The sequence below is a fragment of the Capra hircus genome, chromosome 7 (assembly GCF_001704415.2).
Source record: "Capra hircus breed San Clemente chromosome 7, ASM170441v1, whole genome shotgun sequence".
In the NCBI taxonomy this organism is placed as follows: Eukaryota; Metazoa; Chordata; class Mammalia; order Artiodactyla; family Bovidae; genus Capra; species Capra hircus.
In genome coordinates this window covers 108,040,202-108,170,595 of record NC_030814.1, presented here as the reverse complement: position 1 = coordinate 108,170,595, position 130,394 = coordinate 108,040,202, and the positions used below count along the sequence as shown (strand labels likewise).

At 40.5% G+C, this 130,394-nt stretch overlaps 2 protein-coding genes across 3 annotated transcripts; both read right to left on the bottom strand.

The window, feature by feature from the left end:
- Positions 31,523-120,999, bottom strand: CNOT6 (CCR4-NOT transcription complex subunit 6). 2 transcript variants are annotated; one of them, XM_018051626.1, is made up of 12 exons: positions 119,751-120,999; positions 98,661-98,774; positions 61,145-61,331; positions 59,141-59,226; positions 44,383-44,472; positions 44,218-44,286; positions 42,828-42,985; positions 41,865-42,019; positions 40,985-41,139; positions 39,860-40,090; positions 37,914-38,116; positions 31,523-35,955 (listed from the first exon to the last, which is right to left on the bottom strand). In XM_018051626.1, the coding sequence occupies exons 2-12, from the start codon at positions 98,770-98,772 to the stop codon at positions 35,743-35,745; spliced, it is 1,659 nt and encodes a 552-aa protein (XP_017907115.1). In that variant the 5' UTR covers positions 98,773-98,774; positions 119,751-120,999; the 3' UTR covers positions 31,523-35,742. The 2 variants fall into 2 exon arrangements, with proteins under 2 accessions (XP_017907115.1, XP_017907114.1); XM_018051625.1 differs by having other exon boundaries at positions 44,368-44,472; positions 119,751-120,998.
- Positions 109,279-110,148, bottom strand: LOC106502246 (BAG family molecular chaperone regulator 1-like). Its single transcript, XM_018051627.1, has one exon. The coding sequence runs from the start codon at positions 110,062-110,064 to the stop codon at positions 109,447-109,449; it is 618 nt and encodes a 205-aa protein (XP_017907116.1). The 5' UTR covers positions 110,065-110,148; the 3' UTR covers positions 109,279-109,446.

The window sequence follows — 130,394 nt, the reverse complement described above, 5'->3', positions numbered from 1 at the left end:
GCTGGGGAGTCCCCCAAAGCCACCAGCAGAGGGCGCTGGAAGCACTGGGACACTGGGACTCAACTCCACTCACTGAAGAGGTGCCTAACTTAGCTTCTGAGAGCTAAGCATGGGCACTCCTCAAATATTTACCTTATCAATAAAGTGACAGCATTTTGTCCTCACCTACTAAAACCCAATGCTACTTCAGGCCGTGAGCTCTGGTGGCCCATGGACTTGAGAACATAGCCCAAGCTCAGTCCTTGCAGTCACCTCCCCAAGTCTCACCTGTCCCCTCCAGAAACAGCCTGTGAACATCTCCATCACAGACCACAGATGAGGACAGGACAGAACAGGACAGGTGAAGGTGCATTCGGGATGACCTAGGACATGCCTGAACTTCAAGATCAGGGGATTCTGACCCCAACTTCAGTCTCCACCCAGAGAGATGAACTCGTGTCAGGAGAGTGTGGCAGGGCCCTCCATAGCCCTGCCCTGGGATGTTTGCATGATTTCACAAGTGGCATAGTAGTGACTTTAGATTGGTGTGTAACACTGGCCTTCTGGACACAGCCTCAGAAGGCATACCAGGAAGGGCTAGACCAGTAGCAATGCTAGAGGCTCAGGAAGGAAAGTGGGCCATGTCCCATGGACACAGCTGTCAGCCCGGTGGACACCTCGGGAGCAGACCAAGGCCCAGCAAAGATCAGGAGCCAGAAGCCAGCCTGTGGCCGGGCCCTGGTCATTTACCCTGTTCAGACTTCTCTCATTCCTCAGGGATGCCTGCACCCCTAGAGGTGATGCCCACTGCCCCAGCCTTGTTTGCCACTCCCATGGACAGAGTGCCCCCCCACAAAGGCAGCTTTTGGTGGTACTGAGCTTGCTGTTATTTTTACCTCTATAATAATCCTTAACGTGGCTACAGAAAAGACTTCCACTGAGTTTGGACATTTTAACTTTATAATATCATTGGTTGAATTTAGCCACTTTTCCTTGGTGAATGTCTCAATCTAGGAGTCAGCCATCCAGATGCCTGCCTGGTTACCCAGCCCAAAGTGCCCACATGTGGTGGAAGCCAGTATCCCGACTGTGCCCAGGCCCAAGCTGGGCTGCCCTTGTGGGCCTCTTTGGTGCCACCCGGGCTGGATGCTCAGGGCTGCACGGCACGTCCCCAGAGCACCAGAGACTCGGTATGAATCGGAGCACAGCCAGCAGGGTGCTGTCAGGGAGCATCTCACCAGGCAACAGTGTTCCCACCTCTCAGCCCCTCAGCCCCTCCCACTTCCTGGAAGCTTCTCTTCTCTCAGGCCCCAGCCCCTTACAGGGTGCCCGCTCACTCCCTCGTCCCCCCTCCTCCCCTCCCCAGGCTCACACTCCTGCTCATTTCTACCAGAGAGTCATGAGTCACCTCCTTTAGGAGGAATCAGGCCAAGGGTACACTTGAGTGTCCCTTGATTCTGCAGTAATGTCACCACTGCTCCTTAGCATCGGTCCCTGCTCTGAGCCGCACATCGTCCTAGGCCCTGGAACGCGGCAGAGTCTCTTTCCCCACAGTCCCCATTGTAAGGAGTGGCATGTGGGCAGAGCTTTGCAAGGGAGGAAGACTGATGTTGAAGGCCTTGAGTCAGAAGAAAAGAGGGATCTGGAGAGGTGGGTGGAGGTGAGGCGCAGAGGCTGACAGGAGCCCACCCTATGGGCCTAGGAGCCCAAAATGAAGTTCAGAGAAAGCGGCAACGATCTTCAACTTCCATGCATGCTCTATGAAGCACACCTCTTAGAGGAGCAAAACAGGACCCCGCGGGAGCTGGGTGACACCCTGGTGGGGAGAGGCTGGGCTGCACCAGAGTGATCTGTGAGGGGCAGGAGAGGAGAGCTTTGGAAGATGCCAGAAGGGTAGAGGAGTTCCACTCTTAGGAGGGTCCTTATCCAGGCTAGATATGCAGAAAAATCCCTTTTGCTAAGTGGACTTCTATAAGAGCCAGTCCTAAACCTGCTCTACCCACACTGCCTGAGGCCCAGGGCATTCTCAGTCCAAGAACCCAAGTGCCAGGGGAAGAGCCCCAAGGACAAGAGAACAATGGGGGCATGGGGCCTGACCCCACCCAGGAAGGGGACTTCCTGACTTCCTCGGGTCTGGGCAGGGGCCAGCGTCCAAATGGGAGAAGAAATAGTTGAGAAGAGAGGGGAGAGCAGTATTGGAAGCACCCAGGACTTGCTGGGTGGAGTGGCAATGCTGGGCTCCTGGGGAGACAGAGGGACACCCGAGTGGGTGTCAGCGCCCTCAGACATACAGGACCCATGAACTCAGTGTTCACTGTCTGCAGGGGGAACCCAGAAAGCAGCTCTAAACTTCACAGACACTGGCCTCCCTCACCCCCACGTGGATCCCTAGGGCCGCTTGTCTTTAGCAGTGCCAAGCCAACTCTTGAGGCCGGGCACTGAGCCCAGATAATCCGCTGGAGACAGTGTCTGAGGCACTAGCCGGTGCCCATGTCGTGGGGCCCACCCCGCCAGATGCCCATATGCAGGTTCATAGCGGGAACTGCAGCGTTGCCAGGATGGAGGCCTGCCCCTCGGTGCCCCTGAGTGGGGCCCGGGTGCCTTGAGCCACCAGGCAGAGAGTCTGGGTCAGGCTGCTCTGCAGGCTTCTTGCAGCAGAGAGTGGCGACCCACGGCACCCTGAGGCTGGGTGGCCCTGGGCCAGGCCCTGCCCCTTTGGGCCTTAGTGTCTTATTTGTGACTTGCTACGTTGCCACCTTGATGGTGAGATGGTGGTGATGGTAACAATTTAAATGCCCCTAGGAGTGACCACACTGAGGAAGAAGCCCTGCCCTCACCAAGTCATGTCCTTCAAAGCAACAGTAATTCAGCTTGGAAAGACCCTGTCTGCAGTGGTACCCAACACCAACACCTCCCCTGCATCGGTTCACTCTCCTGCTCATCATCCAGATACCCACTGTGCCATCCACCCACCCATCTGTCCGTCCATCCATCTATCCACATCCATGCATGCATCCATCCCTCTATCCATGTATCTGTCTATCCATACGTGTGTGTGTGTGTGTGTGTGTGTGTGTGTGTGTGTGTTAGTCGCTCAGCCATGTCCAACTCTTTGCAACCCCATGGACTGTAGCCCGCCAGGCTTCTCTGTCCAAGGAATTTTGCAGGTAAGAATATTGGAGTGGGTTGCCCTTTCCTTCTCCGGGAGATCTGCCCAACCCAGGGATCAAACTCAGGGATTAAACCCAGGTCTCCCGCATGGCATGTGGATTCTTTACAGTCTGAGCCATCAGGGAAGCCCCGTATCCACATACAAACATACATCCATTTCCACACCTATCCCCCCATGGCAGAATAAACGGGAACTAAGCCGCCACAAATACCCAGTCAGGAATCACAGGGACTTTGGGGGCGGCAGCCACAGGATGGGGGCAGAGTTATTCTCAGCTAGTTGGTTAGGGCTTCATTAGGAGAATAGACATGGGAGGTGGAAAAGCCTATTTTTAGGAGGATTAGGGTCAAGATGACCTTAATAGAAGAAAATGTATCGCTTGTATGAGACCAAACGGGCACCTTCTGGAAGTCAGTGAGCCTCCTCTGAGGATCTGCTAGAGCAGCTGGCTACAGCCACCACTGCGAGTGAGTCGTCCCTGGCCTGGTGCACAGCGGAATGAGAGCACCTCTGTCTCTTTAGATCCAGGTGGAAACCCCTTTACTTCCCAGCTGTAGCCAGAGGGGGCAAAGTTTGTCATCAGCCCAGTGCAGGGGAGGGGGGGTAGAGGTGAGGGATACTGACGGGGAAACACAAAGGGGCTAAGGGAAGAATTCAGAGAGGTTGGAGAGACAGAATTGAGGGCTTTGGAAGGTGATAAGGCAGCACCTTTGAAAGCCTCAGTCAGCCTCCATGGGACACCAGGTCCAGTTAGACAGGTCAAAATGTCTCCCAGGGTGATGTCCGTCAGAGCTGGTTTGTGTGGATCTGTACAGTCAGGCATGGACCCCTAGAAGGGGGTCTGCCCGCCCTGGGCGCTGAAGGATATCATGCTCCCCTCCATGGCCTGTGAGAGATGGAAATAACAGAGGGATTCCTATCAAGCCCTTGGGTTTGAAGCTGTTGAATAAGCTTCAGAGAGTCCTCACTTTGGAATGGCAGGGAGTGCATCTCTGTATGGGTGGGCTCTGGGCTGGGACGTTCCTCGGGGCTTGATCCACCAACTCCCATTGCTCAGCTGGCGGGTGGCTGCTCCCAGCCCCTGTGTGTAGAGGCAGCTCAAGGTGCTAGTCAGCGGGGGACCTTCCGGTCCTGAGCCGCACTAGAAGGCATAAGGAGAGACCAAGGAGACCCTGCAGACACACCTGGAACTGGCTGCAGACCCCTGGCAGGTCGCCAGCATTCTCTGAGGTGCCTTTCTTCTGATTCCCAAGGGTGACGCCACTCCACGTAAGGAACCGCTGCCGACCATATCTTCAGTCCACGAACTGTAGGATCCCACTAGCTCAGGCTGAAACAGGCAAACTGGGCTTAAGTATGCAGGACACAGCTTGGCCACTTGGAGCAGTGCAACACTGGCCCTGAGGACAGCAGCTTGTCCCCCTAGCCTGAAATAGTATCTGAGGTTTGGTACTGCTGGCTGCCAGACACCTAGCTGAAAAGGCAGAATTTCATTCTTTGCTTAAGCCATAGCCCATCACTTTTACCAGTGCAGTGCACCCCTTTCACACAGCAAAACCACGTGGATGGCAGCTGACCCTGTCCACCCTCCCCACAGCAGGACTCTGAGAGAAGGTGGGCCTCATCTCTCATCCCATCTGGGATGGCCTCATCTGGGCTCCCAGGAGGGCCCTGGGCATGACTGCCCGAGTCGTGGTGGCTACTCAAGACAGGAGAGGGAGGGATCTTCTCCTGGCTGGTTGGTGTGGCAAGTCCTGGCCCATGAGGACATCCCTGGGAGGGGAGAGGGGGGCCATAAGGGCAGGGGGAGTCTCTGAGACCGGGCTATGGCAAAGGGGCCTCAAGACCCTGGAAACCAACTCAAGACTGCCCTTCCATCCCCACCTTCCTTGGGAAAGGAGCACCATGGAATGAGGCAAGGCACCGTGGGGGCTGTTTCCAGGCTGGTATGTGCACTGGCTTCAGAGATTGACGCAGGAGTTTATACTCGAGGAGCATCACAGATATGAGGAGACTACACCCTAGTGAGTTATTGTAAAAAAAAAAAACCTGTGGGCATCAAGAACCCTCCAGTGATGTACAGTAACCAAGGCTCCAGCTGCCCACTGGTGTGAAAGGCGAAGCTGGGTTAGGGCTGACCCTGACCCTAACCCTCAGTGAGAAGTGGAACTGTTGTCCATAATCTATTCCAGTTTGCTTAATAATTTACTTAGCCAGATTCTCAGACAGGGCCCAGAAACACAGATGCTGGTCTAACAGAAAGAGAATGAGAAGAGACTGAGGGATCTCTTGGGACCTCAGGGGCAGGGAGTGGCTTGCAAGCTAGCCCCAGCCCAGTGTGAAGGAGCCACTGGTCCCTGTCACAACACAGGGACCCCTGCCAGGTTCCCTTTCCAGGGGTTTGCTGAAGTCAGAGCCGCAGAGGAGGCCCAGGCAGAGGCGGCTGCACGAGCCCCTCAGCTCCCTGCAGAAGCACTCTGAGCGCCTGGCTCCCGGGTCTGGTTAGCCCCAGTCTGCCTCAGCCCCCAAATTTGGTGTTTGAACTGCACCTGGGACTGCCCAGGTGCCCAGGACAGGCTGGTCATGTCATCTGCAGGAGGGGCATCTCTGTGTCACCCCAGCCCTCTGCCAGCAGGAGGAAGGCATGCAGGATCCAGATCCGGGAGGCCCAGGTGGATGCTGATGTCTTCTGCTCACCTCTGCACCCTCACCCTGAGCCAGGCGGGCTTCCAATATCCCTCTGAGCACCCTCTACAGACTTGATGGGGATGTCATGCTGAGCCTGAAGGATGAGGTGGCCTTAGAAGTTTCCCCAAAATATCCAGCTTCTAATTCCTGAACCTCTGAATGTTACCTTATGTGGAAAAAGACTCTCAGCATATCTGATGAAGTTAATTACCTGGAAATAAGGATATTATCTTGGATTATACAATGAGCCCTGAATGAAATCACATATAAGTCTTCTAAGAGGGAGGCAGAAATGTATCTCTCTCTCACACACACATATAAAAGGAAGGGGCAGTGTGATCACGTGTGATCACTCAGATACTGGAGTGGTGTGGCCACAAGCTGAGGAATGCTGGCAGCCACCATGTGGGGAGAGAGCAAATTGACCAACATGGCGTGTTCAGGCTCTCTCACTTCACATTTTGTAAACGATGACTATGTAACAGCTGAGATCATTTGTAGCACTGCCAATGAGCATCGTGAGGTGCTCACTTGGTCACGGGCTACTTTGTGTTGTAGGGATATATGAGCTCCACCTAGAAAGCAGTGGCATTTACTGCTGTTTCATGGCTGTGTCCCTTGGTTCAGCCACTAGAGGAGAGAATATAGTGTGTCTACAGCTATGGTACTGCATCAGCCAGGAGAGAATAAATGTGTCTGCAGTTCTTACGGCTCTTCGAGTCTTTTTCCAGACTCTTAGCTCGTGCCTTGCCTACCCTGGGTTCAGCAAGCAGTGCACACAGTGAGATACAGTGAGACAATTGGCATCACAAACAGGATCAGCCATACAATAGGCAGTCAGCAGAATACCCAGCATGTAGGGGAGCCTGAGGCTCCGCTGGATGGAGGAAGCCAGTGGCCACCGTATAGCACGTGGTGCTATGTGGCTGCGATTCTCTCAGTGTGGGCTCTGGTGGAAGACTGGGAAGCAGTGAAAAGGCGTTACAGGTGGTGAGTTCCCACTTGCCGAACAAGAATGCATGGACCGCTGCTGGCACTGTGGGGTGGACTTTCCTGACTGACCTGAAGGCAAATATGGATCATGCCCTATGTGTTGCCATGTTAGTGCGCGACATGCAGAGACGTTTGGAAGAACTAGAGTAACGTATATAGGCATTACAGCAAGAACCCTGTGGCACTGAAGAACCCAGCATCTCTGACAGCAAGGCGGTAAGTGACGGTGATGGTGAACGTTATGAGACTGAGGGTTCCCACTTGGCAGAGAGGCCCATTGTGCAGCAAAAAGTGAAGCGTGAGCACCTTATGGCCCAGGAGGGACATCCTCAAGGGGCTCCAATGTGACTGAGTTCATGACGTATCATCTATATACTCAGGAGGAATTGGTCGACTTGGGTAAGCAGTTTTGGCAAAAAGCAAGGGGAAACCTCGGCAGCTTGCCTTTTGCGATTCTGGAACACAGGGGTGGGCCCAGCACCTATGGGGGGTTTGTGGGTCCTCACTGAGAAAAGTAGAGGGATGGCATGCAAGACTCCAGTTTGAAAATGTGAAGATCCCAAAGGGGGCCTGAGCTGGCAGGGGTCCCGCTGGGTTATGCGGATGCAATGTGGGCTGATTTGTGTGAAGGTGTACTATAAAGCTGTGTCCTGTGATACAGATTTAGAACAGAGTACTGTAGAGGCTGTGTCCTAGGATGTAGACAGTGCATTAGAAAGACTGTGTCCTCAGATTTAGAAAAGTGTGATCATGTGAATGGACTGTGAACGCTGCAAAAAAAAAAATCTCGCGGCAGTGGAGTTGCCCCTGTGGAGATGGTCCTGCAATTTCACATGGACAGACAGTAGGCTGAACTTGGCCATGGAAGATAGAGGCACTGCACCTGTGGTGGGTGGCTCTTCTAGCCCCATGAGTGCAAGGACTGTAACGCAAGTTCCAGGTGATGCCCGGCGTTGCGTTTTGCAGTGTATCGGAGATGTAGCTGCTTGTTGTTGTAGCTACTACTGTTGCAGGGTATAAGTCCAAGGGCCAGCATTACTCATCAAGGGAGTATCGCGGATGGATGGTGCATAGAATGTGAGGTGAGAGACCCTCAGCAGGTGGAGTGTGGGGAGAGAGCAAATGGGCCAAGATGGCCTGTTCAGGCTCTCTCACCCCACGTTTTGTAAATAATGACTATATAACAGCTGAGATCATTTGTAGCACTGCGCATGCACGTCGCGCTTGGTCACGGGCTATATGAGCTCCACGTAGAAAGTTGCGGGTTTAATGCTGCGTCATGTCTGTGTCTGTTGTGTCAGCCACGCCACAAGAGGAGAGAATGTAGTGTGTCTACTGCCACAAGCTGCATCGAGGAGAGAATACCATTATAGCTGCTGTGTCAGCCAGGAGAGAGGTTGTGTAGTGTTAGGTTATGCTACGGCTGCCGAGCCAGCCAGGAGAGAATAAAGGTGTCTGCAATTCCTATGGCTCCTCAAGTCTTTTTCCAGCATCTTAGCTTTAGCCTTGCCTACCCTGGGTTCAGTGAACAGTGAATACAGTGAGATACAGCAAGACAGTTGGCTCATGAGCAGAATGCAGAGATATACACCAGAAGCTGGGAGAGGCCCATAGAACTTCTCTGACAACGTGCTAGGTGTTCTCCAGTTACTTATATTCAGGGCTGAGGCTCTCCACAAGATACGTGATGTCCAAAGAAGAGCTAAGGACCAGTGATGCACTTAGGACATGGAAAGGTTTTGTTGCATTTCGCTTTAAATTGGAAAAACATCATAGTAATGAATATATATAGTTATATATATATAAAATAATGAATCCAACATGGATTGTATTTTTTTATTGAAGCATCAGTTCAGTTCAGTTCAGTCGCTCAGTCGTGTCTGACTCTTTGCGACCCCATGGACTGCAGCATGCCAGGCTTCCCTGTCCATCACCAACTCATGTCCATTGAGTCAGTGATGATATCCAACCATCTTATCCTCAGTTGTCCCCTTCTCCTCCCACCTTCAATCTTTCCCAGCATCAGTGTCGTTTCCAATGAGTCAGTTTTTCCCATCAGGTAGCCAAAGCATTGGAGTTTCAGCTTCAGCATCAGTCCTTCCAATGAATATTCAGGACTGATTTCCTTTAGGATGGACTGGTTGGATCTCCATGCAGTTCAAGGGACTCTCAAGAGTCTTCTCCAACACCACAGTTCAACAGCATCAATTCTTCGGTGCTCAGCTCTGTTTATGGTCCAACTCTCACATCCATACATGACCACTGGAAAAACCATAGCCTTGACTAGATAGACCTTTGTTGGCAAAATAATGTCTCTGTGTTTTAATATGCTGTCTAGGTTGGTCATAACTTTTCTTCCAAGGAGTAAGCATCTTTTAATTTCATGGCTGCAGTCACCATCTGCAGTGATTTTGGAGCCAAAAAATGTAAAGTCTGCCACTGTTTTCATTGTTTCCCCATATATTTGTCATGAAATAATGGGACTGGATGATCTTAGTTTTCTGAATGTTGAGCTTTAAGCCAACTTTTTCACTCTCCTCTTTCACTTTCATCAGGAGGATTTTTAGTTCTTCTTGGGCTTTCTGCCATAAGGGTGGTGTCATCTGCATATCTGAGGTTATTGATATTTCTCCCGGCAATCTTGATTCCAGCTTGTGCTTCCTCCAGCCCAGCGTTTCTCATGATGTACTCAGCATATAAGTTAAATAAGCAGGGTGACAATATACAGCCTTGATGTACTCCTTTTCGTTTGGAACCAGTCTGTTGTTCCATGTCCAGTTCTAACTGTTGCTTCCTGACCTGCTTATAGGTTTCTCAAGAGGCAGGTCAGGTGGTCTGGTATTCCCATCTTTTTTAGAATTTTCCACAGTTGATTGTGATCCACACAGTCAAAGGCTTTGGCATAGTCAATAAAGCAGAAATAGATGTTTTTCTGGAACTCTCTTCCTTTTTCCATGATCCAGCTTCTTCAAATCCATATGATTTTGATATGGGGGAAATAGTTTGTGTGGTAACAGCTGCTGCTGCTGCTAAGTCACTTCAGTTGTGTCTGACTCTGTGCGACCCCATAGACGGCAGCCCATGAGGCTCCCCCATCCCTGGGATTCTCCAGGCAAGAACACTGGAGTGGGTTGCCATTTCCTTCTCCAATGCATGAAAGTGAAAAGTGAAAGTGAAGTCACTCAGTCATGTCCAACTGTTAGCAACCCCATGGACTGCGGTCCACCAGGCTCCTCCGTCCATGGGATTTTCCAGGCAAGAGTGCTAGAGTGGGATGCCATTGCCTTCTCCGTGGTAACAGAGATAGAAGAAAATCAACTCAATGTTCTGAAAATTGATAAACATTTTCTGAAAATGCTTATCACTTCAAAATACTTACTGAAATATTTACAGATTAAATGATACGATGTCTGGAGTTTGCATTGAGATAGCCCAGGGTATACACAACAGATAGGCTAGCTGAAACAAGATTAGTTATGTAGTGGTAATTGAAGCTTGATGATGCGTGAATCAAGTTCATTCGGTTGTTCTCTACACTACAGCATATGTTGGAAACATTTCAAAGCACAAAGTCAAAAAAATTAAAGGACTGAAAGTGAGAGAATATATGCAGCACACATAATTGATAAAAGATAAGTATCCTGAGTATGCAAAGAATTCTGCATCAGCCAGAAAAGGAGAAAACACTCAATAGGCATAAAATCATAAGAGGAACCTGAAATATAATTGAAACCACAATGAAATATCATTATACCTACCAGACTACCAAAAATTAAAAATCAGATAAAAACAAGCATTGGCTAAGTTGTGGTGAAGGCCTTCACCACATGGGGTCTCAAATAGTTGGACACAACTTAGCGACTGAACAACAGCAAGTTGTGGATGATGAAAAAAGCCTCACATACTGCTAATGGGAGAGTAAATGGGAACAAACACTTTGAACAACTTTAAGCATACCTAGTAAGTCAAAGATGTGCTTGCTTTACCACCTAGCAATTCCAACCCTCAAGTTAATACTTCAGAGAAGCTTTTGTACTCCAACACCTACCAGAATGTTCAGAGCAGAATGATTTTTTAAGAGCAGGGGTAAGGAGGAAGCAAACTAGAAACAACAACACAAAGACACTTGCAGAGAAGAATGAATAAATATATTTTGGAATATTCCCAAAATACACAGTGAAAACAAATTAGCTACTACCACTGCATGTATTAACATGAATGAAGCTCAAAAATTCAGTGACCAAAGAATTCAAGTCCCAGAAGAAATCATACAAAACGGTTTCATTTGTCAACTACAAGTAGGCACTCGTTATTGACATCTACAAGGATTCTTGAAATATGTGCTGCTTCAGCTGCTGATTTTCAACACCCCGCTGTAAGGAGCTCAAGATGGAGAGCAGAAATGAGGCACTCGGTGCTCTGGGAAAACTGGCAGAACAGGTTTTCAGATAGTTAGACTTTCAGGAGCAACATTATGAACCCAATTCTTGTATATGCTCATATCTAGAAAAGCGTTAAAATCCTTCATGGTGACACCTGCTCCTCGTGAATAGTAGAAATCTTCTGCGAAAAAAATGTGTGCTTGATTGCATGTGCTCCCCCTTCACCAAAACTATCTCCCTGCCCCCTGCCCTGACTCTTTGAAGCAGTTTCTCAGAGCTATCTGAGGTGCTGTCCGAGGGCTACAGTCCTTATTTTGCCCTCAAATAAAATTTAACTCACAGCCTTTACATTGTGCTTTTTTTTTTTTTAGGTTGAAAGTTTTACAGTGACCACGAAGAGACCCACAGTGGACTTCTCCTTCACCTGAACTCTGTGAAGAACTGGAGACTTTGTAGCAGCAGAGGCCCTTGTGCCCATCTGCCTCCTCAGAAAGTCCAGAGAAACCTGGGTAAGTCTGTCCTGGTTCTTGGATCTCCCCTACTGGTTGATGATCCTGAACTTTATTTGGTGTTGTATAGCAGATATCTGCCCCCTCCCAGTTGAAAGATCCTGGGGGGAGGGAGCCAGTTGAAAGATACTGGTTACTCTTTCCAGTGGAAACTGGGGTTGGGGGGGGCAGGCGGAGAAGGGTGCTGATTGAAAGTTACCAGGGAATACCCACCCAGGTGGGTAGATATTGGGGGGACAGGCTTGATTGAAAGATTTCAGAGTTTTCTAAGTTGCAGGAGACAGCTGTCTTTGCTGAGTGGTTAGGTAAGAGGCTGATTTGGAAATCTTCCTCAATTCAGCTGCCTTAATAGAATTTGTCAAGATAAAAGGAAAGATATGAGAACTTTGCTCTGGAGAAGAGTGACAAGACTCCCAGCAGGCTCTGGCTTTCTCAGGCAACTGAAAAATTTACAGGAGTGGTGGAGGCAGAGTCCTCATACTGTGCAGTGGTCCCACGGGGAAACCCACTCATTAATCAAAACACTTGCTCCTCGGGGATCACAAATAACAATTGCATTCAATGATGCAACCACCCATGCTGGTCTTAAGCTGCTGAGGGAAAAACCAAGACATGTAAGAGGGCTGAAATGACTCTATAGAGAGTGATGACAGAGGAGATAAGCTCACAAGCACCACACTGGTCCACCACACAATTTCACTAGTAAATTTTATCCCTAACAAATCCAACTTTAAAATGGGAAATAGCACCTCTCAAACACAGAAATAAGGGCCATCAGAAAGTCAACCTCTAACTAACACCTTGGCCAGGGTTATGAACATACAAAACTCATACTTGCAAGTACCTAGTTAATTGGGAAAATTATACTAAAGAAGATGTCAACCTAAAATGGCCAAATTGAGGTTCTTTTGATATTCCAAAATAGATATTTTTGCACATGTGTTAGATAATGCTGGCCATAAGATCAACATACTGAATAGATTGGTATTTTTATTTATATTTAGAAGTTTCCTAAAAAGGAAATGATGGAGTAATTTCTTTGCAGGAAACCAACAAGATTGATTGAAACTATATCAGAATTTTAAAAGGTCACTAGAAGTACTGTTCCTCCCATGTATCTTCTTCTATTTGAATTGTCTGACCCAGACACTATCTTTTTATCTCCTCCAACTCTTCAGCCTCCTGCTGTCCCCTTTCTTCAGCAAAGGAGGATTTAAAAAATCAGAAGTGATTATATTCCCTTTAAGGAGAAGTCTATCATAGGAAGAGGTGACCTGTCCTTAGTCCTTATGTACACACCCTGGACCCAAACAGAACCTAGAGCTTAGCCTTAACTAAGTCAGGATGCATTGGAATTTGCTAAGGAATTTGAGTTAACCACGCAGTCCTATGACCCTGGGTATTCAAATCTATTAATATATCAACTAATAAAGTTAGTTTCTGAAAACAAAGCAAGGGAATGAATAAAGAAAGCAGGAGGGGACAATCCCTTAATGTATTTTGAACAACAGGCTTGCAATAAATGCAAGGAATTCGCACAGAAATTACTCAAACTTACCCCAGAGCTTTTTCAAAAAATGTAGACTGGACAGATTCAACAGTGCCAGAAAAGATCAGATGAATCAACTCTGAACTATTGTGAAATGCTTGAAAAAACCTTAAAGCAATATTCTGACTTGACATTTAAATCATTTTCTAACCAAAATGATCCTTTGCTTAACTACACTTCTTAGATGGAGGATTTGGACCTAGACGAGTACTTGGCTACTCTAGTCAAAAGACAGTCTAAGTTGGTCAGAGTTATATAAAAATGTCCTTATTACACTGGCTGACCAACTTTTCACAATCATTAAGAAAAAATGGGGTACCTATGACAATTATGAACCTTCAGTTATGCCAATTAAGTGCACATTTTATTGGCATATGGTTGCTCATAGTAATCTCTTATGATCCTTTGTATTTCTGCATTGTCTGTTGTAACTTCTCCTTTTTCATTTCTAATTTTATTGATTTGAGTCTTCTCCCTTTTTATCTTTTTGATGAGTCTGGCTAATGGTTTGTCTATTTCATTTATCTTCTCAAAGAACCATCTATTAGTTTTTACTGATCTTTGCTATGGTTTCCTTCATTTCTTTTCCTTTATTTTTGCTCTAATCTTTATGATTTCTTTCCTTCTACTAACTTTGTGGGTTGTGTTCTTCTTTTTCTACATGCTTTCGGTGTAAGGTTGGGTTTATATTTGATGTCTCTCTTGTTTCTTGAGGTAGGCTTGTATTGGTATGAACTTCCCACTTAGCAGCACTGCTTTTACTGAATCCCATAGGCTTTGGGTTGTTGTGTTTTCATTGTCCTGTTTCTAGGCATAGTTTGATTTCCTTTTTTATTTCTCCAGTGATCTGTTGGTTATTCAGAAGCACGTTGTTTAGCCTCCATGTGGTTTTGTTTTTATAATTTTTTTTCTGTAGTTGATACCTAATCTTACTGTGTGATTAGAAAAGATGTTTGAACTGATTTCAGTGTTTTAAAATTCACCAAGTCTTGATTCGTGGGCCAGGATGTGATCTATCCTGGAGAATGTTCCATGTACACTTGAGAAAAAGATGAACTCCATTGTTTTGGGGTGAAATGCCCTGTAGATGTTGGTTAAGTCCAACGTATCATTTAAACTTCTGTTTCCTTGTTATTTTTCCGTCTGGATGATCTGTCCATTGGTGTGGGTGGAGTATTATAGTCCCCTACTATTATTGTATTACTGTTGATTTCCCCTTTAATAGTTGTTAGCATTTGCCTTATGTACTGAGGTGCTATGTTGGATGCAAATATACTAATAATTGATATGCCTTCTTCTTGGATTGATCCCTTGATCATTATGTAATGTTCTTTGTCTCTTATAGCAGTCTTTATTTTTAAGTCTATTTTATCTGATAAGAGTATTGCTACTCCTACTTTCTTTTAGTCTCTTTTTGCATGGAATATCTTTCTCCAGTCCCTCACTTTCAGTCTGTATGGGTCCCTAGGTTTGAGGTGGGTCTCTTGTAGACAGCATATATAGGGGCCTTGTTTTTGTATCCATTCACCAGTCTATGTCTTTTGGTTGGAGCATTTAACCCATTTTTGTTTAAGGTAATTATTGATAAGTATGATCCCCTTACCATTTACTTTATTGTTTGGGGTTTGCTTAAGGGCTTTTTCTGTGTTTCCTATCTAGAGAAGTTCTTTTACTATTTATTGAAGAGCTGGATTGGTGGTGCTGAAATCTCTTAGCTTTTGCTCACCTGCAAAACTTTTTATTTCTCCATCGAATCTGAATGAAATCCTTGCTAGGTAGAGAAATCCTGATTGTAGGTTTTTCATCACTTTAAGTATATTCCACCATTCTCTTCTGGCCAGCATTGGATTGGAAGAATCAATATAGTGAAAATGACTACACTACCCAAAACAATCTATAGATTCAATGCAATCCCTATCAAACTACCAACAGTATTTTTCATAGAACTAGAATAGACAATTTCACAATTTGTTTGGAAACAGAAAAGACCCTGAATAGCCAAAGCAATCTTGAGAAAGAAGAAAGGAACTGGAGGAATCAACCATCCCAACTTCAAACTATACTACAGAGCAACAGTCATTAAAACAGTATGGTACTGGCACAAAAATAGAAATATAGGCCAACAGAACAAGACAGAAAGTCCAGAGATAAATCCACACACCTTTGGACACCTTTGACAAAGGAGCAAAAATATACAATGGAGAAAAGACAGTCTCTTTAGCAAGTGGTGCTAGGAAAACTGGGCAACTACATGTAAGAGAATAAAATTAGAACACTTCCTAACACCATACACAAAAATAAACAAAATGGATTAAAGAGCTAAATATAAGCCCAGAAAGAATAAAATTCTTAGAGGAAAACATAGGCAGAACACTCTCTGCCATAAATCACAGCAAGATCCCCTATGACAAATCTCCTAGAGAAATGGAAATAAAAGCAAAACTAAATAGGTAGGACCCAATTAAACTTACAAGTTTTTGCAGAGCAAGGGAAACTATAAACAGGGTGAAAAGACAAACCTCAGGAGGGGAGAAAATAATAGTAAATGAAACAACTGATAAAGGATTAATGTCCAAAATATATAAGTAGTTCATGCAGCTGAAAACCAGAAAAACAAACAACCCAATCAAAAAGTGGACAGAAGACCTAAACAGGTATTTCTCCAAAGAAGGCATACAGATGACTAATAAACACATGAAAAGATGCTCAGAATCACTCATTATTTGAGAAATGCATATCAAAACCACAATGAGGTATCATCTCACACTGGTCAGAATGGTCATCATGAAAAAGCCTACAAACAGTAAATGCTGGAGAAAATGGAATTCTCTTAAACTGTTGGTGAGAGTGCAAACTGATATAACTACTATGGAGAACAATATGGAGACTCCTTTAAAAACTAGGAAAAAAATAACAAATGACCTAGCAATTCCACTACTGGGCATATGCCCTAAGGAAACCAAGATTGAAAAAAACACGTCCCCTAGTATTCATTGCAGTACTATTTACAGTAGTTAGGACATGGAAGCAACCTAGATGTCCATCAGCAGATGAATGGATAAGTAAGTTGTGGTACATATATACAATGGAATATTACTCAGCTATCAAACGGTACTCCCTTGAGTCAGTTCTAATGAGGTAGATGAAACTAGGGCCTATTATACAAAGTGAAGTAAGTCTGAAAGAGAAAGACAAATATCATATATTAATGCATATATATGGAATCTAGAAAGATCATACTCACAACCCTACATGCAAGGCCAGCAAAGGAGACACAGATGTAAAGAACAGACTTTTGGACTTAGTGTGAGGAGAAGGTGGGATGATTTGAGAGAATAGCATCGAAACATATATATTACCATATGCAAAACAGACAACTATTAGGAGTCTGATGTATGACACAGGGCAAACAAAGCCATTGCTCTGTAACAACCTAGAGGGATGGAGTAGGGAGGGATTTGGGAGGATGGTACAGGATGCAGGGGACAAATGTATGCCTATGGCAAATTCATACTGATACATCGCAAAAACCCTCTCAATAATGTAAAGTAATTATCTTCCAATTAAATTAAATAATTGTTTAAAAATGCAAAAAAATAATTACTGATAGGTTAAAAAAATTAAAGTAAGCTGTATAAAACTTGAACTTCACTTTTCTCTCTGTTGAGGATAAGTTTTACTAAGATGCGACATGGCTGAACGACTTCATTTTCACTCATTGGAGAAGGAAATGGCAACCCACTCCGGTGTTCTTGCCTGGAGAATCCCAGGGACAGGGGAGCCTGGTGGGCTGCCATCTATGGGGTCGCACAGAGTGGGACACGACTGAAGCGACTTAGCAGCAGCAGCAGCAGCAGCAAACTGCCTTTGATAACTGATTTTAAGTTGTTTACCCTTTAAGTGATCTATTCTGTACTTGCTTTGAAGTCTTTGTTACTTTGGCTAAGTGAACAACTATTTTTCACAGTGACATATAATCCTATCTGACTGAGTATTCTAAACCTTTTTGATATTTATTGACAAAACTTCCTAAACCAAAATTTAATGAAGTCCTTTGCCCTCTTGCTAACTTTAGGATACTTCAAAGGGCCCCTGAAACATCCCAAAGAGAGATATTAATTAGTTGTATTTGATATGTTAAATTACCTGGGAAGTATTGTTAAATGAGTAATGAATCTTCTCAGGTTATATTGAGGATAAATGCTTACTAATATAGACATTCTAGAAATTATATGGAATTTCTAAAGATATGACATATCCTTGTAAATGCTATGTCATAATCCTAGTTATTAAAGTGCTATATGTCACAGCAGTAATCAAGTCTCTTTGTCAATTGCATTGCGATCAGATTTTAAATATGTCTTAAGTCTTTTTGTCATTATAGGCAGTTGTGGTTTTATTATAGTGCCTTTGGGGAAATGTTTCCCCTCCAAGATTAACAGAAAGAACTTTTGGATAAATATAAGTTTCTGACTTTTAGACCATAATGCTGAACTAGTTAAGAAAATTAAAAATCCTAATGAGAAAACTGATGGCTTCATAAACTGTTAGCAAAAAGAGTTAGTTACATAAGACTGAGTGAACTGGTGAATATGGTCATAATTTTTACGGTTTCTATTTGGTTTAAATTTTTTCTATGTATAAGGAAACTTTTCCCTCAAACTAATTATGATTCACAGTAATTTGGTTAATTATACATTTGTAAGCAGAATTGAAATGTTTTTTTTCTCTATCTGTTCCCTCCAGAGATTTTTAAACTCTTAGGGCCCCAGCAGGTTTATCAGATAAACTGTGAAGGCTACCTCACTAGCGGGTACAGAAACCTCAAGGTATTTTGTTATAGTTGCTATTTAGTCACTAAAGTCATGTCCAACTTTTTTGCGACCCCATGGACTGTAACCTGCCTGCCTGTCCACGAGATTTCCCAGGCAAGAATACTGGAGTGGGTTGCCATTTCTTTCTCCAGGGCATATTCCTGATCCAGATATCAAATCCATATCTCCCGCTTGGCAAGCAGATTCTTTACCACTGAGACATGAGGGAAGTCCCTCAAGGTATTTTGGGGACCTTGAAAAGGAAGGAATTCACCTAAATCTGTTAGGTGGGATCTGTGATAAGCCATTGGCATGAGCTTCCTAGCTCTGAGTGATATTTTAAAAGTTCAGTCTGAGACTCCTCATAAAAGTTTCAGGAAAGCAAAAGGCCTGTATGATCAATTATAGTTATATAAATTATCAGGCCAAGTTTTTTGACACTGGACATATTTTACAAACATATTAGTCTTTAATTTGGACATATTTGGTAGAAATGCAGGTGATTTTAGAGAGAAAAAGATGTTTCAGTGAATACTTATTTCCAATTTAATGGAGGTCTATATTACTAAGATTCACTTTCCGGATAATTCCTTGTTGTTATGTTCCATTAATGTAAAGTTTAACTGATTCATTAAAAAATATTTCTGAAGCTTATCTTAGTAATTTTTGGATGAAGATCAGATGCTCTACAACATTCAACCAGGAAATTATGTATATTGGAAAAGGCATCATTTAATAGACTCACTACAACCCAGATGCAAAGGCCCTCAACAGGATCCCTGCACTGGACTGGTCTATAGAAAGGACTGATAACCTCAAACTCACCTTAAAACCATGCTCAAACTGAAGAAACTGTACTTCCACCAGAAACTAGATGTCAGACGTAGACAGCGTACCCAAGATGCTGGACGTGACTTGCACAATCACTTCTAATGTTTTCTTGACTTCTTGAGTGAAGTCACTCAGTCGTGTCCGACTCTTTGCGACCCTGTGGAATATAGCCCACCAGGCTCCTCTGTCCATGGGATTCTTGACTTCTTAGACCTTTCCATATAAATTAAATGTTTTCTATCATGGACAAAATCCTATGCTAATTTTAAAAATCAATTCAATTGTTGGGTTTGTGGTCAATTACCTATGTCTAATACTTTGGGGTTATTTTGGTGGATTTTTCCCCTCCAAGGCTCTGATTGGATAGCCCTTAGGAAATTGTTTCAAAAGAAACAAAGCTCAGTACTATTCAGACCATTCTTGTTATTACTGATTGGGATCCTCTTAGCCATCTTCCCTGGTGACTCAGATGGTAAAAGCATCTGCCTACAGTGCAGGAGACCCAGGTTTGATCCCTGGGTTGGGAAGATCTCCTGGGGAAGGAAATGGCAACCCACTCCAGTACTCTTGCCTGGAAAATCCCATGGACAGCAGAGCGTTGTAGGCTATAGTCCATGGGGTCGCAGAGTTGGACACGACTGAGCGACTCTATTTTCACTACTTTCACTTTACCTGGCCAATTAATAATACCTGCTCTGACCCTGGCTATAGATGTGAATTTTCTTCTATTTACTCAAGCTCTGATTGAACAGCAAGCAAAAGTTCAGCCAAGGAATACAACCTCCCACAATTATGGGATGGATTTATGTGGTTAAAATCAAGCTGTGTTCACTTAAGTTTTAAGACCCCCCCCCCCTTTATCTTGGGAATAATGAAATTGTGCTAAGGATAACCAGTCCAATAACACTAGGAAACAAGACTGGGAGCCATATGGACAGTGTGTGTGCGTGCACTCAGTCATGTCCAACTCTTTGTGACCCCATGGACTGTAAGCCACAGACTCTCCTGTTCATGGAATTTTCCAGGCAAGAATACTGAAGAGAGTTGCCATTTCCTAGTCCAGGGGATCTTCCTGACCCAGGGGTTGAACCCACATCTCTTTCACCTCCTGCACTGGGAAGTGGATTCTTTACCACTATGCCACCTTGAAAACTCATGGACAGGACCAATATATAATTCCCTCTAAAGAAAAAGACTGGTGTAAAATAGACTAATTTAGACAACCTGAGAATATACTGGGCAGCACCTAACGGAAGTTCTTCACTTAATTATTACTTATGACTTTAATAATACTGCTAGTGATATTATTTGTACTTTGCCTGTTTTATTAAATTGCTGTTTCTTGCATTACCAAATGTGCGACTGAGCTTCTGACAAAAATATGTAGTTTTATATGAGATCAATGATTGCAATAGTGTTACTCTAGTTATGGGAAGACACAACAAGAGGGAATTTTTCCTGGACTATAACAGATTAGTAAAACAGTCTTGAGTCCTTTGGTTACTTTTGATAAGACCTAGCTCAGTAACAGCACATTGAGTTAGTAAAATCTTTGCCAGACCTAGATATGAGCCTTCCTAGCACTGCGGGACAAAATGGTCATGAAATGCCTCACAAATTACTGTAGAGGGGACTCTGTCAACTATAAATTGGCACTTGTCATCTACAAGGATTAAATCATAAGCTGCTGCAGCTGCTGATTTTCAAACACCCCATGGTTAAGGAGCTCACTGCAGAGAGCAGAAGTGAGGCACTCTGTGGTCTGGGAAAACAGGCAGAACAAGTTTTCAGAGAGTTAGATACTTTCAGGAGCTGATTTTATGAACCCAATTCTTATTGATACTCACATCTAGAAAAACACTAAAATCCTTCATGGTAACTAGCAGAAACCTGCGCGCGCGCGCGCGCGCACACACACACACACACACACACACACACACAAAAGTGACTGATTGCATGTACTCCCTCTTCAAAAAAAAAAAAAAGCAAAAAGCAAAAAAAGACCACAAATATACTGATCTTCCCCCCTGCTTCTTTGGAGCAGTTTCTCAGAGCTCTCTGAGGTGCTCTCTCTGGGTTATAGTCTGCATTTTGGCCCAAATAAAACTTAACTCACAACTCTCATACTGTATAATTTTAATACATTATTATTTTTGAGATAATTCATATACCATAAAATTTACCCTATAAAAAGTAAATTCAGAGGTTTTAGAATATTCAGAGTAGTGCAATCATCACCACTACTGAATCTCAGGACATTTATATCAGCCCCCTTAGATGTCACTCTACATTGGAGAAATGTTTATTCAAATCCTTTAACCATTTTTAGATTGAGGTGTCTTTTCACTGTTGAGCTGTAAGTGTTCTTTATATATTCTGGGGACGAGACCCATCAAATACATGCTTTGCAAATATTTTCTCCTTTTCTATGGGTTGTCTTACTTTTTCCCTTGAAGCACAAAAGGTTTTAAGTTCAGGTTATCTATTTTTGTCTTTGTTTGCTTGTGCTTTCTGAATGTTGAGCTTTAAGCCAACTTGTTCACTCTCCACTTTCATCAAGAGGCTTTTTAGTTCCTCTTCACTTTCAGCCATAACGGTGGTGTCATCTGCATATCTGAGGTTATTGATATTTCTCCCAGCAATCTTGATTCCAGCTTGTGTTTCTTCCAGTCCAGCGTTTCTCATGATGTACTCTGCATAGAAGTTAAATAAGCAGGGTGACAATATACAGCCTTGACGTACTCCTTTTCCTATTTGGAACCAGTTTGTTGTTCCATATCCAGTTCTAACTGTTGCTTCCTCACCTGCATACAGATTTCTCAAGAAGCAGGTCAGGTGGTCTGGTATTCCCATCTCTTTCAGAATTTTCCACAGTTTATTGTGATCCACACCGTCAAAGGCTTTGTCATAGTCAATAAAGCAGAAATAGATGTTTTTCTGGAACTCTCTTGCTTTTTCCATGATCCAGCGGATGTTGGCAATTTGATCTCTGGTTCCTCTGCCTTTTTGAAAACCAGCTTGAAACAGATGGGGAAACAGTGGAAACAGTGTCAGACTTTATTTTGGGGGGCTCCAAAATCACTGCAGATGGTGACTGCAGCCATGAAATTAAAAGACGCTTACTCCTTGGAAGAAAAGTATGACCAACCTAGATAGCATATTCAAAAGCAGAGACATTACTTTGCCATCTAAGGTCCATCTAGTCAAGGCTATGGTTTTTCCTGTGGTCATGTATGGATGTGAGAGTTGACTGTGAAGAAGGATGAGCACCAAAGAATTGATGTGTTTGAACTGTGGTGTTGGAGAAGACTCTTGAGAGTCCCTTGGACTGCAAGGAGATCCAACCAGTCCATTCTGAAGATCAGCCCTGGGATTTCTTTGGAGGGAATGATGCTAAAGCTGAAGCTCCAGTATTTTGGACACCTCATGCGAAGAGTTGACTCATTGGAAAATACTCTGATGCTGGGAGGGATTGGGGGCAGGAGAAGAAGGGGACGACCCAGGATGAGATGGCTGGATGGCATCACGGACTCGATGGACATGAGTCTGAGTGAACTCCGGGAGATGGTGATGGACAGGGAGGCCTGGCGTGCTGTGATTCATGGGGTCGCAAAGAGTAGGACACGACTGAGCGACTGAACTGACTGACTGACTTGTGCTTTAAAAGTTGTCTTATCTAAGTTAATTATTACCTGAGTCCAATGTCATGAATATTTATACCTGTGTTTTCCTAAGTTTTTGTAGTTTCAGCCTTTATATTTAATGTTATATATTTGTCTTGAGTTAATTGTAAATATATGGTGTATGTTATAAATCTAACTTCATTCTTTTACTTGTAGATATTCAGTTATCTAGCATCATTTTTTGGAGACAATATTCTTTTCCCTATTGAGGTATCTTGGTATCTCTGTTTGAAATCAATTAACCATAAATGTAAGAGTTTATTTCTAGACTCTCAATTCAATTCCACTCATCTATATATGTTCCTTATGCCAATATCACAGTGTGTTGATTACTGTAGCTTTGTAATAGGTTTTGACATCAAGAAATCTTAGTCTTCCAAATCTGTTCTTTTTCAAGATTGGCTGTTGGGGTCTCTTAGGTTTTGGTAGGAATTTTTAAGATCAGTTTGTCAATTTCTGCAACAAACAAAAGCCAGTAAGATTTTGTTAGGGATGGAAATGACTCTGTAGATCAATTTGGGGAGTACTGTCATCCTAACAGCATTAAGATTTTCAAAACACGTCATTCAAAACCCTAAAGGTTATAAGGTGAGAGGACACTGGCAAGCAGTAGGGAAGTTACCTCTAAAATCCCACAGTAAACTAAGGATGAATATGAAAAACGAAGCACTACAGCCAATGTGTGAAAAGGCTTTCCACTCAGTCACATCTCTTTTCAACGTTCCGTTTTCAGTGTGCAAGTTGTGCATTTGTTACATTTGTTCCTAAGTATTTTACTGCTTTCAGTTCAGTTCAGTCGCTCAGTCGTGTCCGCCTCTTTGCGACCCCAATTGTTTGCAAACCTATTAACGGTAGCATACTAGGTTTCCGTTTTTCACTGTGTCCAAGAGTTTGCTCAAACTCATGTCCATTGAGTCAGTGAGGTCGTCCAACTATCTCAGCCTCTATTGCCCCCTTCTCTTCCTACCCTCAGTCTTTATCAGCATCATGGTCTTTTCCAGTGATTTAGCTCTTTGCATCAGGTGGCCAAAGTACTGGAGCTTCAGCTTCAGCATCAGTCCTTTTAATGAACATTCAGGATCGATTTCCTTTAATATTGACTAGTTTGATCTCCATGTTGTCCAAGAGACTCTCAAGAGTCTTCTCCAACACCACAGTTCAAAAGCATCACTCCTTTGAAACTCACCCTTCTGTATGGTCCAACTCTCACATCCATACATGACTACTGGAAAAACCACAGCCTTGACTAGACGGACCTTTGTTGGCAAAGTAATGTCTCTGCTTTTTAATATGCTGCCTAAGTTTGTCATAGTTTGTCTTCCAAGGAGCAAGCATCTTTTAATTTCATGGCTGCAGTCACCATCTGCAGTGATTTTTGGAGCCCAAGAAAATAAAGTCTGTCACTGTTTCCCCATCTATTTGCCATGAAGTGATGGGACCAGATGCCATGATCTTTGTTTTTTGAATGAGTTTTAAGCCAGCTTTTTCATGATCCTTTTCACCTTCATCAAGAAGTTCCTTAGTTCCTCTTCGCTGTCATTAGAGTGGTGTCATCTGCAACTGATATTTCTCCTGGCAATCTTGATTCCAGCTTATGATTCATTCAGCTCAGCACTTCACGTGATGTACTCTGCATATAAGTTAACAAGCAGGGTGACAATATGTGGCCTCAACGTACTCCTTTCCAAATTTTGAATCAGTCCATCATTCCATGTCTGGTTCTGTTGTTTCTTGACATGCATACACATTTCTCAGGAGGCAGATAGCCACGATGGCCTGGTATTCCCATCTCTTTTAAGAATTTCCCACAGTTTGTTGTGATCCACACTGAAGGGTTAATGCAGCCACAATAGGGCAGCGGAGATGTGCCTGCAAACGGGACTCTCTGCCCGGGCTGAACGTGCTTGCAAATGAGGCGTTCTGCCAAGGAATCTGGACACAGCCTTGAGTTTAATGGTCCCTTGCAAACGAGGGAACATTCCCTTCCTGTGATAAGGAGGAAGAGAGGGCTCTGGACAGACTCTGCAATAAGCAGGAATTTCACTCCCTTTTGCTGTACGATAACATTTATGCACATGCGCTATACTGAGAAGGCTTAGTCATAGTCTGGAATTCTGCCCAGGGGGGGCTATATAAAAGCAAACCGCAAGCTTGCTTGCGCAGTTTTTTCCTCCGCCGGAGTTGTGTCTTTGTCCATCTCGTGTGTGTGTCTTTGTGTCATTTCACTCGCAATCTCCAACACCACACAAAGGCTTTATCATAGTTAATGAAGCAGATTTGGGGGAGCAGGTATTCCCTTGCTTTTTCTATGATCCAACAGATGTTGGCAATTTGATCTCTGGTTCCTCTGCCTTTTCTAAATCCAACTTGTACATCTGGCTGTTCTTTGTTCACATACTGCTGGAGCCTATCTTGAAGGATTTTGAGCATTATCTTGCTAGCATGTGTAATAAGTGCAGCTGGTATTGCCTGTGGGATTGGAATGAAAAGTGACCCTTTCCAGTCCTACGGCCACTACTCTTTTCCAAAATTTGCTGGCATATTGAATACAGCACTTTCGCAGCATCATCTTTTAGGATTTGAAATAGCTTAGCTGGAATTCCATCACCTCCATTAGCTTTGTTATAGTAATCATTTTTGCATACATTACAGTCTATCACATTAATTGGGGATCATAAGCCAACTTTGCATTCCTGGGGTAAATCGTATTTTGTCATAGTGTATGATCTTTTAACATTTTGCTGGGTTGTTTTGCTAGATTAAGAATTTTGTTATCTATATTCCTATGTGATGTTAGTGTGTGGTTTTCTTTCCTTGTGATAGTTTTGTCTGGTTTTGGTATTAAGGTAATATTGGCCTCACATGAAGTGTTCCTTCTTCAAATTTTTGGAAGAGTTTGTGAAGAATTACTTTTCTTAAAATTCACCAGTGAAGCCATCTGTGTGAAATTTTCTTTTCATAGCTTTTTTTCCATTATTAACTCTATCTCTTTTGAAGTTTATTCAACTTTTTCTATTTCTTCTTGAATCAGTTTTGATAGTGTGTCTTTCTAGGAATTTGTCTTTTATTTATTTACAATAGTATTCCATAATAATCTTTGTTCTGTAAATTTGGTAGTAATGCTCCCCTTTATTGATTTCACTAATTTGAGTGCTCTTTGATCAATTTTGCTGATCTTTCCAACGAACCGAATTTTGTTTTGTTCCTTTCTCATTTGTCTTCTTTTTCTGTATTTCATTATTTCCTACTCTAACCATTAGTTTCTTTCTTATGCTTGCTTGGGGTTTACTTTGCTCTTTGTTTTCCAGTGTCTTAAACTGAAAGGTTAGGGTTCTTATTTTTTCTTTAATCTAGATTTTTATGTCTATAAATTTCCCTTTATGCAGCTTTGACTGCATCCCATCAGGTTTGGTATGTTATCCTTTTTCATTTATTTCAAAGCGTTGCTAATTTCTTTCTTCATTTGACCCTTTGGTTTTCAGGAGTGTACTGTTTAATTTCCATGTATTTCCAAAGTTCCATACATTTCCAAAGCATCTAACTTCATTATGATTGGAGAATATACTTTTCATTTTAGTTCTTTTACAATTTTGAAGCTTGTTTTTGATGTAGCCTGTGGAATATTGAAGTCCCACATGCACTCGAGCACAATGTGCTTTCTAGTGTGGCGTGTTCTGCAAGTATCTGCTAGCTATAGTTGCCTTGCAGTGTTGTCAGAGTCTCCTGTTTGTTGGTCTCCCTGGTTCTATCCATTGACAGCGTGTTAGTTACTCAGTTGTATCTGCCTCTTTGTGATCCATGGAATGCTCTAGGCAAGAATACTTGAGTGGGTGGGTAGCCATTCCCTTCTCCAGGGGATCTTCCCAATCAAGGGATCAAACCAAGGTCTCCTACATTGCAGGCAGATTCTTTACCATCTGAGCCACCAGGGAGTGGGGTATTAAAAGTGTCTGGGCCTCCCTGGTAGCTCAGGGGTAAAGAATCTGCCTGTGATCCCCTGGAGAAGAAAATGGCAATCCATTCCAGTATTCTTGCCTTGAAAACCCCATGGACAGAGGAACTTGGTGGGGCATAGTCCATTGGGTCACAAAGAATCTGACAAAACTTAGTGATTAATTAGCAACAATAATTAAAGTGTCCAGCTATCACTGTTCAATTGTCCATTATTCCCTTCCATTTTGTCAGTTTGTTTCCTGTAGTTTGAGGTTGCTTATTGGTGCTGCTCATTGTTATAAAATGCCTCCTTTTATTTCTAATAGCATATTTTGTTTTTAAGCCTATTATACCTTAGTATAGCCACTCCAACTTTCTGATAGTCTGTTTGCCTGATACCTTTTCCCATCCTTTTACTTTCACTATTTGTATCTTTAAATCTAATGTCTCCTATACACAGCAAATAGTTGGATCATGTTTATCCAGTCTGACCTTCTGTTTTGATAGAAGCAATCCATTCACATTTAACACTATTGGACTTAGGTCCACCATTTTACTTTTTTTTAGCATCTCATGCTTTTTTTGGTTGCTGTTCATTTATTCCTTTTTGTGTTGAGTATTTTCCAGTGTAACCATTTAATTTTTATAAATTTTGCTCTCCATTTCATAATCGAGTTTACAGTTGAAAAAGTACTCATATATCCAAATTGCTCAAAATATACTTGTTTTCCCACAACTGAATCAACTACTTGAAAGTCATTAAGACCTTCTTTTGGGGTCCACAGCAACAAATATTTTGTAAAAGAACCTATTTAACTTTTTAGCAAAAGGTTATCAATTTTTCTCCAAATTAGTAACTTTTCTATTTAAGTATCAATCCTTGTCAACTCTAGATTAAATCAAATTTTAAAAGGTATTTGCATAATTTGTAAAGAAACTCTAAACTTATTTAATATCAACAGTGTTCTTCAACTTTTTCTGGTTGCTTTTGTTGCAAATTTACAAAATGCCTGATTACGATGAAAATTTTTAAATAATGTCAGAAAATATGTACAATCACCATTTCTTGATCTGTATCATCATGCTTCAACACAGATTTTTGTACCTGGCTATGAATGTGACAGGTTTTTCCTTTCCTTGGAGTTTCAGTATTGGCTCACTAATATACTCTGTGATATAGGCAAGAAAATGTGTATTATACTGACATGTTTTGCTTTTGATTACTGGATATTTGGCAATAAAATCCAAAACTGGGATTAACAAAATAATAAATCATTGTTAGAAATTAACAATTCAACCAGTGAGCATTAAGGTAGACAAGATCATTAAATTGTCTTTTATCACAAACTGGTTATAGCAGTTGGGTTTGAACCTATATACTGATCAAGTTTTGACAATTGTGACGCTCTTCAAAGTGTCTATTTCAGAAAAGTTATTTGCAATAAGCATCACTAGATGAAACAAAACAGTAAGAGAAATCCAGGCTTATTTAAAAAGTCATAAGAAATCCAGATTTTTGACCTGACATAGCAGAAACACTTTCTGTAGTGGTAGGAACCTCCTTCTTCATATCTAGCAAAACTCTTCAGCAGGTATCAAAGACGCAAAAATATGCCACAAGTGATTTTTTTTTAGGCTGAGAATTCACCTTTTTCGGGTATGTTTGGAACTCCTTTAAGACAAAGCATACAAACCGTTAACTGAGCAGTGTCTTTTACATCATAGCTCATCTAAAGCTAAAAAAAAATACTGGGTTGGCCTAGTTCATTCAGGTTTTTCTGTAACTTATTACTTAAAGAAAAACCCAAACATTTGGGGCAACCCAATACCTTCAGTTTTTAATTAACTAATCTTTACTACTATCAGAAAGGTCTTATAGTCTATAGGTAATCTGCTTAACTGAATATATTTCATCTTTGTAAAACACTGTCTTTTCTGCAATTTCCAACAAGATTTCCATAATATAAACCATAAATCCATTAAAAAAATTTTTTCTTTGCCTGAGTACAAGATCTTTTTTAGCTAGCCAAGTATGTAAGTTCTTATCCTCTTACTCTGTTGGACTTTTAATTCTGATTTCAGGTGATTAATTTCATCCATACTTTTTTGACTGTTAAAACAATAAACCCAATATGCACCTGAACAAAATATATCTTAATATTGTTCATTTTATTACATTTTTTTGCATAAAAAGTTTTTCTTTTGCTCTGGTACACAAATTACAATTATTAATATTTCACTGTAAAATTTATATCTCCCAGTCTTTTCCAGTTGTGGTAATAGCTGTTCTACATTAGTAGAACTGATTTTAAATTTAGCAATTTGTTCATATTTATTTTTGAACTAGAAAAAATAATTTAATGATATCAAAGGGAATATAAGCATCTCAATTACTAACTGTGATCCACACAGGCACAGGGGCTTGTGCTGCTTGCATAAAGCATTCAGATGAACACTTATTACTTTGGTTAGTAAATCATAATTAGAATGGAACCAGTTTTTTGACATCAACTGGTGATGTTTATGTGTAGTATGAACAAGCACAGTGCGAGATAAAGGGAAACATTGTTTCACTTAACAGAAAGCATTTTACAGCTCCATTCACACTAGCCATATTTCAAGTGCTCAAACACCATGTGGTTAGACGGTATCATATTGAACAGTCTAATTCATTGCATGAGGGAAAACAAGTGGGTTTAGAATGGCTGTATTCCTCCCATTTAAGGGTTCCTCTACTGAAGTATCTTTTAAAGAATAATCTTACCTAGTAACCTAGATTTAAAAAACTTTTTATACATATGGCATTTTCAAGGACATAAAAAGCCTAGAAGAAACAGGCTAAAACAATCAAATTAGCATCAAATGTTATCTTCTGTTATTTTCCAGAATTACTTAACTGTCTAGTAGAGGCACACTGGATCTCTTCTGCAGACTAAAATCTGAATGAATTATAATGGGAAATGAAGTAGAATGAAACTTGAGAAAAAAATGTTTGACTAAATGTTGTCAGGCCAGTAAAGGGCCTGAAAATCAAGGGCCTCGGTGGTAAAGACCTAAGAGATGTTGAGTCAGGGTTTTTCTAATGGAATAAAGAATGAATGAGCAAAATTCATTTACCTGTCTTTTCTCCCACAAGGAAGGCAGGAATCAAATTTCTCACTGATGCCATTTCCTAAATATGTCAAATTTCCCTTCTACTCTTACTGCCCTGCAATCTCTTCTCAGCTTATCATCTGACAAATGGACCACAAGAAAATCAGCTAACAGTAATCACTTTAATCCACCCTGCACGGTACTGCTACAAGGACCTTTCTAGAACACAAACTGGCTAATGCTACTCCCACTGAAAACCCTTTGTGGCTCTTTACCACCACCTACAGGATGAAATTCAAACTTTAGTACATGCTTTAAAGTTCAAAGATGCCCACTGTGTTCCAGATAATACACTAGGGCACTTTCCACTGAAAGATCCTCACCATGTTAATATAATACATGTTAATTAATACAGCTCCTACTATATTAATACACCATGTTAATTAATACAGCTATTAGTCATACAGTAAACAAGCTCTTAGTCCTTTAAAACCAGCTTTATAGTCACCTCTGGAAGACTTTATAGACCCATGTAGACAGAGACTTGTTCCCTTCATACCTGGTATATCTTTAGCACATATCACACTAGATTATAATGACCCATGAACAACTAAAGTTAGAGGACATGTCTGATAAATCTCTATTTCCAATCTAAACATGGGGTTGAAAAGAAGAAATTCTAAGTGAGTATTGATCAGTATGTATGTATGTGTTAGTCACTCAGTCGTGTCTGACTCTTTGTGACCCCATGGACTATAGCCTGCAAGGCTCTTCTGTCCATGCAATTCTCCAGGCAAGAATACTGGAGTGGGTTGCCATTCCCTTCTCCAGGGGATCTTCCTGACCCAGGGATCAGACCCAGGTCTCTTGAGCTGCAGGCAGATTCTTCACCGTTTAGCTACCAGGAAAGCCCACTGATCAGTATAGTACTAGTAACGCTTATCAGTATAGTAGGAAAAGTAGATTAATGAAAACTGATTCATCAAAAGGGACCAAGTACACACAGTTCTCCCACTCATCAGGTCTGTTCAAAGTCACCACTAGGAAGCATCATGTTAATGGAGAGGGGAGAAAGTTATTTCCCATATAAAGCTCAGAATGTGAGCACACACCCCTCACATCTTCATCACTATGAATATTAAAAGGAAAGCAAGTCCTACGATTTTGCAGATTTCTTCTGCCTGAATGTGATCACACCAGCATCCCTTTTCAATGTCTTTCAAGAACCATACTTTCAAGAATTACACAAAGCTTGGGAAAAAAAAGTTACTAGCAGGATTGCCATGAAGGGGAGATACCAAAATCACCAGGGCTACAGGATGAGAGTCAAAAGTCTTTAGTTAATTAATTAAGCAGGCTCTGAGATCCCACAGCTTAAACTCACTTTACTGGTAAGCCTGTAAAGTATCTGGCAGTAAGAGCTCTTGGGATCACTTAAGTCATGTTGGTATAGTGAACAGGCCAAAATAATTCAATAGTTTTTGAACAGATTCAAGTTATTTGAAGTGAACAGTTCAAAGAAAATGAGAAAATGGACATCTCCATACTCATCTGATTTAAAATGTTAATGCTGCTAAAGTAACTGTAGAAACTGGTCTTCAGTCACCTTGTAATCCCAGAGATCTTTCTTCCTATCTAGCAAAATTCTTCTGTTAGACAGGTAAAATTATATATTAAGGATTATGTAGAAAATGCCTGCTTTAAAAACTGGACATCTCAGCGAACATTTTATCTAAATTGTGCTGTAGTTTTAAAGGATTTTTTTCCCAGCATCTACATAAAAATGTACATTTATTTATTAAAGAAGTAGTTTCTAAAAAGTAAATAGACGTAATGCTCTGAAGAGTTGAGAAATCAGACATTTTAAAAGTTTATATATACAACAAAATATACATGTAACAATTAAAACATTTAATTAATTAGTATAACCCCACCAATACAATGTTTGCTACTGTATTTAAAAGCATTTATTCAAAATATGTCAAGCTCATTCCAAAGGATGAAAGACACACGAGCCCATTTCTTATGCTATGAGGTATATGGTAACAACAACAAAAAACCCAAATGCAAAAGGACCATCAGTTGCCTAAATATAAAACTGATCTTTGGCAAAGATGTGTTACACAGGATAACACAGCAATAAGGAGATCCTTAATTTCACATCATCTCCCCACATCACGGGCCCTGTTCACTCTTCCCTTTCAAAGAGTTACAACTCTGTTCCAGAGAACTCAGAATTTTAAATAGGTGGTCTGCTGATTAACATGTATCTCCTCAAACCTCAGTACTACAGCTATACAAATTACACTTTAAAAATATTTGAAACAGATAATTGAATTTATTGGTTGGCTATGAGTAGGAAAATACATCAGTAAAGAAAAGAGACCCTGTATATAAATATAATACTAGCTAGTTACAATGAAGGTTCCACTGAAAAGAACAGTAAAAGCCCTTGTTACCATCAGTCCATAGGTCATATTCAGTTTCCCATTACCCTTATTAAAGAGCTGCCTAGGCAAATGGGACATTCCTTGAGTTTAGTGCAGATAACGTGCTGGGTTTTGTTACATGAATGGTAAACAAAAGTTAGTCCAGTGCATTACATAATATAATGTACTGTGAATAAAAACTAGATACTCTATTTTAGACACTATTTCAATAGAACGGTTACTAAAATTTATGTAACCGAAAAGAGCAAAATGAACATCTTAAAACACTGTTTACAAGTGGGGGATAAACACTTGCCATAAAGGTTCTCTGAATTCTCTGCAGCTGGTTATTCTTATTGTTTCATTAAAAGAACAAATCTGCTATAAATTGTTGTTCTGCCCAGGATGGTTCTTGTACTTATATAGCATAACCCCCAAACCTTAAAAGTTACTATGGAAATTCTGTAAGTTTAAGTAGTAAAAAGTGGAATACAAAAACTTAAACTTATTATTGAAAACTTGACATCTTAGAAGAGCTTTGAAATTTTAATTTCAACCTTTAGAAGTGCATTCCACCCAATTTAATCATGTCCTTAGGTTTCAAAGTGCTAACTCAAGTTTTCCTGGTTGTCACTACATCAAGTAAAATAGAAAAGATTTCTTGGAGTTGTTCCCTGCTTATCTTCTAGGACTGTTAAGTTGCAATCAACAATTTATTTCTACAACTTAAAATTATGCCATAAGTTAATTTTGATGAACATTATTTAAGTTTGTAAAGCATAAATAATCAGCCACTAATAACAGTAAACTGTACTTTAAGAGATTTTACAAGGAATTGAGCACCTGTGAATTTCTGATCATTAAAAAGAAAATATACCCCAAATTTTCTGCAAAATATTCATAAGATGGGTTTATCCTGTAAGAACACTGAAATTACATTATGGCAACACCACATTAAATATGTTTGTTACAGCATTTTTGAAGAAAACCTATACTGTGAAAACTTACTAGTTTTTCTTTTTTTTATTTACTGCATTTTAGGGAGTACGGGTTACTGGAAATTATCCAGAACACAGAAAATATTTAAAACACAAACCTTGCTTAACCGAAGTTTCAGTCTATTTTGGTATGATCATTTATTCACTATAGACTGAAAACAATTTTTCTCTTTTGAAGCTTATGGTTGTAAATCTATACTCCTGGTTCAATTTACCACTATCTAATAAGGTGGAGAAGCTGTTCAAGCTGACCCACAGAATGCAGTATGCCTAGAAGAGGCAAGAACAAATATTTTCAAGACATAACCAGCCATTGTATCTTAGTATGCTGGCTCCAAATTAAAATATTTTGTAGACAATAACAAATACAGATGAAAATATTTTGTGTAAAGCTCAAACCTTTAGCATCTAACAAGTGCACTCTAGTTCCAGCATCTATGAAAAGAATACATCCTCCATTAAAAACAGAGTAAGTGCTTCTCCCCTTCTTCCATAAAGCTCAAGCAGTTTCCTTCATCTCATCAGTCCAACCAGCTCCAGCTTGCCTTTGCTGGAAACTGTCATGATGCACACTACCAACACAGTGTTTAGGAAAAATGAGTAAACATCTTTTATTCACACTTTACAAAAACCAAAAACCCAAAAAGAAACCCTAAAAAAAGCTATGCATTGGTTCTATATCAATAATACCAGCTTTCCAATGTACTGATTATAAACCAGATGTGTTTGGTGTCAGCACAACGTAAAACAAAAGGCAAAAAATAAAAAACTATCACAACAAAATCTTAAAAAAAAAAGAAAGAAAGAAAAAGCAAACCTCAAAGGAAAAACCAGGTCCCAGACAAAGATTCAAGATCAAAACCTTTTGTAGAATTTTTTTTTAAAGGAAAAAAAAAAGAATCTTTTACTTAAACAGTGTGTAATTTTATTTTCTCTTAGAATAAGCACATTTAAGTGCTGAACATTTTTCATAAAATTTTAAGTCATTATCCAAAATGACTCATTCTCTGTATAAAAACTGTTATTAACAATCAACAATTTCTCTTCTTAATGCTCACTGGATACATGGTGTCCTTTTGCTTCCCTGCCTGCAGCTGAAACAAAAGCAGTTAGACCAAGTTCCCTCTGAATTCATTTGTTTTTTGAGAGAATGAATGAATGAGAACAGAACATATAGGAGTTCACTTTGCAAAGTTAAAGCTGGCTTTAATCTCTATTCTACTAATGGCACTACAGGCAAAATACAAGGTATAATATCTTTTATCTTGGTTGACATATTAAAATGACTTGGTCACTTTAAAAATGATCTGAAGTATTGTCTTAGGGACCTGTTTTGAAAATACATCTCATTTATTTTATACTGCTTCATAAACGGAAAATCACTTTTTTTCTTTTTTAAAAAAAGGGAATGATTTTTTAAAAACATGGAAACTAAGGAATACATGGAAAACAAAAAGAATTCACATGATAGTAGTACTCTGGGTGATGAACAGCACTGTGCAATGACGCCAAAAAGCAGTGCTTGGGTCTGGCAAACAAAGACCCAGGGATCCCCACCCTATGAACACGTTCCAAAATGTGATATTCAATGCTTCACAATGGAAAAAACCCACAGCTCATACAAAAGGATTTTCATAAAACTCTCACAAATGTTAAACAGTATTTAAAAAATACAAAAGAGGATGCACAGATTTTCTCTGCATGCACAGGCAGTGCTTGGTGGGAACAAATTCAGGCAGGCACAGTGGAGATAGGACAAGAAGTGTCTTGAAAAGGAGTTAAGAAGCTGTACCTAAGCAGCCATAATTTTTTAACTTAAAAAAGTTAAGGATTTTAAAATATCAGAATGTACATATATCAACCATTACACATTCAGTCCATAAATGCCTTCAGATCATTCACTACTCAGATTATCTGTCCTGGTAAATAGTTTTTTGCAAAAATCCAGGAATTCATAGGTAAGTTGTCTCTAGTCCAAGCAAATGTCCTAAACTTTAAACAGAGTTAAATTTAATGTTTTCCATTTAAAAACAAAGTAGTACAAAAGGGCTAACAAAACCCTAACAGTGCAAATCATCAGCAGAGAAAGTCTGTTGCAACTTCTTTTACAAGCTTTATAACACATGAAACAGGTAAAAAAAACCTTAGCCTTAGATTACAATACAATCATTTCCAAATCTGATTTTTTTAGTACAAAATTTCATAAATCAGGTCTTCTGTGGATCATATACAATCATAAAGGCTAAATTCAAATTCTATATTTTACAAACAAGTCTGAAAAAGGAGGGAGTAAAGTATGGAAGAATGATCTCTGGATGTTATTACTGGCCTCAAAAAAGTAGTGCTACAGATTTCTGTGCAAAGAGAATATGCTGTTCAGTTTCCTATTTCAAGGCATGAAAATATTATATTGGATAGAAGAAACAGGAAAATTATTTGCAACAAATTAAAGATAGGTGCAAACACACCAATCCCTGTCTAACAGTATATAAAGCATACTGGGCTCAGAATTTGTTTGCTAGCACCTGGCTTTCATACTATATCCTTATCAAATGATCAGATTGAAAACTCAAATCACCATTAAGAAAAAACAAACAAACAAATCTTAGTGGCCATACCTCACTCCCCTATATTCAGAATTTTTACAAGTTTATGAGTAAAACTGAGGTCATCCTCTGAAGGTACTTGACTACCTCCTGCCAGGAAGGTGAATGCCATTAACCTGGGGCAGGAAAGGCAGTAAGAGCTCCAGTTGTGCAAAAAGTGAGAAGTGGTCAGAGGGGATGAGTGGGTGTGGGCAGCCGCTGATATTGTTCTCAACTAGCCAATGGTGGTCCAGAGGTCCCAGGATGCCTAAAGTGTTCAGCTGAGGTTTAGAATAGAAGATGTAGTCAATTATACCCTGAAAAACAGAAGGCAAAAAGAAAAAGACACATAAAATGACACTGAAATACTGAGAACTTTCAAGACATATCCTCAGTCGTGTTTGGTAAACAGAGAAATTTACTAGGCTGTAGAAAAGGGCAGTTATTACATAGATCAAATAACGACCCCCAATTGAGAATGAAGAAACCTTAGGGATGGTAATCCTTCTTCCTCCTATGTAGATCGTTTCAAAATCTTTAACAAGACCTAAAGAATCCTTCATGATATGGCCTCTGCTTCTTTTTCGTAACTTAATTTGTGACACTTTTCCTTGCTCACTACTCCACTGCCGTACTAGCCCTTTTTGGGGAAGCAGGGTGTGAACTGAGGTACATTTCCTGTAGGTGATAAGCTCCGTCCTCCTCCAGGGCCTCCACACATGTCCGGAACACTTTCTTCTACTTGTCACCTGACTAAATCCTTCTTAACCTTCAAGTGCCAAGTTTAATTACTTTCCCAAGGCCTTCTGGAATCCTACCCTCATCCACTTAAAGCTACCACCTGATTTTTTCCCTTGCTAATATACACCCTTAAGTGCAACTATATACTCATTTGTGTGGCTGAGATCTATGTTCCCACCAGACTATGATGTCACAAAGGCCAAGCACATCTCTGCCTTTCACACCTTCAACAGCACTCAGGCACAGCATCTGGCACAGAGCTAGGATACTCTTAGTTTGCTCCTCTCTGTCCAGTAACTGTAACAGTCTGTCCTTTACATGCTCTTGGCCAAAAGTATTTAAGCACGTTCTAAATTCTTCCTAATTTTCCACCAGTAACAGTAGTCAGAAGGCAAACACCTCTAATCTCTCCCATCTTGTGGTTATCATCCTCCCCTCTTCTGCCATCAACCTCCTTGAAACGAAAATCTGTAGCTGGTTTTTTCTCTCACTGCTCAGTTACTCTTCAACTCACTGTATTCTAGTTTCTCTGAACACCTCTACAGACAACTCTGAGCAAATCTTTCTGAAGCTTAACACTCACTCCTCTTTCCCTAGAAAGGCTTTCCTTCCTTGGCATTTAAGTTCTTATACTGTCATGGTTTTCCACCTCTTTGATTACTATCATCATTTACACATTAGTTTTGCCCAGTCTACTCTAGTCTCTCTTTAACTATACATACTCATCTCTGCCCAGTGTTAAATCATTATCTACGGTTCTATAGATCCTCAAAAGTCAAATAAAAAAATTTTTTAGTTTTCAAAAGTTTCTCAAAGGAGTCTAAATAACCCTCCCCTCTACAATTAAGCAACAGTTAACACAAGTATTTACACTATTCTAATAGACAATCTAACCTGAATGATAATTTTTTCAGCAGGTTAGAAATGGAAAACTAGGATTTAAGAGAGCAAAAATGCAAAAGATGGCAAAAAAGGACAGTTGAACACAAGTCCTAAACAACCACAGATAATAAAAATGAGGAGAATTACTAGGAAAAAAACTCCATATTGTAATAATCCATTAATTGTATAAGAAGGCATATAAACAATATGTGTATTAGAAAATTTACAACAGCTAATAGTAAACTACATTTTGGTTCTCAAATAGTACAGTTTCAGTTAAACTGAAAGAGAAGAAACAGAACATCAAACTAACATCAAATAAAATACAATGGTCCTGCATATCCAGCTATTAGTAATGAGCCCATTTTTAAAAAAAAAGCCCTGAAGAGATGACAGGATTTAATATCATTATTTAATATCATTTAATATCATTATTTCATCTGATCTCTAACCCTAGAAATGATTCTAATAATATCTATAAAGTAGGGGTGGAATTCTAATCACATAGAATTCTACATAAGAATACTGCTGTCAGCTAATTTGAGATGGCTTAATTCCATTCTGAGTGTTAACATTTCAAGCCATCACAAAATTATAAAATGCTCTTGAAAAAAAAATGGAGTTTTCAATGTTTCTTCACCTCAAAACCCACCTTAAAATCAAACGTGTAGTTGGTGTAAGGCATCAGGCCACTCTCATAGGCACTCTTCAACTTGAAGCCATGAGTGATCCTTCCATTGGGTGTCCCATTTTTCCCATTACAGCTGAAGTTCGTAAGACTTTCATTGTATCTCAGTTCCTTAAAGTCTTTATGATTTGTTTCTACTTCACCAGTGCTCAAATATTCTACAACACCTATAAAGAATATAAATGTACTTTCTGCATTGTTAAGTATAATATACAATGTGCAATACATAACTAAACAGGTAATTCAAGAGTAAAGTTTTAAATCACACATATTCTCACTTTTTAAAATGTTTCACTATTTTCCACCTTTGCCAAAACTTGTATAAACACATTTTTCCCATGGTTTTAATCACAGTGAATATTTTACACTTTACTGTACCACATGAACTTATGTCATCTCAATTATTTTTTTTAATAATTGTGTAATACAACAGGGCTGATATATAGTATTTGTTAAACCAGTTCCCTATTTCTTAAAATTCATGTTATTCCTTTTTTTTTTTTTTTAATTAACACCACAGTCAACATCTTAGTATGTAGGCTTCTGCTCAGGGTTAGCATGAAATACCAAGATTAGGATTCATTGTGCGTATGAATACATGAATTATGAAAGAATGACAGAGCCATCTCACCATCTCTGGACACTATTTTTCCAGTGTGCTAAGCATAAGGTGGGGCTTCCCTTGTGGCTCTGATGGTAAAAAAATCCATCTGCAATGTGGGAGACCTGAGTTCAATCCCTGGGTTCCGAAGATACCCTGGAGGAGAGTGTGGCAACCCACTCCAGTATTCTTGCCTGGAGAATCCCATGGACAGAGGAGCCTGGACAGATACAGTCCATGGGATCACAGAGTCAGACATGACAGAAGTGACTTAGCACACACACAGGCATAGGTGGGCTCTGCAAATATTTAACTTTCATTTAATCCCTTACTAAAACTAGACATTTTTCCATGTGTTTTGTTATTACAATGCAACACAGAAATGAGTCTTAAGATCTGTATCATGCGACAAGAGTCTCTCTTTGTCCCTCACATATTTTGTAGCTAAGGAGGATGAAAAGCAAATAAAGAACTTTCCAGTAATCCCCAGATGGCTTTGATGAGACAGACTAAAGAATTATGGATCTTAGGCACCTTTATTTCCCCCAAAACAGATTTTAACATAAATTTTGTTTCATTATCTTTTCTTTCATCTATTGTGATAGCAGCAATATGCTACTGAATTTAACTACTTCAAGTGTGTATGTGTGTGAATGCACGCATTCATGTATGCAAGTAAGTTCAAGGAAAAGTTCTGTTGAGTATCCAAGAAAGTACGGCTGTTACTCACTGTACTATCTATGGGAAAGTTTAAGAAGAAGGCTTTCTGTATTCTTCCACTCTGTGACTAAATATCAACATTCTTGATCCTTTTTTGTTAAAACCACTGTCTGACCTGTGTAAACAGAAAAATCTCAAATTCCAACTGAGGTGCACAATGTTTCTAATCAAGTCTACCAAAATTTGAGATTGTGTTATATATGGTCTAATTTAAACTGGATTATATTACCACATGCTGGAATCCCAGAGTCTGTCTTAATAACCTTTTCAGAGTCTGCAATACATATAACATGTGGACAATAATATATGCCCATGTGTTTTCTGAAGATGATTAACATCTGGATAATATCCAGAGGATAATACCATTATCATTTACTATTTCATTTTATAATGAAGTGGTAATAATACCATTTCATTTTCAAAATGGTCTCCCTACTCCACACACACAAAAAATTTTTAACCTGATTGATAGTGGCCACTATAAACTGAATTTTCATTTTGACTAGATTTGGAATTATCAGAAACAACACATTACAAAAACATTTTAAGTCAGCAAGTGTTCTATGTAAGATAGCATTGTTTTGTTTACCAGAGTCCGGCAAAGAATTAAGATCTGCACATAACACTAGTGGAATAGTTCCAAATTCTCCTAACACATTGGACTGGAGACTTCTCGAGGCTTTATCAATAATATTCTTCACTTCTGAGAGGAACATCATCGTTTGAACCAACTTCACATCAGAGTATTCAGGGTCCCAGTGCATATGAGCATTAGCCACGAGAATAAGCTGCTTTTCTGTTCCAAGATGTGGCTTTCCAGCTATATCAGATAAAAAGAAAAGAAACAAAGCCCATATATTCTCACAGGGTCTGAAAGCAAGTAATATCTCAGAGTCCTGGGGATAAAAAAAAAAAAACGCTAAAATCTGGTTGAAAATCTCCCATCTGAAAACTGATCTACCCTCTGCAACAAACCTGAGAAACAGACATCTGGCCTCTGGGATGAGGACTTCCAGCACAGGGTATTGACTCTTTGAACAAAGAGAGCCCATTCTATTTGGGACAGCTTGGTTTTTAAATAGTTCCAGCTCCTTAAAACTTCTGATTTTCTAGATGTCCTAAACTGAGCACCACAAAATTAAACGGACATCCTTTTTCTTAAAAAAACATTTTAAAAAGTCACTAAGTTCCATCTTCCATCTTTTCTATCCCTCAGATTATATATCCCCATTTCCAGCTGCTCCTCAAGTGACAAAAGTCTCAGTTCTTAGCATGATGATCACTCTCTAAATATACATTTAATCTGAAATAGGTGGTCCATTTCTCCAAGACTTAAGACCTTTAAAATAATGACTAAAAGCAGGGCAGGAAGAGAAGTCAACACAGAAATATCCTTGTTGCCAAGAACTTGTATTACGTGTACAGAATTCTTCTCTCTGAGCAGTTATTTTAACTAATATTTACTTCAGTATTTTATGTGACAAATTCTCGAGCAGAAAAAACCTTGTTTTATGCCTTTTAAGATTTGAAATACTTTTCTAGGCAATGCTTCCTCTTCTTGAGCTTTGCAGTAGAGAAAAATGGATGAGATTTTTGAAAAGATTTAAATTCTGAATTTCTTCAGGCATTAGACAAGAGTATTAATATGAAACATTTTGTGTCGTCTATTCCATTTTGGAGGCCAGATTTTATAGGAAGTGAAAGGGTCACTCACATGATACTTCAATCAGTTCCTTTCGAAGCTCTAGCAGTACAGCCACTCCTATGTTATCTTTCGTCATGACTCTGTTCAGCATGGCTTCAGACCCTTCTGAATTTGCCATTGCTAGTTGATTAAATTCAACAGTGTGTTTCTGAACCAAAGTAAATCTAAAACAAAACACACACAAATATAAAATTGGGGATACCAAGACATCCATTTTGTGGTAAATGCAATTTCCCCCCAACTTCCTTAACAGATATGATGACATGTAAATTACATTACAGAAAATCCTCCACACTTAGCACTAAGCTTCCCATGTCCATTTCAGTTGCTCTCAGTCTGCCACAGATACAAATAACATCTTGAGAAACTTTTACAACTTAAGATAATACAGTCATCTTAAGACAATACAGTCATCTTCTATTTAGGTTTCATGTTGGAATATTCCATCTTACAATTTTAAAATAATTTTCTTCCAAAGTATGGGCTTAAGAATCTCTCTACCATCCCAGAGGGAATGCAATTACAAAGTGTTTCAATTAACAACTGGAGTTAAACCCTAGAAGACACCTGAAAAAACAGCAGAACTTTCAACATGTCTTCCAAAAACATTTTTTCTGATGAATCAAAACAAAACCCTTTAAATCATAGTACTGTTTTCTTGAGAAATAATATGGTGCCTCATTCTCTTAGCTGCCAACTAATTTCCATTCCCTTGACCCTCATCCTGCAAATTCAGAGAATATTTTCTTTTCAAGAGTAAGATGACTGAGGAATTCCCTGGTGGTCCAGCAGTTAGGACTCTGACTTCCACTGCAGGGAAACAGGGAACTAAGATCCCCACATGGCATGGACCCCCCAAGAAAAAGAAGAAAGAAAGAAGATGACTTACTTTTCTGTTTTAAAAAATATTGCACAGCCATCAACATGTTTTCTTTCTTGCTCTGACATTGTCCTAGCTCTAGATTTAGGACTAAAGAATCCATTATAGCCACGTTCTTTCAGTTCTACCAGAAAAAAACTGTAATACTGTTCTGTTTCAACTTCCTGAAAAATTGTAAACAGCAGTTATTTCATAAGACAAAAACCAGTCCTATGCACTATCTTTATATGTACAGTTTGAGACCTTAAAATAAATTCAAAGGACTAATCTGAATAATGAAGAATTACATCTTTTCAATGTAATTTATCTGAAATCAATCACAACACCTACTTGTCATTTTACAGGTACCTGTTAATAAAGTACCTCTTTGCTGTTTAGGAGTAAAGAATGGAAAGCCATATACCCCATGCATATGTATTTCCTTATATTTTATATTTCCTTATATATATATTTCCTTATATTAAAACTGGTATAAACAAAAATCAGAGCAGGAGAAGGAACTCCACAGATCAAGTTTCAGACCACAAGGAGAAAGTCACTTGCCAAAGGTCATGTAAGTTATTATGAGGGTTGGACTGAGAACCCAGTTACTGTCTACCAGATTCAATGTTCTTTCCACTTGGCCCTAATTATTCAATTACCACTGGTAGTAAAGCAAAATTATACCTTGACAGTGCCACCCGATTAAAAATAGTGTGGAAGGACATAAAGGAGGAGCAGGTAAACATTTAGCTGTAATAGCAATCACCTAAACACCCAGCTTAACCCATTTGCTTAATTTGGCAGCACAGTGCTAAAAGCACAGGATGCGGCGAATGTTCCCAGAATTCAGTCAATACAGGAAAAGTCTGTATTTTAAGAACTGCGAAAGCCAGGACTTCAAATGTGTTAATGTAATGCATACTCAAGCTACTCCTTGCTTGATCAAGGGGCATTTCTGCAATTTAAACAAGTATTCTTCTGATGACTTACCTGAAGACTTATGATATCAGCATTGCAACTCAAGATTTCTTGAATAATGGCCTTTTTCCTGTAGTCCCAATTTAGTGCCCATGATGGACAGTAGCCATATAACTGCCGGGTCGCATATTTATCACAAAGAACATTATAGCACATGACAGAAAACAAGGCTGTAGGAAAGATAGCTTTACTTATTCACACACGTGGCAGAAAAAAAAAATTAATTTTGTTTCACTTAAAACTAAGTTTGACTTTATTCATTCCATAATATACTCACAGAAAAGCTGCCATATGCCAGACATGGCATAAGTCAGATAATAAAGGAAGAACAGATATATGAACAAATATAAATAATAATTGTGTTTCCCACTGAGTAAGTACAGACAGAAGGTTCAAAAGGAAACAGACTAAGATCTTGAGTCCTTCAGCTTCTAAGACCAAGGCTCCTCATTTCTATGCTCCCTCCACCACTTCAGCAATTATTCATGTAGAATGTAATCTGACATTTATCTAAGAAAACATACTTTTTTTCTTAACAGCCATCTCTGTTCTTCTACTACAAAGCAACTATTAATTCACATGAAAGAAAAACACCACTGCACACCCGACAGAAGTGCCCAAACTATCTTCATACAATTTTAAAAGATTAGAGGTCATTAGCTTGATTTCTCTCTCAAGTAGGTGTTTTCGCTATCTTATAATTTTGTATTATCATACAGCTGGAACACTGTAGAATTTGGGAAATTACAATATAGAAAGATTTGGGTGTATTTATTATAACTGAATTTGATCAATACTTTAGAACAGAGTTTCTCAAAAGCAGCACCACTGACATCACGAGTAGGTAATTCTTTGTTGTTGAGGGCTGTGCTATGCACAGCAGCATCTCTGATCTCTAGCCACAAGATGCCAAGAGCACATCTACCACTTGTTGACAATGAAAAAATATCTCCAGACGCTGCTGAATGTCTTCTGGGGGATAAAACCGCCCCTGGCTGAGAAGTACTGCCTTATACAAACTTTCCTCAACAATGATTATACAGAGGCCAGTTACACCTGGTGGCTCAAACAGTAAAGATTCCGCCTGCAATGCAGGAGACTTGGGTTCAATCCTTGGACTGGGAAGATCCCCTGGAGGAGGGAACCCACTCCAGCATTCTGGCCTGGAGAATCCTCATGGACAGAGGAGCCTGGCGGGCAACAGTCCGTGAGATCACAAAGAGTCAGACACGACTGAGCAACTTCCACTTCACTCACACAAGCCTTTATTATTATCTTCAAACCAAATCAACCTTAAGTGTTCTACTGTAATACTGCCCATAAACTAAAGCATACCAACAATACTATTAGGTTTATAAAGACAAAGTAAAAATAAGATTAAAACAAAAATCAGGTTACCAACCAGTTGGCCGTGTTCTGTCTGGTTCTTGTAACATAATCCAAGATCTTGGAGGTGGCTGTTCTGTTGAAACTAGTTGAACATAAAACACAAAATTAAACAATATTCTTAGATGTCTTTCTAAAAATATGGTTTAATCAAATGACCACTTACTTCTTTTTGCAGTACCTGCCAAATTATCAAGCAAATAGTTCAGTAGCCTTCTTGTTCCATCTGGCTCCAGATAGAGGTTCAATATGTCCTGGGTAAGTGGATTTCCTGGAAATATTTTTAAAATAGGTAAAATGAAACAAAGACAAATGTTAAAATATTTCAAAACTTAAAAAATACCAAAACTATCACATCATTTGTGTATTAACTATGTAATTGTATATATTAACCACATATATAAATATATATACTAACTCAATATATCAAACTAGAAAAAAATATTTTTTTCAGTTTTTGATGTGAAGAGTAAAAATAATTCATACCACATTACATAGAAGTATCCAAAAATGATTACTAATGGCCTGACGTCAATCTAGAAGATATCTAATAGTGCTCTGCATTTGACCCTGCCGCTTCAACACTTTCATAATGATCAAAAGCAAGTAAAACGGGATTGGAGAACAGTGGCAAGAAGGACTAGGAGAAGGGAAGGTGAGAGCCAATATAATCAACCTGAGAATCGTAATTTAAGAATGCTACAGAGTTAATAAGGAAATATCCTACTGAAAAATGCCGTCTAGCACTTAGATTTTTTAAAATTCTAAAGAATGAAATAGCAAAATGAGACAGATTTGGTTTAAGATTAACTCACTAATGAAGGAGGAAAACCCCAGAGCAGTATTCCAACAGCAAATTCAATCACTGTTTCATAAGTGCCCAAAATGAAAGCAAATGCAATGATTTACATGTACTGTTAAGAGTCTGAAATTCTCTCAGAAGGGTTTCTTACATACGAGAAGTAACAACACAGCACACTGTTTAAAACCAAAGTTCCTATCCATGTTCCATTTTAAGAAAGACTAGTAAATTCTACAGACTGAAGATAGTTAAAATAATAAGACATTTTGGTCATTCGAAATTTTTTTTTAAATATGGAATTTAAGAATCACCACCAAACAAAGAAAAAAAAGTAATTTGCATTTATTCTTTTCTCTTGTGAAAGAATAGACACAAAAAGCAGAATGAGGACAAGGGGCAGGATCTAATAGAAAGCCAGCTCAGAAGAGAAGTGGATGGTAAGCATTAGAACTATTTAAGATAACATGCCCTAACCTGTGAGATAGTGGAATATCCTTCACAAAAAGCCAGATTACATGGGTAGGAAGAACAGCTAAATTAGTTGGCTTTTAAGATCTCTACCATTTTAGTAACTGTAAAGGTAAAAATGTGCTCCTATAAATGCAAAGTATTAATTGCAGGAAGACAAGTTACAACACAGATACCAGTGAAGTTGCTTAGCCGTGTCCAACTCTTTGCGACCCCACGGACTGTAGCCTACCAGACTTCTCTGTCCATGGGATTTTCCAGGCAAGAATACTGGAGTGGGTTGCCGTTTCCTTCTCCAGTGTATCTTCCTGACCCAGGGATCGAACCCAGACCTCCCACATTGCAGGCAGACGCTTTACCCTCTGAGCCACCAGGGAAGCCCCACAGATACCAGAGTCCTGAAACTTTCATTTAGTCACAATCCTATGAAACAGGTAGCTGTAACTTGAAAGTTACCAGGACCCTGTGGGTGTGTTGAGAAAATGAAGTCAACTAAAAAATTTTCAGTACCAGGTAAGCACCCCATTCTAACCAGATTACACTTAATGCTGTCTTTTTTACTACTTTCTAGCATAAAAAATATTTAAAGGCAATCACTGAGGTTACAGAATTCCAGCTGAGCTAATTAAAATCCTAAAAGATGATGCTGAGAAAGTGCTGAACTCACTATGTCAGCAAATACAGAAAACTCAGAAGTGGCCACAGGACTGGAAAAGGTCAATTTTTATTCCAAATCAAAAGAAAGGCAATGCCAAAGAAAGTTCTCATTACTGTACAATTGCCCTCATACCACATGATAGCAAGGTTATGCTCAACATCCTTCAAGCTAGGTTTCAGCAGTACGTGAAACAAGAACTTCCAGATGTAAAAGCCGGATATAAAAAAGGAAAGGCAGATTTTTTGTAATGGCTGCTTCCTTGAAGGCACTGTCACGTGGAATCTCTTAGCCTCAGCATCCGAAGCTCCTGGAAGGGAGTCAGACAGAATTCAGTACCGCCTTCTTTGAGATCTTCATCCTTCAAGAACCAGCCACATCATGATCTCAGTTTCAACACAGTTGTTCCTAGCCCTCTTTTCTTTGCTTTTGGTGCTGCCTGTTGTTGAAGCAGTAGAAGCCGGAGATGCAACTGCTCTCTTGTTAGGTGTGATTCTCAGCATTACAGGCATTTGTGCTTGTTTGGGGGTGTATGCACAAAAAAGAGATGGACAGATGTGACTTTGAAGGGCCTCCTGAATCAAACCTTCCTCTGAAAATCTTTGTGCTACTGAGTTTCAGAACTGAGCTTTGGTGTCTGAAAGTTCCCAAGAAACAGTTAATAGAAAAGTTTCATATTATTGGTTATTTTCCTATAAAAAGGAACAGATTGATATACTGTGTTAAAGGGAAAACAACATGTTTTTGTCACAACAGATAATGCACTGGAAAATGCCATCTGTAATTTGCATTTGCTGAAATTTGCCTAAGTAATATTTCATAGTTTCAGAATTCTCAGTAAGAAGAAGGAAACTCTTGCCCAGAATCCTAGGAAATTGCCACTGTTCAGTTATAATCACTGCCTCCTGCATCACTGAGAAATTTTTTCTCCATATTTTTATTGGATTTTTGTTTTGTTATCTCCCAAGTTAGTACTGTACCTAGACATTAAATACAGTTCGTCAGAAATTAAAACTTATCTCTGTGTGGGAAAAAGTTCAGAAAATGTATCCAATGTATCTAACATTGAAATGGAGAGATTTAATGTAAAAAGAATACTTTATATTGACACTGAAATGGAGAAGAGATCTATTGTTTAACAAAAAACAAAAAATGTTTATATTAACTGAGTAACATCTCCATGGTGAGAAGTACTATGTTAAGTATAAACCTATTATGTAAGTTTAAAAAAAAAAAAAAAGGCAAGGCAGAGGAACCAGAGAACAAACTGCCAACATGACAGAGAAAGCAAGAGAATTCCAGAAAAAATACATACTTTTGCTTCATTGACTATGCTAGAGCCTTTGACTGTGTGGCTCACAACAAACTGTAGAAAATTCTGAAAAAGCTGGGAATACCAGACCACCTTAGCTGTCTCCTGAGAAATCTATATGTAGGTCAATAAGAAGTAACAGAACCAGACATGGAACAATGGACTGGTTCAAAATTGAGAAAGGAGTTGGTCAAAGCTAAATACTGTCACCCTACATATTTAACTTATATACAGAATACATCATGCGAAATGCCAGGCTGGATGAATCACAAACTAAAATCAAGATTGCCAGGAGAAACATCAACAACCTCAGATTTGCAGATGTTACCACTCTCATAGTAGAAAGCAAGAGGAACTAAAGAGACGCTTGATGAGGGTGAAAGATTAGAGTGAAAGGCTGGCTTAAAACTCAACATTCAAAAACTAAGACCATGGCATTTGGTCCGAGCACTTCATGGCAAACAGAAGGGGAAAAAGTGGAAACAGTGACAGATTCTATTTTTGTGGGCTCTAAGAATCACCGAGGACAGTGACTGCAGTCATGAAACTTAAAGACACTTGCTCAATGAAAGGAAAGCTATGACAAACCTAGACAGCATTATGAAAAAGCAGAGACATCACTTTGCCAACAAAGGTCCCCTATAGTCAAAATTATTGTTGTTCTAGTAGTCATGTATGGATGAGAGTTGGATCATCAAGAAGGCAGAGTTGAAGAATTGATGCTTTCAAACTGTGGTGTTGGAGAAGACTCTTGAGAGTCTCTTGGATTGCAAGGAGATCAAATCAGTCAATCCTAAAGAAATCAACCCCAACCTTGAATAGTCATTGAAAGGACTGATGCCGAAGCTCCAATACTTTGGCCACCTATAGTGAAGAGCTGACTCATTCCAATGACACTGGGAAAGATCCAGAGCAACAGGAGAAGGGGGTGACAGAGGATGACGTGGTTGGATGATATCAACACAACGGACACAAATCTGAGCAAAATACAGGAGACGGTGAAGGACAGGGATCTGACTTTCTAAGATATAAAGATGAGGTGGCAAGAATACACAGAAGAACTATACAAAAAAGATCTTAATGACTCGGATAACCACGATGGTGTGATCAGTCACCTGGATGGAGTCAGACATCCTGGAGTGTGAAGTCAACTGGGCCTTAGGAAGCATCACTATGAACAAAGCTAGTGGAGGTGATGGTATTCCACCTGAGCTATTTCAAATCTTAAAAGACGATGCCATTCAAGTGCTTCACTCAATATGCCAGCAGAGTTGGAAGACTCAGCAGTGGCCACAGGACTGGAAAAGGTTAGTTTCATTCAAATCCCAAAGAAGGGCAATGCCAAAGAATGTTCCAATCACAGCACAACTGCACTCATTTCACATGCTAGCAAGGTTATTCTCAAAATCCTCCAAGCTAGGTTTCAACAGTACGTGAAATAAGAATTTCGACGTGTATAAGCTGGATTTTAAAAAGACGGGAACCAGAGATCACATTGCCAACATCCACTGATCACAGAAAAAGCAAGAGAATTGCAGAAAAACATCTACTTCTGCTTCACTGACTACACTAAAGCCTTTAACTATGTGGGTCACACAAACTGTGGAAAAATTCTGGAAGAGTTGTGAATACCAGACCACCTCACCAGTCTGCTGTGAAACCTGTATGCAAGTTAAGAAGCAACAGTCAGAACCAGACATGGAACAATGAACTGGTTTCAAATTGGGAAAGAGTATGTCAAGGCTGTGTACTGTCACTCTTCTTATTTAATTTACGTGCAGAGTACATCATGCAAAATGTTGGGCTGGATGTAGCACAAGCTGGAATCAAGACTGCCAAGAGAATTACCAATAACCTCAGATACGCATGACACTACCCTTATGGCAGAAAGGGAAGAGGAACTAAAGAGCCTCTTGACAAAGGTGAAAGGGGAGAGTGAAAAAGCTGGCTTACAACTCAACATTCAAAAAAGCTAAGATCATGGCATCCAGTCCCATCACCTTATGACAAATAGATGGGGAAACAATGGAAACGGTGACAGACTTTCTTCCTCTGGGCCCCAAAATCACTGCAGACAGTGACTGAAGACAAGAAATTTAAAGACGCTTGATTCTTGGAAGGTTTGAAACCTATGACAAACCTAGACAGCACACTAAAAACCAGAGACATTACTTTGCCAACAAAGGTCCGTCTAGTCAAAGCTATGGTTTTTCGAGTAGTCATGTATGGATGTGAGAGTTGGACCATTAAGAAAGCTGAGCACCAAAGAATTGATGCTTTCAAACTGTGGTGCTGGAGAGGACTCTTGACAATCCCTTGGACAGCAAGGAGATCAAACTAGTCAATCCTAAAGGTAACCAACCCTGAATATTCATTGAAAGGGCTGATGCTCCATTTCTTTGGCCACCTGATGCAGAGAGCCAATTCACTGGAAAAGACCCTGATGCTGGGAAAGACTGAAGGCGGGAGGAGAAGGGGACGACAGAGGACAAGATAGTTGGATAGCATCACTGACTCAATGGACATGAGTCTGAGCAAACTCTGGGAGATGGTGAAGGACAGAGATGCCTGGTGTGCTGCAGTCCATGGGGCTGCAAAAGATCAGACATGAATGAGTGGCTGAATAACAACAATAAATGGATGAAGTCAAATGGTATATTTCCCACAACATAAGAGTACTTTTTTGAAATTCCTTTAAATTTATAATTAATCTGGCTTTTCACTGCCTGGAAAAATACATAGGGTAAACTTAAAAAGTACAACACAATCCTGCAATTAAAACATGATGCTGAGCCCTTAAAACTAAGGAAGAAAAGTAAGTGAGAGAAGCTGCTTCTGAAAGGATGAGGTAAACATACTTTTCCCTATTCCTCCTACCAAAAACAACTAACGCCTCTGTAAAGAAACATAAGACTGAATGAAATGTGGGTAAGAAGGCAGAATGACCAGGACTTGAGGAACACAGTAGAGAACTGTTTGCCTAACATACTCCAGATACAGAACTGAAGAAGCCAGCAACTTGAACATATAAATGGGAACAAGGAAAAAAAAAAAATCCAACAAAAGCCAAAGGACCAGGAAACGGCAACCTAACAAAACAAAACTTATAGATAGCAGCATCTTTATTCCAGCTAAACACCAAAGAAATAAAGAGCAACTACTAAAGAAGATATACAAATAGATCATTCAAATGTACTTTAGTTCAGTTCAGTTCAGTCGCTCAATTGTGTCCGACTCTCTGCGACCCCATGAATCGCAGCACGCCAGGGACCCCATGAATTGCAGCATGCCAGGCCTCCCTGTCCATCACCATCTCCCGGAGTTCACTCACACTCACGTCCATCAAGTCCGTGATGCCATCCAGCCATCTCATCCTGGGTCGTCCCCTTTTCCTCCTGCCCCCAATCTCTCCCAGCATCAGAGTCTTTTCCAATGAGTCAATTCTTCGCATGAGGTGTCCAAAGTACTGGAGCTTCAGCTTTAGCATCATTCCTTTCAAAGAAATCCCAGGGCTCATCTCCTTCAGAATGGACTGGTTGGATCTCCTTGCAGTCCAAGGGCCCTCAAGAGTCTTCTCCAACACCACAGTTCAAACGCATCAATTGTTCGGCACTCAGCCTTCTTCACAGTCCAACTCTCACATCCATACATGACCACAGGAAAAACCATAGCCTTGGTTTACTTAGACAAATTAAAATGGTAATATAAAAAGATGCTCAAGTAACCCATAGAAAGGCAAGAAAAAGAAAACAGAAAACAAAGCAAGGAGAAAAAAATAGAAAACAAAAAATGAAGAGGCAGCTGTAGCCCCAATAAATCAATAATTATAGTGAGTGTAAATGGTCTAAATATACAATTAAAAGATAGAGACTGGCAGAATGGATTTAAAAACTTGACCCAACTATATGCTATAAACAAGAAACTCAATTCAAATATATCAGTCTAAGCAGGTTGAAAGGAAAAGGATGGAAAAAAAAATCATGCAAATATTAATCAAATAAAAGCAGAAGTGATTACATCAATATCAAATACAGTAAATTTGGGAGAAAATTACCACAGTATGAGTGGTCTTGTGTAATGACAAAGGGCCGATCCTCAAGAAGAACTGGCAATTCTGAATATGTATCCATCAAGTAACAAAACTCAAAATATTTTTGAGAGAGGGGTATTAATGTCTCCAAGCGTAATTTTAGTATATCAAGGCTGAATATTGTCACCCTGTTTATTTAACTAATATGCAGAGTACATCATGTGAAACTCTGGACTAGATGAAGCACAAGCTAGGATAAAGATTGCCGGGAGAAATATCAATAACTTCAAATATGCAGATGATACCACCCGTATGACAGAAAGCGAAGAGGAACTAAATAAAGAGCCTCTTGATGAAAGCGAAAGAAGAGACTGAAAACTCTGGCTTACCACTCAACACTCATAAAACTAAGATCATGGCATCCAGTCCCATCATTTCATGGCAAACAGATGGGGCAACTATGGAAACAAGTGACAGACTTTATTTTCTTGGACTCCAGAATCACTGCAGATGGTGACTGCAGCCATGAAATTAAAAGAAGCCTGCTTCTTAGGAAAAAAGTTATGACCAACCTAGACAGCATATTAAAAAGCAGAGACGTTATTTTACCGACAAAAGTCCATCCAGTCAAAGCTATGGTTTTTCCAGTAGTCGTGTATGAATGTGACAGTTGGACCATAAAGAAAAGCTGAGCACCAAAGAATTGATGCTTTTGAACTGCAGTGTTGGAGAAGACTCTTGAGAGTCCCCTGGACTGCAAGATCAAACTAGTCAATCCTAAAGGAAATCAGTCCTGAATATTCATCAGAAGGACTGATGCTAAGCTGAAGCTCCAATACTTTGCCCACGTGATACAAAGAACTGACTCACTGGAAAAGACCCTGATACTGGAAAAGACTGAAGGCAGGAAGAGAAGGGGACCACAGAGGATGAGATGGTTGGATGCCATCACTGATTCGATGGACGTGAGTTTGAGCAAGTTCTGGGAGTTGGTAATGGACCAGGAAGCCTGGTGTGCTGCAGTCCATAGGGTCACGAAGTGTCGGACACAACGACTGAGCAACTGAACTGAATTGCATATCACCTTGATACCAAAACCAGGCAAAGTGAGTAAAAGCAAACAAAAAACAAAAATACAAACATCTCTCATGAATAGAGAGTCAAAGATCCTTAAAAAAATATTAGGATACACACATGGGCAATAAATAAACTATTCATCATGATCAAGCAGATTTTATTCCAGGAATGCAAGCGTGGTTCAATATTCAAAAATTAGTTACCAGGCTAAAGAAGAAAAATTACATTTTATATCATATCAACTGATATAAAACAAGTATTTGACAAAATTTAATACCCATTCATGATTTAAAATGCTCAGAAAAAGGACAGAAGGAAATTTTCTCAAATTGATAAAGAGAATCTACAAAATTCCTACTGCTAGAGATTTCTTCAAGAAAACTAGATACCAAGGGAACATTTCATGCAAAGATGGGCTCGATAAAGGACAGAAATGGTATGGACCTAACAGAAGCAGAAGATATTAAGAAGAGGTGGCAAGAATACACAGAAGAACTGTACAAAAAAGATCTTCACGACCCAGATAATCACGATGGTGTGATCACTAATTTAGAGCCAGATATCCTGGAATGTGAAGTCAAGTGGGCCTTAGAAAGCATCACTATGAACAAAGCTAGTAGAGGTGATGGAATTCCAGTTGAGCTATTTCAAATCCTGAAAGATGATGCTGTGAAAGTGCTGCACTCAATATGCCAGCAAATTTGGAAAACTCAGCAGTGGCCACAGGACTGGAAAAGGTCAGTTTTCATTCCAATCCCAAAGAAAGGCAATGCCAAAGAATGCTCAAACTACCACACAATTGCACTCATCTCACATGCTAGTAAAGTAATGCTCAAAATTCTCCAAGCCAGGCTTCAGCAATACGTGAACCGTGAACTTCCAGGTGTTCAAGCTGGAAGTTGTTCAAGCTGGTTTTAGAAAAGGCAGAGGAACCAGAGATCAAATTGCCAACATCCGCTGGATCATGGAAAAAGCAAGAGAGTTCCAGAAAAACATCTATTTCTGCTTTAGTGACTATGCCAAAGCCTTTGACAGTGTGGATCACAATAAACTGTGGAAAATTCTGAAAGAGATGGGAATACCAGACCACCTGACCTGCCTCTTGAGAAATCTGTATGCAGGTCAGGAAGCAAGTTAGAACTGGACATGGAACAACAGACTGGTTCCAAATAGGAAAAGGAGTGTGTCAAGGCTGTATACTGTCACCCTGCTTATTTAACTTATATGCAGAGTACATCATGAGAAACGCTGGACTGGAAGAAACACAAGCTGGAATCAAGACTGCCGGGAGAAATATCAATAACCTCAGATATGCAGATGACACCACCCTTATGGCAGAAAGTGAAGAGGTACTAAAAAGCCTCTTGATGAAAGTGAAAGAGGAGAGTGAAAAAGTTGGCTTAAAGCTCAACATTCAAAATACAAAGATCACGGCCTCCGGTCCCATCACTTCATGGGAAATAGATGGGGAAACAGTGGAAACAGTGTCAGACTTTATTTTGGGGGGCTCCAAAATCACTGCAGATGGTGACTGCAGCCATGAAATTAAAAGACGCTTACTCTTTGGAAGAAAAGTTATGACCAACCTAGACAGCATATTCAAAAGCAGAGACATTACTTTGCCGACTAAGGTCTGTCTAGTCAAGGCTATGGTTTTTCCAGTGGTCATGTATGGATGTGAGAGTTGGACTGTGAAGAAGGCTGAGCGCCGAAGAATTGATGCGTTTGAACTGTGCTGTTGGAGAAGACTCTTGAGAGTCCCTTGGACTGCAAGGAGATCCAACCAGTCCATTGGGAAGGAGATCAGCCCTGAGATTTCTTTGGAAGGAATGATGCTAAAGCTGAAACTCCAGTACTCTGGCCACCTCATGCGAAGAGTTGACTCATTGGAAAAGACTCTGATGCTGGGAGGGATTGGGGACAGGAGGAGAAGAGGACGACAGAGGATGATGGCTGGATGGCATCACGGACTCGATGAACATGAGTCTGAGTGAACTCCGGGAGTTGGCAATGGACAGGGAGGCCTGGCGTGCTGCGATACATGGGGTCGCAAAGAGTCAGACACGACTGAGCGACTGAACTGAACATTATACTCATAAATGAAAACAATACTTTCGAAGATCAGGTAAAAGGAGGGATATCTGCATCACAGCTCTTACTCAACATAGCGCTGGAAGTTCTAGTAAGTGCCATAAGGCAAGAGAAAGGCAGGGGAAGCATACATATTGGAAAAAATAAAATAAACTTGTTCCTGTTTGCAAGTAACTAATTTTCTACATAGAAAAAAATTTTGTAATTACCAAATAACCTATTATAAAAAAAAGAAAGAAAAACCCACTCCTAAAACTAAAATTGGGTTCTACGATGTAGAAGGATATAAAATAAAACTTTAAAAATCCATATTTCTGTATACAGGGAATTAACATGAGGAGAGCACTGCAACAGCATTCTCGTCTGGAGAATCCCATGGACAGAGGAGCCTGCTGGGCCACAGTCCACAGGGTCACAAAGAGTCAGACACAACTGAAGCCATTAACACACCACACGCATACTGGAATGAACACACAGACAGCAAAATTTAAATACATTATGATTTATATTCACTCAAAACAAACAAAAAGATAAGTATTAAGTCTAACAAAATATTTACAGGACTTATATACCTAAACTATACAACACTGATGAAAAAGATCAAAGAAGATCTAAGTATATGGAAAGATATAGCACATTTCTTGATTGGAAGACACTACATAGTAAAGATGTCAGTTCTCCCCAATTTGATACAAGTTATCAAAATCCCAGCAATATTTTCTTATAACCACAGACAAGAAGAATCTATCTATTAAGACTTATTACTCTATTTCAAGTTCCAAAAACTATGTGATATTGGCAGAAGGCCAGACACAGGGACTGATGAAAAGAGAATCCACACAGATATGTTCAACTGATTTACAAAAAACAGTGCAAAAGCAATTCAATGGAGGATAAATTTTTCAACAAATGGTGCTGGACACCTGGGCATATAGAGCTATTTTAAAGAGCTCTTAGACTGGACACCAAAAGTAAGCTACAGAAACAAAAAAACTGATAAACTGGACTTTATCAAAATTTAAGACTTTTGCTATATAAAATACCCTGTGTGACAGTATGATTTATAATAAGGAATATATATTTACTTTCTGTCTGGTGTTCCTGGTACATAGATCCTAGAACCTCTGAAATTTCCTAAGTGATGAGATTGATAAAGATGCTTCATGTTGATGAGGTGATATCTGGATTTCTCTGAAAGATAGGGCTCATTGCTAAGAGAACTATTATGTGACTAGAAGGCTGGAACTTTCAGTCCCACCCCCAGAAGGGACAAAACACCAACAGCCAATGATCTAATCAACTAGACCTACAAAATGCAGCCTCCATAAAAACCCAGCAAGACAGTTAAACAACCCATGAAGATATATATCTATACCAAGGAATACTACTCATCAATATAAACATGCAAACACCCAACAACCTGGGCGACTTTCCAAAGAATTAACCTGAGTTAAAAAAAAAAAAAAAAACTCAAAAGGTTAGACACAGCATAATTCTATTTACATAGTATTTTTAAAATAATTTAATTAATTAATTAATTTGATGGCTGTACTGGGTCCTCACTGCTGTGCGGGCTTTTCTGTAGGTGCAAAAAGCAGGGGCTGTTCTCCAGCTGCGGAGCATGGGTTTCTCATTGAGGTGGCTTCTCTTGTTGTAGAGCAGTGCCCCTAGGGTGCTTGAGCTTTAGTAGTTGTCACACTTGTGCTCAGGAGCTGAGGCTCGCAGGCTCTAGAAAACAGGCTCCAGTGTTGTGGCACATGGGCCTCACTGTTCTGAGGCACATGGGATCTTCCCAGACCAGGCATCGAAGCGGCTGTCTCCTGCGCTGGCAGGCAGATTCTGCACCCCTGAGCCACCAGGAAGTTCTGCATATTATTTTTGAAATAACAAGATTACAGAAAGTTTTTTTAGCGGTTGTAACAAATTAAGGAGTGAACCGGGGCAAGAAGAACCAAGTGTGGCTATTAAAGGGCAACAAGAGGGATCCTTTGGTGAGGGCACCGTTCTGTGCCTTGACTGTGCATGTGTGTGTTGGTCGCTCAGTCGTGTCCGACTCTTGGTGACCCCATGGACTGTGGCCCGCCAGGCTCCTCTGTCTATGGAATTCTCCAGGCAAGAATACTGGAGTGGGTAGCCATTCCCTTCTCCAGGGGAGCTTCCCAACCAATACCCTGGTTGTGAAGCTGTACTATAGGTTTGAAAGAGGTTATCACTGGAGGGAAATTGGTAAAGGCACATGAATTGTTCTCTGCATTATTTCTTATAGGTTCATGTGAATCTTTTAAGTACCTCAAAATTTGTTTTAAAAAATGAATGTGCATCTAAGGTTATAGTCCTATCTTTCACAGTAGAACAATTCTGAAGAACATGGAAAAACTTTAAAAAAAAAAAGTGACACATGCTAGCCTTAGGCAAACAACTTTAAAGAAAATGGTATGAACTGATTTACATGGCAGAAACACTCTGGCTCTGTATGAATGGATGATATAGCAAACAGACTTGATTTCTGAACAAAGTGATACATTTTCTCTTTCAAATAATGAACAGTGATATGAGAAATTATGAAAGTTTTCAGAGAGTAAGGGTAATGTAACCGTTTTTTAGTAGCTAGTACATTAAAATGCAAAGTTGCAAAGCTCGGGAAAATAACAGAGATCTGTCTTAAAACGGTGAAATTAAGTGAAAAGACTGTTGTTACAGAGAGATACGTAACAATGTCCAAAAGAATTGCTGAGATATACAAACATCTCAGTGAAACTATACTTCCAAGAGAGAAACATAACAGCACAAATATCAAATAGTAAAGGCTCTTTCTGAAATGGAAGACCAAGGAATCAAAACGGAAGGTGCCAGAAAGACTTTCCTACCCATCCCCAGCATTTACTTTCACAGGCTTTTACGTACATTGAATCAGTATAAAACCTGTGACCAATGACCCTAACCTCAAATAAAGTTTGCAATCTTTAGAGGATGAGTTGGTTGGATAGTATTACAGACTCAATGGACGTGCGTTTGAGCAAACTCCAGGAGACAGTGAAGGACAGGGAAGCATGGCGTGCTGCAGTCCATGGGTCACAAAGAGTCGGACATGACTTAGTGACTGAACAAAAACAGCAAAATCTTTAGAGAAATGAATACAGGCTAAGGTCTGTAAATATGTATATACTATAAGATTACAAAAAAACCTTAAACCAGAAGGACATAAGCTGTCCCTGAGAGGAGAAAGAGACTAGAAGACGAACAAAGAAGAGGGCCTTAACATTCTGTAACGTTTTATTTCTTTCACATTAAAAAAAACAGACACAAAAGTGACAAAATATTGCTAATTCTGGTAGTCCTTATATGGATTACACTTGGCTACATTTTATATTTTTCTGTTTTTCAAATTTAAAAACAGGAAAATAAGAATAAATCAGACTTACCATAGGGAAATAGAACAGAAAAAGGCTTTTGCAACTCACATTTCCCTGACATCCATTTTAAGAGGACTCACCCAGTGTAACCCTATAGATAAAACCTTTCCAAAAAATCATTTATAAACGTGATGTCTGTTTAACATGGATTTACATATATTTCTAAGGTATTATTTATATTCTTCCAATTGCTTTTGTGAACAATGACATTAAATTTTATAATATGACATGGATTTATATCAACAAAACCTCATTCTATAACTATCTTTAAGAAATAAAATTCTTGAAGACCTAATCATGTGATTTTGGGGCGGCAAGGGTGGTACAACACACAGCATGTGGGATCTGAGTTCTCCAACCAGAGATGGAACTCAGGCCCCTTCAGTACAAGGGCAGAGTCACAGCCACCTGATAAGAAGGCAGTCTCCCTGCGCTCTCTATTTAGGAATCAACTACAGAGTAAGCTGGTTACATCTACAAGACTAGTCAAGAACCATAATGTGACAAAAAAAATTTTGCAGGTATTAACGTATGCTTACATGTAACTTTTAACCTTGCTGGTTTAAAAAAATATTTCTCAATACTTCTTACTAAGTCAATTATGTCCCCAAGTTCTAACATATTAATGAAGTCCTTATCAATCAATTTTATTTTTTATTTTTTTGATTTTTTAAAAAATGCTTAAATACTGGTCTTTATATTAGAGGATTCAAATGGATCAAAATTTTCTAACTGCTTTCTGCACTTTGTAAAAATTTCTATTCTTTGAGATTTGAACATTAAAAAAAGAAATAAGCTGTTTTACAGCATGATGAAATAAAGTCTGACATCAAGAATGTATAACCAAAACATAGAGGTGACTGAAATAAGGGCAAGAAAAGCAATGCTGGGCTAGGAGGAAAAAACAATAAAAAGACTAGCAGACAATCTATCAGTGAAAAAGAGAAAAAACTAGTGGGCTACGTCTAACAAACTGATGAACTCTGGGGAAGAATGAACCTGCAAATCCCTGGCAAAGATTCCCTCATGCCTTCTTTAGACTCAAAGACATACATATAAACCATAAGCAGCACAAATATGGGAAGTCATACCTTTCAGGCCTAAAGTCTGCAACTGAAACAGTTTTCCCAGCTCAAAAGGTAGAACTCGTAACAGGTTGTTATTTAAATGGAGTTCCCTGTAGATGTAAAAATTCCAGGAAGTCAAAAGATATATTAACTTTAACAGCTAAAATCAACAATATGATTTCTAGGAATATAAAGATATAAATTCTTAATATAAATTTAGTATTATATGCTAATGTCTAGTACAGTGCTTCTCATGTGGTTAAAAAAAAAAAAAGACACAACAACAACAAAAAAATCACAAACTGCCAAAGACATACATTTATAAAACACGGCGGGGGGGGGGATCAATTATTGTAAAAATGAGAAAGAAAAAGACCAACAAAATATAAGCCCATTTTTTAAGAGCATGAGATTCAACAGATACATGCTGCGTATCTCACTGCAAGCTGGTGACACACTCTGAAATGGCACAGTCCAGAGACTGCCCTGGTCAGCACAGATGGATGTCTCCCACACATATTTCAGAAAGTGGAAATGAAAACCCTGCCTAACGTGTAAACTGTGAAAACAGAATTTAAATGATCATATCATGCCGAAACAAAATACTTTATTGTAGCTGCATAATAAATTTATGATTAATATTTTTCCAAATTTACTAATGTTTCACTTTATGAATACTAGCAGCTATATTAATAACAACGGATTATTTTAATGATTTGTTTTGCATAGAAAATGTAACTATTAAAGACATCTTCAGTAGGAAAAAAAGAAAGATCCAATAGGAAGATACTGGTAATATCCTATAATAGTAAGTTTTGTCAATTTTTACATGTGAATGAAAACTACTTCTAAAATCCTTGGTTCTTAGAATTTAAAAGAAGCCTGGTTACTACTGAGTAAAACCAGAGGTTGGTGAAGCCATAAAATGAACAAGAAAAACTTATTCTGAATACCTGTTATTTCCAAATATATCACATAGGAAAGGAGGTCCTTTAAGTAAATTTGGTTCAGAGGATTAAAAGTCATGGTATATACTCAAACCTGAAATTGTCAAAGGGCTGGTCTGGAAACAAAAGAGGTTAAAAAAAAAAAAAAAAGCCACCTCTCACAAGGTCCTTATACCTTTTCTTTATTATGCAGCAAATGATAGAAAGCAGCAGAAAAAGTCAGTGGAATTTTTTTTTAAGGCAGATAATATGAAATGGTATAAGATTTTCCATTAGGATTAACACAATAGCTAGAAACTGACTTTATATTCAACTTGAGTAAATCTCATCTATCTTAGAAAACAGAGGTTACAGGAATTACCATTTACTAATAAAGTATTTGCCAAACAGGGTTGCTAATAGCTTTTTAGTCAGTATCCCAAATATTGCTGATCTCAGCTGGGTCCCTATTACAGCAACTTCACAGATGAAGGAACACTCAGCAAGGTTATAAGAAGCTTGCTCCAAATCACACAATTTATAAATGACAAAGTTTCTAATCTAAACTCTGTATGACTCCACATTCTATCTGCCTCCTATACCCCACACTAAAGTCCCCCACATTCAATCACTAATTCTAGCTTCTTTCAAGTCCCATCTTTGTTACTATTATGCACAGAAGCCCTGGGACAGCCAAAAAGGTATCACTAATTGGCAATGACTTCCTAGATCCTGTATTAAGGATAAGGGGCCCCAGAATTTAGTGGAGAAAAAGCACCTCAACTGTGTCACAAATAAGTGCATACATGGAATAACACAAGCACTTTCTCGTTGTTTGTTCCACTTCGTCTTAAAATTTTGTTTCAAATATGAAGCATATTACACAAAACAGCAATAAAATAAATGCTAGGCAATGGATCTACGTGACTTATGATTTATTAGCTGACATTCAATTTTCCCAGAAAACTTTACCTCATGTTTAATTTTGTTCAAATAACATTAAATTGACAACGTTGTTTCCTAACAAAGTGGTGTTTCCTAAGGATATAATAATGTTTTGTTTTAAGGGTATATAACTATGCACTGAGTTGGGTCTGTATACCTGAGTGATACCATGTTTCCGAGTTCTGCCGGTAAACTTCGGATTTTATTAGAGGACAGGTCCAGATACACCAGATTGTGAAGCTTGGCAATGTCTGAAGGAATGCGGGACAGGGAATTGTCACTTAGATACAAAGCTGTCAAGTGAGTTAGTGACCACAAAGATGAGCTTAAGCTTCTTACTTTTCCTGTAAAAGAAAAAGAAAAATGGGACAAGAATTAACTCTACAATTTGGTCTCTGGATTAAGTAACATTTAGAAGTTTTATTGAGTAATAACTTATCATACAAAAAATTGTGAGAAAGGGGTCAACACCTTATTGATTCTAGAGCAATTCACTGCTAGGATTAAGTTATAAACTCTCCACTTAGCAAACTAACCACAACTCATTTAAGGTAATATATCAGTAGATTGCATTGTTATTTTAAAGAGCACAATAGTTAAAAGACTTTATTCTTTAATTAGCCTCAGCTATGAAAAGGAACAGTATGAGTAGTTTATAGTAGTAAGTCTAATATACATGAATCGACCAATTTCAGAGACCAGACACCCATCAATGAAGGAGTGATCCGTTAAGGAAGGGAAACAAACAAGTCAGGTCTACTATTATCTGAGCTTCCTTCTTGAACAGCTCAGCACAGTTAGGGGATTCCAGGGGAAGAACACTGATCTCCCCCAAGTACAGGATACACAGCACATGTCCAGGGAGGCCAGGATGATTAGAATTTATAAAGGCAGAGTACCAGAGAGGAGAGAGATGAAGAGAGAGGTTTAGAGATTTGACTTTCCTCCCCAAGTTACCAACTGATCAGCAGATGCATGTGAGAAACTGCCTGAGCCAGAGGAAAAAAACACCCAAAAGGAGCAGAGGTAATAATCCCTAGGTTCACACATCACTCAAGTTCACACAGCACTCAATAAGGTAAAATCCACAATATCTGGCACCTAATTAAAAATTACTAGGTACACAAAGAAACTGTAAAATAATATCCATAATGAAAAGTCAGTCAATTAAGACCAGTCCACAAGAGATAACAATGATACAACTAGTAGATATTAAAAGTGACTTTAATTATATTCCATACTGTCAAAAGCTAGACAGCTGAGCGAGACGGCACAGACGCTCATACTGAAGTTCTCGAGTTGAACAGCATGGTTAAGAGGAAATGGAGGGTGACTGCTCACGCACTCAGGGTTTCTTCCGGGAATGATAAGAATGCTCTCAGATGAACTATGGTAAGGGGTGCACAACGAAATATGTAAAAACGACCGAATTTGTACTTCAAGTGGGTGAACTGTGTGAATTATACTGTTACCAATTACAGCTGCCACCAAAAGAGAGACAGACACACACACGTAGGCAGAAAAATCCCCACAACAATGCCACAATCTAGCGACCCAGCGAGGCATCTTCGAAAGAGAAGGCAAACTACAAGACGCAAAGAGCTGTGGAGAGGGTGGCAGTGACAAATGCACACCGCGAGTGTGCCTGAGACACTTCCCATCAAGGCTGTTCTGGAGCCGGATGGGTGCGCTGGTGAGTGTTGCCAGACGTTCAAAGGGGAATGAACCAATTCTATACGAATTCATCCAGAAACCTGAAAAGGACACTCTCCTACTCGTTATGAGGTCAACAGCACCCTGACACCAAAACCACACAGCACTAGGGCAAGAAAGCTACAAAACAACATCCTCATGAACATAAATGTGGATTTAACAAAAACAAATCCAACAATACATTAAAAGGGATAATGACCAAGTAAGATTTGTGACAGAAAATGCTAGGTTTGTTGAACATTTTAAAAATATAATTTAAGAAATGTTGTCTCAGAAAAGAAAGCATTGGACAAAATCAGTATCCATTTCTGACTTTTAAAAATCTCTCCTATCAGCTGATTTTTCAGCAGAAACTGAAAATTTTCATTTTTTATTTTAAAAATAACTTTAAAATTATTTTAAAAAATTACAGGGACCCCATAGACTAAATAGCCTGCCAGGCTCCTCTGTCTATGGGATTTCCCCAGCAAGAATACTGGAGTGGACTGCCATTCCCTTTCCTAGGGGATCTTCCCGATCTAGGCATCAAACCTGTGTCCCCTGCATCTCCAACAGATTCCTTACTGCTGAGCTACTGGGGCCAAATGTAGACTGTTATACAAAAACCTCGTGGTTAACTGCAAACTAAGTGTAAATAGATAGACACACAAAAAAGGAAGTAACTGAAACAACACTAAAGACAGTCATCAATCATTAAGAATAAAAGGGTAAAAAGACCTAAAAAACAATAAAACCATGGACAAAATGGTAAAGTTGATTATATATAAATCAATAATTACCTTAATGTAAATGGACTAAATGATCCACCCAAAAAATAACAGTGGATGAATGGATGCAGAAACAATATCCATAAATATACTACCTACAAGACACTCATTTCAGAACTCATGATAACACACAAAGTGATTGAATGAAAAAAAGAAGTGTACGCAAAATGGAAACCAAAAGAAAGCCAGAGCAGTAATACTTTTATCACACACAAAAAAAACCACCTTTAAAATACAGACTGTTAGAAAAGACAAAAAAGGACACTACATAATGATTAAAGTATCAATCCAGGAATGTTTATAACAACTGTAAACATAGGAGCACCTCAACACGTAACGCAAATACTAACAGAGTATTGACCAACGACACATTAATATGTCTTTTGTTACCTGTGCGTTAATGACCAGGGAGAGTAGTTTTAGAGAGTGGTACAATTAACAGCACTGTGTGAAGTTGTTAGAACTTAAAACTTATCAAGGGTTCATTATACAACTTGTGGTTGTCATTATCATTCACATTTTGTTTCATTAAGATTTTGTTCCAACCTTCTAAATATTATAAACACAAGTTTATTACTGTAAAACTATAAGAAATGACATATCAAGAAATTTCTCATTTGAAAAAGAGCCCCCTTCAAAGATCCACCTTGTTAACTATCAGGTAAAATAAAAGAACATATTCTAGAGGAAATAATACCCACAGGACTAAAAAAGAATCCTGCCAGAAAGTGGAGAGTCTGCTCTTCCCAGGGAAAGCAGTGAAATGGTGTGTTTGTAATAGATGTTCTGTTCCTCTGCAGAGATGCCTGCTGTACTGTCTATCACATGCTAACGAAATATTAGAAGGCTTTAGTAACACATGTACAAAGTTTCAAATAAATACATTAAGTGCAAAAAAAACTTGTTGGTATTTACTCCAACATGAGCATGTCAACATACACTTACAATCACCAGCCACAGGCGTTAATTTCTGTAAAAACTCCCCTGGTCAATAATGTGTCAACAGACATAAAAGGAGAAACCAACAGTAACAACTGACAAGGCATCAGAGAGAAAATCAATAAGGAAACAAAGACTTTGAATGACACATTAGACAAACTGACGCAGTTGATAAACATATAGAACATTCCATCTGAAAGCAGGAGAATAAACATTCTTTTCAAGAGTACAGCAACATTCCCTGGTCCTGGAAGACCCGACATGTGCTACAACCACAGAGCCTGTGCTCTAGAGCCTGAGAACAGCAACCGGCGAAGCCCGCACACCCCGGAGCCTGTGCAACGAAAGCAGCTACCGCAGTGAGAAGCCCAGCACCACAGTGAAGAGCAGACCCCCCTCCCAGTTAACTGGAGAAAGCCCGTATGCAGCAATGAAGACCCAGCACAGCCAAAAATAAATAAATGAATGAATAAATCTTTTTACAAGTCATAGGATTATCTCAACAGATGCAAAAACACTTTTGATAAAATTCAAATCCATTTATGACCAAAAAAAATCTCTCCAGAGACTGTGGGTTCTCTCCAGCTAGCATCAGCCATAACTGTGAAAAGCTGCAAGCATTCCCTCTAAGATAGGAATCCCCAATCCTCACACTGCTCCATGGCCTGTTAAGAACTGGGTTGCACAGCAGGAGATGAATGGCTGGGGTAGCAAGGAAAGCTTCATCTGTATTTACAACCTCTCCCCATTGCTGACACCACCGTCTGAGTCCCACCTCCTATCAGATCAGCAGTGGCACTAGAGTCTCATAGCAGCATGAACCCTACTGTTAACTGCACATGCAAGGGATCTACACTGTGAGCTCCTTGTGAGAGTCTGAGGTGGAGCTGAGGCAGTGATGCTAGCACTGAGGAGCAGCTGCAAATACAGATTATTATCAGCAGAGAGGTTTGACTGCACAGAGACTATAATAAATCAATTGCTTGCAGACTCCTACCAAATCCCTACCAGTGAGTGGCCAGTGACAATTAAGCTGCACCTGGTGTCAGGGTTTACGGCTGCAAGTGAGTTGACATACTTCAATTATACAGCTGCATCTGGCGGCAGGCTTTAAGTCAGAATTCGATACTACTTTAGCCCATGAGTGGCCCGCCCATTATCTTCTTTACCACTTCCATCTGTGCCTCTCTCCTGAACTGCGTACTGTCTCAGTCAATTATGGTAAGCCCACAAAGTAATCCCAGCCAAAATGAGTAAAACACAAACATTGCTGGAGAGCGTCTTTGAACAGCGCGAGAGACCCAATGATGAGACAGCAGAAGACTCCAAGACTACTAACAAAAAGAAAGCTGTATTTTAAATACCAGAGTCCTATTTAAATTAGGGGTTCATTGCAGTAAGTGATTCACATTCTCCAAGGCCACTCTATGTAATATGTGGCAACCAGTTATCCAAGAAGCCATGAAGCTGTGAGAACTGCTTCACCATATGGAGACCAAGCATACGGCATTAAAAAGGCTTTAGAGTTAAAAGATAAACATGAAAATATGAAAAACAGAAGCAATTACTGAAGGCCATCATGTCATCAAATGCGTCTGCACTGAGAGCATCATTCTTAGTGGCTAACTACATTGCTAAAACTAAAAGCCCTTTACTATTGGTGAAGAGTTGATCCTGACTGCTGCTAAAGTTCATTTATCATGAACTTTTAGAAGATGCTGCAGATCAAAAGGTGGCACGAGCTCCCTTTAGGCTAGCACCGTAAGCAGACGAATGGATGAAACAGCACGATTGTTAGAAAGGATCACTGCTGTATGCAATCCAGGTTGAAAGTCTACTGACGTTGACAAAAGTGCTTGTCTGTGTGATACGTGCATGAGGATACGTTATGTGCACTTTTGTTGGCAACCAACATCACAGGTGCAGAACTATTCAAGAGTGATTACACACCAGAGCGACAGAATTGGTCATCCTGTATCTGTATATGCAGGGACAGAGTGGCTGCCATGACTAGATGGCTTGTTGGTTTCTTTCAGTTCAGTTCAGACGCTCAGTCATGTCCAACTCTTTGTGACCTCATGGATTGCAGCACTCCAGGCTTCCCTGTCCATCACCAACTCTTGGAACTTGCTAAACTCATGTCCATTAGGTCCATGATGCCATCCAACCACCTCATCCTCTGTCATCCCCTTCTCTTCCTGCCTTCAATCTTCCCCAGCATCAGGGTCTTTTCCAATCAGTCAGTTCTTCACATCAGTTGGCCAAAGTACTGGAGTTTCAGCTTCAGCATCAGTCCTTCCAATGAATATTCAGGACTGATTTCCTTTACAATTGACTGTTTTGATCTCCTTGCGGTCCAAGGGACTCTCAACAGTCTTCTCCAGCACTACAGTTCAAAAGCATCAATTCTTCAGCACTCAGCCTTCTTTTTGGTCCAACTCTCGTATCTGTACTTGACTACTGGAAAAACTATAGCTTTTATTAGATGGACTCTGTCAGCAAAGTAATGTCTCTGCTTTTTAATATGCTGACTAGGTTTGTTGTAGCTTTTCTTCCAAGGAGCAAGCATCTTCTAATTTCATGCTGAAGTCACCATCTGCAGTGATTTTGGAACCCCCCAAAAATAAAGTCTGTCACTGTTTCCACTGTTTCCCCATCTATTTGCCATGAAGTGATGGGACTGGATACCATCATCTTCATTTTCTGAATGTTGAATTTTAAGCCAGCTTTTTCACTCTCCTATTTTACCTTCATCAAGAGGCTCTTTATTTAGTTCCTCTTTGCTTTCTTTTTTTCCCATAAGGGTGGAGTCATCTGCATGTCTTAGGTTATTGATATTTCTCCTGGTAATCTTGATTCCAGCTTATGCTTCATCCAGCCCAGGATTTCGCATGACATTCTCTGCATATAAGTTAAATAAGCAGGGTGACATTATACAGTCTTGACGTATTCCTTTCCCAATCTGGAACCAGTCTGTTGTTCATGTCCAGTTAGAAGCTTGCCATAATGCAGAATCAGTGGGAGTCCTGAGCTTGTTTTCCTGCAACTAGATGGTGCCATCTGGAATGATGGGAGACAGTGATGCCCACCGTGTGCTGCTTGTGTCCAGTCTACTCTGTAATCTTGTTTCAGTTGCTGTCACTGCAGAAAACCCCTTTTCACAAAGATAGGATGCTAGAAATGGAAGCAGGCTTTTCAGTGCGTTTGTGGCCATCTCAGGATATTCCACCTTGATTTTAATCCAGAATGTATGGAGATTTGAAGTTGTCTCAAACTACTTTAAAGGCCAAGTCATTTGCTATCTCAAGCAACTGATCCTTTTCTAGCAAGGACAAAGTCGTTTCACCTGTCTTATTCACAGATGGGTTGTGGATCTGTTCCTTCCCAGGTCAGGGTCTTTTGTGGTTGGGAAGTAATTCTCAAACTTATTTGAAAGCTGAGATCGGTGATCATGCACCACCTGGGAGAAAGAAGGCCCTGACTCAGTGTCTTTCAAAATCTCTGCTAACGTTTGAAACACGTCAGAAATCCCCATGTTCACTTGTCATCCCCATCATTCCAGTCTGGTGGTGAATGCAACCACTTTTTGCCATTTCATACTGTTTCTGGGGTTCTCAAGGCAAGAATGCTGAAGTGGTTTGCCATTCCCTTCTCCACTGGACCATATTTTGTCAGAATTCTCCACCCTGACCCGTCTGTCTTGGTTGGCTCTATGTGGCATGGCTCATTCACTGAGTTAGACAAGGCTGTAATCCATGTGATCAGTTTGGTTAGTTTTCTGTGATTGTGGTTTTCATTCTTTCTGCCCTCTAATGGATAAGGATAAGAGGCTTATGGAAGCTTCCTGATGGGAGAGACTGATGTGGGATAAACTGGGTCTTTTGTTCTGGTGGGCAAGGCCATGTCCAGTAAATGTTTAATCCAATTTTCTGTTGACAGGTGGGGCTGTATTCCCTCTCTTCTGTTTGGACTGAGGCCAAACTATGGTGGGGTTAATGGCGACCTCCTGCAAAAGGCCTTATGCCAGCACTGTAGTATTCAGTGCCCTGACCCCATAGCAGGCCACTGGTTCCAAACTGGGACCTCAGAAAGTTGGCAACTGAAGCCTCTGATCCACATCATAAGCCCAACAAACTCCTAGACCAGGTTCATCAGGCGCTCAAACCCCTAGATTTTTCATCTCAAATTTTCACCGGCCTCAATGACACCTACCAGACCCTGACTGAAACCTCGCCAAACCTCCCATGTTGGCTCTGTCTTCCCTTGAAACCTCGACCGTTCCTTGCCCAACGGATCCCCAGGAAATGGGTAGAGGCCCAAAATCTCACTCGAAATGCCACAGAAGTAACCTTGTCAATGGGGCCCTTGACCACTGAGATACTGTACCTCCCAGCCAATGCCTCTTGTGTTCTGGCCAACGATATCTAATTAATCACAGTGGCCTGTGACGGCTCGAGAGGAGACCCCCTATCCCCAAACCCTCCGGCAATGGAAGACCAGATCCACCCAACCTGCTGCCGCCAGAGGGCATTAGCTGCAGCTCCCCTGCTCCCCGGAGGAAATTTACTCACAACCTTAGGACTGGGGGCAGGAGGATTGGGATCAGCCACACACTTCTACTATGAGCTGTCCGCAGACCTCAATCGAGACCTGGACAAGGTGGCAGATTCCCTAATGGCATTACAAACCCAGATAACCTCTCTGGCATCAGTGGCTCTCCAAAATCGAAGGGCCCTAGACCTGCCAACAGCTGAAAAAGGGGGAACCTGTCAGTTCCTAAGGGAAGACTTATTTTTTTTTTCGTAATGCCTTGGGGATAGTTCAGAACAAGGTCCGAGAGCTGAGAGAGAGCATCAGACTTGGACTGGCCGAGTCAGACGGTTTCGATTTCTCAGGATGGTGAAAGTCGTCTTGGGCAAAATGGCTTCTCCCACTTCTCAGACCCCTGGCAGCCTTGTTCCTCATCCTGTCGATAAGACCTTGTGTTTTTCAGATCATCTTCCGGAGGGTCAGGGAGCTAACCCAGACGGCTACTGGACAGATGTTGATGGTAGCCGCGTACTCCAAGCTCCCGTCCAGACACCCTGAGGCCCCCTAAAGGTCACCGGGATCCAGCCACGACCCTCAGCCCCAGCAAGGCCCCAGCTCAGCAGGAAGTAGCCAGAAGCAATAACGGTGCCCCTTATCCTATCAAAAGGGTCAGAATGTAAGGCCGGACCCCAGGGGCCATGATGGGCCACCCCTCCTTCGCTCCCGCTGGCGGGGGAAGTCCCTAACAGAAGGAGCCTCCCAGATTCCGGGGACCAATGACAGCACACTTCACCAGCTAAAGCCGCCCCACCCCAGCCACAAAGAAGGACCTGTCAGCCCGCGACACCTTGGCCTGGCGACCTATCCGAACCCCCGCCCATCTAGCCTGACCATCCCTCTCAACGAACGTATAAAAGCCACCCCCAACATGGTCCGGGCACGGACTTCCTCGACCTGCCTCGTTCCGGTCCGGGAACCCCGCCCGGTACTGCTTTGCCATTAAAAAGCCTGTTAGACACTTTTTTGGTGTCCTGGACTTTTACCTAACGCACTCATGACAACCTTTGTCAATCTATGACACTCATGACAAGCTATGTCACTCATGACAAGCTATGTCACTCATGACAAGCTATGTGAACCTATGACACTCATGGTCAACCTATGACAAAGGAGGCCTTCTCTGTCAAGCGTATACAACAGAGAAAAGACAATCTCTTCAATAAATGGTGCTGGGAAAACTAGAGACCTACATGTAAATAAGTGAAGTTAGAACATTCTTTAACGCCAAGTACAAAAATAAACTCAAAATGGATTTAAGATCTAAATGTAAGACCAGATACTGAAAAACTCCCAGAGGAAAATATAGGCAGAACACTCTTTGACATAAATCACAACAATATTTTTTATTTTGGATTTGTCTCAAAGTAAATAAAAGCAAAAATAAACAAATGCAATCTAATTAAACTTAAGTAGCTTTTGCACAGCAAAGGAAACCACTGATCAAACAAAAAGACAACCTACTCGATGGGAGGAAACATTTGCAAATGTTATGACCTACCAACATATTATTAACATTAACATCAACATATTCAACAGCTCATACAACTCAGTATCAAAACCACCAACCGGGAATTCCCTGATGGTTGAGTGGTTGAAGAATTCATCTGCCGGTGCAGGGGACTTGGATCTGATCCCTAGTCTGGGAGAAGCGCACATGCCTCGGGGCAGCTAAGCCCACGGACCACAACTACTGAAGTCTGTGTGCGCTACAGACTGTGCTCTGCAACATGGGAAGCCACCACAAGCAGCCCACACACCAAGTGGAGAACAGCCCCTACCCACTACAACTAGGGGAGGCTCGTGAGTAGCAGCAAAGACCCAGTGCAGCCAAAAAAAAAACCCCCAACCTGATTAAAAAATGGGCAGAACTGAATAGACAGTTTTCAAAAGAGGAAATATAGATGGCCAACAGGTACATGAAAAGAAGCTCAACATCACTTATCATTCAGTTCAGTTCAGTTCAGTCACTCAGTCGCGTCCGACTATTTGAAACCCCATGAATCGCAGCACGCCAGGCCTCCCTGTCCATCACCAACTCCCGGAGTTCACTCAAACTCACGTCCATCGAGTCGGTGATGCCATCCAGTCATCTCATCCTCTGTCATCCCCTTCTCCTCCTGCCCCCAATCCCTCCCAGCACCGGAGTCCTTTCCAATGAGTCAACTCTTCACATGAGATGGCCAAAGTACTGGAGTTTCAGCTTTAGCATCATTCCGTCCAAAGAACATCCAGGACTGATCTCCTTTAGGATGGACTAGTTGGATGCTGTATGAATTTAGGGAAATAAATATTCAGACCAGAGCAGTTGGAAGCAAATTTCAATGTAGGATTTGATTGGGTATTTAAAAGGAAGCTGTCTAATCAGACTAGTCTCAACTTTCCCATGTCTTACAGTCTTGCATTTTACCTTCTTTACTCTTCATTTCAAATATTTCGCTTTCTCGCTCTCTTTTTTTTCACTGTACTGCATTGCATGTTGGAGCTTAGTTCCCCAACCAGGGACTGAACCTGAGTTCCATGTATTGGAAACATGGAGTCTTAACCAGTGGACCACCAGGGAAGCCCCTCAAATATTTCTAATCGGACAAAGACTGAGCATAAAAGGAAAAACAAGATAGGTTTGAGTGGATTTATTTGAAAATTAACTAAATTATCTGATTAGTAAGGAATAGTGTGAAATGAAAAAAGTCAGCCAAATTTAAAAGATGAAGGGGCATATTGTCAAGGTCAGCAGTATTCATTACCTTTTAAAAATGACTGACTATTGAATTATGAATTCCCCATCATGTCATGTTTCAGAAAATGGGATAACTATCTTCAGAATAATTCATTTATTTCTTCTTAAATCAAAACCACAATGAAATACCTTACACCTGTCAGAATGGCTATCCCTGAAAAGAACACAAATAAGAAATGTTGGCAAGGATGAGGAGCAAAAGGTACCCTTCTACAATGCTGTATGAATGTAAACTGATATAGGCACTGTGGACAAGCATATGAGGTTTCTCAAAAATATAAATATAGAACTGCCACAGGACCCAGAATTCCATTCCTGGATATATATCCAAAAGAAACAAAACCACGAATTCCAAAAGATACATGCTTTCCAATGTTTATAGCAGCATTATTTACAACTGCTAAGATACAGAAGAAACCTAACTGTCCATCAATAGATGAATGGATATATATATATATATATATATAGTGAAATACTGCTTGGCCATTAATGAAATTCTGCCATTTGCAACAACATGGAGGGATTTTGAGAGTACTGAGCTAAGTGAGTTAAGTCAGACAGAGAAAGACAAATACTGTACACTATCATTTATATGTGGAATCTAAAAAAAACATAACTAGTGTAATAATAAAAAGGTGGTTCATTCACAGACTCAGAGAACAAGCTAGAAGCTACCAGTGGGAAGGGAGGGCAATATTGGGGTGAGAGGCACCAACTTCTGTGTGAAAGGCCACAAGGATGGACTGCACAACACAGAGATTATAGCCAATATCATACAATAACTGTAAACAGCATGTATCCTCTATAAATATAAGAATTTTAATTTTAATAAAAATAAATCCTCTTATACACACACAAAAAAATTTTAATGCTCAGTAAACTAAGAACTTCCTCAATCTTGATGAAGGGCACCTACAAGAAGCTTAGTGATAAAGAAATAAATTCTTTCCCTAACGTCAGAAACAAAGCAAATGTATCTACTCTCACCACTACCATTCAACATTATATCGTAGGTTCTAGCTATTCCAAGACAAGAAAAATTTAAAAGGCAGATATAAAAATCTTTATTTGCAAATATCAAATCATCTATGTAAAAAAATCCTATGGAATCTATAAAAATGCTACCAGTAAGTGACTTTAGCAAAGTTGTACAGCAAAGATCAATATACAAAAATATCTACTGTATATCTGCATGCTAGCAATGAACAATGAGGAATTGAAATTTTAAAACTGCAGCATTTACAATTCAGTTCAGTTCAGTCACTAGGTCGTACCCAACTTTTTGCAACCCCACGAACTACAGCACAGCACGGCTTCCCTGTCCATTACCAACTCCCAGCGCTTGCTCAAATTCATGTCCATGGAGTCAGTGATGCCATCCAACCATCTCATCCTCTGTCATCCCTTTTTCCTCCTGCCTTCAATCTTTCCCAGCATCAGGGTCTTTTCTAATGAGTCAGCTCTCTGCATCAGGTGGTCAAAGGACTGGGGCTTCAATTTCAGCCATCACCCCTTCCAATGAATATTCAGGATTGATTTCCTTTAGGAATGACTGGTTTGATCTTCTTGCTGTCCAACGGACTCTCAAGAGTCTCCTCCAACACCACAGTTCAACAGCATCAATTCTCTGGTGCTCAGCTTTCTATATGGTTCAACTCTCCCATCCATACGTGACTACTGGAAAAACCACAGCTCTGATTAGACAGACCTTTCTCAGCAAAGTAATGTCTCTGCTTTTTAATATGCTTACTAAGTTGGTCATAGCTTTTCTTCCAAGGAACAAGCCTCTTTTAATTTCATGGCTGCAGTCACCATCTGCAGTGATTTTGAAGCCCAAGAAAAGAAAATCTGTCATCGTTTCCATTGTTTCCCCATCTATTTGCCATGACGTGATGAGACCGGATGCCATGATTTTAGTTTTTCTGAATGTTGAGTTGTAAGCCGGCTTTTCCACTCTCCTCTTTCACCTTCATCAAGAGACTCTTTAGTTCTTCTTCACTTTCTGCCATAAGGGAGGGTGGTATCATCTGCATATCTGAGTTTTTTGGTATTTCTCCTGGCACTCTTGATTCCAGCTTGTGATTCATTCAGCCCAGCTTTTCACATGATGATCTCTGCATATAAGTTAAATAAGGAGGGTGACAATATACAGCCTTGACATACTCCTCTCCCAATTTGGAACCAGTCCGTTGTCCAGTTCTAACTGTTGCTTCTTGACCTGCAAACAGGTTTCTCAGGTAAGGTGGCCTGGTATTCCCATCTCTTGAAGAATTATCCACAGTTACATATTAATTATCTATCAAACTTATGTTAACACTTAGGGACAAATTTGACCCAAAAAAACAACAACACAGTGCAGAATCCAAGTGTACTAAGAACTACAAAAGAATGCTGAAAAAAATGAAAGGAGTCCTAGGTAAGTGAAGGGATAACCTCTACAGTTGACCTTTGAACAATGCGGAGTCCCCCACACATAACTTACAGCCAGTCCTCTTAACGTGCAGTTCTGTTCAGATTCAAGCAACCTTAGATGGTGTAGTACTGCAGTACACATTTATTGAAAAAAATCTGCACCTAAGTGGGCCTATGAAGTTCAAACAGGCAAGTTCAAGGCTCAACTGTATATGGTGGAGTTGCCAACATGTTTGGCAGCTAAAGAGACAACATCCATTAATTCAGCCAACGTTTAGTGACTAGTATGGTGTGGAAACAGAATGGTAATAAGACAAAGTTCCCAACCTCGGGATTTTTTTATGTGAGCTCCATAATCAAAATAGCAATCAGCAATAGGAAAATGAACAACAGATAAGAACAAGTAACTTAATCAATAAAAAGCAAAGGGTCAGTCATTTTACAGAGTTCACTTCAGTAATAAAAGAGATACAAATCTAAATAAAACATTTCTATCAATGCAAATAGCAAAATAAGAAGATTAATACCCAGTACTGGCAAGGCTAAGAGGGAAACACACATTCATTATGGGAAAAATACAACCATATTTTAAACCAATCTTGTAATAATAGCTACTAAATTTTAACTTTGAATATTCTTTGCCCTATCACAATTCTACAATTAGAGGTTTATCTTATAAAAATATATTCAAGAATACCAAGAAATATATACTATTGGTAGTAGGGGAAAATGTGAAATAACCAATGATCATTAATAGAGTATACTTAAATTATGACTCATATACACAATGATACGCTGCAGCTATTAAAGAGAATGTGGTAGAGCTATATACAATGATATGGAAAGATGGTCACCAAAATAAGAGGAAAAAAACAAATTTCAATACATTACAATACTCCATTTGGGAAAAAATGTTGGTTTAAAAATCAACAGGTATAAAAGCAAAAGAATGCAACATACTGCAGAGAAAGGTAAATCTCTACTGACAGAACTAGGCTATTCAGCAAACTACGGTTCCTAATTTTCTGACAGAGCTCAAAGAATGCAGACCTTCTGAGGTTCTGATGATATCTATTTAATTTTCTATAAAAACTGAACATACTCATGAGCACTTAAAAATTTGCATTCAATTTTAAGCAGTTTATAGTGACTTGAGAAACACTGGGATTATCCCGGTCTAACTTAAGAGCCCTGTTTTGATAGGCAAATTCATTCTAAAGTGCCGAGAATTCTTAATTTCTAAATACCAGGAAACAGAAAGAATCTCCTTGGTGCTCCCTGAAAACAAAGAGATGATTAGCAAAGAGATTAGGTATAACTCAGTTCAGCTCAGTTCAGTCGCTCAGTCGTATCTGACTCTTTGCGACGCCAAGAACTGCAGCACGCCAGGCCTCCCTGTCCATCACCAACTCCCGGAGTTCACCCAAACTCACGTCCATCGAGTCGGGGATGCCATCCAGACATCTCATCCTCTGTCGTCCCCTTCTCCTCCTGCCCCTAATCCCTCCCAGCATCAGAGTCTTTGCCAATGAGTCAACTTTTTGCATGAGGTGGCCAAAGTACTGGAGTTTCAACTTTAGCATCATTCCTTCCGAAGAAATCCCAAAGCTGATCTCCTTCAGAATGGACTGGTTGGATCTCCTTGCAGTCCAAGGGACTCTCAAGAGTCCTCCAACACCACAGTTCAAAAGCATCAATTCTTCGGCACTCAGCCTTCTTCACAGTCCAACTCTCACATCCATACATGACCACAGGAAAAACCATAGCCTTGACTAGACGGACCTTTGTTGGCAAAGTAACGTCTCTGCTTTTTAATATGCTATCTAGGTTGTCATAACTTTCCTTCCAAAGAATAAGCGTCATTTAATTTCATAGCTGCAATAACCATCTGCAGTGATTTTGGAGCCCCAAAATATTAAGTCTGACACTGTTTCCACTGTTTTCCCATCTATTTGCCATGAAGTGATGGGACCGCATGCCATGATCTTCGTTTTCAGAATGTTGAGCTTTAAGCCAACTTTTTACTCTCCTCTTTCACTTTCATCAAGAGGCTTTTCAGTTCCTCTTCACTTTCTGCCATAATGGTGGTGTCATCTGTGTATCTGAGGTTAATGATATTTCTCCTGGCAATCTTGATTCCAGCTTGTGCTTCTTCCAGTCCAGCGTTTCTCATGATGTACTCTGCATATAAGTTAAATAAGCAGGGTGACAATATATAGCCTTGACGTATTCCTTTTCCTACTTGGAACCAGTCTGTTGTTCCATGCCCAGTTCTAAATGTTGCTTCCTGACCTGCATAAAGGTTTCTCAAGAGGCAGGTCAGGTGGTCTGGTATTCCCATCTCTCTCAGAATTTTCCAGAGTTTATGGTGATCCACACTGTCAAAGGCTTTGGCATAGTCAATAAAGCAAAAATAGATGTTTTTCTGGAACTCTGTCTTTATCGATGATCCAGCAGATGTTAGCAATTTGATCTCTGGTTCCTCTGCCTTTTCGAAAACCAGCTTGAACACCTGGAAGTTCACGGTTCACGTATTGCTGAAGCCTGGCTTGGAGAATTTTGAGCATTACTTTACTAGCGTGTGAGATGAGTGCAATTGTGTGGTAGTTTGAGCATTCTTTGGCATTGCCTTTCTTTGGGATTGGAATGAAAACTGACCTTTTCCAGTCCTGTGGCCACTGCTGAGTTTTCCAAATCTTTCAGGATTTGAAATAGTTCAACTGGAATTCCATCACCTCCACTAGCTTTGTTGGTAGTGATGCTTTCTAAGGCCCACTTGACTTCACATTCCAGGATGTCTGGCTCTAGGTGAGTGATCACACCCTCGTGATTATCTGGGTGGTGAAAATCTTTTTTGTACAGTTCTTCTGTGTATTCTTGCCACCTCTTCTTAATATCTTCTGCTTCTGTTAGGTCCATACCATTTCTGTCCTTTATCGAGCCCATCTTTGCATGAAGCGTTCCCTTGGTATCTCTAATTTTCTTGAAGAGATCTCTAGTCTTTCCCATTCTACTGTTTTCCTCTATTTCTTTGCACTGATCGCTGAAGAAGGCTTTCTTCTCTCTTCTTGCTATCCTTTGGAACTCTGCATTCAGATGCTTCTATCTTTCCTTTTCTCCTTTGCTTTTCGCTTCTCTTCTTTTCACAGCTATTTGTAAGGCCTCCCCAGACAGCCATTTTGCTTTTTTGCATTTCTTTTCCATGGGGATGGTCTTGATCCCTGTCTCCTGTACAATGTCACGAACCTCCATCCATAGTTTATCAGGCACTCTGTCTATCATATCTAGTCCTTTAAATCTATTTCTCACTTCCACTGTATAATCATAAGGGATTTGATTTAGGTCATACCTGAATGGTCTAGTGGTTTTCCCTACTTTCTTCAATTTAAGTCTGAATTTGGCAATAAGGAGTTCATGATCTGAGCCACAGTCAGCTCCTGGTCTTGTTTTTGCTGACTCTACGGAGCTTCTCCATCTTTGGCTGCAAAGAATATAATCAATCTGATTTCTGTGTTGACCATCTGGTGATGTCCATGTGTAGAGTCTTCTCTTGTGTTGTTGGAAGAGGGTGTTTGCTATGACCAGTGCGTTCTCTTGGCAGAACTCTATTAGCCTTTGCCTTGCTTCATTCCATACTCCAAGGCCAAATTTGCCTGTTACTCTAGGTGTTTCTTGACTTCCTACTTTTGCATTCCCGTACCCTATAATGAAAAGGACACCTTTTATGGGTGTTATAATTAGGATTATCTACAGAGAAATTACTACCTCCCATTTGCAGATTGAGATCAATCAAGGAAGAAATCTCGACTGAAACTCTAATATTTTAGAAGAATCAGGTATTACAGCTGATCTTCACTACTCCTGGATTCTGTATTTGCAAATCTGCCTATTCCCTGGGCTTTCCTGATAGCTCAGCTGGTAAAGAATCTGCCTGCAATGGAGAGGACCCTGATTCAATTACTGGGTCAGGAAGATCTGCTGGAGAAGGGATAGGCTACCCACTCCAGTACTCTCGGGCTTCTCTGGTGGCTCAGCTGGTAAAGAATCCTCCTGCAATGTGGGAGACCTGGGTTCAAACCCTGGGTTGGGAAGATCCCCTGGAGAAGGGAAAGGCTACCCACTCCATGGGGTTGCAAAGAGATGGACACAACTGAGCAACTTTCACTTCACTTCAAATTTATTTCTAATTGCCAAATCAATTCTTACAATTTCATAGTCATTCACAAATAAGCACAGAGTAGTAAAAACTGGAGTTGCCCAAGGTTCCAGCTGAGGTCCAACAGGCAATACTCTTTCTTGTCACTGATCTCACAATGTGAACAAGTACAAGTTATCTTTTTCACTATTTGCTGCCAGTTTTTGCATTTTTTGCTTTATGAGTGATAACAGCCCCTAAGTGTAGTGCTAAACACAAGGCTGTATGATATGCCTTAGATAAGCTTCCTTCAGGCACAAGTTACAGTGTTGCTGGTCATGAGTTTAATGTTAATGAGTGACAACATACATTAAATAAGTTGTCTTTAAATAGAAACACACATCAAACAGCTTATGTACCATCAGCTGACAGAAATATCACCACCAGAGGTTGCTAGGAACCTAACGATTCCATCTGAGAGTAACAGTTCAGTATTTGCTAATTCAGGTAGTTATACAGAACATGGGTAGTTATACAGAACTACAGGGAATAATGAGAATCAACTATAATTGGAAACGGTGGTAATTTGAATTTTTCTCCAGTCAAAACTCCTGTTGAAGTTCAAGACTAGGATTTCAGGCTTCTAGCAAGGGAAACTGCAAGCTTACAAAAGGAAGATTCAGTTTTAAGATTTGCAAATTGGATTAAAAAGAAGGAAAGAGACCAGATTAAAATACACAAAGGGTGCTAAGGAAAACACTTGGCAGATTAAATACAGTAATAATGCTTAGTTTAAAAATAGCAGGATTGGCGAGGGAGAAAATGAACTTAATGCACCAAGCATTTGAGTTAACAAAAATTTCAGTTCATAAAGGAAAATGCAATCGCGAAGGTATATATACACATCGCTGAACTCTTGTGTGAAGGAATTCATGTCCTAATAGCAACAGAAAGATGCAGCTTGTTCAAATTAAACAGATATGATTTAAGCAAAAGATTATAGCTCAAGGTAAAAAGCCTAGAACTTGAGAATGGGAAGACAAAAACTAAGTACTAGGAAAAACACAAAAATTGAGAGAAAGATGACAATGTTAGTTGAAAATAAAATGACCACCACAGTGTGATGTAGAAAAGAATGATGCGTTCAAGTCAGGGGACTTACGTTTTAGTCTGTGCTCTAACACTAAGAGCTACAGTCCATGGTGTTGCAAAGAGGCGGACACAACAGTGACTGAACTGAACTAAGTAGCTCTACCACATGGTAACACGGCATCATTTTTTAAAAAACCAAAGTTCTATCACCTAGCATGACTACCATTGTATCACATTAATATGTTAATATAAAAAGCAATGAAAACAGACTGAAAGCTTGTTTAAATTCGATTTAATAAAAGAAAAAATGAAAAAATAATGGAAATACAGACCTTCAAACTTTGTTTCCTTTTGCTACAAAAGATTTTCTAAAATCCCTCTATAGTTAAGCTAAGTTCTACAAAACATTAAAGCTTAGATTCTTTACAGTTTTAACTGCATGCTTCACTTTTACACTTGACTCCTATAGTGAAAGAGTAAGAAATCATTGTTTTATTCTTCTTCCCATCCAATCATTACGTTATATCTGTCAAAATTATAAATGCATATACCCTTTGACTTGTAGATTTATTAGCAGAAATACAAAATCACCTACAAGTATATTTACTACAGCACTGTTTGTCAGACATCAGTGCTGTAACACTGAAATTACAGTACACATGTGACAGAATATTATGGAGTTTAAAACATACAGGAGAGTTATCTATATACATGTTAAGAAATCTCTCTAAAACACGTTACATTAAAAGAAAGCACAGTGCAGGGTTGTATATATTGTACTACACCTTTTGAGTTAAAAATAAGGGATGGAACAAGAACTTATTTTGTATATACACAGAGGGACTCTAAAAGGATGCAAAAGAAATTAATAAAGCTATATTTGAATGGTCACATGCCTGTGATTTCTAGGAGTGTAACAGGGGGATCAGAGACTTCCGTCGTATTTTATATTCTCCATGTCTCCTCTTCCTGAGATGTTGTTAACTCCTCTCTCTCCTAATATCATTAACTCTAAAGTCAGCTATTTTAAGGATGCTTTCTGTGATTCCTGGTTAAGACAATCTTAAAAATGACGAACAGTTCAAGCTTTCTCCCTTGTATTTATCAAGGTTTGATTAAGTACCTTCTTGAAGGAATTTCTTCCTACAGTCTGCTGGATTACTAAAATCTTCTGTCCCATCAAAGTTTCAATAAATGAATGAGTGACATATAAGTGATTCTAGTGATGGCCTCAGAGCCACCATTCAGTATCTGCTGTATCTACTTGGGTCTCCCTCCTCTCCTGTTTACCCATTCCCACTATGAACTTCCATACAGCAGACACCAGGGTTGTCCAGAGGGTGGGCATGCACAAGCTGATAACATAATGAAAGCTACCTGACTCTGAAGTTACCACATTATCAAAGACCCAAAAATAATATTAAAAAGAAATTTTTTTTTAATCAGAAGTATTTGATTCAGAATTTGGGAGACATGGTCTATCACTTCCAGTGGAAAACAGTTAAGTCTGAATAGAGATTAACTTCAAGATAAACTCAAGCTTTCAAAATGCTGGAAAATGTCACAAAGTAGTTAAGACTGATATGCAACCTACAGCCAGGTCACCTAATTCTAAGATCATTTAATGACTACCAAGGAGTGCAGATTTAAGGCTCTACTTCCTGGAAGGCTCCTGGGAGCAGTTCTGGTCCATATATTGTCCTTGCCCTACACTGCTACCTCGAGAGCCTGGAATAAGCAGTTATTCTGGGCTACAGATGTACCTAAATACAGGTAACCAGTGTTACCCCACACAATGAAAAAACAGTAAGACCACCACCAAATGAGAAACAGGAAAGAAGTTTGGTATCTGCAGATTCTTTAAGCAGAATTTTCAAATTAGTACACATCCGTATTTGTTCCCAATTATTTAAGAAAGTTATGGTCTTTTCTGGGATTCCCTGGTGGCTCAGATGGTATTCACCTGCAATGAGAGAGACCTGGGTTTGATCCCTGTGTTGGGAAGATCCCCTGAAGAAGGAAATTTCAACCCACTCCAGTACTCTTGCCTAGAAAATTCCATGGATGGAAGAGCCTGGTGGGGTGACAGTCTATGGGGTCCCAAAGAGTTGGACACAACTGAGTGACTTCACTTTTCACTTTATGGTCTTTTCTATCAAAGGAGAAGGTATAAAAAATAAAGAAGTGATTCACTCTTAGAATAGCTGAACAGAAAGGTATATAGCCGGCTTGCGAATAAGATTCCTAAATGGTGGCTCGGTATCAAGCCTTTCCTCTTTTCAAGTCCTGATTCTCTTTCCTCATAAGAACATTTTGCCAGGCTAAGTTTGCGGGCTTTATCCTGGACATGTGCAAAGAACTAAAAGCGTGGGGAAAACAGTTATCAATTGTCTACTAAAAAACTTAGGCAATGTCTGTGAAAGACTGTAAAACTCTGTGGTCCTCAGTCTATGAGGAGCCAGGGGAGGGAATCTGCATCTTAGGAATAGACCAAGCGGACTTCCCATTTGGTGTGCTTGCTCCCAGGCCTGAGTCTGCAGCACACCCTTCTGCAGAAGTAAAGACCACCTTGCGGAGCCATTTTCAATTGTCTGTTTTATTCCTGCAACACCGTTTGAGAGCTTTCCAACACTCTAATGAGAGTCATTTGCTGCTGACCAATAATCCCACTGGGCAAAAGAAAAACTAAGTAAAAAAAGAGGAAAACCACCACAAATATGAGTTTAAAAGAAATGGAGGACTACAGAGGCAGCAAGACATGAGAGACAAAGAACCTGGAGAAAAGGGAAGCAAATACAGAAGTAATGAGGGAGACACATCCCACCAAATTACTTCCAAAAGAATACACTGAGTCACAAGCAGCAGAAGCAAGCAGACGAAATGAAAGTTGGGGCCAGGAGGGTGAAGTGTTGAGCACAACGTTAAGTCCTCTTACACAGCTGGGAATGCAAAACAGGAATTGAACCACTGAGGAACTTGATTCTGTTAACCATCAAGATTCCAGCTGGCATCTATAAACGGAATATGGGCGACTCTGCAGTAAGTCAACTCTTAAAACCACTGCCAACACCAAGTTTAAATGAGATGAATGAATCCCTGATTACATTAAGGTCACTCCCTACAGAACTGTCTGACAAACTAAAAAGAAAATTCACTCCTAAGAAAGAGAATACCATCCAGACCATCAAATTATTCTACCATTTAACATATAATTCCTATTATTTAATGAAAATTATCAGACCAAACAAATGAAAAACAGAAGAAAAAGAGAAACAACAAAACAGAACGCCCAGGAGATTTAGATACTGGAGTTACCAAACACAATCTTAAAGAGAAAAAAAACTGAGAGACTTGATTTTCAGCAAGATAGAGTAACATGAACTGGATTTACCCTCCCACCTAGAGCAACTAAAAAACCGGACAAATATATGAGATATTGTGTTTCAGGCACTGGACAGACAATAGGCAACACAGGACAGTGATCACTGATGAGACGGAAAACAAGGTGAGCCCGTAAGTCTGCTCCACTTCACTGCGACAGTTTCCAAGGTGGCACAAGGAGTAGGGCATTGCCAAATGGAGCCTGGCAATATTACGAAAATTGAAGAGACAATGCTGGGAGTCCAAAGATGCCAAGGTGGCTACAGGTGACAGGGCAAAGCACCAAAGAGGAGAGACTACACAGACTGAAAGCTCTGGAGATCTAAAGAGGACACTTTCACCCACCCACAGTATCACAGCTGGGAAGAGTTTACTGCAATTCAGTAATGAGTTAGGGACACTTACTCCATAGTGTCCCCTGTAAGTCTGAAAGCAGTGTTTACTGAAAAAGAAAAAGTAGAGAATTATTTTATCGGCGGGAACGTTAAGGACTCCAATCCTGGTAGGCAGCATCTCTGTAGCCCAAGAAAACTGCTCCAAGGAAGCTGAAGGGGGAGTCAGTTTGCAACAAAGTTTGCAACAAATAGGCTTCCCTGGTGGCTCAGAGGTTAAAGCGTCTGCCTCCAATGCGGGAGACCCGGGTCACGAAGATCCCCTGGAGAAGGAAATGGCACCCCACTCCAGCACTCTTGCCTGGAGAATCCCATGGACGGAGGGGCCTGGTAGGCTATAGTCCACGGGGTCACAAAGAGTCGGACACGACTGAGCGTCGACTTCACTTCAATCACTTCACTTCAGTCTCTGCAACAAAGAGAGCAGGCAGTCTGAACATCAAAGACTACTGCAAGGTAAGGAAACTCAGATACTCAGTTAAGGAATTTGGTATTCCTCTCTGTAAGGGAAGATGCAAGCTTCTGGGCTCACTGAATTCATTCCTGTCATATGTACCTCAGCTATCTGCGGCCAAATCCAGTTTCCTGACTGCTTACATCCTTAATGCCTTGTTCACCTTCACCTTAAGGAGTGGGGATGGCTGCTGCCTCCATTCCGCTAAGCGCCTCAGCAATCACCACACAGGGCAGGGAAAAGGTGGCAACTTGTCCTGGACTGCCCTGTGTTCTGTTTTGAGAGCCCTCACTCACATCTGGAGACCCGAAATTGCAGACTGCTGTGACATTTCTTGTTTATTGATATGGCAGAAGATAATTTCATTTCACAGTAGCCTGGGTCCCAGAATTTCTCCAAACTGACCAGCCAAGGCCTCACACTGAGAAAAAAGAAAAAAAAGCTCAAAAAAGTGGAAATAAAATAAAGTAGGACAGGTATAAAAGAAATAAAGGGGGAAAAAGTCCAGATAAAAATGAAAGAAGGGAACAGAACCAGAAAGCTTCAGAAAATAAAATACGTTACCACAATTGTGAACGCTCTGCAAACAAAAAACACAGGAGAAGGAGCTCTAAAGTTAGAAAAACTATTCTGAATCACACCTAAAAGTTCATAAAAATTAAATTTAAATAAAAATGAACAGAAGTTATAAGGTCAAATCCTATAAAAGTTGTCATATAGTTCTAAAAATTATATAAGAAAAACATATATAAAGAACAGGAAAACATATATATAAGGAGCAGGAAAAACTCCCTATAGACAACAAAAATATACCAAACACAACCCAAAAACTATCACCTACAATTTCAAAATGAGCTGTAAGGTATTAAGAAATGATAAAAGAACATAAATAAGACTTCTAAATGCCAAATAAGTTACTTTGTGGATATGACAAACTAATCCTAAAGTTTATACAAAGGAGAAAAAGATACAGAATAGCCAACATAAAACTGAAGAATAAAATTTGGATGCTACCTGACTTCAATACTATGAAGTTACAGTAATCAAGACTGTGGTATTGGCAAAAGATTGAACAAGAACCCAGAAACAGACCCACAAAAATACAGTCAACTGATCTCTGACAAAGGAGCATGGGCAATACTATAGAGAAAAGTAATCTCAATGAAAGATACTGGAACATCCAGGACTTAAAAAAAAAATCTAACCTCACACCCTTCATAAAAACTAACTCAAAATGGATCATAGAACTAAACATAAAACACAAAACCATAAAACTCCTGGAAAGCAACACAGGAGAAAACCTACATGATTTTGAGTTTGCAATGACTACATATTTATGTGGGTCTATTGGTATTTATGGGGGTCTATTTCTGGTCTCTGTTTCACTCTTCTCCAATGACTACATATAATACCAAAAGCACAATCTGTGAAAGAAATAATAAACTGGACTTCATTAAAATAACTTCTGCTCAATGGAAGACTGTTAGGAGAATGGAAAGACAAGCCAGCCTGGGAGAAAACACTTGCAAAGATACAGCTGATAAGGGGCTGCTATTTATACAAAGAACTCTTAAAACTCAACAGAAAAACAACTCAATTAAAACATGGGCAAAGTCTCTTCAATAAGAGGTGCTGGGAAAACTGGACAGCTACGGGTAAAAGAATGGAGCAAGAACACTTCCTAACACCATGCAGAAAAATAAACTCAAAATGGATTAAAGACCTAGATGTAAAGCCAGAAACTATGAATCTCTTAGAGGAAAACACAGGCAATACATTCTCTGACATACATCACAGCAAGATCCTCTTGGATCCACCTTCTAGAGTAATGGAAATAAAAACAAAAATAAAAGTTTCTGCAAAGGAAACAATAAACAAAATTAAAAGATCAGGATGGGAGAAAATAATTCCAAAAGTAACAACTGACTAATCATCAATCTCCAGAATATGTACAAGGCTCATACAGCTCAACATCTGGAAAACCAACAGCCCAATCAAAAAATGGGCTGAAGACCTAAACAGACGTTTCTGCAAAGAAGACATACAGACACATGAAAAGATGCTCAACATCACTTATTATTAGTAAAATGCAAATCAAAGAATGGCCATCATCAAAAAATCTACAAAGAATAAATGCTCAAGAGGGAGTGGAGAAAAGGAAACCCTCTTGCACTGTTGGTGGGAATATAAACTTATACAGCCACTATGGAGAACGGTATGGAGATTCCTTTAAAAAACCAGGAGTAAAACACACCAGATGATCCAACAATCCCTCTACAGGCACATACTCAGAAAACCATAAATGAAAGAGAGGCACGTATCCCAATGTTTGCTGCAGCACTATTATATACAGCTAGGCCATGGAAGAGAAACTAAATACCCTCTTGTGAAGGTGAAAGAGGACAGTGAAAAAGCTGGCTTAAAACTCAACATTCAAAAAACTAAGATCATGGCATCCAGTCCCATCACTTCATAGAAAATAGACAGGAAGAAAAACAGAGACAATGACAGACTATTTTCTTGGGCTCCAAAATCACTGCAGCCATGAAATTAAAAACGCTTGGCCCTTGGAAGGAAAACTCTGACATACCTAGACAGCATATTAAAAAAGGAGAGACATTACTTTGTTGACAAGGTCTGGATCGTCAAAGCCATGCTTTTTCCAGCAGTCACATAATGATACTAGAGTTGGACTGTAACCAGGAAGGGTTAATTTTGAATTTACACTGGAACAGCTTCTGTGACTTTAACCTGTTTTGTTATTAAGCATACATAATGGTGCGCCTTAGGAAGATAACCTGACCCAGCCCACATGTGAAGGACTGTGACAACTGAAATCATCTGTGCGGCAAATGGCTCACCATGAGGCATGGGCACGAGGCACCCTTCATTTTCTGCTTACAGGCTTGCCGCAGAAATTCACAATTCGAGAGGCCAGAATCACAGATAAATGTGGCATCTTTGTTGATATGACAGGCAATATTCCATTTCATACTACCCATGAAATGACTGTGAAAAAGTGAAACTAATATATCCCCCTACCTGAGTATTGCCATTCTAAGAGATATTTGCAGGAATGAAATGATCTTTTTACTTTGTTTCCTCCCTTCCCCTCATCCCTGATCCATAAAACAATCTGATATCCAGGCCCCAACATGATAGTTTTTTTGAGGCAGTAGGCAGCCATCTTCCTGGTCCCAATACCTCATCTGATTTTCACTGACTTGCTATGAGCAGATTGAGCTTGGACTCAGTATCAGGACCAAAAAGAAGGTTGAGTGCCAAAGAACTCAGGCTTTCTAACTGTGGTGTTGGAGAAGACTCTTGAGAGTCCCTTGGACGGCAAGATCAAACCACTCACTCCTAAAGGAAATCAACCCTGAATATTCATTAGAAGGACCCATGCAAACCTTAAGTTAAAGCTCCCATACTGGTGACCTGATGCAAACAGCTGACTCACTGGAAAAGACTCTGATCCTGGGAAAGACTGAGGGCAGGAGGAGAAGGGGGAGACAGAGGATGAAATGGTTGGATGGCATTACTGACTCAATGAACATGAGTTTGAGCAAACTCCAGGAGACGGTGAAGGACAGGGAAGCCTGGCATGCTGCAGTCCCTGGGATCACAAAGAGTCAGACATAACTTAGTGACTGAAAAACAACAAGAACATAGAAGCAACCTAGATGTTCATCAACAGACGAATGGATAAAGAAGTTGCTGTGGTATATAGACACAATGACATTTCCAGTTCAGTTCAGTCACTCAGCCGAGTCTGACTCTTTGCGACCCCAGGAATTGCAGCACGCCAGGCCTCCCTGTCCATCACCAACTCCTGGAGCTTATTCAAGCTCATGTCCATCGAGTCGGTGATGCCATCCAGCCATTTTATCCTCTGTCGTCCCCTTCTCCTCCTGCCTTCAATAGTTCCCAGTACCAGGGTCTTTTCCAATTAGACAGTTTTTCCCTGGAGAAAGAAATGGTAACCCACTCCAGCACTCTTGCCTAGAAAATCCCATGGACGGAGGAGCCTAGTGCAGGCTACTGTCCATGGGGTCGCAAAGTGTTGGACACGACTGAGCGATTTCACTTCACTACTTCACATCAGATGGCCAAAGTACTGGAGGTTCAGCTTTAGCATCAGTCCTTCAAATGCATATTCATGACTGATTTCCTTTTGGATGGACTGGCTGGATCTGCTTGTGGTCCAAGGGACTCTCAAGAGTCTTCTCCAATACCACAGTTCAAAAGTATCAATTCTTCAGCGCTCAGCATTATGGTCCAGTTCCCCAACTGTACATGACTACTGGAAAAACCATAGTTTCGACTATACGAACCTTTGTCAGCAAAGTAATCTCTCTGCTTTTTAATATGCTCTTTAGGTTAGTGATAGCTTTCCTTCCAAGGAGCAAGCATGTTTTAATCTCATGACTGCACTCACCAGCTCCACTGATTTTGGAGCCCCTAAAAATAGTCTGTCACTGTTTCCACTGTTTCCCCATCTATCTGCCATGAAGTGATGAGACCAGATGCCATGATCTTTGTTTCTGAATGTTGAGTTTTAAGCCAGTTTTTTCACTCTCCTCTTTCACTTTCATTAAGAGGCTCTTTAGTTCCTCTTCACTTTCTGCCATAAGGGTGGTGTCATCTACATATCTGAGGTTACTGATATTTCTCCCAGCAATCTTGATTCCAGCTTGAGCTTCATTCAGCCCAGCATTTTGCACAATGTACTCTGCATATAAGTTAAATAAGCAGGATGACAATATACAGCCTTGACATATTCCTTTCCCAATTTGGAACCAGTCCACTTGTTTCATGTATGGTTCTAACTGTTGCTTCCTGACCTGCGTACAGATATCTCAGGAGGCAAGTAAGGTGGTCTGGTATTTCCATCTTTTGAAGAATTTTCCACAGTTTGTTGTGATCCACACAGTCAAAGGCTTTAGTGTAGTCAATGAAGCAGATGTTTTGCTGGAATTCTCTGATTTTTCTATCATCCAATGGATGTTGGCAATTTTATCTCTGGTTCCTGTCTTTTGTAATTCCAGCTTACATATCTGGAAGTTCTCAGTTTACCTACTGTTAAAGCCTGGCTTGGAGAATTTTTAGCATTACTTTGCTAGCATGTGAAATGAGTGCAATTATGCAGTAGTTTTAACATTCTCTGGCATTGCCTTTCTTTGGGACTAGAATGAAACTTGACCTTTCCCAGTCCTGTGGCTACTTCCAAATTTTCCAAATTTGCTGGCATGTTGAGTGTAGCACTTTCACAGCATCATCCTTTAGGATTTGAAATATCTCCGCTGAAATTTCATCACCTCCACTAGCTTTGTTCATAGTGATGCTTCCTGCTTCCTAAAGCCCATTTGACTTTGTACTCCAGGATGCCTGGCTCTAGGTGAGTGACCACACCATCATGGTTATCCGTGTCATTCAGATCTTTTCTGTACAGTTCTTCTGTGTATCCTTGCCACCTCTTAATATCTTCCACTTCTGTTAGGTCCATACCGTTTCTGTCCTTTACTGAGCCCATCTTCACATGAAATATTCCCTTGCCATCTCTAATTTTCCTGTAGCGATCTCGAGTCTTTCCCATTCTATTGTTTTCCTCTACTTCTTTGCACTGATCACTGAGGAAGGCTTTCTTATCTCTCCTTGCTATTCTTCGGAACTCTGCATTCAGATGGATATATCTTTCCTTTTCTCCTTTGCCTTTTGCTTCTCTTCTCTTCTCAGCTATTTGTAAGCCCTCCTCAGAGAACCATTTTGCCTGTTTGCAGTTCTTTCTCTTGAGGATGGTCTTAATCACCAGCTCCTGTACAATGCTACAAACCACCATCTGTATTTCTTCAGGCCCTCTATCAGATCTAATCCCTTGAATTTATTTGTCACTTCCACTGTATAATCACAAATGACTTGATTTAGGTCATACCTGAATGGTCTTATGGTTTTCCCTACTTTCTTCAACTTAAGTCTGAATTTGGCAATAAGGAGTTCATGATCTGAGCCACAGTCAGCTCCAGGTCTTATTTTTGCTGACTGTATAGAGGTTCTCCATCTTCAACTGCAAAATATGTAAGCAATCTGATTTTGGCATGGACCATCTGGTGATGTCCACGCATAGAGTTGTTTCTTGTATTGTTGCAAGAGGGTATCTGCTATGAACAGTCTGTTCTCTTGGCAAAACTGTGAGCCCTTGCCTGCCTCATTTGGTACTCAAAGGCCAAATTCGCCAGTTACTCCAGGTATCTCTTGACTTCCTACTTTTGCATTCTAGTCCCCTGTGATGAAAAGGACATCTTATTTTTTTGGTGTTAGTTCTAGGAGGTCTTGTAGTTCTTCATAGATCCATTCAACTCCAGCTTCTTCAGCATTAGTGGTTGGGGCATAGACTTCGATTACTGTGATACTGAATGGTTTGCCTTGTAAATGAACAGGATCATTCTGTCATTTTTGAGACTGCACCCCAAAACTGCATTTCAGACTCTTTTGTTGACAATGAAGGCTACTCCATTTCTTCTAAGGGATCCTTGCCTACAGTAGTAATGTAATGGTCATCTAAATTAAATGACATTTTACTCAGCCACAGCAAAGAACACATTTGAATCAGTCCTAATGACAGAATCTAGTACTTATTATATAGAGTGAAGACAGAAAGAGTATTGTACATTAATGTATATATATCTGGAATCTAATAAAGATGGTACTGATGAACCTATTTGCAGGGCAGCAAAGGACTGCAGACAGAGAAAACACTTACGAACTCAGTGGAGGAAGGAGAGGGCGGGACGAATTTAGAGTATAGTATGAAAACACATATATTACCATAATGTAAAACAGACAGCCAATGGAAATTTGCTGTATGATGCAGGGGCAGGATGGGGTGGGAGGAGGGAGGGAGGTTCAAGAGGAGGATGTATATATACCTATGGCTGATTCATGCCGATGTATGGCAGAGACCAACACAATATTGTAAAGCAATTATCCTCCAGTTAAAAATAATTTTTTAAAAAAAAATCTAAAAATAAAAAGGGGGGGGGGACCTGAACAGACACCTTGCCAATGAAGGTATGTCCATAGTAAATACGTATGTGAAAAGACGCTCTTAATCATTTATCATCAGGGAAATGAAAATTAAAATAACACTGAGATACCACTATACATACCCATTATAATGGACAAAACCCAGAACAATATCAAATGCTGGAGAGGATGTAAAGCAATAGGAACTCTCATTCATTTCTAGTGGAAATGCCAAATAATACAGCCATTTTGGAAGAGTCTGGCATTTTTTTAAAAAAATTAAACATTCTCACCATCATGCGCCTTGCCATTTACCCAGGAGTTGAAAACCTACATCATACACACAAAAACGTGACATCTGCAGCAGCTTTACTCATAATTGCCAAAACTTGGAGATAATCATGATGTCCTTCAGTAGGTGAATAGATAAACTGTGATATATCTAGACAATGGAATATCACTTAGCACTAAAAATATATGAGGTATCAAGCCATGAAAACACATGGAGGAACTTAAATGCATATTACTAAGTCAAACAACCCAATCTAAGAGTCTACACACTGTTTGATCCCAAGGATAGAAAAGGCAAAACAATGGCAAGAGTAAAAGGATCAGGGGTTCAGGGAGAGTGAAGTAGGAATGAACAGGGAAAGCACAGAGGACTTCTGGGGCAGTTAAACTACTTTGTATGATATGACAGTGGTGGATGGATACATGTCATTATATATTTGTCTAAACCCCAAAAAACACCCTCTTCCAACACCACAAGAGAAGACTGGACATCACCACATGGTCAACACAGAAATCAGACTGATTATATTCTTTGCAGCCAAAGATGGAGAAGCTCTATACAGTCAACAAAAACAAGACCAGGAGCTGACTGTGGCTCAGATCATGAACTCTTTATTGCCAAATTCAGACTTAAATTGAAGAAAGTAGGGAAAACCACCAGACCATTCAGGTATGACCTCAATCAAATCCCTTATAATTATACAGTGGAAGTGAGAAATAGATTTAAGGGCCTAGATCTGATAGATAAGAGTACCTGATGAATTATGGAATGAGGTTCGTGACACTGTACAGGAGACAGGGATCAAAACCATCCCCATGGAAAAGAAATGCAAAAAAGCAAAATGGCTATCTGGGGAGGGCTTACAAATAGCTGTGAAAAGAAGAGAAGCGAAAAGCAAAGGAGAAAAGGAAAGATAAAAGCATCTGAATGCAGAGTTCCAAAAAATAGCAAGAAGAGATAAGAAAGCCTTCCTCAGCGATCAATGCAAAGAAATAGAGGAAAACAACAGAATGGGAAAGACTAGAGATCTCTTCAAGAAAATCAGAGATACCAAGGGAACATTTCATGCAAAGATGGGCTCGATAAAGGACAGAAATGGTATGGACCTAACGGAAGCAGAAGATATTAAGAATAGGTGGCAAGAATACACAGAAGAACTGTACAAAAAAGATCTTCACGACCCAGATAATCACGATGGTGTGATCACTCATCTAGAGCCAAACATCCTGGAATGTGAAGTCAAGTGGGCCTTAGAAAGCATCACTACCAACAAAGCTAGTGGAGGTGATGGAATTCCAGTTGAGCCATTTCAAATCCTGAAAGATGATGTTGTCAAAGTGCTGCATTCAATATGCCAGCAAATTTGGAAAACTCAGCAGTGGCCACAAGACTGGAAAAGGTCAGTTTTCATTCCAATCCCAAAGAAAGGCAATGCCAAAGAACGCTCAAACTACCACACAATTGCACTCATCTCACAAGCTAGTAAAGTAATGCTCAAAATTCTCCAAGCCAGGCTTCAGCAATACATGAACTGCGAACTTCCTGATGTTCAAGCTGGTTTTAGAAAAGGCAGAGGAACCAGAGATCAAATTGCCAACATCCGCTGGATCATCGAAAAAGCAAGAGAGTTTCAGAAAAACATCTATTTCTGCTTTATTGACTATGCCAAAGTCTTTGACAGTGTGGATCACTATCAACTGTGGAAAATTCTGAAATAGATGGGAATACCAGACCACCTGACCTGCCTCTTGAGAAACCTGTATGCAGGTCAGGAAGCAACAGTAAGAACTGGACATGGAACAACAGACTGGTTCCAAATAGGAAAAGGAGTACATCAAGGCTGTATATTGTCACCCTGCTTATTTAACTTCTATGCAGAGTACACCATGAGAAACGCTGGACTGGAAGAAGCACAAGCTGGAATCAAGATTGCTGGGAGAAATATCAATAACCTCAGATATGCAGATGACACCACCCTTATGGCAGAAAGTGAAAAGGAGCTAAAAAGCCTCTTGATGAAAGTGAAAGAGGAGAGTGGAAAAGTTGGCTTAAAGCTCAACATTCAGAAAACAAAGATCATGGCATCTGATCCCATCACTTCATGGCAAACAGATGGGGAAACAGTGGAAACAGTGTCAGACTCTATTTTTTTGGGCTCCAAAATCACTGCAGATGGTGACTGCAGCCATGAAATTAAAAGATGCTTACTCCTTGGAAGGAAAGTTATGACAACCTAGATAGCATATTCAAAAGCAGAGACATTACTTTGCCAACTAAGGCCCATCTAGTCAAGGCTATGGTTTTTCCAGTGGTCATGTATGGATGTGAGAGTTGGACTGTGAAGAAGGCTGATCACCGAAGCATTGATGCTTTTGAACTGTGGTGTTGGAGAAGACTTTAGAGTCCCTTCGACTGCAAGGAGATCCAACCAGTCCATTCTGAAGGAGATCAACCCTGGGATTTCTTTGGAAGGAATGATGCTAAAACTGAAACTCCAATACTATGGCCACCTCATGCGAAGAGTTGACTCACTGGGAAAGACTCTGATGCTGGGAGGGATTGGGGGCAGGAGGAGAAGGGGACGACCCAGGATGAGATGGCTGGATGGCATCATGGACTCAATGGACGTGAGTCTGAGTGAACTCCGGGAGTTGGTGATGGACAGGGAGGACTGGCGTGCTGCAATTCATGGGGTCGCAAAGATTCGGACACGACTGAGCAACTGAACTTAAACCCCAGAAATGTACAAAAGCAAGAGTGAACTCTAATGTAAACTATGAACTTTGGGTGTGAAAGCAGATTCATGGATGTAACAAATGCATCCCCCTGGTGGGGGATGTTGAGAGTGGAAGGATCATACATTGTACTTTACATCAAGGGTGCTATGAACCCAATACAGTTTAGTCAAAAAGAAAAAATTAAGACCCAGTAATTAGCAGGGGCTGAAAGTGGCGGGAGAGTCTGCCTGAAACGGAGCAGGGTGAAGTTTCCTGCAGTGATGGAATCACTCCATATTGTAATTGTGATGGTGGTTAAACGAGTGTCGGACTGTACATGTAAAGGAATGGTACAACAGTAAGGGAGTGAACTTACTGTACTCTTGTCTTTAAAAATGATTCTGAGACAAATATGTAAATATTCAAATTCAGAGAATAAATCTCTCTGAAAGAAAAAGTGAAGACAGGAATCAGAACAAACACTAAATCTATTTAAGCTATTTTAATTTCAAGGAAACTTCCCTGAAATTAAAAGAGAAAAAACTCAAACTACACATTGAAAGAGCATATTATACATAAGAATATCAAAGTAGAACAACCAACACCAAAATATATTCAAGTAAAAATTACTAACTTTAAGGGTAAAAAATTCTTTGGGCATCTAAGCAAAAAAGAGAAAATAATAATAAACTATACAGAAAGCTGAGCCCCAAAGAATTGATGCGTTTGAACTGTGAGGTTGGAGAAGATTCTCAAAGAGTCCCTTGGACTGCAAGATCAAACCAGTCAATCCTAAAGGAAATCAGTCCTGAATATTCATTAGAAGGACTGATGCTGAGGCTGAAGTTCCAGGCCACCTGATATGAAGAACCAACTCATTAGAAAGGACCCTGTTGCTGGGAAAGATTGAAAGCAGAAGGCGAAGGGGACGAAGGAGGACGAGATGGTTGGATGGCATCACCAACTCAATGGGTGTGAGTCTGAGCAAGCTCCAGGAGTTGGTGATGGACGGAGAAGCCAGGCATGCTGCAGTCCATGGGGTCACAAAGAGTAGGACATGACTGGGAAACTGAACTGAACTGAATAATGAAAAAAAATCTGACTGCCATCAAGCCTACGGCAAAACAGGACAATTTTAAGCAACAAAATAAAGAGGAATAATGACAACTCATGGCATGTGTTTGAAACCCAAATATACTAGTTAGTAACATACTCTATTTCTTTAATTACTTTTGGCTCTGTAGGGTCTCAGCTGTGGCGTGCAGGATTGTTCACTGTGGCATGGGGGCTTCTCCAGTTGGGGCACATCGGCTCAGTAGTTGTGGCGCAAGGCCTTAGTCGCCCTGCAGCATGTGAGATCTTAGTTCCTGGACCAAGGATCAAACCTGAATTCCCTGAATTGGAAGTCAGATTCTTAAACCACTGGATACTTTAAAAATGAAACTTTAAAAATCTGATTGGTCACCTTCAAAGGACAACAAGTTATCCCGAAAATTCGCAAATAAAAGGAAAGAAAGAAGCATTCTTTTCTACCTCTCCTATACAAATTTATACCTTGAGCAATCAATTAGTAAATGAGGGAGTAAATCAACTGTGTGCACCATAGGTCACTCAGTCATGTCCGACTCTTTGCAAGCCTGTGGACTGCAGCTCGCCAGGCTCCTCTGTACATGGGATTCTCCAGGCAAGAATACTGGAATGGGTCACCATGCCCTCCTCCAGGGGATCTTCCTAACCCAGGATCAAGCCTCTCTTGTGTCTCCTGCATTGGCAGGAAGGTTCCTTACCACTAGCACCACCTGGGAAGCCCAAGATAAAATAAAAATTTAAGATGAGGGAAAGTATCTCTTATACACCTCATCTAATTAAAAAAAAAAAAAGAGTTATCACTATTTTGCAACCTTCAAAGAATTAATGGCTCTAGGCACTGAACATCAGTAGAAAAGAAGGCTTGTGTATCTTATGTGCCTCCTAAAGAAAAAGAATAATACCACACACATAACGCAGTCTTCAGTCCTGTCAAGGGTCTTAAATCCAACTCTTGATCAAGTCTCTGCATCCTACTTGCTAATATGGATGAAAAACATTTCGAACTGCATGCAGGAGAATACATACTGCAGGGTAACAAGAAGTTCAACAGATAAACTGTGAAGAAAAGGATGGATGGGGAACATGAAAATTAAGACATATCAAATAAAAAGGAGAGCACTAAACTCTTAACACTTGTGTTTAGTCATCAGTTGTGTCCAACTCTGTGCAACCCCGCCAGGCTCCTCATCCATGGGGATTCTCCAGGCAAGAATACTGGAGATGTACTGCCATACCGCCATGCCCTCCTCCAGGAAATCTTTCCAACACAGGGATCAAACCTAGGTCTCCCGCATTGCAGGCAGATTCTTTACCATCTGAGCTACCAGACAAGCCTTATGTAACCTGATGTTAAAACTGTAAGGAAACAAAAGAAGTCATTACTATAAAAGTTAGGGTAACAGTTACTTTTGGGCAGTGGGGAAGGGATTGTGTTTGGCTGTGGTGTGGAAGGCGTTCTGGGAAAAGTGAAAAACTTCTAATTCCTTTTTTTAAACTGTAAAATATTATTTTATTTAATCTTCTATTATTTCACTAATGTCAAGTTATTAACAAAGGGTTTTACATCTCTTTTTTGTAAGTCTCTGAAATCAGGCATATGTTTTATACTTAGAGTACATCTCAGTTTGGACTAAGGACACTTCTTTTCTTTTTCAGATTTATTTATTTAGTTTTGGTTGTGTTAGATCTTCCTTGCTGCACATGGGCTTTCTCTAGCTGCTGCAAGCAGAGGCTTTTCATTGCGGTGGCTTCTCCTGTTGCAGAGCATGCTTTCTAGAGCACAGGCCCACTAGCTGTGGTGTACGGGCTTAGGTGTTCCAAGGCATGTGAGACCTTCCCAAACCAAGGATGGAAACCATGGCCCTTGCACTGGCAGGAGGGTTCTTTACCACTGAGCCACCGAGGGAAGCCCTGGACTAATCTAAGTACATTTCAACTGCTCAGTAGCCACATGCGTTTCATAAAACTTCTAATTCTTTACCTGGGTATTACTAGGTTTCTGGCCTTAAAATAATTCACTAATATGCTTCTGGGGTTTTCTTTATCTGTGTTTCATTTTACCATTAAAAAAATGGCCTTCTTTAAAAAAGTAAATGACTAATAGTCATTTGGATAATCTGGCTACCTCCAAATGGCACAAGGATCTAACCACCCATCTCCCTAGAAGCAGAAAAATATATGAGATTATTTCAGGTCCAGAATTCAATGACCTCAGATCCCTAGAATTTTGTATCACAGGATCTTAAGGAATGCTAGAGTATATACATGATAACTCTAGCCTTGAAATAACCCTAATCTTAGCATGAAATGAATTCAGTCTTGAAAATTTCTACACACTGCAGTTTATGTTCATGTATTAACATGATAAAGTGACCTTCCTGATAGTGGTTTTGTTAATTACAAAGTCTTGTTCCACCACACCTATTCAATCAACAGCTTATCCTCCACAACACTTGGTAAAGATAAAACTGTTAAGAATGCTATTTTGAAGGAAAAATCTCTCATTTTCATTCCTATCTCTACACAGATTTCTTCCCAAAGTTCAGAGTAAGCAGAGAACAATGACTCAAAATTGCCAATAAGTTCCCAACATGAAGTAGAGTGAGCAGACAGAGAAAAGTCCCCTTCACCTCAGAGATATAACCTCACTGACCTAAGTGAACACTTTCTAGATTATCCAAATTTCCTAGAAGCTAACGACTTGTAATTCAAAAACTGCTAATACAGACTGAAAAAAGAAAAATATAGTTAAATACCAATCCTGCAGAAATTAAAAGGGGAAGTTGGAGAGGTAATTGCCTATGCTTCAAACGCTCTCTGACAGAGAAAATCAAATTTGACAGGACAGGCAAAAAAAGAGAGAAATTTCACTGTCCCACCACTCTACACCAGCACTCCAGAAACTGGAAGAGGGAAAACAGGAGAGACCCTTGTAGGTACCAACCTCTACCATGGGTGCAGAAGAGGGTGTTTAGGTTTACTCAGTAATTAATCAGAACTTTTGAGCTGACAAGGGAGAGACGCTACTATCACTACTTCCTTTTGCTTTCTGTATAGCACTTTTCTACTTAGACTTGACAGTTATATTTTGTCTATTAGTTACTTACACTGGCATAGTCCCTTCCTCTCACTCCGTAATATGCCAAAAGCTTCAGAATGAAACAGACCTTTTTTTTCCCCCATCTATATATCTTACATACGCCTAGTACAGCACCTGGAAAAATGTTTTACACATAGCATATACTCAGTATGTTTGTTGCATTACACTTCTAAAAATATCAAGGACAGCCAGGTTAAAGAAAAGAAAATTTGGTCAATACTATTTCAGAAAGCAGGAGTCAAGAAAAACTAGAAGGAAAGCATGAGGAGGCATGTTAGGACAACATGAACACAAAATTTCTTTAACCCTGGTTGCCTTAAGACGCAATCACGTCCCTTGGCCATATTTTTGAAGACTTGCATTAAAGGTAGAAGGGAATCCTGAAACTTTCAAGATTTTGTGTTTCTGAACAAGGCTGTCCCCAGAGACTCAGACTGAAACACAAATTCAGAAAATAAGGAGAAACAAATCTATCCCAGAATCTACAGCAGAATAGACATTCCTCACCTCAGTGGAAACCTGTAACAGGATAACACAAAAATCCCTACCCTACGTCATCAGAAAATGAAGGAACAGAACAAACCTTTGTATACTAGTCACTACATATGCTATTTTCATTTCATCTTTGATATTATCATCTTCATTTTATAAAAGGACACTGACAGTGAGAAAATAAGCAATGAATGGATTCTGAATTTTGACTCAAACCATGTTCTTTCTACTGAACATTTCAGTTTCTAAGACAAATCAGCATTGGTAACATACAGCATTGCTTCCCTTGTGTACTGGCATTACTAGATCTTAACTTCCAAACCATAAATTTAGCCGTGTATGTCTTACCACTTATTTCAAGCTCCACCCAATGAGATTTCTTTCCATTTGCTGCTTCCTCAGAGGACATAATTGTGTACATCCTCCGAGGGTCAGGGGGCTCGTATTTTTCTTTGGGCATGCCTGTTGAATCAAGAAAAGAAACCAATCAATATTTGAAAGAGTCAAATAGCTGAAAATAACATATTTTTTACAAGTAGACATCCATATTACGATCTCTAAACACAATTTCCCACCAAAACAAACTAGGAACTCCTTAGAGAAATGGAAGATTTCAAGAATGGGACTAGAAAAATATAATCAAGCCTGGACACTAAGAAAGATGCTCTAGCTGTGTGAAGGGCATAGGAGTTAGCTTGAAGAGGTCCCACTGGCCAAGATAAGACAATCTGAACAACAAAAGGAAGACTGCGGTCAATTTTAAACTGTATGAATCCAAAACTCTGATGAAAAAAAAAAAAAAACCTGTCCCCTGAAGTTAGAAAATAAAGGGAAAGAATCAAGCATTTATCCAACATTCCTGGCAGAAACTAGTTGAGGAAATGTTCTTAACAGAATTCTAGCTAGTAAATGCAGAAAGTTACATAATGAGAAAAACCACTATTTCACAACCTCTAATGAAAAAATGGATGACCATTAATGGCTAATAACGGAAATCAGGTGAAAAATACCCAATGGAAAAAATTTAAATAGATCAGGCTATAAGAACTCATCCCAAGGATCCATCTCAGTATTAGGACAACTAGACTTATATGTCAAAACTACGTATACTCTTGCCCCTTCATCCAAAAAAAGTTATAAGACTGAACTTGAATTCAAATAAGCCTCTCTAGATCTGGAAAACCAGTTTACACCAAGTAAGGGAGACAGAGGAATATGGTAAAAGTAACATAAGACACAATAATGTGAATATACTTAACACTACTGAACTGCACACTTAAAATGATTATTAAGACAGTATATTTTGCTATGTATATTTTACTATGAGTAAAAAATTTTTTTCTTAACTCTAAAATAATGCCACAAGAATACACCCAGCCAGATGCAGACAATAGAAAGTTCTACATGACAGAAGGCCCAATTTCCTCAACAAATGAATGACAGGAAAAAGAAACTGATATTAAACGACTTATGAGGCACAGCAATCAGAAGCAATGTATAAACCTCATCTGGGTCTAATGTGACCAAATTAAGTGTAAAAAACATTTCTGAGAATCAGACAAATTGGAAGAATTATATCTAAGCTGATACTGGGACTACTGTTAATTTTGCTTGTGGTTATTTTAAAATTCATATTAAAAAGCAGAGACATTACTTTGCCAACGAGGATCCGTCTAATCAAAGCTACTGTCTTTCCAGTAGTCACATATGGATGTGAGAGTTGGACCATAAAGAAAGCTGAGCACCAGAGAATTGATGCTTTTGAACTGTGGTGTTGGAGAAGACTCTTGAGAGTCCCTCGGACTGCAAGGAGATCAAACCAATCAATCCTAAAGGAAATCAATCCTGAATATTCAGGACTGATGCTGAAGCTGAAGCTCTAATACTTTGGTCACCTGATGCGAAGAACTGACTCACTGGAAAAGACCCTGATGCTGGAAAAGATTGAAGGCAGGAGGAAAAGGGGATGACAGAGGATGAGATGGTTGGATGGCATCACCGAGTCGATGGACAAGAGTCTGAGCAAGCTCCAGGAGATGGTGATAGACCGGAAAGCCTGGCGTGCTCCAGTTCATGGGGGTAGCAAAGAGTCGGACACAACCGAGCAACTGAATTGAACACCTACTCTGGATATCTACACAGCTAAACAAAGCTGGAGAAAAATCCACTGTCATATGAAGTTAAAGTGAGCCAGTCAGCAATTACTTACCTCAAATGGAGTTACTGCTGACTGGGTTTGAGGTTTTAGTTTTACAAAAAGAAAGGACTTACAAAGAAGGATGACAGTGAGGGCTGCACAGCATCGTCAATGTATCTAAAGCACTGACAGCTACACTTAAAATGGTTAACACGGTAAACTTTATGTCATGTATATTTTACACAGTAAAAAATTGGAAACGAGCTAATTTTTCGCTACTTTCATTGTGTTATGCTGCTTCTGTACTGATGAGAACTAGAGCTATTTTTCAAACACAAAAATGGTTTTGACTATGTAGCCAAAACACAGGAAGAGGTAAGTAATCCCTTTTTGAAGAAGGTAAGTAAACAGTGAGACTAATCACCTGCACAAGAAACAGAATATCTGTTTTTTGTTTTGTTAAATATTGTTAATAAAACTGTTCTCCTACATGTTGATTTCTCCAGAATAGAAATACAATGACTGAAATTTTTAGACTAATACAAAACATACCTAACAAAGAGCTATACTGTCAAGAACTGTTCTTGTTCCACCTAGAGGACAAGCTGGCAAAGCAAGTGCCCACTGTGAATTGTATGAATATACCAGTAATAACAAAACATTGTGAAAGGCGACCAGAGCTTAATGACAACATCCCTTAAGAGTCCTTCAGTTCAGTTCAGTTCAGTTGCTCAGTCATGTTCGACTCTTTGCGACCCCATGAATCGCAGCACGCCAGGCCTCCCTATTCGCCAACTCCTGGAGTTCACTCAGACTCACGTCCATCGAGTCAGTGATGCCATCCAGCCATCTCATCCTCTGTCGTCCCCTTCCCTCCTGCCCCCAATCCCTCCCAGCATCAGAGTCTTTTCCAATGAGTCAACTCTTTGCATGAGGTGGCCAAAGTACTGGGTCACTCAAATGCCACGTTTTGACTAGATTTTACTTACAAAGCAACCATCTGATCTTCACTGGCTTTTCCAAATAGAATTTAATGATAAGCTGCTCTTTTCAGCTAAGGCTAGTATTTTGGTCCTATGAGCTATTTTTTTAAACTAATATACTTTAATTGGAGGATAATTATTTTACAATATTGTGATGGTTTTTGCCATACATCGATATGAGTCAGCCATGGGTGCCATGTCCCCCCATCTTGAACCACTCCCTCTCCCTCCCCAACCCATCTGTCTGGGTTGTCCCAGAGCACTGGCTTTGAGTGCCCTGCTTCGTGCACTGAACTTGCACTGGTCATCTATTTCACATATGGTAATATACATGTTTCAGTACTATTCTCTCAATTCATCCCACCCTCTCCTTCTCCCATAGTCTAAAAGTCTGTTCTTTACATCTGTCTCTTTTGCTACCTTGCATATAGGATCATCATTACCGCCTTTTTAAATTCCATATGTATGTGTTAATATACAGTATTGGTGTTTCTCTTTCTGACTTACTCCACTTCATATAATAGGCTCCAATTTCATCCACCTCATTAAAACTGACTCAAATGTGTCCCTTTTTATAGCTGAGCAATATTCCATTGTGTACGTACCACATCTTCCTTATTCATTCATCTGTCAATGGACATCAAGGTTGCTGCCATGTCCCAGCTATTGTAAATGGCACTGCAATGAACACTTGGGTACATGTGTCTCTTTTAATTCTGGTTTCCTCAGTGTGTATGCCCAGCAGTGAGACTGTTGGTTCATATGACAGTTCTATTCTCAGGTTTTTAAGGAATCTCCATATTGTTCTCCACAGTGGCTATACCAGTTTGCATTCCCACCAACAGTTAAGAGGGTTCCCTTCAAGTTACTGATCGTTTGACTTCTTAGTGAAAGTTCAGAAGTCTAATTTACCAATCTCATGCAAGCTTAGTTAGTGTGAATCAATGTCCATAGTTCAATCATGCTTCAGAGAATAAATAAAAGTATTAACGAACTGAAATCTGAAATCCAGGTCCTAGACCTGGGGTCATTCCATCAAGAGTCATGATTTCTGCCTAGGCAGCCAGCCACTCCCTTACGGAGTTTTCAAGACATGTGATGGGTTGTCTTAAAATTTAAGAGACAGCACATCACTTTAAACTTGAAAGAGGCACAATCTTTATTTTCCAAATCCCTGAGAGTGTGAAAAGAACATGACAGAATAAAAGAAATGGTAAAAAATAAATAAATAAATAAAAATTTAAAAAATGGTAGCAAACTGGACAATCAAGCCCTTTAGAGAAGTAAATCTGCCCACTAAGCAACTCCACCCATTTTTATTGGAGTCCAACAGAACACAGTATTGGAAACTAGGTAGTAAAAAGGACCTAAGAACACAAACAATTCAGGATTTTTCCCCAGACTTTGAACTCAACAAGCAGATCTTGCTCTCTAGAAAATACAGTATGTCGCTGCAGATTACTATCTGAAAAGAGTAAAAGGTTTCCAAAATTGACTGGAAAACTGCCAAAGAAAATTACAAGACTTTTAAAAAATAGCTAGGCCAGAGTCAGCATGTGTATAACCCCAGACTAGTCCATCTTCAACTTCCCCAATCCAATACCAAACATCATTACTGATCCTGGCAGCATAAAATCTGTTCCTGAGCTAGACCTCAGAGGAATGGTTTTTCATTATCTTAGAATAATTATTTAACTTAAAGAAATGCAGGACATTATTTACCAGTCAGAAAGATATGCTTACATTATTAAAGACTTTATGAAATGGCTTAAACATACACAGGAGAAAGGGTAACAGAGAAGTGAAAGGAGGAGGAGAGAGGAAGGGGTCGGGGGGGGGACCCTAACTGCAAGGCAGCCACCGTTTGAGGTAGCTTTTAAACTAAGAAATTTAGTACTAAAGAAAAAGATTTAAGTGTCTATCCTTTCAATGGGTACTCTATTTCAGTCATCAAATGGCCCAGGTGAAAAAAAGTCCTATTTTACAAAAGAAAGACAACAAATGAAGTATGAAAGAATAAAAACAACATCATTTCATAATTCTCAGTGAGCCTTTCTAAAACAGAGACTTATAAACTGAGTTAAAACCTTGGGATGAATCACTGGCACTGGCATAATGCCAAGGTAACACCACCACCCAGGGTGTTTTTTGATTATAAGGTAGAAAATGTTCACGAGAGGAATAAACTATTACCTCTTCATCAATCGTCCCAACACTAGTAAGGGGCAGAACCAGATACTGTGGGTCTTTTGATCTGAGAGAATATGAAATGCACACCAATAATGTTTACCTTTTTCAAAACTGGAGGAACTGGCTGTGCTGTGCTTAGTCACGACCGACTCTTTGCGACCCTATGGACTGTACCCCGCCAGGCACCTCTGTCCATGGGGATTTCCAGGCAAGAATACTGGAATGGGTTGTCATTTCCTCTTCCAAGGGATCTTCCCAACCCAGGGATCGAACCCAGGTCTCCTGCAATGCAGGCGGATTCTTTACCGTTTCAGTCCCCAGGGAAGCCCAAGAACGCTGGAGTGGATAGCCTATCCCTCGTCCAGGGGAACTTCTGACGCAGGAATCAAACTGACGTCTCCTGCACTGAAGGCGGATTCTTTACCAGCAGAGGTACCCGGGAAGCCCAGAGCAACTGGCTAGATGACACCAAAGCAGCAGCTGCAATGAAGGACTTTCTCCAGGATAACTGGTCTGCTACCTTCAACAAGCTGGGGTCAGAACTATTATAGATTTGAAGAGAATGAAGAGATGTATATAATGAGCTGTAATGAATGATCCACAAGTCTGCAACAAACAACATTCTGCAGACAGCTGGAGAAACATTTAATACCTAGTTCATATTTGGAAATATTAATAAATTATTATGAGATTTTATTGCAGCAATGTGTAAAAACTTGTTAAAAGACACTCTGAAGGTAAATAATTTAATTGTAATGGCCAGATTTTTCCCCCAAGGGAAATAAGGTTGAGTCATAGCCAATGTTTTTATTTTTTCATTAGAGTATGATTGCTTTATAATGCATCAGTTTCTGCTGTACAGCAACATGAATCAGATATAAGTATATATGTATCCCCTCCCTCTTGAGCCTCCATCCCAGGGCCCCCAGCCCCACTCCCTAGGCCATCACAGAACATGGAGCACAGCTTCCTGGGTCTCACAGCAACTCCCCATTAGCTGTCTATTTCACACACGGCCGTGTACGCATGTGAGCGCTGCTCTCTCAGTGTGTCCCACTATCTTCTTCCCCACGTCCACAAGTCCACTGCCTAGGTCTGTGTTTCTATTCCTGTCCTGCAAATACATTCATCAGTACCATATTTCTAGATTCCGTATATATATATATACATATATATATATATATACACACACATACGTGTTAATATGTATTTGTTTTTCTCTTTCTGACTTACTTCACTCTGTATGACATATTCTAGGTTCATCCATATCACTACAAATGACCAAGTTCAAATTACAGCCAATCTTAACTGACAAAACAAAACAGTAAGTTCTTTTCCTTTTCTTGTTTGTTACATTTTCTCCTCCATTCTTGGTATTTTACTTCTTTCAGAAATACAAAGAAAAAGAGTGAGTAGGGCAGAGGAAAGGCAGACAAGGGAAAAAAGGAGAAACAGACTCATTTCTCAAAGAAAGATCCTTTTATTTATTGATCAGGCTCCTCAAAGAACTATAAGTTAGGGAATATACAAAAGGTAGTGCCACCAGCCTTGGTGCCAATTTACTTTTTCCAATCCAAATTTTCACTAGGTGTTAACAAATTTTTCTGATGTTTACCTCTTCAGGACTTCTAAACCTGTCTTTTCCATTTTCACAGCTGTTAAAGTTAATTCACACCCTCATTTATCAGCTACAACTTTTAAACAACCTTCTCTGTATCTTCCTGATTGATGCCTGCCCATGTAACTCTCCTGCTTAAAAATCTAACATGGCCCTTTCTGCCTACCTAGTTAGTTAAAACCCTAACATCAAAGTCCTTTACAACCTAGATTTAGGCCACTATTTTCTCACTCATCTTCAGCCACTTACACATGCATCATTCTATCAAGTCCGAAGTTGATCAAAGCATACCTTCTTCGAAGAGAATCTTTCAATGATACATCCTAATCCTTTCACCAACTTTCACTCGAAACTCCTACTCATCCCCTTCACAGCAACTCAAGTTAACATCAGAGCCCCTGTAAGCCCTTCCCAACAAAGGCACAAATCCACTCCTCTTTCCTCTGCACACCACACATTTACTCAGCATTTATCAGTCCAATTGTTATCTCCCAGTGTCCTGTGTCTGGACATCCATAGCATGTTACACTAATACAGTGGTCTAAACATTCTTTCCTTCAAACTCAAAATCAGGTTTTCAAAGAAAACTCAAAAAAAATTTTTAAAAAAGGCAATTCAATACAGCTGAATCATGCTTCCTTAAGGAAGCTTTCTTTACAGAATCATCCATTCAACAAGTATTTACTAAGCACCTTCTGCTTCTGTTTCAATCACTCTGTCAGGTGCTGGGAAAAAAGAATACGCAGGAAATATGTACATGATCTTGGATCTTAACCTACGGGGGCGGGAGGGGGTGTGCAAACAGAAATCTCACAACAGTGTAATCACACTACAAACCTTTCTTTTTACAAATATTAATTTAGGACTCCTTCCCTATTCCTCACCAACACAGGAGTCTATAATTTCCTGCTTTGAGCTATTCTGAATCTTGAAGGTATTTCTAATGTTGCCTCTTTAACCCCACCTTAATTTTTTTTTACATCTCATTCACCTACTCTACTATAGGATCCTTGCACTTACATTTTAAATAGTTTTATATTTTCAGAGCCTGGCAAATAGCAGGTGCTCAGTGAATGTTGTTGTTTAATTGCTAAGTCGTGTCCTACTCTTTTGCAACCCCATGGACTGTAGCCTGCCAGGTTCCTCTGTCCACGGGAACAGGCTACAGTCCTGGGGTAGGTTGCCATTTCCTTCTCTGGAGACTTTCCAACCCAGGGACCAAACCCACATCTCCTGAATTGGCAGGCAGATTCTTCACCACTGAGCCACCAGGAAAGCCCAAACTTAAAGGTAAAAACTGTATGATCTTAGTGACATTAACTAGAGCAAAATGAGAGCAAACCTCAAACAGGTGGCAGTAACAACAAAACTGTGCTGATGCCTATCTGCCACACTCTGCAGGCACCCAACAGCTAACACGCTCTGAGCACTCACCAACCGGCAGGCCCTTCACATCCATGATGCCATTTAATCCTCACAACTCCTGTAAATAAATACTACTATTCTCCATACATAAAGAAAGGAAGGGTCAGAGAGTCACTTGCCTAGATCACAGGTACTAGTGGCACAACTGAGATTTTAACTCAAATCTGATCCAAAGTCTGTGCTTCAGCCATCATACAATAATTTCCTTGTATTATCTCAATTTAATTCTCATAGCAGCCCATGAAGTAGACACTATCCTCTGTTTACTTTTGATGAGGAAACTGAGGCTCTTACATTTAAGTAACTTGCCCAAAGTCACACATACTTGGTTAGTATTAGGTTGGTGCAAAAGTAACTGCAGTTTCAGCATTGTTGAAATTTGCTGTTTGATATTGCAATATATTCTTAAATAAATGTGATTATGTTATACATCATTTTAATACCCATTTCTTGCCCTTTTTTTTGCTTTTGACATTACTTTCTATGTATTTTATATTTATTTTAGACTATGAAAAAGATGTTAGACAAAAAGCAAATTCAAGCGATTTTCTTATTCAAGTTCAAAATGGGTTGTAAAGCAGGGGAGACAACTCTCAACATCAACAACACATTTGGCTTGGGGACCTGCTAATGAACATACAGTGCAGCGGTGGCTCAAGAAGTTTTGCGAAGGAGACGAGAGCACTGAAGATTAGGAGTGTGGTGGCCAGCCATCAGAAGCATCCGAAGCTGACAGCGACCAACTGAAAGCCATCATCGAAGCTGATCCTCTTACAACTACACAAGAAGTTGCCGAAGACTTCAGTGTCCAGCTTTCTACAGTCATTCAGCATGTGATGCAAATTGGAAAGATGAAAAAGCTCGGTAAGTGGGTGCCTCATGAGCTGACAGAAAATTAAAAAAAAAAGAATCACAGTTTTGAAGTGTCATCTTCTCTTATTCTACACAACAATGAACCATTTCTCAATTGGATTGTGATGTGCAACAAAACGTGGATTTTATACAACAACTGGCGACAGTGGTTGAACCAAAAAGCTCCAAAGCTTCTCCCAAAGCCAAACTTAGTGGTCTCCTGCCAGTCTAATCCTCTACAGCTTTCTGAATCAGGGCAAAAGCATTACATCTGAGAAGTAGGCTCAACAAATCAATGAGATGCACCAAAAACTGCAAGGCCTGCAGCCAGAACTGGTCAACAGAAAGAGCCCAATTCTCCATGACAAGGCCTGACCGCATATCACACAGCCAATGCTTCAAAAGCTGAAGAATTAATTGAGCTACAAAGGTTTGCCTCATCTGCCATATTCACCTGTCCTCATAAATCATCTTCCACTTCTTCAGGCATCTCAACTTTTTCCCGGGAAAACACTTCCACAACCAGCAGGTAGAAAAACTTCCAAGGGTTTTTCAAAACGCAAAGCACGGATTTTTATGCTACAGGAATAAACAAAACCTTTTTCTTATTGGCAAAAATGTGTGGATTGTAATGGTTCCTATTTTGATTAATAAAGATTTGTGTTTCAGCCTAGTTATAATGATTCACAGTCTGAAACCGCAATTATGTTTGCACCAACCTAATAGTAGAGCTAGGATTTGAACCTGGGACAATCTAGTTGCAAGCTGTACACCAATGCCTCATACAGCTCTAGAATTCTGTCACTGATGAAACCAAGATCTTCTGGGTTCATTCTTCAAATATTATGTTGCTAAGACCATGAGTCCTTGAGCTGCCGTCTCAGATATATCATCTTTACAAACTACTCTTCACTCATGTTCTCTACTCCCAAACTGCCTAATACTTAAGACAGCAGATCTCAAATGCTATCATCTCAGGATCCTTATACTCAGGTACCTCAAAGACCTTTTTTTTTTTTCTGCTTGCTGGTGTGTATATAAACTGCTTTATTTTTTAAATAACAAATAAAGGGGGAAAGGACCACAAAACAGAAACAACCTCAAAGTAACTTGAAGAAAATGTAGATCTCAGAAGGGGATGGCTCGTAACAATGCCTCTGAAGGAACTCCTGAGAGGTTTATGGCTGCCCTCACTACCTGCCTGCTGCATTCACTCTGGCCCCTCACTGCCCCTCGTAAGCCAGGGTCTGACCTGGTTGCAAGCAGAGACTTAGTCAACCCTGGGTTCCAACCTTCTAGAGATGTGCTTGGGAGCAAAGCAGTCCATATATCAACCACAAGCCCCACTCCAGGAATGAACCAGAGATCTCATGACCTATGGCTGATCAGGATCACTGGGAGCTGAGGATAGGGTCATGAACCCACAACCAGCCAGCTGTTTCAGAATCAGGTCACATGAGAGACACTCGGGCTACCTGTTCTGACCCATTCCAGACTTTCTTCACCAGACACGGGCTCCTGGTGATTCTGGTTTACACAGACAGGTTTATGGGATCATAAGCACAAAAAGGCCTCATGGGTCTGAGGCCAATAAACTGAGAACTACCTTAGGATACATAAGAGTTCTCACCAGCCCAAAGAAAGCATCCGAAGGTCCACAGCTGGGAAGACTTGGTCATGGGGGCACTCTCCAGACAAGGTGGGCTGCTGGACAGCACAGATCCACAGAGACAGAACGAGAAGCTGACAGGAGGCTCAAGATTGTACGGACAACACTTGTTCACTGAGAGTGGGTTTTAAGAGAAGGAAAAGGCAATGGGCCAATTGCCCCCGGCAGCCCTGGGGAGGGCAGGTAACTTCTGCTCCAGAGACGGCAGAGCTGGCGGGGCTGCTCTTCAGCGCGGCACGGCCTTCTCCGCCTCACCTCAGTCAGCGAGCGCCAAGTTTGTGGACTGCAGTCGCTGTCTCCTGGCAGACGTTCTGCTCCACTGTGTCACGCTCAGCTAGCAAGGCCTGGATCCTTCTCACCAAACCCTTCCTTTTCATTCTACTGTCTCTGAAATTTTCTGGCAGAATTAGTGTGTCAATCTCCTCCAAGATCTTCATAAACTGCTCGATCGTGGCTTTTACTCTCCTATCGAGTTTGCAGAGAGCTTCAGTTTGCAAATCCTTGGCCAGAAAACCCTGCTGGATTCCAGCAAGGTCTTTATTCAGTTCTTCCAGCTGGTCAGCTATCTTCTCCACAGATTTCTCCAAATCTTTCAGCTTCTTTAGTTCAGCTTCTTCCTCTGGACTGTTCTTTTTCCCAATTAACATAACCCGGCAACCATTTTGTATTCCAAGTGCTGACAATGGCATCTCCATTTCCTTCAGAGATTTTCCCTTAAATATGAGTTTCTGAAAAGGCAGTGGAACTCCTGTAGCCTCTTCAACAACCTGGGCCAGATCTTGGACAACTGGCTCACTATTGCCTTCTCGTGGGGTAACTTGAAGACTGTGCTTCTCATTGCTGTGGGTGACAGTCATACTGAGCCCGGCTGCAGCCATTTCCTCGCTCCAGGCCACCTCCTCACTCTGGGCCACCTCTTCGCTCGGGACCACCTCTTCGCTCTGGGACACCTCTTCGCTCCGGGCCAAGCGAGGCCATGTTTTCTTTTTCACCCGCGGCCTGGGAGCGCAGGCAGCGGCGCCTCTGGTGGATCCGGTATGCCCTCTGGTCAGCTGATTTCTGGGAGGGAGGCGGACCCCGCTCCACTGGGGGCATCAACTGGCACGGCTCCCAGCCCAGCCGAGGCACGCACTGCCGGGGAACCAGCCGCTCCCAGTTGCCTCGTGGTCTTCACATGCCCCCCACGCTCCACCAGACCCCTCAAAGACCTTTTGTATGTGAGTTCTATCTATCAATATTTACTGTATTAGAAATAAGAACTAAGGAATTTAAAAGTGTATTTGTCGGGAGGCGTGTTAGGCATTACTGACAAAATGGAGGCACGGCCCCAACCCCCTCTCCTCGTCCCACAGGCACGGTCTCGGGATGTAGGAGTTAGGTCTTGTGATTCTGACTTGTTTTTTCCTTTCTTCGGTTGAGCTGGCTGGAAAATTGTTAAGGAGCTTATTGTTCTTGAGAGAAGCATGAGAAAGCACAAAGCCTTCTGCAGTTGTGCCCAGAAAATAATCCATAAAGTAACCACTGACATTTGTTCAAGGATCTTTACAAAGAATGTCCCAGGATGAGCACATAGGCCGCAGCTCGAGGCCATGGGAAGGATTGTTATCTGAGACCTGTTTGTGAGGGGAATGTTTATGGCAACGGAAATTTGCTGAGTTTAGGGTTCAGGAATAATTCAGAATAGTTAGAAGCTAAAAGTTTAAGGAATGTTGTAGTGTTAGCATATTTTACTATAGTTAGGAATTTTACAGATATTAATAGCTAGAAGCCTTTTTAGGAGATAGTGAGCTTAAGATACTAGGGGCAAGCAGGATTTAGAAAGATAAGAAATAAACTGAGGAATGTGGTATGCAACCCAGAAATAAGCATGAGTAATGTAATCACAGGTAAACACGATTCTCATGGCTGAAGCAGGAACTCTGTTTGAAGGGCAACAATGAGACAAGAATCTGGGTGAGGGGGAACTGAAAATGCCAAACCTCTGACCTAATGCTTTGTCAAAGTATAAAAGAAAACCTGAAGCTTGAAATAAACATGCAGGCAGTCCCGCACCTTGAGTCAGAGGCTGCATCACTTTCCGCCAACACCACTCATCTCTTCAGGCTGATTCCCTGGCTGCTGGAGCTGGACTCCGGCATGTATTAACTCACGAAATATAATAAACCTAGCACATGTTAACCACAGCATTTTAATGAAAAGCAACTACTTTCAAAAACAAAGCAAAATTTTGCAAGAAGAGTGACACTGTCTCACATTTTTGCAAATCTTTAAGGTCTAATATGCTGGAAGACAGCCTGTCTACTCTGAATTCCATTTATCAGATATCACACACATTTGTCAGTCTATGAAAAACTGCACAGTATACTCATAAGAGAATGAGAATGAAAAAGGCAAATAACATTGCAGTGGTATTTCTAAAAATTTAAGGTTTCAGTAGCTACCTTCTCCTGCATCCCAAAATCTCAATTCCTTAAATCCCTGTCTCACAGAGAATGAAAATGAACTTAAGGAGGGAACGGAAATCCACATCAGTATTCTGCCTGGAAAATTCCATGGATAGAGAAGTTCGGCAGGCTACAGTCCATTGGGTTGCAAAGAGTCAGACACGACTGACCAACTAACAATTCTCACTTTCAATTCATATTGGTTTAACTAAAACAATCAGTAAAACGTCTGCAAAAAAGATTTTTAAATTATGATAAAATAATCCTCCAAATAGAGAGTCAAACAGCAGATGTAGTAGTCTAATTTCTCAAAGGAGAAGACTGGCATACCCATCTGTATCTGCAGTGCCCAGTCAATAACCAACCGCCTGTAAGAGTTTACTGGACTGCTATTAAGGGTGATTCCCTGGTGGCTCAGCAGTAAAGAACCTGCCTGCAATGCTGGAGGTGTAGGTTTGATCCCTGGGTTGGGAAGATCCCCTGGACAAGGAAATGGCAACCCACTTCAGCATTCTTGCCTGGAGAATTCCATGGATAGAGGAGCCTGGCAGGCTACAATACATGGGGTCTCAAGAGTCAGACACAACTTAGCAACTAAACCACCAACCACCACGACAGACTGCTGATAAAATGCAATTCTAACCATGGGCCTGTGCCTAATAACATGATTGAATATAAAATACAGAGAGAAGTGAGAGTGTACTGCAACACCACAGGAAAAACTACCAATTTTGAAGGTCAAAAATGGTCAAATACTAGCATATTCAATTCAATAAATCAACTCAAAATATAACTACAAAGGTACACTAAATACAGGTCATCCACAAATTTCAATTTAAAATACAAATTCTTCTTAGTGTAGAAATCTTAATTTCTATACTTTAAGTCAAATATGAAGTACAGAGCAAAAGAATATATTAAGACAATCATGATTTATGATCTAATCAACAAAGCTGAATGCCAACTAATATGAAGACAGTTGAGTCAAAATTTGTGTGGTGAAACATCACTGAGATCAAAAAGGTAAGGCGAGCCAACCACCCGTATTAAATCTAAATCTTTTCTCTTACCATGAGACAAGCAACAACCAATCCAACAATGATGGCTGCCAACAGAAACCTTTTCATCTCTTATCTTTTGCCAGATTTTCAATCATCTAATTGCTCTTCCTTCTCTTACGATCACATTATTATAGCTACCCCCTTTTGTTGTCTTTCATTCACTAAGTCGCAACCAACTCTTTGTGACCCCATGGACCGCGGCACACCAGGCTTCCCTATCCTTCCCTGTTTCCTGGAGTTTGCTCAAATTCATGTCCACTGACTCAGTGATGCTCTCTCTCTCTCTCTTCTTCTGCTGCCCTCCTCTCTTTTTGCCTTCAGTCTCTCCCAGCATCAGGCTCTATTCCAATGAGTCGGCTCTTTGAATCAGGAGGCCAAAGCTCTAGCTGAAGACAGAGCTTCAGCTTCAGCATCAGGGTTCATTTCCTTTAGGACTGACTGGTTTGAACTGCTTGTGGTCCAAAGGACTCTCCAGCACCATAATTCGAAGGCATCAATTCTTCCGCACTCAGCCTTCTTTATGGTCCAACTCTCACATTCATACATGGCTACTGCGAAAACCATAGCTTTAACTATATGGACTTTAGTTGGCAACATATTTTTGTTTTTAAAACGCTGTCTAAGTTTGTCATAGTTTTCCTTCCAAGGAGCAAGTGTCTTTTAATTTCATGGCTGCAGTTACCATCCACAGTGATTCTGGAGCCCAAGAAAATAAAACCTGTCACTGCTTCCACTTTTTTCCTTTCTACTTGCCATGAAGTGATGGGACCAGATGCCAAGATCTTTGTTTATTGAATGCTGAGTGTTAAGCCTGCTTTTTTACTCTCTTCTTACCCTCATCAAGAGGCTCTATAGCCCTCTTCACTTTCTGCCGTTAGAGTGGTATCATCTGTGTATCTGAGGTTGTTGATATTTCTCCCTGTAATCTTGATTCCAGCTTGGGATTCATCCAGCCTGGCATTTTGCATGATGTACTCTGCACATAAGTTCAATAAGTAGGGTGACAATACTCCTTTCCCAATCTGGAACCAGTCAGTTGTTCCATGTAAGGTTTTGTTGCTTCTTGACCTGCATACAGGTCTCTCACGAGGCAGGTAAGGGGGTCTAGTATTCCCATCTCTCTCAGAATTTTCCACAGTTGCTGTGATTCACACAGTCAAAAGCTTTAGCATAGTCAATGAAAAAGAAGTAAATGTTTTTCTGGAATTCCCTTCCCTTCCCTATGATCCAACAAATGTCAGCAACTTGATATCTAGTTCCTCTGCCTTTTCTAAATCCAGCTTGTCCATCTGGAAGTTCCTGCTTGAAGGATATAGAGCAGCATCTTACTAGCATTGTGAAATGAGCTCAACTGTACAGTAGTCTGAACATTCTTTGGCACTGTCCTTCTTTGGGATTGGAATGAAAACTGACCTCTTCCAGGCCTGTGAGCACTGCTGAGTTTTCCAAATTAGCTGGCTTATTGAGTGCAGCACTTTCATAGCATCATCTTTTAGGATTTGAAATAGCTCAGCTGAAATTCCATCACCTCCACTAGCACTGTTTGTAGTATCACTTCCTAAGGCCCACTTGATTTCAGACTCCAGGATGTCAGGCTCTACGTGAGTGACCACACCATATCTCATTGCAATTTTGGCCTTTTGAGACATTCAACATTTATTCTAGCTGCTAAGTCATACATACAATCATTGTGGGAAGTTCTAATATACTAGAAATCAATTTTGACCCCCTAGTCCTTTTTCCCCCTGAAAACTAAGACAGAAAATCATTCACAAAATGCTGACCATATAAATCATGAAGGCTTTAACAATTCTAGAGTATTTCTCTTACACGGACTTAAGTGAAGTCCTAAGGACTTTCTGACCCCAGTTTCTTGACCCTCTTTATCAAGCCTTCACATTTTTACTATGCCTCCTGAAAAAGTATGTCACACACACAATTTCCCCACCCCCTCCACCTAAACTCTCAATGAATCCCTATTATATACAAACTTACATCCCAACACTTTAAGAAAGAGCCTAAGACCATTCACAGACCATTTCTGGCAACTCCACCTGTCCCTTACATCTTTGCAACCTGTTTCACAGTCCAAGTTGTATGTAACTTGTCTTTGCACATGCTCTTTCTTCCCACTGAAATGCCCCACTCAGTCTAACAAACCTCTAGTCAACTTTCAAAATTCAGCCCAAAGACCTCTGAGATGAATCCCTTGTTTCCAAAGCAGAATTAGATGCTCCTTCCTTGGTGGTGGTGATTTAGTTGCTAAGTCACGTCCAACTCTTGTGACCCCATGGACTGCGGCTCGCCAGGTTCCTCTGTCCCTGAAATTCTCCATGTAAGAATACTAGAGTGGGTAGCCATTCCCTTCTCCAAGGGAATCTTCCCAACCCAGGGACTGAACCCAGGTCTCCTGCATTTCAGGCAGATTCTTTACCATCTGAGCCACCAGGGAAGCCTCTGCTTCTTCTTTAGCATCCCCCAAATACTTTGTGTACTCCTCATGTAACCTGATGAGCACTTTATTGGTTCATTTGTTTTCCTCTCTGCACCGTTATAAGCCCACTTGAAATAAAAAAGCATAAGCCCTACTACTGTTGTTGTTGTTCAGTCACTGTCTTGACTCTTTTCGACCCCATAAACTGAAGCACACCAGGCTCCTCCATTCTCTACTATCTCCTAAATTTATGTCCACTGAATCGGTGACACTTTCCAACCATCCCAATTACAGTAGCAAGTCTACAATAGCATGTTTCAGGTATTTTTGGAAGTGAGTTTTAGCACTACCTTAAAATACTATGTTGAAGTATAATTAGTTCTGCTGCATCTTTTATTCTGAAAATAATCTGTTCCAACGTGACTGATGTATCAGAAAATTTGAGCATAACACAAAATTCCCATTTGCTTACATACAATTTTGTCTGAGAAAAACACTTGAAAAAGGTAGAAACCTGCCCCTGGCTGAACGGAGCTACATAGAAATTTACAAAACACACACACCTGAAAACACCTATCAGCTCCATCAATTCAGTCTGTGTGTACACATATGCTGAGCCACACCCACCCACATTTGGTATTATTATAACATTCCATTTGATTTCAGGTAACCCTCTTTCCATCACTTTATAATAACGCACAAGCAGCAACCCTTCTCATGCCCATTTCCACAAGCAAACCAGGTCTTTTTCAAGGTAAAGTGACACACTTATCACGGTATTTGTTCAGCTGCTGTGTCCAACTCTTTGCAACCCCATGGACTGCAGCACCCCAGGCTTCCCTGTCCTTTATTATCTCCAGGAGTTTGGTCAAACTCTTGTCCATCAAGTTGGTGATGACATCCAACCATCTCCTCTGTTGTCCCCTTCTCCTCCTGCCCTCAATCTTTCCCAGCATCAGGGTCTTTTCACAATGAGTCAGCTCTTCATATCAGCTTCACACTGGAGCTTCAGCTTCAGCATCAGTCCTTCCAATCTATATTCAGAGTTGATTTCCTTTAGGACTGACTGGTTTGATCTCCTTGCTGTCCAAAGGACTCTGAAGAGTCTTCTCCAGCACCTGTGGTATTTATGTATTCCTTAATCATTTAGGATTAAAACTATGCTACCATTTTTATCAGGTTCCTTTTTAAAAAAATAAAGTCACTGACAATGTTTTGACTGTTGTGTTCCAGTACCATTTTTCCCAAAAGGCCTATAGTTTTTACTGCACAATTCTGCCTATCATGGTGACTTTTAGGATCCTATATCTTGCTCTGGGCTTCCCTGGTGGCTCAGAATCCACCTGCCAATGCAGGAGACTTGGGTTCAAACCCTGGGTTGGTAAGATTCCCTGGAGAAAGGAATGCCAACCTACTCAGGTATTCTTGCTTGGGAAAATCCCATGGACAGAGGAACCTGGCAGGAACCCCAGTCCATGGGGGTCTCAAGAGTCAGACACAACTTAGAAACTAAACCACCACCACCATACAGAAGGGAAAATTCTGTCCTCCACCCAATTTCACAAAATGCTTACAGTCCATATCCTCACAGACCATCAGGATAGCCATAACCTTTAAGCTTGGTGGCTCTCACTTCTGGTGAGCAAAGGGTTGATTTTTCCAGCTTAACTACTACAATCTGCCTCAGCCTAACTGAGAAGACAAGTTCTGAAAGCCTGAATGCCTGCCTACAGTACCACTATACGGGTTTCATTGTTTTGATTGCTCTTAATTTTCAAAACATTTTCAATTACCCTGTAATACAGAGCAACTGAAATGAGTCCTCAAGCCCACTACAAAAGGGATCACAGAAACAAAATACCCTATATATCCAAGTTTAAAACAGATTCAGATTCACTAACTTCCACTATCTCAAATGTGACTTTCTTATATGTAGGGCCTCCACTTAGTTGTCCACACTGATGCCTAAATGATCTCTAAATCAAATTGCTCCCCTCTGAAAAATATTTTGCTCTTTCCTTTGCTATAGGATAAAGATATAAACCTCACTTTTAGCTTAATAAGCATGGTTCTTCAAAATCGAGGATGGATATATCTTTGCAGGCTCATCTCCAGTCACTCTCCTTTTCAGTAACATGTCACCACTGGCCTTACCCCAACATTTGGCATCTCAACGCACCCAGAGTTCCTTACGTTTGAAATGACCCGTCTCCCGAGTTTGACAAACCTAATTCCATGTTATTTTCTGTAAACTGCTCCCACACCTTCTACAAATTTAATCATTCTCTCCTGTTCTCCCACAGCCTCTGCACACCTACTAAGACTACAGAAACAAGAAGACAGCAACTATTATTCACTTTTTAATTCTCAGGGTCCAACACTATGTCCAGCATATCCTATTCCTCGCACATAAGTAACCAAGAAAATAAAAATGGATGAGGGAGAGGTAAAGCCCAGAGAAGGGTAAGATTAAGGCAGCCTAAATGAGCCCCCACCTTATATGCAAATAAATACTTTAAAAGCAGTTTTTCAACCAGTGCACCTTAAGTATGAGAAAGTTACAAGGGTGCTAAAGAGTCCTCATGCTTTATGACCCAAAAGCTACAAGTTGTGAGCAGCCTTGAACATTTATTCCAGTATGCCTTACACATATTACCCCTTTCTGCTGCACTACAATATGAAAAAGATTTATGCTTTAAAGAACATTAAAAAAAAAAAAGGCTAATATGGACACAGTGGAATGCCTAAGCACTAACCAAAATACATTATTTATCAACCACAAGTACAGAAGCAAATGCCAGTATCCGTAGTCAGGACTAAGTTCTATAACCAACTTCATGTCTATTCAAGTCTCAAAAGTTTTACTTTGTCACCAACGCCTAAGAAAACTGAAAATCCTTACAAACAAATAAGCATTCATAAGAGTTTCTTCATCTATTAACACATACCACTGATGAAGACACTTCTGAAACTATGCAAAATCTTCTTAGCTTCACAAGAAACTTTGCCTTTTGTCACATCCTCGCTTTTTGACCATTTCATTAAGTATCTTTTTCACCTACTGAAACTGATCAGACTCAACTACCTCAAATAACTTCCATTTATTAAAAGGCACTCTGCCCTCCCCTGGAGAAGGAAATGGCAACCCACTCCAGTGTTCTTGCCTGGAGAATCCCAGGGATGGGGGAGCCTGGTGGGTTGCCGTCTATGGGGTCGCAAAGAGTCGGACACGACTGAAGCGACTTAGAAGCAGCAGCAGCAGCCCTCCGCAAAGAACTAATCTTTGGCAAGTACATCACTCTCATGTGCTCTCACACTTACACAAAACCTGGTCCTTTCCCTCTTAACTGTAATGTCTTAGGCAAGTCGCTTTAACCTTTCTAAGTTTGTTTCCTCATTAGTAGCTATTCAAAAATTTTGTTTACAGCAAGTCGACTGGACCACATCACTGGTCTAAAAATATTAAGCAAATTTTATTCTAAAAGTCATCATATTCTAAAGACTGTAATAATTACTCTGATAGCAATTACAAAACAAGCCTTCAAACCCTTTTGATCAATGGACATAGCTCCTATAGCCTACAAAACTGTTTTGGGGTGATAAACTCTAGTGCATTCAGAAAAACACAAAGTATTATATGCCATTTTATTTTTCTCTTGTTCATATTCACTCTCTTCCTCCCCAAAATTAAAATCCCCGGATACAAAGAGACAAGAAGATTCTGCACTGCCACTAATCCACCTGGAAATAAATATGGGAAGTCATATTCAAGGAGATTATTAAACGTCAGTTTAGCACAATAACACATCCAAAAAGGACAAGCAAAACGACCATTCACAAAACGGTCTTTTACAGTTAACAGTTCAAGAAACGGTCACAGACATTGCTTAGTAAGCTCTTTAAGAAAGGTACAGAAGGAGAAGAGTCAAAAGAAAAAAAGTTTCCGAAGAAAATAATGACTGGTACTTAGAAAAAAGAGGAAAGATAAGATTTAGATTATTTAAACATAAAAGCTTCAAGTAATTGTATCTCTGAGTCCTCAGCAATATCTTAATCTCTCCATCTGCTGCTAAGGGCTTCTTTAAGCATGCCATTCCCATCCTCCCAATCCATCCCCCCCCAAAAAAGATAATTGCCTAAAACTTAATTTTAAACACATTTGAGGGAAACAGTTTCCCGCTCTGTGGTAACTGCGAAGTTCCATACTACACTTCGCGCAATCCCACAGTGCCACTTCTCCAAAGTTGTCACCCGTCCTGGCCAAGAGTCCCAGACACCAACTCTCCTCCTGCGAGTGACCAGAGCCAGAGTCGAGAGCCAGGGCATTCCCTCCAACCCCGGCACCCCCCTGCGCGCCCCCACCCTCGCCGTCAATCAACACCCCTCAGCCCCCGACTCTGCGCGGGGGCGCGGTCCCGGAATCAGCGGGATCGCCACAGCTGCGCATCTAGGGACCCCTCAACAGCCGCCATCTCCTCCAAGCTGCAGGCCCGCCGCCCACAAAACTTAAGGTGCTCTCGCCGGAGTGCCCCGCGCTACGGTCCCCGGGACACGACTGCGAGCGGCCCGTGCGCCGCCAGTGCGAGGAGCGGCGCCCGGCTGGGCCTCGGGCCGGTCTCGCTCACCTCCTGGGGTGCGCCGCCTTCCTCCGCCGCTGCCGCCGCCTCCTCCCTGTGAGTGCAGCGGGGTCTGACCTGTGGAACCACCATACCAGTCCCGCCCGCAGCTGCAGCGCCGCCGTCGCCGCTCCTCTGCCGCCTTAGCCGCCGCTCTTTGTTCCCCCTCCGAGATCCACCGCGTCAGCCGCCCGCTTCAGCCTCCTCGACGAGCTGCCACTACGCCCTCTCGGCCTCTCGGCCTCCGGCCTCTCCGTTTTCGCTGCACCCACCGCTGCCTTCGCCTCCGCGCAGCCGACGCCGCCGCCACCGACGCCGCCGCCTCCTCCTCCTCCGCGTCCCCCTTGTTTTCATTGAAAGCAAACAAGCATCATGGCGGCGGCCGCCGTCCCCCTCCCCCACCTCGCCCCCTCTGCGGCGAGCGAGCGAGAGAGCGCCGCGACTGACGCTGCCGCTCCAACATCCCGGGCGCCCATTGGCCACCGCCGCAGGGCGCGACCATTCAGCATCCGGGGCGGTCGCTCTCCGCGAGCCGCTTCCGCAGGCCCCGCCTTTCTCTTCCCTATCCCGGGCTCTGGGGCGCAGTGACCAGTGCCCGCCTCTCAGGGTCTGAGTTCTCTTCTCGCTCTCTTCGCTTGTTACTGCCTGTCGTTTCTACTTAATCATCTTCTTAACGCTCCTACTATTTCCAACTAACTCTTTTTTCTTCTTCTTTTTTTTTTTCGGTCTGAGACTGTTTATTTTTTTCTTGATCTTCCTCCCTTTCATTTGGCCTGTCAGTTTCTTGAAAACAGGACAGGCTTTCAGACTTTTGAGCTTAGCCAGTATGTTGATCTCTCTAAAGACAAGACATTTAGTCGTGAATGATTTTTCTGGCCTCAGATATACAGAAAATAATAGTTAATGGCCCGTTTCAGTCCATAAATGGTCGTTCAGTCCAGTAAATTCAAGGACAATTGTGGGATCCTAGCCGGATGTAACTGTCCTGAGATGTGTTCAAAGATCAAGATGTTCTATTAAGGTGGTGGTTGAAAATGAGCAGAGAAAGGACTGAGCTGATAGATTATGTTTGCATGACGGTGCATTAATTAACTAGTGGTCAAGGCCCTGTGCTCCAACCAGGGTAGAGAGAAGAATCAGGCTCCAGCCTGCCAGGAGTAAGGTCACAGCATAGGGGCGAGAGGCACGCCCTGCAGACTGTTAAAATCCAATGAAGATGCATAGAGCAATGGACTGGGTCAACATTGGGAAAGGAGTAGGACAAGACTGTGTATTGTCACTTATTTGCAGAGTATATATCATGTGAAATGCTGGGCTGGATGACTCCCAAACTGGAATCAAGGTTGCTGGAGCTATATCAACAACCTCAGATATGCAAATGATAACCTTCTAATGGCACAAAGTGAAGAGCAACTAAAGAGACTCTTGACGAAGGTGAAAGAAGAGAGTGAAAAAGCTGGCTTAAAACTCAACCTTCAGTAAACGAAGAGCATGGCATCTGGTCCCATCACTTCATGGCAAATAGGGGTAAAAGTGGCTGCAAGAACAGATTTTATTTTCTTGGACTCCGAAATCACTGTGGATGGTGACTGCAGCCACGAAATTAAAAGATACCTGCTCCTTGGAAGAAAAGCTATCACAAAACTAGATAGCATATTAAAAAGCAGAGACATTACTGTGCTGACAAAGATCCCTATAGTCAAAGCTATGGTTTTTTCCAGTTGTGTACAGATGTGAGAGTTGGAACATAAAGAAGACTGAGCGCTGAAAAATTGCTGCTTTGGAATTGTGCTGGAGAAGACAGTTGAGAGGCCCTTGGACTGCAAGGAGATCAAACCAGTCAATCCTAAAAGGAAAGTAAGACTGAATATTCCTTGGAAGGACTGATGCTGAAGCTCCAATACTTTGGCCACCTGATGTAAAGAGCCAACTCATGGAAAAGACCTTGATACTGGGGAAGATTAAAGGCATAAGGAGAAGGAGCATCACCGACTCGGTGGACATGAGTTTGAGCAAACTCTGGGAGATAGTGAAGAACAGGGGGAGCCTAGCGTGCTGCAGTTTATGGGGTCGCAAAGAGTCGAATATGACTTAGTGACTGACAGCAAAAACAACAAATAATGGCTAGGTGAATGAGAGCCCAGTAAATCAATAGTTGGGAGTTTGGGCGTAATTGGGTGTTCAAGAAGGAAAACTGACCAACCTCTAGCCAGGGCATCAAAAAGGGGTCAAGATATCATTTACAAAAATTATATTTCTCTGTATTATTTTATAGTCCCAGCAGCAATTAATCATGGACCCAGTTTCTCCACATCCTCACCATCATTTGTGTTATTACTATATTTATTTCTGTAATTATGAATGGTATGTAGTTCTATTTGGTATGTAGTTTTATTTGGCGTTTTCCTAATGATGTTGAATGCCTTTTCATGTGCTTATTTTCCATATGCATATCTTATTTCATAAAACATCTGTGCATATTTTTTGCCTGTTTTAAAAGTTAGATTGTCTTTTTAAAGCTTGAGTTTGAGATGTTCTTTGTAAATTCCACACACAAATCCTCTGTCAAATATGTAATTTGCAAATATTTCCTAGTCCGTAATTTGTCTTTTCATATTCATTAATGGGGTCAATAGCTGAGCAAAAGTTTTAGATTGTATAAGGTTCAATTAATCAAGTTTTCCTTTTAGGAATCGTACTTTTGGTTAAGAACTCTGCCTAATAGGTCTTGAATATTTTATCCTATTTTTTTTAGAAGTTTTACATTTTACATACTTGTAAAAACTTACCATTTTGAGTTAAAATTTGTATAAAGTTGAAGGATTAGTTTAAGGTTTTTTGTTTTTGCTATAGGTTCCTACTTCAGCACCATTTACTGAAAACCCTATCTCTCTCTCACTGGAATGATTTTTTTTCCTTTGTTAAAAGTAGATGAACAAATTTGTATAGATCTATTTCTTCATTTTCTATCTGTTCCATTAATCTATATGACTATCCCTCTGCTAATATGATACTATTAATATTATTGTAGCTAGTAGCAAACACTTCACATTTAAAAGAATGATTACTCCCACTTTTCTTTTTATAATTTGTTTTGGCTATTTTAGGGCCTTTCCATCTAAAATTTTGAATAAGCCTTTCTATATTTATAAAAAGAAATCTTGTTGAGATTTCGTTGAGGATTGTGGTAAATCTGTAAATGAGTTTGAGAAGAATTAGCATCTTTGCTATGTTGAATCTTTCAAATCTTGAACAAGTTGTGTCTCTTTATCAGCATTTCATAAATTTTACATATTGATCTTGGGCATGTTTTGTTAGATTTATACCTGTTTCATTTCTTTAGAGCAATTCTAAGTGGTATCTTTAATTTTGGTTTCCACTTGAATGTCATCAGCATATAGAAATACATTTGCATAGTAACTTGGTATCCTGCCATCTTTCTGAACTCATTTATTAATTCGAGATGTTTTTATACATTCCTTGGAGTTTACAACATAAACAAGCATGTTGTCTGCAAGTAGAGAAAGTTTTCTTTCTTTCTTTCCAATCTGGATTTTTTTTTTTTTTTTTGGCATTTCCTTGACTTGTGACAGTGTTTAGAAATTCCATTATTATGCTGAGTAGGAATGGTGAAAGCAGATATTGTTGCCTTCTTTTCTCAGTCTCATGGGGAAAGTCACACCATTAAGTATGATGTTCTCTATTGGCTTGTAAATGTTCTTTATGATATTAAGTCCTTTTTATGGACTTAATTTAATGGAATACATAGAATTTTTATCATGAATGATGAACTTGTTGAAGTTAGTGAAATGTTTCTCCTGTGTAATTAGAAATGTTCATGTGACCTTCAGTCTTGGTTGTGAAATATGTAACCAGCCTTTATAACTGGAAAGATAAACCCCACTTCGTTGTGGTATATCATCTTTTTATTTGTTCTTTAATTTGCTAAATTTTTCTGAGCATTTTTGCGTCTAAATTTATGAGGAATAATGGTCTGTGGTTTTCTTTGTTGTGCTATTTTTGTCTGATTTGGGGATCAGAATAGTATAGGCTCATAAAATTAGTTGGAAGGTGTCCTAACTCTCTTATTTTCTGAAATAGATTAAAATCATTTGTCAATTCTTTGAATGTTTGGTAAAATACTCCAGTGAAGCCATCTGGGTTTGGAGATATTTTTTCCGTCTTTTTACTTTGAAGCTACTTCTGTCATCATGTTTGAAGTGAATTTCTTATAAAGAACATAGAGTTGAGTTATTATTTTTTAAACCACTCTTCCATAGTTTGTGGAAAATTCTTAAGATATGGGAATACCAGACCACCTGGCCTGCCTTTTGAGAAATCTGCATGCAGGTCAGGAAGCAACAGTGAGAAGTGAACATGGAATATGGAACAACAGACTGGTTCCAAATAGGAAAAGGAGGACTTCACTGGTGGCTCAAACAGTAAAGCATCTTGCTTACAATGTGGGAGATCTGGGTTCGATCCCTGGGTCAGGATGATCCTCTGGAGAAGGAAATGGCAACCCACTTCAGTACTCCTGCCTGAAGATCCTACAAACAGAGGAGCATGGTGGGCTACAGTCCATGGGGTCGCAAAGAGTTGGACCCGACTGAGCGACTTCACTTTCATATCAAGGTGGTATATTGTCACCCTGCTTATTTAACTTATATGCATAGTACAACATGAGAAACCCTGGGCCGGATGAAGCATAAGCTGGAATCAAGATTTCCAGGAGAAATGTCAATAACCTCAGATATGCAGATGACACCACCCTTATGGCAGAAAGTGAAGAAGAACTAAAGAGCCTCTTGATGAAAGTGAAAGAGGAGAGTGAAAATGTTGGCTTAAAGCTCAACATTCAGAAAACTAAGGTCATGGCATCTGGTCCCATCACTTCATGGGAAATAGATGGGGAAACAATGGAAACAGTGATGGACTTTATTTTGGGGAGCTCCAAAATCACTGCAGATGGTGACTGCGGCCATGAAATTAAAATATGCTTGCTCCTTAGAAGAAAAGTTATGACCAACCTAGTTCAGTTCAGTTCAGTTCAATTGTTCAGTCGTGTCCGACTGTTTGCGACCCCATGAATCGCAGCATGCCAGGCCTTCCTGTCCATCACCAACTCCCGGAGTTCACTGAAACTCATGTCCATCGAGTCGGTGATGCCATCCAGCCCTCTCATCCTCTGTTGACCCCTTCTCCTCCTGCCCTCAATCCCTCCCAGCATCAGAGTCTTTTCCAATGAGTCAACTCTTCACATGAGGTGGCCAAAGTACTGGAGTTTCAGCTTTAGCATCATTCCTTCCAAAGAACACCCAGGACTGATCTTTAGGATGGACTGGTTGGATCTCTTTGCAATGAACATATTAAAAAGCAGAGACATTATTTTTCCAACAAAGGTCTGTCTAGTCAAGGCTATGGTTTTTCCAGTAGTCATGTATGGATGTGAGAGTTGGACTATAAGGAGGGCTGAGTGCCAAAGAATTGATGCTTTTGAACTGTAGTGTTGGAGAAGACTCTTGAGAGTCCCTTGGACTGCAAGGAGATCCAACCAGTCCATCCCAAAGGAAATCAGTCCTGAATATTCATTAGAAGGACTGATTCTGAAGCTGAAACTCCAATACTTTGGCTACCTGATACAAAGAACTAACTCATTTGAAAAGACCCTGGGAAAGATGCTGGGAAAGATTGAAGGTGGAAGGAGAAAGGGACAACAGAGGATGAGATGGTTGGATGGCATCACCAACTCAAATGGACATGAGTTTGAGTAAACTCCAGGAGTTGGCGATGAACAGGGAGGCCTGGCATGCTGCAGTCCATGGGGTCATAAATAGACACGACCAAGCAACTGAACTGAACTGAACTGAATCCACTCTTCCAAATCTGTATTTTCCCCCAAGTCTGTCTTTTAATTGGTGTATTTAGACTATTTACATTGAAAGCAATTGTCAATATGTGTGTGTGCATGTGCGCTTAGTCATGTCTGACTCTTTTTGACCCCCTGGACGGTAGCCTGTCAGGCTCCTCTGTCCGTGGAATTTTCCAGGCACGAATACTCGAGAAGATTGCCATTTCCTTCTCCAGGGAATCTTCCCAACCTAAGGATCAAACTCACATCTCTTGCATATCCTGCATTGGCAGGTGGGTTGTTTACCAGCTGAGCCACCAAGAAAGCCCCCCATTAAAGTTATACTGTCAATACATTAAACGTTATAGCACTTTTTCGCTTCATCCATAAAATATAATTAAACTCAAGTGGTAATGGATCATCTATTGTGTTTACTTCTGTTTACTAACTGTATCATTCTTCTTTCTTTTCTGAGGGCCCAGTCTCTTCTGTCATGAGTTCCTTTCTTTCTAGTGAATTCCCTTTTAGCCATTCTTTAAGAATAGGTCTGCTGGCAATAAATTCTCTTGGAAGTCCTTTATCTGAGAATTTTTTTATTGCCTTCTCTTTTATGAAGGATAGTTTCAACAGATTTACACTTCAGAGTTTACAGTTTTTCCTTCAGCACTTGAAAAATGTTATGCCACTTCCTTCTGGCCCCATGGTTTCAGAAGAGAAATCAGAAATCCACTGTTATTTGAATTGCTGTTGCTTTATAAATAGTACATTATTTCTCTCTAGCTTTTTCAATTTTTTCCCTTTGTTTTTAGTTTACAGAAGTATAATTGTGATGTGTCCTAATGTGGATTTTTTTTTCTCATATTTGGGATTCTCTCTGATTCTTGAAACTATAGGTTTATGTCTTTCACCAAGGTTGGGAGATTTTCAACTATTATTTCTTTGATTATCTTTTTGGTCCCACATCTTCCTCTGCTCCTCTAACCCTCATTATATGGATCCTTTATTATAGACCCACAGGTCCCTGAGTCTCTGATTATTATTTTTCAGTCTACTCCGTAGTTCAGATTGTCTTCAAGTTCAATGATTCTATCTTCTGTCGTCTCCAATCTCCTGTTGTGTTTATTCAGTGAGGTTTTAAATTTTGGATGTTGTATTTTTCAGTTCTACAATTTTCATTTGATTCGTTTTTTATAACGTTTTTCTTTGCTGAAACTTTTTTCATGTGTTTCCGGATAATTTGTAATTGATTGTTGAAGTCTTTTTATGCCAGTTCAGTTCAGTTCAGTCACTCATTAGTGTCTGACTCTTTGTGACCCCCATGGACTGCAGCATGACAGGATTCCCTGTCCATCACCAAATCCTGGAGCTTGCTCAAACTCTTGTCCATCAAGAGTTGTCCACCATCAAGTTGGTGATGCCATCCAACCATCTCATCCTCTATTGTCCTCTTCTCCTCCTGTCTTCAATCTTTCCCAGCATCAGGGTCTTTTCCAGTGAGTCAGCTCTTTGCATCAGGTGGCCACAGTATTGGAGTTTCAGCTTCAACATCAGTCCATCCAATGAATATTCAGGACTGATTTCCTTTAGGATTGACTGGTTTGATCTCCTTGCAGTCCAAAAGTCTCTCGAGCCTTATCCAACACCAGTATTCAAAAGCATCAATTCTTTGGTGCTCAACTTTTCTTTATGGTCCAACTCATTCATACATGACTACTGGAAAAACCATAGTTTGACTATACAGACCTTTGTTGGTAATGTCTCTGCTTTTTAATATGCTGTCTAAGTTTGTCATAGCTTTTCTTCCAAGGAGTAAACATCACTATTTGCAGTGATTTTGGAGTCCAAGAAAATAAATTCTGTCACTGTTTCCATTGTTTTCCCCCATCTATTTGCCATGAAGTGGTGGAACAAGATGCCATGATCTTACTTTTTTGAATGTTGAGTTTCAAGCCAGTTTTGTCATTCTCCTCTTTCACTTTCATCAAGAGCCTCTTTACTCCTCTCCACTTTCTGCCATAAGGTTGGTGTCACCTGCATATCTGAGGTTATTGATATTTCTCCCTATAATCTTAATTCTAGCTTGTCCTCTATCCTGTCTGGCATTTCATATGATGTATTCTGCATGTAAGTTAAATAAGCAAGGTGACAATATACAGCCTTGATGTACTCCTTTCCCAATTTGGAACCAGTCCATTGTTCCATGTCCAGTTCTAACTGTTGCTTTTTGACCTGCATACAGATTTTTCAGGAGGCAGGTAAGGTGGTCTGGTATTCCCATCACTTGAAGAATCTTCCACAGTTTGTTGTGATCCACACAGTCAAAGGCTTTGGAGTAGTCAATAAAGCAGAATTAGATGTTTTCATGGAACTCTCTTGCTTTATCAATGATCCAGTGGATGTTGGCAATTTGATCTCTGGTTCCTCTGTCTTTTCTAAGTCCAGCTTGAACATCTGGAAGTTCATGGTTGAACTGTTGAAGCCTGGCTTGGACAATTTTGAGCATTACTATACTAGCGTGTGAGATGAGTGCATTGTGCAGTATTTTGAACATTCTTTGACATTGCCTCTCTTTGGGATTGGAATGCAAACTGTCTTTTCCAGTCCTGTGGCCACTGCTTAGTTTTCCAAATTTGCTAGGATATTGAGTGCAGCACTTTCACAGCATCATCTTTTAGGATTTGAAAGTGCTCAACTAGAATTGCATCACATGTGCTAGCTTTGTTTGTTGTGATGCTTCCTAAGGCCCACTTGACTTCACACTCCAGGATGTCTGGCTCTCGATGAGTGATCATGGTTAACCATGGTTAACCATCATAACCATCATGGTTAACTGGATCATTAAGATCTTTATTGTGTAGTTTTTCTGTGTATTCTTGCCACCTTTTCTTAATATCTTCTGCTTCTGTTAGGTCCATACCATTTCTGTCCTTTATTGTGCCCATCTTTGCATGAAATATTCCCTTGGTATCTCTGATTTTCTTGAAGAGACCTCTGCTGCTGCTGCTGCTGCTGCTGCTGCTGCTGCTGCTGCTGCTGCGTCACTTCAGTTGTGTCTGACTCTGTGCAACCCCATACACAGCAGCCCATCAGGCTCCCCTGTCCCTGGGATTCTCCAGGCAAGAACACTGGAGTGGGGTGCCATTTCCTTCTCCAATGCATGAAAGGGAAAAGTGAAAGTGAAGTCACTCAGTCGTGTCCAGCTCTTAGCGACCCCATGGACTGCAGCCTACCAGGCTCCTCCATCCATGGGATTTTCCAGACAAGACTACTGGAGTGGGTTGCCATTGCCTTCGCTGGAAGAGATCTCTGGTCTTTCCCATTCTATTGTTTTCCTCTATTTCTTTGCACTGATCACTGAGGAAGACTTTCTTATTGCTCCTTGCTACTCTTTGGAACTCTGCATTCAGATGGATATATCTTTCCTTTTCTTTGCTTTTTGCTTCTCTTCTTTTCTCAGCTATTTGTAAGGCCTCCTCAGACAACCATTTTTCCTTGTTGTATTTCTTCTTCTTGGGGATGGTTTTGTTCACTGCCTCCTGTACAGTGTTACAAATCTCTGTCCATAGTTCTTCAGGCATTCTATTATATCTAATCCCTTGAATCTATTTGTCACTTCTATTGTATAATCATAAGGGATTTGATTTAGGTCATACCCCTGAATGGCCTAGTGGTTTTCCCTACTTTCTTCAACTGAAGTCTGAATTTGGCAATAAGGAGTTCATGATCTGAGCCACAGTCTGCTCCAGTCTTGTGTTTGCTGACTGTATAGATCTTCATATTCAACTGCAAAGAATATAATCAATCTGATTTCAGTATTGACCATCTGGGTTTTTATGCCAGCTGCTTTCAAATCATTGTCAGATAACTCCAACATCTGATTCATCTCCATATTGGCCTCAGTTGACTATCTTTTCTCATTTGGACAGTGGTCTTCCTGCATCTTTGTATGACAAGTGATTTTCTATGGTACTCTTCCATTTTGGTTGTTTTGTGAGGGCACTCTCAGTCCCACTTAATCTTCAATGTTATCAGGCAGTCACCACGTTAGTCAGTGGTTTCTGTCTGCCTTTGTAGATTCCGTTCCAATGACAGTTTAGTTTTCTGCATCCTTGTCATGCATTGTGGTCAGCTTTGTCCTTTGCTTGGCTCCTGCTCAGTGCTGACTGGTGCCATCTGTTGGGGCAGGATGTACTTCTTGAGTTTGCCTGCTGCTTGATGTTCACAGCAGCAGATACTGGGGCTGGCTCTCCTTTGGCCACTGGTGAAGGTCAGGGAGGCATAGCTTATTTCCTGCTGGTGCCATTGCTGGGCCTGCCAGTCCCTGATTATAGTGAGCGATCTGGGACACTCCGAGACTTGGCTGCTGCTGCAGGCAGATGCCACCACCACCAGGGCACTGTGTGTGGAGTGAGAGCTGTGGTAGCCAGGGATTTTGCTGCTCTGTGGCTGCTGGTGGATCGCGTGGTTCAGGCTGTGGTTCAGGGGTTTAATCCAGTTTGAGGTTTTAATTGAGTTTCTCAGCTTTCCTCATTGGCTTATTGTGTGGATTATCTGGAGTCTAAGTCAGTTATGTGCCAGTATCTGCTTTCTAGCTTCCAAACTTTCTAATGTGTTTATTTATGTGGCTGTGTCATGCCTTAGTTGTGGCATGTGGGATATAGTTCCCTGGCCAGGGAACGAACCTGGGCCCCCTGCCTCAGGAGTGCAGAGTCTTAGCCACTGGACCACCGTGGAAGTACTCCAGAACAGAGAGTTTTCCCCTCTCTTCTCTGCATTTTTGTTTTGTGGGTTGCTTTACCTCT

What these genes read in the sequence shown, in the direction of transcription:
- CNOT6 (XM_018051625.1), bottom strand. Translation starts at nt 98,772, where the DNA reads ATGCCCAAAGAAAAATACGAGCCCCCTGACCCTCGGAGGATGTACACA. An exon ending in ATATTTTTTAAAACAGAAAA is followed by an intron (nt 41,140 to 41,864) that starts GTAAGTCATCTT and finishes GTTTTGTTTTAG; the next exon opens with ATTTACTTTGGTTCAGAAAC. An exon ending in TAATTCTTTGCCGGACTCTG is followed by an intron (nt 38,117 to 39,859) that starts GTAAACAAAACA and finishes TATTCTTTATAG; the next exon opens with GTGTTGTAGAATATTTGAGC.
- LOC106502246 (XM_018051627.1), bottom strand. Translation starts at nt 110,064, where the DNA reads ATGGCTGCAGCCGGGCTCAGTATGACTGTCACCCACAGCAATGAGAAG.